At 50.7% G+C, this 112117-nt stretch overlaps 1 protein-coding gene across 3 annotated transcripts; it reads right to left on the bottom strand.

Annotated features, from left to right (window-relative positions):
- Positions 1-27478: 27478 nt before the first annotated feature.
- PRTFDC1 (phosphoribosyl transferase domain containing 1) lies at positions 27479-109670 on the bottom strand. Of its 3 annotated transcripts, XM_062211470.1 has the most exons (9): positions 109619-109670; positions 99566-99672; positions 87005-87188; positions 43019-43084; positions 34740-34757; positions 32832-32914; positions 32169-32215; positions 29419-29495; positions 27479-28475 (listed from the first exon to the last, which is right to left on the bottom strand). In XM_062211470.1, exons 1-9 carry the CDS (start codon positions 109664-109666, stop codon positions 28428-28430), a joined length of 678 nt encoding a protein of 225 aa, XP_062067454.1. In that variant the 5' UTR covers positions 109667-109670; the 3' UTR covers positions 27479-28427. The 3 variants fall into 3 exon arrangements, with proteins under 3 accessions (XP_062067454.1, XP_062067456.1, XP_062067457.1); XM_062211472.1 differs by lacking the exon at positions 43019-43084; XM_062211473.1 differs by lacking the exons at positions 99566-99672; positions 109619-109670 and adding an exon at positions 96109-96189.
- Between the last annotated feature and the right edge of the window lie 2447 nt (positions 109671-112117).

The raw sequence follows: 112117 nt of genomic DNA, 5'->3' as shown, positions 1-112117 counted from the left end.
CCATGTGGGTGCAGGGGTTCAAGCACCCGGGCCAGACTCTGCTGTTTTCCCCAGGCCATTAGCAGGGAGCTGGACTGAAGTGGAGCAGCCGGGACCAAGCTGCCCATAAGGGATGCCGGCATTCCAGGTGGCGGCTTTTTTGGCTACACCACAACCCTGGCCCCCGGGACAGGATTTATTTAAAGTGAGAGAGTGAACACACATTCCTGCTAGAGTGTGGGCCTGCCCCCACAGAGAGACACCCAGTGTGAGCGAGCCCAGGGAGACAAGGGGAGGGAGAAGGCCAGAGAAGAACCCCTAAGGATGGTCTAGAAGCCGAAAGCAAAAGGGTCACTAGCAGGTGTATCAGTTCCTTTTGGGAGGTAGGCAGTGGAGTTCAGCCGCGCGCGAGACTTGCTGGGGTTTCCACGGAGCCTGCACGTGGAACTCAACTTCCACGTGGCCATCACGGCCTCTCCTCGTTCCTGGTCCTGGGTGAGACGCAGGTGCCTCATGGGTAAGTGTGCATAATGGATTGACAGGAAAGGGGGTGCAGGTCTAGAGGCAGACGTGATGACAAAAATCTCTCGGCTCAACTCTGCCGACCTAACTCCCTGCCAGTCTCGCCCAGGACGGAGAAGCGAATGAGAGGGCGCACGCCAGGCAAACATCACCAGCGGTCGGCGCGCGCCTGTGCGCACCTGCGGGTATTGGGCATATACTTGCGCTGATTGACGTTAAGTGGTAGGGACTGGCGGCGCGGGATCTCGCTGACTCCACGCCGGAGGCGTTCACTCCGCTGCGTGGAGACTCCGCGAGCCTCACGACCCAAAGCCAAGAGGTGCGAGACCTGCGTGCCCCCCAGGCCTGCCTCCCAGTCCAGGATGGCAGCGTGGAGACGGTGGTGAGTTGAAGGCCTTGGGTTCCAGGCCGAGTCCCAGAGGGGTGACCCGGTGGCTGGGGTGAGACTTCTAGTCAGTGTGCTACCGCAGGCCAACGCAGGAAGCTTTTCCCCTGTTGGCATCAGGGAGGAAACAGGCAGATAGTGGGCTCTGGGGTTCCTGGGGCTTGGGGTAGGCAGTGGAGGAGGGGGTGCCTTTGTTCCAGGGAGGGGCCGGGGTGGGGCCACGGGCTCTCCGGTGGAGCCGAGAGGGAGACCGGCACCCTGTTAGTCACGGTGGTCAGGCCTGGGCCTGCGCAGCCCTCGATTTAAGGAGTCAGGGCACAGAGCCAGGAGCCGGGCTGTGGAGAGCAAGTAGCTGGAGCCTGGGGCTGGGAGGGAGGCGCAGGTGCAGAGCCGGGTGTCCAGGCGCCGAGGCAGGGCGTGTAGAAATCAGGACGCCATAGGCTGCGGAGGCATCTACGGTCAGCAGGCCCCGGTGTGGAGCGCTGGGTGTTGGGGCTAGGGCCTGGGAGCCCTGGGCCGGAGCTGGTGCACAGGTGTTGAGTGTTCAAGGCTGGAGCAGGTAGCAGCCTTGTGAGCGAGCTCCTACTAGTGCCTCTGTGTGTACTCCGAGAAGTATCATCTTGGATAGATGCGAGGCTGCGATGTTTGAAAACCTGCCTTTTTATATGATAGGACTGCGAAAATTCAGGGGAAAGTGGAAATGTTCACTGTGTTGTAAAAGCGTCGAAATCCATGCACAGTTTTTTCCCATATATGTTTGTCCATAAACTTTTAAAAATGATTTATTTGAAAGAGTTACAAGGAGGGGAGAAAGAGACATACAGAGAGAGACACAGAGAGAGAGAGAGACACACAGAGACACACAGACACACACAGAGACACACGCGAAGAGAGACGCAGAGAGACACACACACACAGAGACGCAGAGAGAGACACGCAGAGACGCAGAGAGAGACACACAGAGAGAGACACACACACAGAGACACAGAGAGAGAGAGAGACGCAGAGAGAGACACACACAGAGAGACACAGAGACACACACACAGAGACACACAGGGAGACACACACACACAGAGAGAGACACAGAGAGAGAGAGAGAGAGAGAGACCGAGACAGGTTCATCTTCCACCCACTGGTTCACTCCCCAAATGGCGGCAACAGCCAGGCTGGGCCAGGCCAAAGCTAGGAGCTTTATCCAGGTCTCCCACATGGGTGACAGGGGCCCAAACACTTGGGCCGTCTTCTGCTTTTCCCAAACCATTAGCAGGGAGCTGGATCAGAAGTGGAGCAGCCAGGACTCGAACTGGCGTCCCCTATCTCCAGCCCTGGCAGCTACGTCAGATGCCTCCTGTATGTAGACTTGTGCAACGTTTGTCTTTTTGTGAGTGGTGTAGTTCGCTCAGCGAGATGTCTCCTGTAGCGGGTGACAGGATTGCCTTCCGTTCTAAGTGTGCATGCTCCTCTGTCGCGGGTGTAGACCACTTGTAAAAATCCATTTGTCCAGGGATCGGCAGGTAGGTTGTTTCCACTGCAAGGACAAAGTGACGTTGCAAACTGGACTGTCTCCCAGAGAAGGAGTGTGTTCAAGGTCTGGGTGAGGGGTGGAAGCAGGGAAAGGGAAACACTGTGACTTTTGGAAAAAATCCCCAACATAAAGCTATGCCAAGACCCTAAAGAATTTTGCTGGAAGCATCTCCAGTGCATGAACTAGTCTCTCTGAAACACACTGTGTTGAGCCAAATTGTTTTCTTCTTGGACTTGCTGACAGAATTGAGCCTTTAAGGAAACATTCTGAGCAGAGAGTGAAAGAGGATGTAGAAATAATACATTGACTAAAACCTTCCAAGCCACCAAATGTTCGGTGAGTCATCCCCTTAGCAGCAAGTTAGAAGGGTTGCACGCAAATGTGAGTGTGAAGTGGCTTTTGGGCAGCACCTCATTTGTGATCAGCGTTCACTTATTAGTGAACGGGCGGTCCTTCTGTGCTGGGTGTCAGTCCCTCGTCTCTAAACTTCGTTCGGGCGCTGTGGAGTGTCTGGAACTGATGAATATCTCATCGCTAGTCCAGTTTGCTTGCATTGCTTTTTAAAATTCCTGGGTGGTGGTTTTTTCCTCCTCCCCCTCCCCCCAAGTGGAAATGCAACCCATGGAGAATAATGTTAATAGTGCTAGTGCTAATGTTGGTCCATTTCTTTTTTAAGATTTATTTATTTATTTGAAAGGCAATTACACACAGAGAGGAGAGGCAGAGAGAGGTCTTCCATCCCCTGATTCACTCCCCAGATGACTACGATGGCCAGAGCAGTGCTGATCTGAAGCCAGGAGCCAGGAACCAGGAGCTTCTTCTGGGTCTCCCATGCAGGTGCAAGGGCCCAAGGACTTGAACCATCCCTCACTGCTTTCCCAGGCCATAGCAGAGAGCTAGATAGAAGTGGAGCAGCCAGGACTCGAAGTGGCCATTTCTGCCTCCAGAAATAACGGGTTACAACTTTGAAGGCTCTCAGTGTATACAGTTCCTCTTCATGCCCCAGGCCCACTTCTCCACTCCTATTTCAAAGAGTAATAAAACACTACAGCAAGAAAGTCTAAAAATCAAGGACACAGTTCAAACTCCTTTATTTTATTATTATTTTTTTAAGATTTGTTTTGAGAGGCAGAGCAACAGAGGCACAATGATTGGGGCCAGGCCAGGCAAAGCCAGGGACCCAGGGACCTGAGCCGTCCTCTGCAGCTTTCCCAGGCGCATTAGCAGGGAGCCGGATGGGCAGTGGAGCAGCCGGGTATGGCACGGGCGCCCATATGGGATGCCAGCGTCGCAGGCAGTAGCTTCACCGGCTGCACCACAGCGCCGGCCCCTGATACTCTTTCTTTCAAGGTGGAATCCACACGGAATAAATTAGAAGAAGAAATGTGGGGCTGAATCCCTGTGCAAGTTTCTGGTGCCGTTTTAGAGTGACAACTCAGAAGCATGGAGGCCCGCCAGCTGCAGAAACTTGTTGTCCAGAGCAGCCCCTGGTTGCCAAGCACAGCCTCCTCCTTATATAAGCTACCAGATGTTGCCGAGCAGGATTTGAGAGCGAGAAGCAGCTGCGTGAGTCAGCGGGTGAAACCACACTGAGCAGAGTGGAGCAGCTCTTTTAATTAAAGCGTGTTGTGGTCTGTGTCACACAGGCTGTTCTAGCAGGAGGAAAGGGGATTGTGCACCAAGCAGAACTGAAGTATTTAGAATACTGGTAAGGCATAGGCGTGAGAGATACTGAAAGTGGGTGCCAGCGCCGGCAGGTGTTTGCCACAGTGGTTAAGATGCGGCCTGCAGTGCCCACATGCCATGTGCGTGTCTGGGTGACTCTCGGCTCTGCTTCCCATCCAGCTGCCTGCTACAAGTGAGCGCTCAAGGACTTGGGTCCCAGTCACCCATGAGACCCGGTTTGAGTCCTGGCTACTGGCTTTAGCCTGGCCCAGCCCTGGCGGTTGTGGGCATCTTGGAGGTGAACCAGTGGGTGGAAGAGCTCTGGCATCCTGTCTCTGTCTCTGTCTCTGCTTTTCAAATAAATAAAAAGTAATTAAGAAAATGCTGTTTAGGTAAACAGTGGTTACAAATGTTGTGTGTGATTTTTAAAAAGACTACATTAGGGTCAATAAATTAAAGTGTCTTGGGAGACCCTTAGCTTTTGATAACGTAAGAATAACTTTATCAAGTATGTATGGACACAGGGCAGCCCATCAGTTGGTATCTTTGTCAGTGGTTGTTGTTTATTTATCTGAAAGGCAGACAGGGACACAGACCTTGCACCTGCAGGTTCACTGCCCACAGGGATGAGCCAGGCCAACCCAGGGAACCAGATCTCCATCTGAGTCTCCCAAGTGGGTGGCAGTGGCCCAAGTCACTGAGCCGTCACCTGCTGCCTCCCAGGGTGCACAGGAGCAGGGAGCTGGATCAGAAGCAGAGGGGGACTCGAACCCAGGCACTCAGGTGTGGGATATGTGCAGCTCAAGAGGTGTCTTTTTTTTTTTTTTTTTTTTAAGGTTTATTTGAAAGAGTTACAAGGAAGGAAGCTGGCTCACTCCCCAAAGGCCCCAACAGCCAGGGCTGAGTCAGGCCCAAACCAGGAGCCAGGAGCTTCTTCCAGGTCTCCCACATGGGTGGCAGGGGCCCAAGCACTTGGGCCATCTTCCACTGCTTTCCCAGGCATGTTAGCAGTGAGCCAGATGGGAAGTGGAGCAGCTGGGTCTTGAACCGGCGCCCATAGAGGATGGTGGCATTGCAGGCGGTGTGCAGTGCACCACACCAGCCCCTCAAAAGGCCTCTTAACAGCTGTGCCAAATGCCTGCTCCCATATGGAAAATCGTTATAGCTTAGTGTAACTGGAAGGCTTTGGGAGGTGTGGATCATGACGTCAGCGACCCCACACTGGCCCTGTGCACTCCAGGGCGTGTTCCTGGGAAATCTGTCTTCTTGCTACAATGTTGCAGTTTGGTGTCCCAGCCTCTGGGCACACAGGATCCGGTGCAGGGCACTTCCTGCAGTGGTGGGAATAAAGTCCGGTCCTGGCGTCTGACTCCTCCTACTAAACCCACACAAGCCCCCTCCCAAGCCTCTACCCCAGCCCCAGGTTTCGCTCTGCTATTTCAAGGCCTGGTTTCACCTCTCTTTTTGGCAATTGTCTGCTCCCGGCTTATCTGCTGTCACTACTTTTTAAAACTTGTTATTCCCCGAACCAACGCGGATGCTCTCGAAAGCCAGATGAGCTCTTAGGTCACGAACAACGTGGCTCTGTCGTCTCCACTGCATTCAGTCAGCAAACGTTTGTCGTGCACCTGTCGCTGAGTGGGCACAACATGGTTCTCTTTCTGTCCTTCCAGGCTGGTGTCTCCCAAGTCCATATTCCTGTCTCAAGTATGGGTGTGTGTGACTCACGTGAGTGGGCAGGAAGTACTAAAACTGTACTTTTATGCTTCTTGTTCTGCATCTAAAAGTAACACACAGGGTTGGCGCGGTGGTGTAGCGGGTAAAGCTACTACTTGCAGTATCAGCATCCCATGTGGGTGCCAGTTCAAGTCCCAGTTGCTCCACTTCCAATCCAGCTCTCTGCTGTGGCCTGGGAAACCTGTAGAAGATGGTCCAAGTCCTTGGGCCCCTGCACCTGCATGGGAGACCTGGAAGAAGCTCCTGGCTTCAGATCAACGCAGCTCTGGCTGTTGCAGCCTATTGGGGAGTGAACCAGCAGATGGAAGACCTCTTTCTGCCTCTCCTCTTTCTATGTAACTTTCTCTCTTTCAAATAAAAATAAATAAATTTAAAAAAAAAGTAACAGCCCCTTGTGGCCAGCATCATGGCACAGCAGGTTAAGCTCCTGTCTTCTGGCTTTGGTGTGTCCCAGCTCCGGCCACTGTGGCCATTTAGAGAGTGAACCAGCAGATGGGAGATTTCTCTCTCTGTAACTCTGCCTTTAAATAAGTAAATATTTTTTTAAAAAAAGATTGAGAAGGAGCTGGTGCTGTGGATTTTCAGGTAAAGCTGCCGCCTGCAGTGCCAGAATCCCATGTGCATGCCAGTTTGAGTCCCGGCTGCTCCACTTCTGATTCAGCTCCCTGCTAATGCACCTGGGAAAGCAGTGGAAGATGGTCAAGTGTGAGATCTAGAGGAGTCCAAACGTGGCCTAGACCTTGCTGTTGTAGCCGTCTGGGGAGTGAATGAGCAGATGAAAGATCTCTCTGTCTCTGTCTCTCTTCTCTCTCTATAACTGCCTTTCAAATCAATAAGTGAATCTCTATTAAGAGAAGAATACTAACCTGAAGAGCGTTTATTTCATATACCAAAGGCCTCCATTGGCCAGGTGCCGTGTCCCCTGCCAGGGACAATATTTAAAGTAGCCCACATGAAGGAACGGGACTGTATAACACTGAAGGGTGGCATTTCAGTGAGCACTTACACACGGACATGTTTCTGGTTAAACTGACTTGGGATTGCATTGTCCGGATTTATTTCCCCTCTCTGCTTTCTTGAGGTATCGCCACAATGCAATAAACTGCCTATGTTTACAGTGTGACATTTGGTGTGTTTGAACAGCGGTACACACCCATGAGCGCTCACTGAAATCAAGAGAACTCTGGCAGAAGTTGCCCCAGCCCCTCAGTGATCTCCTGGCCTTGTTCCCCCATCACCCGGTCCCCGCCGTGCAACACTGGTCACTGGGCCTTGTTGTGCGTCTCCTGGAATTTTACAGACACCATATGTCCCTTTCATGGTGTGCTGCTTTCACTCGGCATAATTACCTGGAGTGCTGGTCCTATCCTTGCACGCGGTAATGCTTCATTCTTTTCTTGTTGCTAAGTCATGTTCTCTTGCATAGATGTGCACAGATGTGTTATCTGTTCGGGTGTTGATGGACTTTTGGAAGTACTTGTGGTTTGTGCTATTACAAGTGAAGCTGCTGTGCAAGGCTTTTGTGGGTGGGGAATCTTTTTTTCCGCCAAGGATTATTTGGATATTTGTAACATCATTTGTAGGTCCATATGAAATGATCAAGTTAAAAATTAGCCTGCTATAGATGTATGAAATTTCAAGTTCTGCCTGCAGTTGCCTTGGCAGGGCCAGACCAAATGATTTCACCGTATAACAACCCATTTGCCAGATGTTCCCCACCCCAATGAATAATTCCAATCCTCTTGGGTGAATACCTACCAGTAGAGTGGTCAGGTCATATGGGGAGCATATATGTAATTTTTAAAGAAAAACAACCAGATTGGTTTCTGAAATGCTTGTGTCGTCCCATCCACAGGGGATGCAAATTCCAACCCCCTGTAATCCACTCCAACACTTGTAGGGTGGGTCCTTCCCAAGGGAGCCCTGCTATGGGGTCTGTAGTGTTGTCTCATTTTGGTTTCCGTTGCATTTTCCACATGACTCACGGGTTGAGCATCTTTTCATGCGCTTCCTGGCCTTGCACGTGTGTTGTTGGTGAGTGGACGGTGCAAATACTCAGTGCGTTTTAAAAGTTGGGTCATCTGTTTTCTTTTTATTGAGGGATTTTTTTGTGTTTTTAATTCACCTTTCCCGGTTGACCCTGAGATGTGGGTGGGATGCAGGGGTGGGGATGGCCAGGAGAAGAGATCTGTGTGTGTGACAATGGCGCCATCCAGACAAGGATGTTCAGGGCTTGCTTTAGGACAGGCAACAGGACACCTGCACTGCCCAGCCCTGTCGGGCAGGTGAGTGACACTTCAGGTGCTGTTTCTGGCAAGAAAACAGGTGACTGGGGGGCTGCTTGAGGAGGCGAGGGTCTGGATGCCAGCCCTGCCACTGCCCCGTGACCAGGGTGAGCGCGTTGCTGTGTGTACCACCTGCTTGCTTTGCTTCCTTGCTGGACTGTGTTTTAAATAAAAATGCAACTATTCTTTCTCCCATGTTTTCTTTAATGAGGCAGAGGTAGGGAAGGAAAGAGGAGAGAGAGAACGAGAGAGAATGAGAATATATATATGAAAGAAGGAGATTTCCCATCCACTGGTTGACTCCCCTGAATGCTTGCTGCTATGGGAGTGGGCCAGGCCAAAGCCAGGAATGGGAAACTCCAGGTCTCCCCAGTGGGTGGCAGGGACCCAGGTACTCGAGTGTCCACCTGCTGCCTCCCTGCCTGCACATTAGCAGGAAGCTGGAGTCAGGAGCTGCACCCAAGAATCTAATCCCAGGCACTGTGAGGTAGGGCAGGGACATCGTAACCGCTAGGCTGAATGTTGCCATGGTACCCAGGTTGCTTTTTGTTCTGCCAATCTCTGGCTTGTCTTTTATTCTTCTGATGGCTTTTTTTTTTTTTTGAAAATGAAGTGTATAATTTTGATGAAGTCCAGTTTGTTAATTTTTTCTGCTTACATTTTCTGTTTTGGATATTAGGATATTACCTAAGAAATCTTTGCCTAAGCCAAGGTCAGAAGGACTTTACTTAGCAGTTTTATAGTTTCAGATTTTACATATGAGTCTGTGATCAAGTTTGAGTTAATGTGTGTATATATAGGGTGTCTTAAAAAGGCTCATATAAAATATATGATATGAGGGGCTGGAGCTGTGGCGCAGTGGCCCACTGCCTGCAATGCCAGCATCCCCTGTGGGTGCCAGTTCAGGTCCAGGGCTGCTCCACTTCTGATCCAGCTCCCTGTTAATGCTCCTGGGAAAGCAGCAGACGATGGCACAAGTGCTTGGGCTGCTGCACCCATGTGGGAGACCTGGAAGAAACTCCTGGCTTTGGCCTGGCCCAGCCCTGGCCATTTTGGCCATTTGGAGAGTGAACCAGCAAATGCAAGACCTCTCTCCCTCTCTCTCCCCCTCTCTCCCCATCTCCCCCCATCTCCCCCCATCTCCCCCCATCTCCCCCTCCCCCTCCTCCCCTCCCCCCTCCTTCTCCCCTTCTCTGTGTGTTTCTCTGCCTTTCAAATAAATCTTCAAAAGAAAATATATATATTGTGAAGAATTATGCATGAATTTAAACTTTTGCATCAAAATTAATTTATCTGTTTTAACCAAGTTTAATTGATATGAAAGGCAGAGCGAGAGTGAGAGTGAGAGAGAGAGAGAGAGAGAGCTTTGTGGTTCACTCCCTAATGTCTGCAACTGCTGGGACTCCATCTGAGTCTCTCATGGGTGACAGGCACACAAGCACTCGGGCCTTCATCTGCTGCCTCCCAGGAGCATTGGCAGGAAGCTGGATGTGAAGTGGAGCAGCTGGGGATGTGACGGGCACTCTGATACGGGATGTGGACATCCCAAGTGGTAGCTTAACCTGCAGTGTCACAGTGTTGGCTCCAAAACTCACCTTTTAATTCCGTTTTCTGTGAATGTTTTGAACTACTCTCATCTGCTATGCTGTATGAATCGAGTTCACCTCTTGGCAGAAGCATCTCTGGTTACTTCACCAGTACTTCGGAAACTATTAATATTTTAGTAATATTGGGAAGCACCAAGATGGCGGAATAGGAAGGGAACACATTGATAGTTCGTCAAGACACACGTTAATATAAGTGGAGATACTGCAGGGTCAAGGAAGAGTAGGGGATGAAACAGCAGAGGAAACTCTTCCGGAACTAGTGATTCACAGTGGACCTGCGTGGAGAGCGTGGGAGCCCAAGTTCAGGACACCAGCGGCAGACTCAACACACCAGCGCTGGAACGCGAGGTGAGCCGAACCACAATAGCCCGAGACACCGGCGGGCAAGCGGAAAGAGGAGACTAGAGGGAACGAGGCTTGAAACTCCGTGGGGAAAAGTTCACCAGGCTAACTAGAAGAGAGAGAGGAAAAAAAAAAAGTGACCGATACGGACACGAGTTTCTCTCTCTCCGCTCACCTCTCAAAGGCGAGCAAGACAGAGCAGGCGCCATTTTGGACATACATCATAAGCAGGGCGACCTCAGGTCTGCACCGGCCCTGAGCCTAGCAGAAAAACCTGACTCTGGGGGGGGGGGGGGTGAAATAACAGGAGATTAGGATCTAACTTGGCAACCCAGTGGGAGACTGCAGGAGAATTGGAGCCCACACTGAGGGCAGCACAGATTCCCTGTGTGGTCCTTGGGAAAGAGCTTCCAATCTCTGGCTCCTGTGGGTATATCATTTGCCTGCTAACTACCTCCAAGTACGTTCAGCTGTGTGGAATTACTTCCCTTTTGAATCAAAAAAAAAAAAAAAAAAAAAAAAAGAGAGATTTACCACGCCTAACCTGGGAGTGTCATCTTTGACACACCCTCAGCCCTGAGGAACCAAACACAGCTCTCAGTCCACACTCATCTCAAGCCTCTAAGGCTCCACCAAAAGCAGACAGTCCACTTAATATAGAGCCATAGTGTAACAAGAAAAAACACCACAGTGAAGAAACCAAATATCTCCAACATGCCAAACAACAAATGCAAAAATCGAGGTAACAAGAACAAGGAAGACACTATGACGCCCCCAAATGAAAAAGACACCCCAATGCAAGATTATGAAGATGATGAGATAGAAGAAATGCAAGAAGCGGATCTCAAAAAATTGATAAGAACATTAAGAAGTTCTCAAAAACAAATTCTTGAACTACAGAAATCCTTCATGGACAAGATAGAAAATCTCTCTCGTGAAAGTGAAATATTAAGGAGGAATCAAAATGAAATGAAACAACTAGTGAAACAAGAAACTGAGATAGTGACGAGAAATCATAATGAAATGAAGAATTCAATAGATCAAATGACAAACACATTAGAGAGCCTTAAAAACAGAATGGGCGAAGCAGAAGAGAGAATATCAGACTTAGAAGACAGAGAAGAGGAAAGGAAACAGGCAAACCAAAGAAAAGAAGAAGAAATTAGAAATATAAAAAATATTGTCGGGAATCTACAGGATACTATTAAAAAACCCAACATTCGAGTTCTAGGAGTTCCTGAAGGCATGGAGAGGGAGAAAGGATTAGAAGGCATTTTCAGTGAGATACTAGCAGAAAATTTCCCAGGTTTGGAGAAGGACAGAGGCATCTTAGTACAGGAAGCTTATAGAACCCCTAATAAACATGACCAACAGAGATCCTCACCACGACATGTTGTAATCAAACTCACCACAGTGAAACAGAAAGAAAAGATCCTAAAATGTGCAAGAGAGAAACGTCAGATTACTCTTAGAGGATCTCCAATTAGACTCACAGCTGACTTCTCATCAGAAACCCTACAAGCTAGAAGGGAATGGCGAGACATAGCCCAGGTACTAAGAGAGAAAAACTGCCAGCCCAGAATACTATATCCTGCAAAGCTCTCATTTGTGAATGAAGGTGAAATTAAGACTTTTCATAGCAAACAGAAACTGAAAGAATTTGTTGCCACTCATCCTGCCCTGCAAAAGATGCTTAAAGATGTGTTACACACAGAAACACAGAAACATGGTCACCAATATGAAAGAAGGTAAAGGAAGGAAACCTCACAGCAAAAGATCACAGGAAGCTCAATTTCTCTTTGACATAGAATTAAACTCTGATGCTCTGTTAAAGCAATGTGTTAAAGTATTCTGTTCTCTTGATGTCTGTTAAATTCTAATTGTTCAAAAACAGCTGAATTTTTATTAAGAGCTATGGGTTATGTAAATATGTGCTTATTTTCAAAGATTTGAATAATCACCTTGTAACAAGATCAAATTTGGTCTATGAGTTTATAATTTTAAACATGGCGACTTAAAGTCTTTTGTCATCCACAGTTATATATGATTTGCTGCTCATAAAACTAAAGCGTTGTTGGTTCTGTGTTTAGCTGTCCTCCTATAGGTTCCTATGGACTTTTTCCAGCCACTTCCATTGTATTCAGTACTTTGGGATGGCTCTGTAAACAGATGAAGCCAATAATGTATTAGCAGAACCAACTGAGAGAAAGTATGGTTAACTGAGGTTACTAAAAAAGCAATTCAAATCAATTGGCAATCTACAAAAAGAGTTAAAGATTTTAAAAGCTATTATTAAAAATGCTATATTGGTCTAGTATGCTATGTTATATGTGTGTACATATTGTAGGTCCACATGGGGAAATTTTATTAAGAGTTTTATTTTAAATGGCTTATAGATAAGATTGTCCATAAATTTAAGCGGCTAAAATCAATCAAAGATACATTTTAATTTGTGTGACCTGAATCTGTGTATCATATGTTTTAAACTTGTTGGTAGAAAGAAACTAAAAACATTTTATATGGTTGTGCTTAAGTTTACTGGTTAAACAAACTACACCATGTTAGATATTTAAGAGCTGTTTTCAAATACATGATTCTTAAAATTTATAGAAGGCATTGGACCTTCTGGTAAATGTTTTCTTAAGTTGTTATCTAATGGTTGAAACTGTTTGCTAAGTATTCATGCGATATTGCTATTGTCAGCAAGCGATCTAGGACTTGCTCCCTCATTTCTCTATTCTAAGCCCAACTTGTTCTTTCATTTCTCTATTCTCTTCAAGGTAGGAAACTAATTCTATTATTCTATTATGAAGGAATCTGTAGGATGCACAATTTAATCTTTAGACCTTATAAAAGAGATGGCTAACATTTTTCTGTAATAGCATAGCCAAAATAAGAACTTAAATAATAATCTCATAGCTAGATTCACTTTGCCATCAGCAAAGTATACAGTAAGTAGAAAAAACCTCCCTTTCAGACCAAAGGGAAAGAAAGTTTTAAAGTGAGAATATAATTTTCCTCATGGGCATTGTCTACCTTAGAAAAACTACTACAGAACATGCCTGTGACTATAGACTTGTAGTTCAGGCCACCGAAGATTAGAGTTGGGACACGGGCACTCCCTTGACTTGCATCCTCTGGTCTGCTTTAACACAAATCAGGAGGAAAAGAAAGCTCGGCATCAGAAGCAATGGGTGGCAGGCCTATTAATGGCTGATCTGTACAGTGATCTGCCCTCAAGGAGACCCAACAGGCCAGTCCACTGCAGTGGCTTTCAATGTGGTAAGCCTGGGCTTCAGCAGAAGTCAGCTTGTGAAGAGCCCTGGCAGCTCTGCCAAGAGTTGGATCACTGGAAATGGACCTGCCCTGGAGTCGAAGGATGCCCAGGTCAGAGCCACAGATCTTATTGGCTCTAAGCTGAAAAGCCCTTCACTCAGCCCAACTTCCAAAGTGACACTGCAGCTGAGGGTGTGGTCAAGTAGGGTCAGCAACATTGCAGGCAGAACTGTAAATTTCTTGTTAGAGATGCCCCCTGCCTTTACCTGGCCAGCTCTCCTCCCAGGCCAGCCAAGTAATGAAAGTCAACAGAGTGCCTTCCCCTAGGAGGTTCACACCTCCCTTAGGATATACCCCTTGTGAAGAGATAGATAGGTCTGGGCCTCTTAACTTACAAGGCCTAAAGCCCAACAGATTATTATCAAGCCCCTTCTATCAGGTTCTATTTGCCTCTCAATCAGAAAACTTAATTGTAGCTTAGACAGCACCTTTCTTAGCACATCTAATAATGACTCTGTCCTTTGTTCTAGACCCTGTCTAGCACACTTGGGCCTCATTCCTTTGTAATCATAACCTCTACTCTACCACCAATGGCTCTACTCCCAACCTGTGTGTACTGATGGTCCTCTTCCCCACTTAATGCTGTATAATTGTTCAGACCTGGTTAATGCCACTCTTAGGATCATTGGTTACTATCCTCACCCTATCTTTTATGAACCTTGTCTAAATATGATCAGAGTCGGCAAACTTGGAAGGCTTCCATAGCCTTGGCAACTCATGACGACAGCCTAGGGTGGTTACTGGCGCCATAAACTAGAGTGTCAATTTGTTGGGTCAACAACAGGAGCCACTGTGCACTTGCTCCTCATGTGGGATCTCTGTCCTTAATGTGCTGTACATTTTGATTTGATGCTATAACTAGTACTCAAACAGTATGTTTCACTTTGTGTGTCTATGTGAGTGCAAACTGTTGAAACCTTTATACTAAATTGATCTTCTGTATGTGAAGAGAATTGAAAATGAATCTTGATGCAAATGGAAGGGGAGAGGGAGCGGGAGAGGGGAGGGTTGCGGGTGGGAGGGAAGTTATGGGGGGGGGGAAGCCATTGTAATCCATAAGCTGTACACTGGAAATTTATATTCATTAAATAAAAGTTAAAAAAAATAAAATAAATAAAAAAATATTTTAGTAATATTGTATCTTCTGACTCCACTAGACCTTAGAATTTCAGCGCTTTCTGTGGTTTATGGTATATAATAATCACTTTTATATCAGTTCTGAGAGTTCTCCTGTATTTGAGATTTGTTGAGGCTACTAGAAATCGAGTGTTTACATTTCAATTTTGATTGATGGTTGCCGGTCTGTCCATTTGGATCCTTGTGTTTCTTGGTCTCGTGTTGTACAGCTTTGTTAAACTCAGTTAAGTTCTGTGATTTACGGCATTGAGGATTTCTACACAGAGTGAGTTTTACATTTCCCTCTCCATTCTGGATGCCTTTATTACCTCTCATTGCCTGGTTGGCTGACTCAGCTCTTCACCATATCCTTCCATAGGATATGTTACAGTGAGAGAAGAATCCTTGTCTTTTTCCTGACCTCTGGGGGAAGGCATTCGACCTTCCGCCATCAGGAATGAGGTTATGGGGCAGGTGTACTGATGCAGTGGGTTAAGCTGCTGAGCCTAGGACGCACACATCCCACGTGACAGTGCCTGGTTCAAGTCGCACCTCTGCTTCTGATCCAGTTCCTGCTAATGCACAAATCCGGGAGGTAGCAGGAGGGGCTCAAGCCTGAGTCCTTGCCAACCACATGTGAAATCCAGATTGAGTTCCGGGCTCCTGGCTTCAGTCTGGTCTAAACCTGGCTCAGCAGTGGCTGTAGCAGTTATTTTGGGAGTGAGCCAAAGGATGGAAGACCTCTCTCTCTCTCTCTCTCTGGCTCTGCCTTTCAAATAGATAAATAATAAATAAATAAACTACTTAAAAAATGAAGTTAACGATAGGTTTTAGTTATTTAACACTCCTCTCTTTTTTAATCAGTGTTCCTAGATTTCATCAATTTTAGTAATCTCAACTGGTTTTTGCAGTCATTTTCATTTTCTAGGTCATTGATCTCTCTATTATTTCTTTTGCATACTTAGTAATTAATTTGCTCCTGTTTTTCTTATGGTGAAAGCTGAAGCTGTTGGTTGAAAACCTTTCTGCTTTTGTAATGCTATAAAATCCCTCTAACTATTGCATTAGCTGCATCCCACAAATTCTGATGTGTTTTCCATTTAATTCAAAATTCTTTATTTCCCTCTTAGTCATTTGATTCAGTTTATTTAGAACTCTGTTCTTCAGTTTCTAAACACTGATTACCAGATACATTTTTTTCTGCCCAATTTCTATGCCCCTGTGGTCAGAGGACACGTTTTGTATAACTTCCATCCTCTCAAAGTTTTGAGCCTTGTTTGATGTCGTAAAACATGGTGCATCCTGGGAAATGGTGGGCAAGGTTCCCCGTGCCCTGGGAGGAATGTGCATCCCGTGAGGGTTGGTCGGTGCCTGCTGTGACGACCAGTCAGGTCACAGAGCTCTGTACTGGCGCCCGTCTCATTTTAGCCCTGCTGTCCTCCTGTCGGTGAGAGAGAGGAATGTTCAAACCAGCGATGGTAACTGTGGATCTCTATTTCTCCTTGCAGTTTGAGTCGGTTGCAGTATTGTCTGCGTCAGCATTTGTTATGGTTTAATACCTATCATCATGAAATGTCCGGTAAGAGTCTTTGCCTGAAGTCTGCCTTGTCTGACATTAATAGAATCGCTCCAGCATTCTTTTGATGGGTATCTGTGTCGTGTGTCCTTTTTCAAACTTTGACCTTTAACCTATCTGTCAATTAAGTCTGGTTTGATAGATGATATTGATCTATAGATGGATCTTGGATTTTTATCCAATCTGATAGTCTGTGCCTTTTTTTTTTTTTTTGGATAGTCTTTTTTTTAATTATATTTGAAATGCAGAATTTCAGAGAGGAAAGGGAGAGAGAGGAAGAGAGAGAGATCAAGATCTTCCATTTGCTGGTTCACCCCCTAAATGGCCATAATGTTCAGGACCAGGCCAGGTCAAAGCCAGGAGCCTGGAACTCCGTCCTGGGAAATGGTGGGCAAGGTTCCCCGTGCCCTGGGAGGAATGGGCAGCAGGGACCCAGGTACTGGGGGGCCATTCCCCATGTTTTCTCAGGTGCATTAGCAGGAAACTGGATTGGAAGTGGTGCTCATCTGGGATGCTGTTATAGTGGGTGGTGCCTGCAGGCCTGGATTTTGAAATGGGGTGTCGCCACCAGAGGGTGCTGAGCTGCGGTCCCTAAATGACACCGTGGTCACTCGTTCTTGCTGTGTGTGTGGCTGCTCTCGTGTCCCCAAGCAGAGGTGGGTCACTGGGTCCATGACGTGTTCACTGTGTGTCTGCTACGGAAAGGTCTTGTCTGCTCCTGCCTTAGACTCTCTCCATACACTGTGGCGTTGGCATGGTTACCTTCAAGAATATCATCACGTGTTTCTTTGAACTTCTGCCGTCTTCTCTTTGTACCTTTTTGCTTCTGCTTTTTTCAGGAGGAAATGGGGTTTTTTGAGTCTCATCTGTTGGCTCCTCACTGCAACTCTGAGTTGTGTTATTTTCACATCCTTAACACATCACGGGGCACCCTCAAGTGGTGTTGAACCACTGCATCTGTAATGTAAGGATCTTACAGCTTCCATTTTTTAAAGAAAGATTTATTTGAAAGGCAGAGTTAGAGATTGATCTTCCACCCACTGGTTCACTCCCCAGAGGGCTGCAACGGCTGGAGCTGGGCCAGGCCAAAGCCAGGAGCTGCTTCTGGGTCTCCCACGTGGGTGCAGGGGCCTAAGGACTTGGGCATCTTCCGCTGCTTTCCCAGGTGCATTAGCAGGGAGCTGGATCCGAAGTGGAGCAGCCGGGACTCAAACAGGTGCCCGTCTGGGATGCCAGTGCTGCAGATAGCAGCTTAACCGACCGCACCATAGTGCCGGCCCAGCAGCTTCAACTTTTGCCTGCCTTTCTGCTTCTTTGTCATTCATTTGTCTCTCTCTCTGTAACTGCCTTAAAAATTTAAAAAAAAAAAAAGTTTTACTTATTTGAAAGGCAGAGTTAGAGGGAGAGATAGAGAAAAAATGAAAGATGTTCCCAACTCTGGTTCCTTCCTCAAATGGCTGCAACAGCCAGGGCTGGGCTAGGCTGAATTCAAGAGCCTGGAATTCCGTCTTGGTCTCCCACGTGGGTGCAGGGGCTGAAACACTGAGCTCATCTTCCGCTGCTTTCCCAGGCGCATTAGCAGGGAGCTGGATTGGAAGTGGAGCGGCTGGGATTTGAACAGGGCTCAGCTGGGATGCCTGCATGGCAGGCGGTGGTTTAACCTGCTGTGCCATACCCCAAGCCCGAGTGGCCTTTAACGTGGCTGTGATGTGGGTCTGTTGGCTGACCAGTTATCCTAGTTTGCTTTCCTGGAAGCACCTGTGTGTCACCTGCATACGGAATTCTAGGTTGACAGCTTTTCAGTGCTTGCAGAGGTGACTCATTCTTGTCTTTCTTTTGTTCTGTATGACTAGAAATCTGTATAATCATAAATCTTACTTTCTGGGCTGTTAGGATTTTTTTTTTCCTTATCACCATTTTTAAGCAATTTGAGTATGATGTACCTTAGTGAGGTTTTCTGTCTGATCTTATACTTGGGTTCCCTGCCCCTGGGATTATAGTTTTCATAAATTGGGGGAAAAATTTGCTTTATTTTTTCAAATTTTCTTTTTCCTGTTATTTTTAAACTTTATTTAAAACCCTTCATCTTATTTGAAAGGCAGAGCACGCAGAGCAAGAGAGACAAACAGGTGTCTTCCATCTGCTGGTTCACTCCCCAAATGCCTACAACCACTGGGGCTGAGTCAGGCTGAAGCCAGGATCCTGGAAGTACATCTGAGTCTCTCACCTGGGTGGCGGGGACTCAAGTACTTGAGCCATCGATGCTGCCTCCCAGGATTTGCATTAGCAGGAAGCCGGATTGAAAGTGGGGGAGCTGGGACTCAAAGCAGGCGCTTCCATGTGGGCTGTGGGTGTCCCAAGCAGGGATTAATCCCTGGGCCAGACGCCTGCTCATTTTTCCTGTTCTTGAGGGTTTCAATTGCATGTGTATTAGGCATTTGAGTTCAGCCCGCGGCTCACTTTGTGAACTTTTTTTTTTAAAAAAAAGATTTATTTATTATCTGAAAGTCAGAATTACACAGAGAAGGAGAGGGAGAGAGGGAGAGAGAGAGGTCTTCCATCCTCTGGTTCACTCCCCAGTTGGCTGCAGTAGCCAGAGCTGCGCCAATCTGAAACCAGGAGCTTCTTCCAAGTCTCCCATGCAGGTACAGGGGCCCAAGGATTTGGGCCATCTTCTGCTTTCCAAGGCCATAGCAGAGAGCTGGATCAGAAGTGGAGCAGCCAGGACTTGAACCAGCGCCCATATGGGATGCCGGCACTGCAGGTGGCAGCTTTACCTGCTACGCCACAGCGCCAGTCCCACTTTGTGAACTTTTAAGAATGATCTTTTTCACTAGCTTTCCTTTTAGATAGCTCCTGTTGTTTGTTAAGTATACAAATCTACTCTTTTGCAAAGTCTAGTCTGCGATTCATCCCATCTGCTGTGTTTGTCATCCTTGGACACTTGGATTTTTCCTCTCTTGGAGCTTGATTTGGGCCTTTTAAAAAATGTCTTTGATGTCTCCACTTTTAACTTTTTGAGCATCTGGAATACGGTTTAACTGTCTTAATGACCACGGCTGTAGCCTTTCTGGGTCCACCTCCATTGAGTACCTCCTGCTTATGTGTTGTAGGTTTTCTGCTTTTCATGTCTTATTTTTAAAATGAGTGTCATTTCTAGGCTGAAACAATTATAATGAATGTTCCTTTTGGTATCATTATTAGGGGGCATGCTAGAGAGAGCTCCTGGGTTGCTGGTTCACTCCTCAAATGCTTGCCAGTGGCTGGGAGCCAGGAACTCTGTCTGGGTCTCCCACATGGGTGGCAGGGACCCAAGCACTTGAGTCGTCACCTGCTGCCTTCCCAGGGTGCATCAGCAGGGAGCTGGAGCTGAGTCGCCAACCTAGGCACTCAGAGGTGGAATGCAGGTGTCCTGACCGGTGACTGAACTGTTCGATGTCCCCGTTTAATCCCTTCTTCCCCTGCCCCAGTATTTCACCGTGCAGAGAGCTCTACAGGTAGGGCCACCTGTAAAATGGAATCTTGTATTATTTTAAGCCGATGACAGTTGAGGTCATTGTGTTGCCATCCCCTTGTCCTCGCGTGACCCTGATTGAGCTTGGCATCCACTTGATCTTCCTAAGCTGTAGGTTGGGCCCTTTCTTCCGTTCCATTATATTCCCAATCACGATCTTTTCAAAGATTGCCTCTGTCCATTTTCTTGACCACATCTGACATTTTGGTTACACATGGGTTGGATCATCTTTTTCTGCTGTTCTGTGTGTTAAAGTTGGTTTTCTGTTTTCCATACATTCATCTCTTTATGTTGTATTTTGGGTAATTCATTCGGCTCTCTGCTCTGATTCTCCAGTGTGCTCTTGGGCCGAGTCTCTCTGAGTCAGGCCTGCAAACCCGAGTGAGCGCTGCTAGTTGGTCCGAGGTTTGAGTTCCTCACTGCATACAAAGCTTAGGCAGGCAGATTTTTCTGATTTGGGATTTTTTAATGATCACGTCTGTTAATTCTAGCATGTTTCCATTCACTCCTGGATCCATTACAAAATGATTTGAGAATGGGGGTGGGGAGAGATTGATTGATTGATTTTTACTGGTTCATTTCCCAAATATCTGGGTCAGACCCAAAGTGGGAGCTGGGACCTCACTGCAATCTCCCACACGTGGTAGACACTCAACCACTTGAGCCATCGCTGCTCCCTCCCAGGGTCTGCTATCAGCAGGAAGCCGGAGTCTGGAACTGGAACTGGGCATTGAATCCTGGCACTGCAACATGGGACACAGGTGCTGAACTGGTGACCCGAACACCTGCTCCGGGTCCCTTGTTAATGACTGATGTATCTCTTTCCCATGGGTGTTTCTGCTCTCAGATTCCCACCCTCCATGGGTATGGCTCCCCTGTTCTTGCATCTCACAAGGGAATACAAATAAAGTCTCAGGTCTGGGTCCTCTGAGATGCAACACTGGATGCTCAGCACCGGGTGCAGGACAATGAACCAATAATTTGTATGAACTCTTCGGAGAGAAAGAACTTTGAGCTGTGTCCAGCCAATTTCTCATTCAAATGTGAGAACACAAAAAGTGTGTTCAGGCATAAAAAGCCTTAGAGGATTTTTTTCATAGATGTTCACTTTGGGGGATGGCACTTGGCAGAGCAGCTGGGATGCCTGCATCCCATCTCACAGGGCCTGAGTTCGAGTCCCAGCTGGGCTTCTGATGCCGGCTTCCTGCTAATGCACACCCTGGCAGGCAGCAGGTGATGCAAGGACTTGGGTCTCTTCCACTCATGTGGGAGAATCGAACTGAATTCCCGGTTCCCAGGCATTTGAAGAATGAATCAGTGGCTGGGAGCTCTCTGTTGTTTCCCTAAAAAGGAAATACACAAAAAAGGAAAGATGATATTGAGAACAGACTTGAGAAGTAGTCCTTTACCTAGGAATACTTACCCTTTTACCGCTGTGTGATCAAAACGATTGCGGGATCACTGCTTCACTGGTCTCTACTATTTATTCTCATTGGGTTCCTAATAATAATTTATAATAATTTCCTAATAGTGGCTTTATACCAGTTTTCTTATTTGTTCATACAGACTCGATCTTTCTCTAGACTATGGCCTTGATGGCTGGTTATAGGAGATCTGAAGGCAGGCCTGCCACTCTCCCAGCGCTGCCTATCCACCTGCCGGAAGCACTCTGGATCTCACCATGGCAGAGTTCTCAAAGCTCCCTCTCTCCAGACTCTGTACCTCCTCTCTGGAGCTCTGTGGGCGAGGAGCCAGGTTCAGCCTCTCCAATCTCCAAGAAGCTCCATCCCAGGGCTATCCCGGGACCCCACCCTAAGTCACCTCAGTGACATGAACTCACAGGGTTGGGGGGTTTGTTAGAGGAACAAAGAGACACTCCCATCATTCAGAAAATCCCATGAGTTCTAGGAGCAGTCTGCCAAGAACTGGGGGTGAAGAGCTGATGCATTTATTCTCACAGCAGGCCATCCTTTCTACCCTCATCTGATTGTCATCTGTCCGTCTGTATACAAACTTGTACTTTAAAAAAATATTTTTAAAAAAGATTTACTTGAGAGAGAGAGAGAGTGAGTCATCCATCCACTGGTTCACCCTGCAGAGGCCAGAGCTGGGTCAGGCTGAAGCCAGGAGCCTGGAGCTCCATCAGGGTCTCCCATGTGGGTGTAGGGGCTCAAGTACTTGGGCCATCACCTGCTGCTTTCCCAGGCACATTAGTAGGGAGCTGGATTGGAAGCAGAGCAGCTGGGATTCCAACCAGGCCTCCATTAAGGGATGCTGGCATCACAGGCTGGACCCGGGCACCACAGTGCTGGTGCCACTCCTGCACTTTCTACCGTATACCTGGAACTTGGTCCCTGGTGTGGCCAAGTGAGTTCTGACTCGGCAGTCTTGCTTTGAGCTATGCTGGGAGGTTCTGGGGTCATGACTCAACCTGACACTCTTATATCTGAAGCAGAGAAGCCAATCCCAACTCAGACGTGTGTGCTAAGTGGGGTTAAGATGTACTGTCCTGTCTTTGCACAGCACACAATACACAGCAGTTCCAGCTGCATGGCTTGGGCTGCAATCGTTCACACTGTGCACTGTGATGAGGCCCGAGACAAATCACTTGTGACTATGACTAGAAGGACAGGTGCAGTTCCCAGGGGTGATGCGCTGGAAGCCACTTTCTGAGGCCATTGATGAATATCCTTCATGTGATAGAACCAAAACTCTTTAAAATAACACAAAGAGGGACAAGCATTGTGGCACAGTGGCTTAAGCTACTGCCTGAGATGCTGGCATCCCATGTAAGCACCAGTTCAAGTCCCGGCTGCTCCACTTCCCATCCAGCTCCCTGCCAATGCTCCTGGGGAAGCAGCCCAAGTGCTTGGACCCCTGCACCCGCATGGGAGACCTGAAGGAATTCTGTGCTCCTGGCTTTGGCCAGGTCCAGCCTTGACCATTGTGGTCAGTCCCTGGTCACCTGCCCAATCCAGGTCTCCCACATGGGTGTCAGGCACCCAAGTATTTGAGCGCCACAGCTGCTTCCCAGGTGCATGAGTGGGAAGTTGGATTGGAAGATGGGGCCGGACTCGATCCAAGGCACTGGTATGGATGTGGGAATCTCAAGTGAGGGCTTACCTTGCTTCATTGACTCACTTCATTAGCAACCGATTTTGTCACTCAGTATTGGGTTAGAGAAATCAGCAGCTTTTTTTTTTCCTTTTTTTTTTAGGATTTTGAGAGGTAGAGTTACAGACAGAAGGAGAGAGAGAGAAAAAGGTTCACTCCTCAAATGGCCACAACAGCCAGAGCTGGGCCGATCCAGAGCCAGGAGCTTCTTCTGGGTCTTCCACGTGGGTACGGGGACCCAAGCACTTGGGCCATCTTCCACTGCTTTCCTAAGTCATAGCAGAGAGCTGGATCAGAAGAAGGGCAGCGTCAGACTCAAACCAGTGCCCAGATGGGATACTGGCCTCCTGTGCCACAGCACCAGCCCCAATCAGAGCAGTTTGCATTGTGAAACCGTGTTGGTTAACCATCTGTTGTCTTAAAAATGTTTTCATTTCTAAGACAACCATTTCTTTACTATTTTTTTTTTATTTCATAAATGTGAACTTACAAAGTGTAACTTTTGTATTGTTGTGGCTTCCCCCCCAACCTCCCTCCCTCCCGTGGCCCTCCCCTCTCCCTCTCCCATCCCGCCCTTTATCGAGTTTCATTTTCAATTACCTTCATATACTGAAGATCAACTTAGTATATACTAAGCAAGGATTTCAACAGGCTGCACTCACACAACCGCACAAGGTATAGGGTATTGTTCGACTAGTAGTGTTTTTAAGTTTCATAGTAAAACACATTAAGGACAGAGATCCTACGTGGGGAGCATGTACCCAGTGACTCCCGTTGTTGACTTAACAATTGGCACTCTTATTTATGGCGTCAGCAATCACCCAAGAGACTCTTGCTATGAGCTGTCTAGGCTATGGAAGCCCCTTGAGTTCACCGACTCTGAACTTGTTTAGTCAAGGCCGTATCACAGTGGGGGTTCCTTCTCCCTTCAGAGAAAGGCGCCTCCCTCCTTGATGGCCTATTCCTTCTGCTGGGGTCTTGATCACCAGGATCTTTCATTTAGATTGTTTTTTGCCACTGTGTCATGGCTTTCCATGCCTGTGAGACTCTCATGGACCTTTTAGCCAGATCCGAATGTCCCAAGGGTTGATTCTGAGGCCGGAGTGCTGTTGTGGGCATTTGCCATTCTATGAGTCTGCTGTGTGTCCGGCTTCCCCCGCAGGATCATTCTAAGACAACCATTTCATTTCATTTCATTTTTGAATGATTCTTTCTGTATGGAAAAACCCCCACCAGGCATCTCCCTAAAGGAAAAAGCAGATCAGTGGTTTGCAGGAGCTGGGGGAGGGAGTAGCATGGGGGAGGGGCTGCTGAGCAGGTGTAGCGTGTGTCTGGCGGGGGGGGGAGTGTTTTTGGAATTACACAGAGCGACTGTTGCACACTATGCCAGATGAAAGCCACCGAGTCACGCACTGGAGAGTGGGTACGATGGCAAAGCGTGTGTTAGAGGACTTCTACCCCAATGGACAATGCAGTACAGGTGTGAGGCTGGTGCCACACTCGGCTCCCATCACCTGTATGCATCCCTTCCTGAACAAAAATGCTTACTGGTTGCCTTGGCTGTTTCCAGGTGTACGGTTGTATGCCACACATAGACGTGTAATATATATAACATTAGGTAATATAGTCGTATGCATACATGTAGATATGTAATATGTATGTGCATAAATATGTAAGGCTCAGTTTACCTAGTAACACTTATTGTGTTTTAAGAAAGCCCCACCCTGGATTAGTTTCTTGGCCAAATAATTATGCAATTTCTTCATATAAAAATAGAACTACAGCCGGCGCCGCGGCTCACTAGGCTAATCCTCTGCCTGTGGCACTGGCACCCCGGGTTCTAATCCTGGTTGGGGCACCGGATTCTGTCCTGGTTGCTCCTCTTCCAGTCCAGCTCTCTGCTGTGGCCAGGGAGTGCAGTGGAGGATGGCCCAAGTGCATGGGCCCTGCACCTGCATGGGAGACCAGAAGGAAGCACCTGGCTCCTGGCTTCGGATTGGTGCAGCGCCGGCCGTGTCGGCCATTTGGGGGGTGAACCAATGGAAGGAAGACCTTTCTGTCTCTCTCACTGTCCACTCTGCCTGTCAAAAAAAAAAAAAAAAAAAAAAGAGCTACTTGTAACATTTCCCTGTGAATTCGCCATTTGTGCGATGCTCGACAAGCAAAACCTGTCACTGTCCTTTCCCGTATGGCAACCTCCAGTGACTTCAGAGCCAGAGCTGCTCCTCCAGAGCCTTCACGGAGGCGGCCGTCCGGCCTCCTTGTCGTCCTGCCCCGTTCCCCCTTGTGGCGGGGCAGCTTTCTGCAGTTCCTAGAAGCCCGTGCAGGCTGGGGTGTCCTCAGGGACACAGGAGATGTGCAGGGCGTGGCGGGCGTGAGATGGCCACAGCCGTGCGCATGCTGCCGCACTGCATCTTAGGAGTCGCCCTTCTGCCATCAGGCGGGGACAATCTCTGTGCCTCTCCCGAGCCTACCACCTGCCTCGACCAGCAAGGGAACGTGACAGGGGTGAGTTGGCCGGACGCGTGGCTTCCACCCGCCTCTTTCTCTGCCTCTCTCCCCTTGCCTTTGGAATCCAGGCCTTTTTTTTTTTTCTTTTAAGTTTATTTGCATTTCTTTGAAAGGCAGAGTGACAGAGGGCCAGATAGACAGAAAAAGATCTTCCATCTGCGGGTTTACTCCCCAAACAACCACACCAGCCAAGGTTAGACCAGGCCACAAAGCCAGGAGCCGGGAACTCCATCCTGACCTCCCACATGGGTGGCAGGGGCTCCACTACATGGGCCATATTTTGCTGCCTTCCCAGGCGCATTGGCAGGGAGCTGGATTGGAAGTGGAACACTGGGGACTTGAACTGGCATTCCAATACACGATGCCAGCAGTGCAGGTGGTGGCTTAACCTGCTATGCCCTAGCGCCAGCTCCAAGGACCCCTGTCCCTGTGTGGCAGCCCCAACTGCAGAGAGGCCACGTGCAAGACTCCTAAACACGGGGAGGCACAGGCCTGTAGGGTGGAGTCGCTCACAGAACGTTCTGTGTACTGTCCTGTAAGGTAACTTCACATCACACAAGGCTGTCGAGCTCTTGTATCTATCTGCTTATTTAAGTTTATGAAAGGCAGGAAGACATGAGACAGATCTGCCAGTCGCTGGTTTACTCCTCTGTACCCATGACAGCCTAGGCTGGGCCAAGGCAAAGCCAGGAGCCTGGAATTTCTCTGGGTCTCCTACGTGATTGGCAGGAACCATCACCGCTGTCTCTCAGGGTTCAGAAGCCTCCCTTGGGGTGTTGGGACCCTGCATGTACACCCTATTGCCTATTTCTGCACAGTAGCCACTTTAAAAAAAAATTAGAGGTCTTCCATCCACTGGTTCACTCCCCAAATAGCTGCAACAGCTGGAGCTGGGCCAATCCAAAGCCAGGAGCTTCTTCTAGGTCTCCCATGCAGGTACAGGGGCCCAAGCACTTGGGCCATCTTCCACTGCTTTCCCAGGACATAGCAGAGAGCGGGATCAGAAGAGGAGCAGCTGGGACTCGAACTGGCGCCTATATGGGATGCCGGCACTGCAGGCTGAGGCTTAGCCCACTACGCCACAGCACAGGTCCCTAGAACACTAATAAAATATTTGCTAATCAGGTAATAAGCTTTCGGATTTTTGGTTCAGGGGGAGTGCACTCAGTGGTGTTAAATACACCAGAATTTTGCAGCAGAAAAGCACGTGTCCCAAGATGACATTCTTGGATGCCACCGTCAAAATACCGTCTGACAGCAAAGAATTGCGGGAATGGTTCGGCTTCTTGAGTACTTAGCGAACCTTTCTCTTCAGCGTTCTATGCAAGCCCTCAGGATCCTGTGAGGTAGATCAGTTTCCATTCTAATTTGAATAAGCAGCCAGCCTTCGATGCTACTGATGGTGTGCCACTGGTTCAGGCGCTGCTGGAGTGTCCGGGTTCCAGCCCTGGCACTGTCTCTGACCCAGTGTGGAATGTCTCTAGTGCCTGTGTCCCTGGCCCTACCTGGGGGACCAGGATGGAGCTCCTGGCTACAGCCTGGCCTCGCCCCTCCTGTTGTGGGAATTTGGGGAGTGAACCAGCAGATGGAAGACCTCTCTCTTGCTCTTCTTTCAAATAAATTGATAACTTTTTAAAAAATACTTAGGGTTACCTAAAATTTTAAAAAAATTAAAACTTTACAGATAATCTTATTTCAAATCAAATATGTGCGTACAGTGTTTGCTAGGTGCTCTAAGTGTGCATAGTGGAAAATGATAAGTCAGCCAGTTACAGAGAGTCACAAACCCCAGCTTGGATACCAGTTCTTTTATGAAACAAAGCTGGAAGGGACTCCCGTGGCTGATTTTCCCCTTGGGATATCTGGGTGTGGTTTATTTGAGTGGAATAAAGATAGGCAAGAAAATCTTTTACAACAAAAATTCCTGGATCTTACAAACAAGCCTAAGGAAGGAGGAAAAAAAAAAAAAAAAAGCTGCAGACCTAACCTAGCCCTGTTTGCTTCTATGCGTGCACGTATTGGACTTAATCCAGGTTAATAAAAATAAAGCCGCAGGAGAGGTATGGGTGGTAGGATATTGAGGCTACTGGCTACCGGCATCTTAGTGGTTGAAAGTACATAAAAAACACGAAGGCGGAAGGCAAACAGCAAGCAGTCATGAAACATAACAAGCTCCCTCGGTCTTTATTAGTGTGAAGGAAGCTAGAATCTAACAACAATTCCCCACATATGGTTCAAAGACAAAGGCTTCTTAGTTACTCTGTGTTTGCTCCTTTGAGGAAGTAAGAAAAAAAAAAAACAAAACAGCTGTATTGGCACCCATGTTTATTTTCCGTTAAAACCCCATCCATTAGAAAATGTCTCATTAAGCCGTAAAAATGGGGGAAAATGTTATTCCCTAAAAAAAAAAAAAAAAAAGCTTGTTTCCTGTAGCACCTTGGATTCCGAGGTCAGTGTGACAAGGACACTTAGAAACACCCCCCATCCAGGCCCTGTGTTCGAGTTCAGGACGTGACCCGCTGTCCTGTGCTCTGATGTCACAGGAAGACCTAGACTTGCTGAGCTCTGAGCACTGGAACCACACCCAACTGCCGTCTGCCGCGTGCAGTACATCAAAAGATGCAGCTTACACGCGAGGGCCTTGCAGCCATTGTATTTGTCTTAATTAACACTCAGGGTATGCGCCACGGTTGAGCCTGTCCACGCAGACGTGACGGGCTGTCATCACCTTGCCGGAGCGCTTGTCACAACATCGTTAGGATGCGCGGTGCGTGCTGTCAGACACATGCAAACAAGCCAATCCGGCCCGCCCACCGGTCCTTTCTCTCTTGTTCGGACCATGAGAACCTCGTAGATGGGCTTGAAGCTGGAGCTTCCTGATGCTGGGGAACAGTACCAAAATAGTCAAAGCAGTTGAGTGACAACTATCTGAGTTAGGGTGGGGCATTCCTGGGAGGAGGCTTGGAGGGCGATGGCCAGATCTGGTGGACGGAGCTTGGGGCGTGGAGTTCTGAGTCTCCAGGGTGCAGTGTTTGATTTGGAACCTGTCCAATGGAAGCATGGCTTTCTCTCCTTGAGAACTTTTGCCGAGAATACAGTGTAACTTTTTTTCTCTTTCCAAGGTGGCCGGAGCGGACAAACTCTGCATGGAAGCAGCGGTCCGTGCGAGGGGACGACGTCATCTGGGAGTTCGTGCCGACGGTTCTTACGTCCTCAGACCCGGTATTTTTCTTTACCGTGCTCGCTGATCACGCAAATGTGCTGAAACAAGTGAAACGTTAAAATGCATTGGTTTCTTCACAAACTGAGTGTAGGAAAAGGTCAGACCATAGCAACAGAACGCCATCGTGTAACTGGTTACTGTCCATTGAAATGTGTGTCTTTAGATCTCTGTGTATAAACTCGAAAGAGACTGTTGGTATGTGTTGATGCAGAGCCCTGACCCAAATCTGACTCCACAGGACCCTGTGCCCTCTAAGTGCAGCCCTGGTTGACCGGTGAACTGACCACCACTTGGGCAGAGGGGCAGACAACAGTGGCCGACACAACATGCACTCTCACTTGCCCCCTCTAGGGTAGTAAGTGATGCGTTCGCAATATTCCGATTGCACAAGCAATCCTTTCACTGTGACAAGGGAGTCGTTGGTAGGGCCCTAGGGTCACCCAGAGAATCCGAGGCGGAGCTGGCTCAGCTGCAGGGACGGCAGCCTTGGTGCGGTGGATGCTGTCGGGGCACTGCTAGGATGGTGGCTCTCGGGCCGCTGGGACCTTTGGTGTAAGTTTCTCCTCTCCAGGCCTGGGACACCGGTGGGTCTGCTCTGGGTGAGACCTCTACCTCCAGGTCACGCGATGTTGGCCGGGGTTATACTGTGAGACCATTTCCCCAAAAGGGGAGACTGCATGTCACTCTAACTGGGACCTTGTAGATTTCAAGCATGGATGTGAAATAGTTTCTAGAATGTCCGCTACTGTTCTGACTATGGGGAAAAAGCAGCTTGGAGTCCTAGTGATGTTTCTTTAGTTCAAAGCAAGATAATCGATATGAGCCTCCATCATTCTAACACCTGCCTGGCAGTGGTGGGAATCGATGGGATTCATGGACACAAAGTATCTGGCCCGGAAGATACCCCCTAATCACTTGCTAAATGATGCCGCTGTTAAGCTCTTAGGAACAGGGGCCGAGGTATTTGCATGCAAGACTTACATTCAGATCTCTGAAGTACTCGTTGTAATCCAAGGCATATCCCACCACAAATAAGTTAGGAATCTCGAAGCCAACATCTTAGCAGAGAGAGAGAGGGTGGGGGGAAAAACACCAGCATTTAGAGTATATCCAGGCACAGTCACCACATCTGTCATTGGTGCTCATACTGTAAGGGACCGAGCCCGAGAGAGGCCTGGACCAAAAAGACGACCCACGGAGACACGGTGAAGCAGCAGGCGCATTCGTCCGATGGACAATGATAAATGGCGTTCAGAATTTAGAAAGAGCTCAGGAGGCCCCCTGGAGAGCAAGAGGTACGTATGAGTTCGTCCTGTGGCCCCCAGGATGACGTAACACCAAAGGAAACGCTTGGAAAAGCAAAAAGGGCAGCTCAGCCGGAAGGCGCCAGATCCCTGCAGTCCATGAACAGGTGCACAGGACGCACTGGGCCCCGGGCGCTCGTGTGCTTGGCTGGTTCATGGGCTCGGGAAAGCAAAACCTAGGAGCTAACGGGAGAGGAAACGGGATTGTGCCTTTGAGAAGTGCTCAGGATTGTTTTGATAGTGGGCTTTGGGGCCACCGTGCAGAGGATGTTAACGAAGACTTGAGATGGATTTAGAGGCAGTACAAGGTAGCAGATTAAGCAAAAAGGAGAATTCACTGAAAGCAGGGGAGTTTTAGTGGAGAGGATTCTTAAGGAATAGACACAGCTCTCCTTTTCAGAGTTTTTTATTTATTTTTATTTTTTAGCTTTATTTGGAAGGCAGACAGGCAGATTGCATCCACTGGTTCACTCCCCAAAGGGCCACAATGGTCCAGCCTGAAGCCAGGAACCAGGAATGCCATCCTGGTCTTCCATGTGGGTAGCAGGGACCCAAGTCCCTGGGCCATCTTCCCCTGCCTTCCCAAGGTCATAGCGCTGCTATGCCACAACGCTGGCCCCTCTTCAGAGGTCTTGAGACAATACATGTCCCTTGGTCCAGCGATGCTCAAACATTTTCAGGATTTCACAGTCTTCCCAGTCTGTGTACAACAGTCATCAAAGAGGAGCTGCGGTACAGCCAGTGCACCTGTCGCAGCTACTCCGCCACCATTCCCAACACTGTGACCAGGGATGCTTGGGAAACACAGACAAGGCAGAGGTTACATAAAGACATCTGAGGACCAGTCAAGGATGAGAAAGGAACAAAAAATAGCAAGCCTCAGAAATCCAGAGAGAAAGAGGTTTCTTAAAAAAAAATTTATTTGAAAGGCAGAGTGAGGAGAGAGAGTTTCTATCCACTGGTTCACTTCCCAAATGCCTGCAATAGCTAGGGCTGGGCCAGGCTGAAGCCAGGAACCAGGAACTCCGTCCAGGTCTCCCATGTGGGTGCAGGGGCCCAAGCACTTGGGCCATCTTCCACTGCCTTTCCCAGGTGCATGAGCAGGGAGCCGGATCGGAAGTGGAGCGGCTAGGACTTGAACTGGCACTGATACGGGCTGCCAATGTCTTAGGTGGCAGCTTAGTATGCTGCTGGCCCTGAAATGGAGACTCTAAGCTAGCTAAAAGATGGGTAAACCCTAGGATCTAACAACAGCAATGACTTTTGAGGAAGCAGTGCATTCCCAAGGATAGGCCTGGCAATTCAGGCTGGGTGAATGCGAGCCCAAAGGCAGCTGGGAAGAAACCCTGTGATGTCACGGAAGGAGAGGAGGCCCATGGAACAGCGTGATCATTCGCTAGCAAGCCAAGTCCATTTTCTTATCTGTAAAATGGGTATAACAGAGAGCAGCTGGGAGGCTGAATGAGCCTGTGTCCATACAGCTCTTAGAAGAGTGGCACAAGAGGAAGTTCTCCCTACTGTTAGCTGCTGCTACTTCATTCATGTTGTTGGAAGCACTGGGGCACAGCAGTGCTGGCATTCTGTATGGGTGCTAGTTCGAGTCCCAGCTGTTCCACTTCTGATCCATCTCCCTGCTAATGCACCTGGGGGTGTTGGCCTGTGTGCATGGGCCCCTACAACCCAAGCAGGAGACCTGGGTGGAGTTCCAGCCCAGTCCTGGCCATTTGGGGAGTAAGCCAGCAAATGAAAGATCCCTTCCCAGTCCCCATTAACTCTGCCTTTCCAATACATAAATCGAAAAAAAAGCTAGGTTTAATATGTTTTCTTATCCATGCAGTAATTACTTGTTTTGTAACTTCATGTAACCATCTCCACATCCAGGTTGTATTCCTGGAACTGATCATGGACAGGAGCACGCTCTAGGGCCCACCTGCCCAGAACCGACAGTCAGCACACGACGGAGCCTCACTGGTAGAATCGAGAGACCCTGCCCGAGGACCCACCCACACCCCGGCTTCTCCATTTCCAGTGTTTGTTCAGCTTGCCGATGGGAGCCGCGAGCAAATGCGAGTTATCACAGTCGGGCTAAAGTGTGTATAAGCCCATACAAGAGAAATCGCTTGAGTGCTAGGATGCTCCCTGCTGAACCTCGGCAGGTCCTCCCAGCCCGAGGGAGGAGAGATGAACGTGCTGTATGTATGCACGCGTGTGCGCACACACACACGGCTGCAGTCCGCAGGGTTGATGCCGTCTGCCAGTGAGGACATTGAGGGACCTGGCACTAGGGGGTTGGGGGAGAGCACGAGGAAGCTGGGGAGGGGAAGGTCAGGCCTCCAGAGCCACATACCACAAACCAGAGATTCTCAAATAGGGAGCACAGCACCTCTACCCAACCCAAGCCACCAGCCCCCACCCGGGCACACTCACAGTTGGGTCGGAAGCTGTCGCTTCTGGGCGTTCTCTTCACCAACAAACTGCCAATAAAACGAAACAATGCTATGGTGATCCCCCAAAATTCTCTGGGAACGGCACTCGGGACTGAACATTATTCGACTATATCCCCCCACCCCCGCCTTTTAATTCATGCGCTGGCTACTGGTGGGGGTGCGGCATGACCGCAAAGGTTCTGGGCAAGAGGAAAGGGCTGGGGCGGTGCTGTCGTATAGCGGGCTAAGCCACTGCCTGTGACGCCTGCGTCCCCAGTGGGCGCTGGCATTCTGTACGAGTGCCGGTTCAAGTCCCAGCTGTTCCACTTCCGATCCAGCTAATGGCCTGGGAAAGCAGAGGAAGATAAACCCTGGACTTGGGCCTCTGCACCCCCATGGGAGACCCGGAAGCAGCTCTGGTGGGTGGAACTTGGCGTGGCCCAGCGCTGACTACTGCAGCCATTTGGGGCGTGAACTAGCGGGTGGAAGACAATCAACAGCTCGCTCTCTGTCACATACACACATATACTCTCTCCTTCTCTCTCTGCCTTTCAAATAAGCAGAAGCTAGAGCAGTTGCACGGGGTTGGCCTGGCTGTTGGCGGACGGGCCGAGCATCCCTCTAGAAACCCCCGGGGCGGGGCATGGCGCGGCGCGGGCCTCACCTGGCCACCTTGATCATGTTGGGCCGGTACGTCCGAATGCTGCTGAGCAGGGCTCGCATGGTCCTCCCGGTCCCTACGACGTCCTTGGCAGAGGGAACAGCACAGTCAGCTACGGGGGAGCTGTGCCTCATTTAGAATGCACCCTCGTTAGAAACGCCGTCCAACTGAGGCCCAGGCGGGAGGCAGAGTGGCCCAGTTATAGATAAGTGCTGCTTTCTGGAAGATCAGTTTTGGGGACCAGGGTGGGGGTGGGGTGAACGTTTTCTCCTTGAGCCTCTTAGCTGTGCTCAAGGGCTAAAGCCGGGCCTCTGAGCGGAGCCCATCTGGGGCCCCGTGTGTTCCTGCAGAGGCTGTGTTTGGCCTGAGGTTAGGGCACACAATGCGTGGCGCATGAATTTTCATGGCCGCGGGATGCCCCACTGAATACGCCCGGTGGATAAGCACCTCCCCCCTCGGCAGCCCCGCTCAATAGAGGACTGGAGGGGCCCGGGCCGCAGCTGGCGACGCCCGTGAATGTCCTCCGGCCGAGAAGCGGCTGGCAGGAGCTGATTATCTGAACAACAGGTCTGAGTGGGACCAGGGCCCGGCTGTGTGTTTGGCTGCGGGGTCTACTTGATGGGGTCTATTAAAGCCAGAGCCGGCACTCCAGATACGCCGGGCAGCACGGAACAAAGGCTTGCCAACAGCCCCCCCAACCGCGCGGTGCCAGCCACTAAGACAGGCGTGTTGCTGAGCAACCAACATGCAGCCATCGCTGGACCCCTCCCTGTGGCCAGGGCCTTGCACTTTCTCCTCCCCCTCCCTCCCTGTTCCTCCTTTGTCTCTTTTTTGTTAAATGGAAAAACAAAAATGTTAACACAGTTTTTCCCTGGGTTGCCTCTTTAAGATTTTTTTAAGTTAATTTGTTTGAGAGAGAGGTCTTCCATCCCCCTGTTCACTCCCCAAATGGTCACAACTGCCAGAGCTGAGCCGATCCAACGCCAGGGGCCGGGAGCTGCTTCCTGGTCTCCCACAAGGGTGCAGGGGCCCAAGCACTTGGGTCACCTTCTGCTGCTTGTCAGGTGCATTATCAGGGAGCTGGATTGGAAGTGGAGCAGCCGGGACATGAACCAGCATCCATGTGGGATGCTGGCACTGCAGGTGGAGGCTTAGCCCACTGTGCCACAGCACCAGCCCCAGGCCGCAGCTTCTAACACACATTGCTGAAGGTATCTGAGGATAGCTTAGTCAATGGGGGTCACAAGCCAAAACAGAATTAAGAGTGCCAGTTCGAATCCGAGCTGCTCTGCTTCTGATCCAGCTCCTGCTAATGGCCTGGAAAGCAGAGGATGGCCCACGTGGGAGTCCTAGAAGAAGCTCCTAGCTTTGGCCTGGCTCAACCCGTTGTTGCAGCTCTTTGGGGAGTAAATCAGCAGATGGAAGATTGATTTCTCTTTTTCAAATAAATCTTAAAAAAAAAAAAAATACATCTGGGGGCCGGTGCTGTGGCGCAGTGAATCAACACCCTGGCCTGAAGCACCGGCATCACATATGGCCGCCGGTTCGAGACCTGGCTGCTCCACTTCTGATCCAGCTCTCTGCTGTGGCCTGGGAAAGCAGTAGAAGATGGCCCAAGTCCTTGGGCCCCTGCACCTGCGTGGGAGACCTGGAAGAAGCTCCTGGCTTCGGATTGGTGTAGCTCTGGCTGTTGCAGCCAATTGGGGAGTGAACCATCGGATGGAAGACCTCTCTCTATGCCTCTGCTTCTCTGTGTAACTCAAATAAATCTTAAAAAAAAAAAAATTACATCTGGGCAGACATGCAGAGAGCGGGAGCTGAGTCCTTGGCCTATTGATGACAAGTTGTGCATTTTAAAACTCACCGTTGGATTCTTCAAGTTCCGGGGTGGAATAGAAAAAGCCAGCTTACCTCGACAATGAGGACGTTCTGAAAGAAACAAGACCCAGGTCTCAGTCTCTCGTAAGTGCGGATCACAGGATACACACACGCTTTGCACACAGTGAGGTTTACGGTGCGCCCCGTGCCAGTGACGACAGGGCGTCAGGGCGCTCCACGCTGGCTGGAAGCTCCGGTCCCTGGGGAACAGCTCCATGTGCCATTGCTAGGAGCCATCTGCAGAGTAGGGGCAGGTTTGTCTACCCTGCCACCCCTCTGAAGAGCTCTTCTCAGATGGCCGTCCCACCTCAGTCCTCAGCGGCCCCACCCAGCGTTCCTTGGGGATGCAAAGCTTGTGTGGGTCACCTGCCCAGCGGTGACAGCCCCCAGGACTCAGCACGCACTCTGGGAGTTTCAACCCGAGACAAGGGTAGGGAGAGGAAGAGCAGGACCGGCCCAGCCCCTTGCCACGAGCTCGCAAAGTGCTCCTCTCCTCCTCCACTGAGAACCCCGGTCAAGCTTCACCCTGATTCTTGTTTGATCTCTCTCCTCCCCACAGGACCCCACTCTCCCTGGGGTGGGGATCCTGTGTGCCCCACCCACTGCCACACACACAGATTCTAGCAGAATGCCTGCTACAGTGGCCTGTGCTGTGGTGTAGCAGGTGAGGCCGCCTCCTGTAGTGCCAGCATCCCGTATGGGCAGTGGTTCGAGTCCCGGCTGCTCCACTTCTGCTCCTGCTCTCTGCTATAGCCTGGAAAGGCAGCAGAAGATGGCCCAAGTGCTTGGGCCTGTACACCCTCTTGAGAAACATAGAAGCAGCTCCCGGCTTTGGATCAACCCAGCTCTGGCTGTTGTGGCCATCTGGGGAGTGAACCAGCAGATGGAAGAACTCTCTCTGCCTGTGCCTAATTCTTTCAAATAAATAAATCCTTAAAAAAAAAAAGCCTGTGTACAGACGCTCAATGATGACTTGCTGAATGGGGGAATAACAACCAATGAAGCTTATTAATGAGTTAAATCAGCCAATTAGGTGGATTAGCAGCAACACATCCGTGATGTTCCCCCAGGTTAGAATACGACCGTGTCACGGGCCAGTCCTGTTAGCCAAATGCAGAGACTCCGACCTCAGGGAAAGCGAGTTTTTCTTTCTTTCCGTGACCTTTCACTTCCCTGTGATTTACATCACATTTAAAAATACTATCAAATCTTACACACTAGATACCTAATGCAAAAGACATTTAATGGGGGGCCGGCGCTATAGCACAGTAGGTTAACACTCTGGCCTGAAGCGCCGGCATCCCATATGGACGCTGGTTCGAGTTCTGGCTGCTCCACTTCCAACCCAGCTCAAGCACTCGGGTCGTCGTCTGCTGATTTCCCAGGTGCATTAGCAGGGAACTGGATCAGAAGTGGAGCAGCCGGGGCTTGAACTGGTGCTTACACAGGATGCTGTAGATACAGGCGGCAGCTTGAGCCACTGCACCACAACACAGACCCCTATTTTATTTGAAAGGTGGAAAGGAAGACTGCCTGTCCACTGGTTCACTCCCCAAATGCCTGCAAGAGCTAAGGCTGGGCTAGGCGGAAGTCAGGAGCCTAAAACTTCATCGGGGTCTCCCATGTGGGTGGCAGGGACCCTGGTACTTGGAGCCATCACTACTGCCTCCCAAGGTGTATCAGCAACAAGTTAGCTTTGGAAGGGGAATCAGGCACTCTGATGTGGGAGTGGCTGGGGGCTATGCCTCACGCTGGCCTTAACTTCGTCCATTTTCAAAGCCATGGAATCCTCCGCTCCACCAGTCCACAGGCAGAGGTGTCCCCTCAGTGTGTTGAACATATTTCCCTGTATTCGCAACCCTCGTTCCACAGCTGTCGGCCGGGATGTGTGATTTTCATTAGAGGGTTAGCAACCACAACACTTAGAGCATGCTGTGGTTAACCGAATTTCCTGATTCTTTGTGCCTCAACTTTACAAAGAAAAGTCCTTCTAAAATATGCAAGCCTGCACCCTTGCCTAATTCAGTAGAGAGCGCTGGACATGAGCGAATCTGATGTGTTTGGGTTTAACAGTTCAGATGCTCAGACAACAAAACCTTCATCTTTGGGAAGATCAGCTTCCGCTCTGAGATGGAGGTGGGCGGGAAGAGGGCCTTGGGGCCCCTTCATCGCTCCTCACTCCCAGCCTACACACTCCCCCACCCCCCAACACAGCCACTCTGCACTCTTCTAGCTGTTTTTCTGGTTGTTACTGCTGTATTTCTAAAAGATAGACGGAGAGGCCAACGTGGCGTTGCCTGTGACGTTGGCATCTCCTATGGGCGCCGGTTCAAGAACTGGCTGCTCCTCTTCTAATCCAGCTCCTTGCTGATGTTCCTGGGAAAGCAGCAAAGGTGGTCCGAGTGCTTGGGCCCCTGGCGCCCACATGGGAGACCCAGATGGAACTCCTGGGTCCTGGCTTTGACCCGGCTCTGGCCGTTGTGTCCATTTGGGGGAAGTGAACCAGCAGATGGAAGGTCTGTCTCCCCCTCCTCTTTCAAATAAATAATTTTTCTAGAAAAGATATATTGAATAATGCATTTCATATACCCATTCCTTTTTAAAAACATTTAAATCATTCATTTTTAGGTTGCCTGTTTTTCAGGAGATTTTCAAGAGTACATGTGTGTCCATTTTTATTACAGATAGCATGTATGTTCCATCATACTTATGAAAGAAAACACATGCTTTCTATAATATAAAATTACAAAAATGATATAGTTTAAAAACAGGAAACTGTAAAGACTTAATTTTTGATGTGTGTTCAAGTCTTTTAAATGTCTACATTAAAATAGATGAAAGGCATTTTTCATTATGCACACCCAACACACTATCACATCCAACAAAAATGATAATTGTGCAATGGACTACAAGGCTTACTGCATGTCCAGATAGCTGAGGCCATGCATTGGAACCAAATGCCCGTGTGATTCAGCCTCCATCCTGTGCTCCTGTCCAACAATTTCAGAGGTCACGCGTGTACTGTCGTGTAGGATACACGAAGACCAAGCTCAGCTCAAGGTTTTCCCTCTTTCCCCTCCTCTCCCTAGCGAGCCCCGCTGTCCTGGGTTACCGTAAGGAACACATTGGCTGATGAAGATTCACCTATATTGCTCGGTCGATCTTGCAGGATTAAGGAGGCTACATGGGTTGATCCATATCTGTGACAACACAAGGGCTTTTCTGAGTTACATCAAATGGTAAATAGCAGAATCACTGAGTGGACACAGAGACAATGTGCAAGGGAGCACTGACGTGGACAAACCGTCTGCTGGGGAAGCCAAGCCACACCGAGAGCTGTGCAGAGCGGCCATCCACACACACTCATCTCCCACAGGGCATAGAGCCCGTCTCCAGGGACACACGCCACTCTCTGGCCTCTCAGTAGCAAAGGCTCACCATCAACAACAGCAACATCTTGGGTACCTCTGGGATGATACTCGAGTCTGCCACATAAAACAAGACGTAGGGGCCAGCGCTGTGGTGCAGCGAGTAAGCCGGGCTCCCACATGGGCACCGGTTCGAGTCCCGGTTGCTCCACTTCCAATCCAGCTCCCTGCTAATGCGCCTGGGAAAACAGCAGAAGATGGCCCAAGTACTTGGGCCCCTGCACCCACATGGGAGACCTGGAAGAAGCTCCTGGCTCCTGATGGGCTCAGCTCCAGCCGTCGCGGCCATTTGGGGAGTGAACTAGCAGAAGGAAGCAGCCAGCTCTGTCTCTCCCTCCCTCTCTGTAACTCCGGTTTTCAAATAAATAAATCTTAAAACAACATCAACAGAGATAGCCTGAGAGTGGAGAGGAAGTGAGTGTCCCAACACTGGAAGCACGTAGCTGGTGCCCAAGGGAATAGGTCTCTTTCTGTTTTAATGTTCCAAGGCGAGAGCCCAGAGCTGAGGGCCCCACACTCATTCTCCCACCATCAGCACTGAGGATGGAGACTGACAGGCCGGAGGTGTTCAAGAGAGACGGGCGGGTGGAACGAGGTTCTGATCTCGTTTCTTCTCTTCCTGTGGCCCCCCACACTTGTGCTACAACATCCTCCCCCAGTTCCCTTACCCCAGCCAGACTTAACGTCTGCCGCTCTCAACTTCCCACAAAGCAGTCCTCTAAAATTCCAATCTTTTTTTTTTTTTTGGAGTGGGCAGCCTTGGAAACATTTTTTTTTTTTTTTCAGAACACACTGTGCCTCTCAAACACTTCCAATCTGATAATAACTCTCATCACCGCGTCGGCGTCGTTTGCCAGTTCCTGTGCTAGTCATCTCATCACACCTAGCTCACTTCCTCCCACAAATCAGCAAATCGCGCAGACGTTCTGTGGGGAATCGCCAGTCCCTTACTCTTGCAGGATTCTGATCGCAGAGCGCCCGGCCTTGGGTTTCCCATCGCAAAAGACAGCCAGAGAGGAAGCAGGAACAATGCAAATGTGGATGAGCAGTTCCTGCTTTGAGCCTTTCAGCTGGCACAGTAATTGGCACAGTGCGTGTCAGGTGGGCATCTGTCACTCCTGCAGGTGGGGGAGCCGGAGGGAGGGAGCGGAGAGGCTGCACCGCGCGCTGGAGCTGTGTCCACGCCAACCTCGCAGGACAGAGTGAGGCACAGCGTGTTTGCTTCGAGGGATAATTCACAAAGCTGCCAGAACTCCCGAGGTGGGGCACTTTCTACGGATGTTCCCAGCCTGGTCAGGCGTGGCGAAGAGGCAGCCAACGTGGGGGCGTTTGGGCAGCTTCTGATGATGATGATGGTGAGAAACGTGTTTGGGGCCGGCCAGGGCTCCCGAAACCCCGCTCTCAACCTGCACTTCGGTGCTCTCCCGTTGCCAGCCTCGGGGCCGTGGCCACGCGCTCGGTCCTGCTCACCCCTTCCCAGGGAGTTCTCTTGACCATGGAATAAAATCGTCTTGCTTTCCTGGATGCATGCGTTTTAGGCAATGCCAGGATTCAATCAACTCTGCTCACCAGGCCGAGCGTGGACGCACGGAGGGACAGCTCTTAATGCGAGCCCTGAGCAGCCCGTTCCACCCCAGCACCGAGGGCTCCCTTTTATTCTATAGCAGTGACCTAGTGAGAGCCATGACTCAGCTGGGCCTGCAGGAAGGAGAGAGAGAGAGAGATGGGAGAGGAGTGTGCACAGAGGCGCTGTCTAGTCTTCTCGCTCTGAATAGTTCACCCCCAGGCTGCAGGGGCTCCCCAGAAGTTACACAGGCTGTGGGCCTGGTCCTGTCTCTACTTACTTCTTTCATAAGCGAATGTGAATGATAAAATCCTTTCTTGCCCACCCACCTCCTGGTAACTCTGCAGCGGCTCCTTGGGACGCCTCTCCACTCCTTGGCTTCGGATACTGCTCAGTTAGTTCCAGTGCTCATGTGGGCTGCACCTGCGTTTCCTGTCCCTCGCTCTCAGACTCCCATCCTCCCACGAGATGCATTGGCTCCACGCGCGGCTCCACGGCATCCACCTCCACTCGGAGATTTTCTGTAACTCCCCTCGGTGCCTCGGAGTCAGTTAACTCGTTGTGGACACACCCAAGGTATTCTCCAAGCCAGAACCCGATGGACATTTCCAGGTTGTTCTTATCACTTCCTCTGGTCCACTCCTCTCCTCCAATCTGCCACCTGCCCCGTCCCCTCCCCCCCCTCCATTCCATCCCACTCTTCCTCTCTCTCCTCTGTGTTCCTTCCAGACCTGCTGGTCCCCAGGAGGCCTCACGTCCTCTCTATGACCATCGCTGCCCCCAGGAGGCCTCCTCCTTGGGAGAGCCCCCTGGAGCCCTTCCCTGGGTGCCGTTGGAGCAAGCACACAGCGAGAACGTGACCCAGATGCAGGTCTGTCCAGCGATTGCTGCGATGGACACAGACTACGGGAGGAGGGGGTGGTGTGCAAGGATCCCTCCACCCCGCACCGTCTGTGTCGGGGTCTCAGAGCGCCTTCCACTGCTGTCCAACCAAGCAGCCGCCAACGGACAGGAGCCTCTTCCCTCCCTCTCTCTTCCAGAAGTGGACTCGGCACGATGGCAACATTCTGAATGTGGATTCTGCACGATGGACGCAGCCTGGCCGCTGACCGAATTGCAAGTTCACTCAGATCTCGGGGGACGGCCTGTCTGGGAGAGGCTGTGGAACAGTGGCCGCGCCAGGCCACACAAATGCCCTCATCTGTTTCATGGAAAGGCAGGCCCAAGTGTTCCGTGGAATTTTCTTCCAGTCTTCCATGCTCAGCTGGGTTCAGCCTTCACTTCCTCTGTCCCCCTGGGACTCCTGTACCCAGAAGCCCCTCTGCTTATTTTGTTATTTGAAAGGCAAACCCAGAGGGAGGGAGGGAGGGAGGAAGAGAGAGAGGGAGAGAGAGAGAGAGGGAGAGCAAGCGAGCAAGTGAGCCCGCACCATCCCATCTGCTGGTTCACTCCTCAAATGCCCACAACAGCCAGGGCTGGGCCAGGCTGAAGACAGGAGCAAAGAACTCCGTCTTGGTCTCCCTCACCAGTGGCAGGGACCCAAGTACTTGGCCGTCACCTGCTCCCTCCCAGGGAGTGCCTAAGCAGGAAGCTGGACTCAGACGCAGAGCTGGGACTTGAACCCAGACACTGTGCCATGGGATGCCAGCATCCCGAGAGGTGTCTTGCTGAACACCGGCTCCTAGCGCTCTCTTCTGATGACAGCCCGGGCACCCTGACCTGCAGCCTTTGAGCTTGTGTTGCTGCTCTCCCACTCTCAAAGAAAGGGGCCGTGCTGAGCGCACTCACTCTCCAACAAGAAGGAAGTTGGGTCTGTTAGGAAGAGCAGGACCACGGTCCCACAGGCCGATTTCCTCCTTGGATTTATTGTGGAAACACAGGGCAAGGTGTTTCCCTTGGGAATCCTAGCCGGAAGGTAACATCACAGGATGTCGTGCTAAAATGACCTCTCCTACAAAGGCCATGTGCTCCAGGGCTGTTCGAAGCTACAAACTCCTGGGAGCCCCTGTGAGTATTTTCGCGCTCCAGGAAGTGAACCTGTGCGCTTGCTGCAGTCACATCAAACGGTGGCCTAGTGATGCAGTCATATCAACATGTCAATTCCAATTTCTAGGGAACGAATTCTTTACTGGGGGCAGCTTAGCACTTGGGAGAGTCCCAGTGGCTCCTGAAGTTATTACGCGGGTTTTTATCAAACGCGGCTGCTGTCCTGTTTCCCCATCTGGTTGTTGTGACAGCAACCACCCCAGGCCTGAGAGACTGAGCTTGCGCATTGGACGGATCCCTTTTCCTTAGAAAGCTGAAGCTGTGCAGGGACACTGAATACAAAACAGCTCAGCACAGGTGGACGCGAACACATCGTGCCTCGCTCTCTCTTGTTCACGGCAATCGCGCATCTTGAATCGCATCCCGCAGAGATCTCTGGCTTCACAAAGCAACTCTCCGTTTGGAGAGAAGTGTTTACAGCCAGGCTCCAAATAGACCTTCCACAAAGCCACGGGGTGGGGGGCACTGGCAGGCCTGCCACGCCCAGTTAAAACTGGGAGTGTCTCCCCATTATCCAGCAGGCTGCATTCTTTTTTTTTTTTAATAGGAAAGAGGTCAAGGGCCAAGAAGCGCGTTCGTGGGAAGCTCTGTGTTCTTCCCTCCCTAAATGCTGCACAGGTCAGTGGCCTGCAGAACTGTCCCACGCAGGTGCAGGGAGGACTCCTTTTCAGCAGGTGCCTGCAAGAGTAAGCAGACAGGGAAGAAAACGAGGTGCGCCGTTGGACACGGGTGGGAGGGAAGCAGAGAGAGGCAGGATTTGGTCTGCATCAGGACCAGGAAGGTTTCTGGTAGGTAGGATTCAGCAAGGAGCAGTCACAGGGCCGGTGTTGGGATGTAGCAAGGTAAAGCCCCTGCCTGCAGTGCCGACATCCCATATGGATGCCGATTCGCGTCCCAGCTGCTCCACTTCCACTCCACCTTCCTGCTAATGTGCCTGGGAAAGCAGCAGCGGATGGCCCACGTGCTTGGGCCCCTGTACCCACGTGGGAGACCCAGAAGAAGCTCCTGGTTTTAGCCTGGCCCAGCCCTGGCTGTTGTAGCCATCTGGGGAGTGAACCAGCAGATGGAAGATCTCTCCTCTGTCTCTCTCTGTACCTCTGTGACTCTCACTTTCAAATACATAAATAAATCTTTAGAAAAAGAAAGGAACAGTTATTAGAAGGACTGCCACATCCATTTGCGTGGCTTCGCAGGCCTGGGAGCGCCAGTGCTGACCCAAGACGGAGGTCACGGATGTCCAGACATCACCAAGACTACTGAGCATATGGACCAACCTTGCCAGCCAGGGTTGAGAGATCCTCTCCTCCAATGATCTGCATCTCGCCCATGGACTGATCGTTCTGCAGGAAAGGGGCGAGAGAAAGGAAGGTGATATTTTACCGCCCAAGAAAACCCTGCATGCACATTTCCCCATCTGCCCAGTGTGAGTGGCCAGATCACGCCTTACAAATATAGCACACGTGCCGGGTAGGGAACCACGGTTGCCTGTGGTTACCAAGAGCCTCTCTCCTGCTCCTGCAGTTGAGGCAAAGCTGCCCGACTGGCTGGCAGGAGGGCCTGAGTGCGGAGCGGGAGGCCTGGGGTGACACAGGGTAAAGGACCCTAATCTGGAAGCAAAATGCAGTGGACAGTGCCTGGGTGAATGGAGAGACAGCCAGAGCTGGGGCCTGGGCTGGCCAGGGGTGGGGCTGTGACAGCCCCGGAAGAGGGTCAGGCATCTATCGGCTCGGCCACCAAGCCCTAGCTGGAGGCCTGCAGTGCAGAGCTATCTGGGTCTGGCTCCCTGAGACCCGGGGGCCGCCTCAGCCCCCTTGCTGGAGGTGGACGAAAATCTAACAGGCCTTGGGCCACCAAGCCTGCCCTGAGGCCTCCTACAATGAAGAGTCCGCCATTCTGGCAACACGAGGCCCAGAACCACACTTAGGAGACTTGCTTTGGACTTGAGAAGGGGAGAAAACAGGACAGTGACCTCCCACCTGCAGGCCCCCTGCCCAGCCGCCTCTGATGCAGGCCTCCCGTGCAGGCGGTAGGAATGCAGGCCACCGAGCAGTCAGCTGCTGCCTCCCAGGCGCTCCATGGCAGGTACCTGGAGTCAGGAGCCAGAGCCGGGCAGGGAACCCAGGCTCTCCGGTGTGGGATGAGGGTGTCTCAACTGCTACCATCTCGGAGAGTTTTTCATCAAATGCCGTTCATGTTTGGGGTCATTCACTTTCCCCGTGTTTGTGTGTGGTGCATCACCCTTCCCTAACCAAACCCCCACAGCAGGTAAGCAAACAAGCAAACAAAACCCCTGGCCCATTAAATAAACCAAGCACATGCAGAACTGGGTCCCACTGCCCAACACCACTAACCACTAACCACCACTAACACGGCTAACCACTGCGGCTCATGCCCTACCAGATCAAAGTGAGTTTCCAAATCATTCTACTGCTATCATCTGTGTTCTGTTGAACGTTTATTCCACTGGTGGTGGTGGTGGTTAAAAAACAAACACAAGACATTCAAAAGCTAAATAACACGTTCAAGGCCACACAGCGTTTTGCCAAGCAAGTGTTTCTGAGAAGGCTTCGCTGAGACCAAGTTATAAACATGTTTTTAATATTGCGTTTGTCCTGAACCCATCTGGAATCTGTATCTTCCAAGTGTGGACAGAGTCCACTGTCCCAACACCATTTATTGAGTTATTATTTTTCCCTGCTAGTCTGAAATGTCATTTTTATCAGGACCTTCGTTCTCCCATATAAGTTTCTATAATTGTCCAATCTAACCTGCCTATTCCAACATTAATTAACCTAACACACATCCAGTTAATTAACCTAACCTGTCTATTCCAACTCCCAAATCACACTGTTAGAATTATCATCGCTTTTAAATAATTTTTAATAACTTGTCATGCAAGTCCCATGTTCTGATCCTTTTTAAAAATTTTCTCCATGACTTTTATATACTGTCTTGTCTAGTGGATTGCTAGAAAGATCAAATGAATTCACACATCTGGAATACTTTTTAAAAATACTTACTTAGGGGGCTGGCACTGTGGTATAGCAGGTAAAGCTGTCGCCTGCAGCACCGGCATCCCATATGGGCACCAGTTCGAGTCCTGTCTGCTCCACTTCCAGTCCAGCTCTCTGCTGTGGTCTGGGAAAGCAGTAGAAGATGGCCCAAGTGCTTGGGCCCCTGCACCCACGTGGGAGACCCAGAAGAAGCTCCTGGCTTTGGATCGGTGCAGCTCCAGCCACTGCAGATGGAAGACCTCTCTCTCTCTCTCTCTCTCTCTCTCTCTCTTACTCTCCTTCTTTGTGTAACTCTCAAATAAATAAATAAATCTTTAAAAAAAGATTTATTTGGAAGGCGGAGAGGGGAGAGACAGCAAGTAAGTGAGCTCTTTCATCAGCTGGTTTACTCTCCAGATGGCTACAACGCCTGGGGCTGGGCCAAGCCGAAGCCAGGAGCTTCTTCCAGGTCTCCCACGTGGGTGCAGGGGCCCAAGCACTTGAGCCATCTTCTGCTGCCTTCCCAGGCCATTAGCAGGGAGCTGGATCAGAGCTCCAAGCAGAGCAGCTGGGACTTGAACTGGCGCTTCGACTTGGGATGCCAGCATCGTAAGGAGTTGGTCAACCCCCTATGTCACAACACTGTCATTAAGGGAATTAAAAATAGATTCACACTGTTTGTCAACAAAAAACCTCGATGAGGGTGTCGCTCTGACGTACGAGAGAAGCCAACGTGCACAGGTTGCGAGTGACAGCCCAAGTTACCCACGTGCACTGTTGTGAGCAGCTTGAGCTCACGAGGCCCTGGGGAGCTCAAGCACACAGGGTACCACCGTGTCCTCCGAGTCCTGGCTGGTGGTCACTCACGCCACCCCTCGCCGTCCTTCTCCACATGGAGAATCGGACTCTTCCCCCAAGGCTCGCCAGGTGCCGTCTCTTCCAGGGAGCTTTCTGAGCGTGCGCTGGATGCCACCTGCTACTGCATCCCAGCAGCCTGCTCTGTGGATCGGGGGGTTCGCAAGGCAGCCCGGGATGTTCTGAGAATGCAGCCCTTGCCAGGCGAGCGGGCGCTCTCAGCCCCAGAGGCTGGCACGTGTGGCTCCACCCACCTGAGACCCCCCAGTCGTCACAAGCAGCTGCTTTTGTCTTAAGATCTTGCTCCGGTGGCCCCGACCCTGAGGGTGCCAGCTGCCAGGAGACAGCAGAGGCCGGTGCTGTAGTGGGTAAAGCCTCAGCCTGTGATCCCGGCATCCCTTGTGGGTGCTGGTTCAAGTCCCGGCTGCTCCACTTCCGACCCGGCTCCCTGGGAAACCTGCAGAAGATGGCCCAAGTGCTTGGGCCCCTGCACCCACATGGGAGACCTGGAAGAAGCTCCTGGCTTTGTCCTGGCCCAGCCCTGGCTGTGGCAGCCATTTGGGGAGTGAACCAGTAGACAGAAGATCGCTTTCCCTATCTCTAACTTTGCCTTTCAAATAAACAAACCTTTAAAAAAAAAGAAATCAAAACTATAAGCAAACACATATGAGAAAATATCTATAAAGCTAAATCAAGGGACAGGAATGAAGCTGCCTTGAGCAACATGGGAGATGGAAAGACTTTTTTTAACATTTATTTATTTAATTTGGAAGTCAGACTTACAGAGAGAGGGAGAAAGAGATCTTCCATCTGCTGGTTCACTTCCCCCAGATGACTGCAATGGCAAACTCTGGGCCACGACAAAGCCAGGAGCCAGGAGCTTCATCCAGGTCCCCCGTGTGGGTGGCAGGGGCCCCACACACTCAGGCCATCTTCCATTGCTTTCTCCAAGGCCATCAGCAGAGAGCTGGATCGGATGTAGAGCAGCCGGAACTCAGAACTGGTGCCCACCGAGGATGCCAGCATCCTAAGTGGCTGCTTTACCCAGTACGTTATGACCACGGCCCCTCCTTAATAATTTTTTAAAAATGTCAAAATGTCATTGCAAAAAGCCAAGTACATTTTCAGCATATGAAAACACGGATTATTGGTATCTTAATATTGGTATCTTAATATTAATATCTTAATATCTTTTTTTTTAAATATTTTGACAGGCAGAGTGGACAGTGAGAGAGACAGAGAGAAAGGTCTTCCTTTGCCATTGGTTCACCCTCCAATGGCCGCCGCGGCTGGCGCGCTGTGGCCAGCGCACCACGCTGATCCGAAGGCAGGAGCCAGGTGCTTCTCCTGGTCTCCCATGGGGTGCAGGGCCCAAGCACTTGGGCCATCCTCCACTGCACACCCTGGCCACAGCAGAGAGCTGGACTGGAAGAGGGGCAACTGAGACAGAATCTGGCGCCCCAACCAGGACTAGAACCTGGTGTGCTGGCGCCGCAAGGCGGAGGATTAGCCTAGTGAGCCGCGCGCCGGCCTAATATCTTAATATCTTAATGAAGCATGCATTTTGAAAGCCAAGTTCACAATTGGAACCAGGAAAAATAAACCATACACACACACACACACACACACATGAGTGCCCGTTCTCCCTACAGCGCAGCTCATCTGAAAACACACATCCACACTGTGTCTCCCACCTCCAGCCTGCTGCACTTTGCAAACATGACGAGAGTCTCTTTGGAGACAAAGCAGCTTTCTGTGCCATGACCGTGACATACTGCTCCACCGTGACCGGCATTCACTGACCCCTCCCAGCCTGCAACGGGGGACAGGTGAGCCAGGAGCCCTTGCCCCTGCCCAGTGGACAAAGCAAAGGGGACCCAGAGGCTGCAGGGAGTGGGGCTCACAGGGAGGCCCCCAGAGAAAGAAAGGAGAGGAGGCTGGGATGGACTTGACTTTGCGTTGGCAGTGATGAGACCCAGCAAGGAGGAAGCTCAGTTTAAAAACAGCTTGGCGACTTTGCTCTCTGCGCCCGAGACCCTGAGCCAGGAGAGCCTTCTGTCTTCAGCCTTGGGATGACTTCTTGTTTTGATTCAAATTCTGCTTTTAAATCATGGAGCGGGACAAGCAGCAGTCCAGGGACACGTCGGGAGGACCCCGAAGACTTCAGCAATGTCTGTCTTTAAAATGATGCACGAGGGGGCCGACACTGTGGCTTAGTTGGTGAAGCCTCCGAGGGGAGAGGGGAGAGGGGAGAGGGGAGAGGGGAGAGGGGAGAGGTCTTCCATCCACTGGTTCACTCCCCAGATGGCCTCAACTGCTTGCACTGATCCACAGCCAGGAGCCAGGAGCTTCTTCCAGGTCTCCCACTGGATGCAGTGGCCCCAGGACTTGGGCCATCTTCTATGGCTTTCCCAGGCCATAGCAGAGAGCTGGATGGGAAGTGGGGCAGCGGGGACTCAAACTGGTGCCCATATGGGATGCTGGCACTGCCGGCGGCAGCTTTACCCACTGTGCCACAGCCCCTGTCCCTTTCTTCTAAAAGACTTGTGTATTTGAAAGGGAGAGTTTCGGAGGGAGAGGAACACACCCCCACACGCACACACACAAGTCTTTCATATACTGGTTTACTCCCCAGACGCCCTCAATGGCCAAGTGCTCAATCAGGCCAAAGCCAGGAGCAAGGAATTCCATCTGGGTCTCCCCCATAGGTGGCAGGGACCCAAGTACTGGAGCCACCACTTGCTGCCCCCCAGGGTGTGCAAGAGCAGGGAGCTGTGTGGACGTGGGGGAGCTGGGATCCAAACCGTCACTGTCACTGCAATGGTGGGATGTGGGCATGCCAAGTAGCGGTTTGACCCACTGTGCAAAGTAACGCAACACATCTAGTATACACCTCTAACACACTGGGCTGTCCACATAAGTCAAAACATCCCGACCTAAGAATACGTAATGAGGTCCAGCTTAGATGGGCCCATACAAGGGAAGGAATTATGACCCCTCCCCCCCATAATGACTTGAGCACCCACTGGACACCTGTGCCTGACTCTTCCTCTACTTCACCTGGAAAGTGGCCGCTGGGGTCCAACGCCTCCTACAAAACCCTAGGAGGTGGGGCCTGGGGTGAAGAGGGTGGAGCCCTCATGAACGGGATTAGTGCCCTTAGAAAAGAGGCCCAGGGAGCTGCTGCCCCCCACTGCCCGCTGTGAGGACACAAGGAGCAGGTGTCCTCAGCACCCTGGCCTGGGCTCCCCAGCCCACATTTCTGCCACTAAAATCCACCCGGGCGGTGGTATGTGATAGCCGTCTGAAGGGACTAAGGCAGTACACATCTGCTCCCGAAAGTTGACCAAAGGGCACTGGCACTGTGGCGTAGTGGGTAAACCCACCACTTGTGGTGCCAACATCCCATACAGGCGCCGGTTCAAGTCCCGGCTGCTCCACTTCTGATCCAGCTCCCTGCTGATGTGCCTAGGAAAGCAGCAAAAGATGGTCCAAGTGCTGGAGCCCCTGCACCCACTTGGGAGACCCGGATGGAGCTCCTGGCTCTTGGCTTCAGCCTGGTCCAGCTGTGGCTGCTGTGGCCATTCGGGGAGTGAACCAGTGGATGGTTCTGTCTCTCCCTCTCTAACTCTGCCTTTCAAATAAATAAATCTTCTTAAAAGTTAGTGTAAGGAACTACTAACATGTGCAAGCACTGTGAAACATAGAACAAGTTTTCCATGTGCAAGAAAGTATTAGTAATATCTTTAGGTATAAAACAGTGCTGGGGGAATGCAGTTATGTGAAAGACACAGAAAATGGAAGCCATACAGAGGGTCAAATATCATCATCCACTGCGACTACTTTTTACACGCATGGGCTCTGCTCGGACTTCCCAGGGCCTCCAACCGAGACACGAACAAGACGTACGTAAGACGTGCAGAGAACAGAGGGCTCCGAGAGAGCCCCGTTTCCAAGAGGAGGAGCTGGCTTTTTTGATGGAGGCATGCTGATTGGCAGGGCAAGCCTGCAAATTCCTTCAGGATTAAGTCATGTCTTCAGAACTGGGTGGGGCGCTGAGCTCTGAATTATTTTTTTTCTCCTCCACTGGAGGCCAGGGCTTGGGAAGCTGCAGCCCGCGTGTGAATGCGTTGGGTGGTCTTGGGAAAATTCCGCGGCAGCAGCGCCACACCCCCAAGAGCACATGTGTTTGTGCACAGGCTTCAGGCAAACGCTGCACGCCATGCGTGTGTCAGGATCACAGCGCAGGGGACGCTCGGGGATCCCGAAGGCAGTGAGACCGCGGGGCCAGCCGAGAGAGGGCAGGCGCCAGGGCTGGGAGCGAGGCTCCCTTAACTCACCTGGGGAGACAGGCCGATCCTGGCTTTTGCAGGATGATCTGAGTCTGAGTCTCCAGACGCATGACCTCTGTGCTCTGCAGGTCAGCCCCGCCCACACAGCGCTGTTCTGTGCAGCATCCAGGTCCTGTTTGTGCACACGGACGCCTGCTCCTCTCCCCCCGCCCCCCCCCCCAACAGTGTGCCCTGGCCACTGGCTGAGGAGCACCGGGCTCTGTTTACTGGAAGGGGCTGGGGCGGGAAGACGTTGATGGAATGGGGGTGGCAGGAAGACGGAGACGGAGAGGGATGCCTGCTCCATCCAGCTCCTCTGGGCAAAGCTTTCAAAGGAGCTGAGGATGTAGGATGGGGAGGCCAGGAGTTCAGGATCGTTGAGGACCCCTGTGCCTGCGAGAAACCCAGCCCTGCCCTGGTTCCACCGGACTAGCAGCTGGGGCAGGGCCCTTGGCACACACCTGGGTGCTCTTATGACAGGAAAAGGCCTCACCGATGACCCAGGACGAGACTTCTCGGGCAGAAACACAGGGCTGCTGTAGGGGCTGGCGAGAGGGGTGCTGGATGCTCATCAGTGGCTGTGGCTGACGGGACAACTACTTAGGGACACAGGCGAGGACCCATCTGGGGACCCTGAGAAACAACTGGTGAATTGGGATGGTGGGAAAAGTTCAACCCAAATTCACTGTACAGCGTGCACACTCACGAACGGACCCAACAGTATTCACCGACTGTCAAGGCTGTAGCTAAAACCCACACAGAAGGCAGCCGTGGGCTGCGGCGTCTCAGCCAGCCATCCAGAGTTCAGAGCATTTCCGCTTGGTTACGCAAAGCTCATCTGCTCCCAAATCCGTGACATCTGGGCAGGTGCTGTGGAGGCCGAGCTGCTGCCTGGGGCGCCTGCGTCCCATCTGGCTGTGTCTGGGATCAAGTCCCGGCCTCGACTTCCGACCCGGCCTCCTGCTGCTGTGCCTGGGAGGCAGCAGGTGATGGCTCAAGGACTTGAGTCCCTGCCACTCACAGGGAGACAGGATGAGTTCCTGGCTCCTGGCTTCAGCCTGGCCTGGGGACATTTGGGGGAATGACCAGCACATGGAAGATCTCAGTCTCTCTGCCTTTCCAATAAATAAACCAATCTTCAAAAAGACACACACACACACACACACACACCAGGATATCCTTAACATAATAGAGTGGTTGAAATCATTTCCTACCATGGCACTTGTTTTAAGTTTGAAGGAAGTGATGCTTATTGTCATAGTTTTAAAGTTTCATATTACTTTGGATAAACTCCCGTGACTTCTGCTACCTGCCAAGACGGAATAAGATCGGATTATCAGATCGACTCTGTTGCCCTAAGAAGAAGAGAAGCAAAGAGGAGAAACGTGACCACAGTTTCACGATGGCAGACGGCAGATCTCAGCAGCGCCCCCAGAGAGACAGAGAAGCGGGGAGGGGGCCTGTGTGGACCCCCACCGTTGTGTTGGAGTGTTCAGGCCACAACCACGGGAAGCCAAGCCAGGCAGCAGCAGCAGGCTCTGAGTGGAGGAGACAGAGTGGGGAGCCTGGGAAGAAAGGGGCCAGGGTGCTGTGTGCAGGAGCCAGCCGAGTGGCTGCGGAGTATGCCACAGACCCATCGGGGAAACTCAGAGGCCAAGGACTGGAGGGAGCAGAGCACGCCACGGTCAGGACCCAGGACAGTGCCCGTTCCCATCAGCCCCCGCGGGGTCGTGATGGACAGGGCACGGAGCGGCACGCTGGGGAGGCTGTGTCTCCTGGAAGAACAGCCCGTCTTAGTGTGGGGACTGGCTCTGGACACACCTAACAAGCCACAGACACAAGGTCTAGAGAGGACCAGACGGCGTGCACGGACCCAACTGTGCTGCAAACATGGCCTGGGAATGGACAAAGACCCACCCACGACCCCACAGCCCCTGGAAAACGGAGTGCGGCTTCCTCAAAAAAACTGAAAACAGAGCAACCGAGGGGTCCGGCGACCCCATTTCTGTGGTCTGCCCCGAAGACTCGACATGGCCAGCACTGTGGCGCAGCAGAACAGCTGTTGCTGGTGACGCCCCCATTCCATATCGGAGAGCCAGTTCGAGTCCCAGCTGCTCCACTTCCCATACAGCTCCCTGCTAGTGCACCTGGGAAAGCAGCAGAAGATGCCCCAAGTGCTTGGGCCCCTGCACCCATGTGGGAGGCCTGGATGTAGTTCCAGGCTCCTAGGTCTGGCCTGAACTAGGTCCAGCTGTGTGGCCATTTGGGGAGTGAACCATGGATGGACGATCTGTCTGTATGCGAAATAGATAAATAAATAACCTTTTTTTTTAAAGGAAGAAATCAGGATCCTTGTTCACAACAGCCAAAAGGCGGAAGCAACAGAAACGCTCACGCTCAGAACAGGTGAACAGAAGTGGGTACCGACATACGACGGTGGAATATTGCTCAACCTTCAAAAAGGAATCCTGTCACAGCTACAGCATGGGTGCATCTTGGGGACACGGCGCTGAATGAAACAGGCAGTCACAAAAAGAGGAGTCCTGGGGATTCCACGGATTATCTAGGGTAGGGAAGCTCACAGAAGACACGGCAAGAATGAAGGTTCCCAGGCATCTGGGGGAGGGGGCGTGGGCAGCTGCTATCTGGCAGGTTCTTTGTCCCTGAAAACCATCTGAATATGCCAGACGCTACTGAGCCAGGCACACAGCAATGGCAAGCACCTGTCTCTGGGGAGATGGCACAGTTCAGGGAGAAGGTGGTAGCTTTGGGGCTTGCAGCCTGGGTTCGAATCCAGGCCGCGCCACTCGTGGGCTGTGTGCCTCGGGCAGGGGAACCCTCCAGAGCCCTGGGCACAGCCGGGCTCAGAGCAGGAATCAGGCAGCGGTGGGGACTGCCACTGTGGCCTGGCCCGCTAGCGGGTAGTGAGCTGGAGGGAAATCAGGCTGGGATTCACAGCGAGAAGGCACACACTGGGCAGACGGTGGCCCGCAGACATGGGGCCTGGCTCCCCAGACGGGCTGAAGCGGAGAGAGCGCCCATGGGTGTCCCACAGCCAGTGTCTTCTGAAATCGTCAAGCTGGCCCGACGAGGGCCGTTTGGGGAGCAAACCAGTGATGGGAGCTTTCTCTCTCACTCAAATAATTACTTATTTGAAAGGGAGGGAGAGGAGGGAGAGAGAAGGAGACAGAGACAGAGAGAGATCTTCCATCTGCTGGTTCACTCTCCTAAACAGCTCAAGCCAGGAGCCAGGAACTCCATCCTGGTTTCCCACCTGGATGGCAGGGGTCCACGGACGTGGGCCACCATCCACTGCCTTCCCAGGTACGTCAGCCAGAACCTGGATGAGAAGTGGAACAGCTGGGATTCAGACTGGCACTCCACTATGGGAAGCCAGTGTTACTAGGGTGGCTTAGCCCACTGCACCACAGTGCCGCCCGGTAACAACTTCAAATCAATAAATGAAGCACAAACTCCTGGGTTGGGCCTTTGGCAAGCAGTCAAGTCGCCGGCTGGGATGCCATGTGCTATGTCAGGGTGCCTGGGTCCGACGCCCAGCTCTACCACTGACTCCAGCTCCCTGCTGGGGTGACCCTGGATGGCACCTTCGGGTCCTGGGCTTCCAGCTCTGGCCCCTCGCCTGTGACACCTGTCAGCATTTGGGCGGTGAACCAGCCGATGGGAGCTCTCTGCCTCCCAAATAAAGGAGAAATAGCTCCTCCCCCTGATTCCTTGACTCCCTGCCACTGAGGGACAGCTCCAGCCTCAGTCACTCTCGGCTGCGCCGCGCTCACTCCGTGCATAAGCAGAGGGGCTTCTGGACGTGGAAAGCAGAGGCCCGGAAGCTGCTCTGAGGCTGCTTCTAGAACCTTCCTTCACTGGAAGCCTCCCCCACCCCATGGGCTCTACCTCTGCCCATGCCATGCTGGCATCAGTCACGAGGCACCCGGGTGGAGCACCCCCCCCCCCAAGGAGAGCCAGCAGGTGCGCCCTCAGTCTGTTCTGTAGAGCACAGGGTGGTGGATCATGGAAGAGTCTTTAAAAGTGCTCTGTGAAATCCAGGGTTGGGGCCAGCACTGTGGCACAGTGGGTAAAGCCGCCGTCTGCAGTGCCAGCATCCCATATGGGCGCCAGTTTGAATCCCAGCTGCTCCACCTCCAATCCAGCTCTCTGCTGTAGCCTGGGAAAGCAGTAGAAGATGGCCCAAGTCCTTGGGACCCTGCACTCACATGGAAGACCCAGAAGAAGCTCCTGGCTCTTGGCTTCAGATTAGCACAGCTCTGGCCAATGCTGCCATCTGGGGAGAGACCCAGTGGATGGGAGACCTCTCTCTCTGCCTCTGCCTCTCTGTAACTCTGCCTTTCAAATAAAATAAAATAAATCTTAAAAAAAAATCCAGGGCCATTCCAACTTCAGACAGAGGTTCAAACTGGGATGTCTGAAGGCAATACTGAGGGGCAGGCGCCGTGGTGCAGCAGTTCGGACACCTGCACTCCACACTCCAGTGCTGGGCTGAGTCCTGGCTCCTCTGCTTCTGACCCAGCTCCCTACTAATGTCACCCTGGGAGGCAGCAGGTGAGGGATCCAGTGGTTGGGTCCCTGCCACCCACATAGGAGATCTGTATGGAGCTGCTGGGTCCTGGCATCAGCTTGGCCCAACTATTGAGGGAATTTGGGGGGAATGAGCCCGCAGATGGACGATCTCTCCATCTCTGTGTCTCTCTGCCTTTCAAATAAACTGAAAATATTTTTAAAAATGAAAACACTATTCCCTTAAGAAAAAACCTGGCAGCGCGTGTTTTGATAAGGCCCTTTGATGGCGAGAACCCCTTGCCAGCATTTTGACGGCGTCAGTTGGTCAGCAGTCAGCCAGGCGTGCATGGAACACTCTAGAACTTGAGGGAAATCCAGGGCTTCTTTGGAAGAATGACCCATTTTTCCCAAGAAGTGCAAACTACAAAAACAGCGAGTTAGCACTTTTCGCCCATAAAACTGAGATGCATGCTAAAGAGACAGCGACCACATCTGAAGGTGGTGACAACATGAAGACACAGGGGCCTCCACGCACCGCTGTCAGCAGTATACCTTAAAGACTGCTGTTTGGTCGGGGAATCTGGTGATACGGCAGCAAAGGCGTCCACGGTGCACCTGGTTTTATGCACAAATTTATGCCATTGAGGGAATTTGGAGAGTGAACCAGGAGGTGAGGGCTGGAGTAGACCCTCTCTCTCTCTCTCTCTCTGAATAAATCATTCATTGAATAAAAATGCCATATAAACCAAATCAATAAACCCATACAATATTACTTGCAAGTCAGTTGCTTCATTAAAATTTTAATTGCTAAATTTTGTACATGTTGGGGGCCGGTGCTGTGGCATAGTAGGTTAAGCCTACTTTTTGCAGTGCCGACATTCCATATGAGCACCAGTTCGAGTCCCAGCTGCTCCACTTCCAATCCAGCTCCCTGCTAATGCACCTGGGAAAGCAGCAGGGAATGGCCCAAGTCCTTGGGCCCCTGCACCCACATGGGAGACCTGGAAGAAGCTCCTGGCTTTGGCCTCCCCAGGCCATTGCAGCCATCTGGGGAGTGAATCAGTGGATGGAAGACCTCCCTCTCTCTATCTCAGCCTTTCAAATAAATAAGTGAATCTTTAAAAAACAAATGTACACTTTTTTTTAGAATCAAAAACCAAGTAAGTTGGGTAAGTGACATTTATGCAGAGTCAGAATGAACATTTTACATGGATAAAATCTACGCATAAAGAGTGCACGAGGAAAGGAAGCACCGGCTTCCTAAGAAAGGAGATGACGTCATGGCAACTCGTCACCGACAAGCGCTCGAGATGAGACTGGGGAAATTGGGGTCTGAACGTCAAGCCTTAAACTGTCAACACCCAAAGTCACCAGAGGCCAGAACCCATGCTGGAGCACTGGAAATGTGTCTGACCTTCTAAGCTTCTCCAGAATCCTCACACATCATCACCCAACTTAGAGAGAACATGATTGTGTGTGTGTGTGTGTGTGTCTCTCACAAGATCACGAAGAAAATTCCTGCATGGCTCCAGCAGCCATGCCAGGCTCTTGTCTGTTTTCTGAATGGCTGAGCAGGGTGACATCAAGTCCCTAAGAGAAAAGAAACCTGCAGCTAGGTAAGAAAGAGAGCAAGCGGGTGTGTCTTTGTTGGCATCACACAAGCAAGGAGGAGCAGGGGCTTGCTGCAATCCTGTGATGACGATAGGAGCTACGCAGAGAAAGTTGCTCAGGATGAGAAAGGAACACAGGAGGCCCACAGGTGCCCACCCACAGGGACCAGGGCCTAGGAATCCCACTGCAATACATGCCCCACTGCTCGATGGGGCGGGAGGTTGCTGGGAGACAATGCAGAGCAAAGTGTGTGTGGGGGGGGGGTGGGCCTGGTTGCAGCCCCTCCCTGCACGGTTGGAGCTGCCATTGGCAGTGAACCCTGTAAGCAAGAAGAGAAGCTGGTGGCTCAGTGCACCGGGTTACCCACCAGAGCTGCCACTTTCGCTGGATGGGACGTGGCCGCGATCGTCCAGGAATTTTTTTCCCCCTTAATCTTTAAATGGCTCTTGTACAAAAGCAGCAATTCACATTCTAGTTGGGCATTCACGTCATGGGGCCTGACTGGCCGACACAGAGCTGCGGAGGGATGCCAACCACTCCCGACCCACGGGAGCCACCCCCCTACCCAGGCCATTTTTATCTGCTCCATGGCCACAGACGGCACCTGCAGCTACAGCCAGCCGTGCTGGAAAAGTGTGTGTCCCTGGGCAAGATGGCCCAGCAGTTGTTAGGGCCACCCTTGGCAGGTGAGAGATCCACTCTGCTCTGGCCAAGCCCCTGGGGTCTGTGAGAGCATCAGCAGCGAGACTGGAATCGGGGGCTCACACATTTGGAGCCACTGCAGTCTGTCTGTGTTGGGAAAGAAGATATTCCAGGGTGCTCCGGGGGACGCTGGCTCCTGCATGTTCCTTAGGCGGTCTACACTCCAAGCACAAGGACAGCTAGATTTCCTCCTCCCTCCTGTTGCTACTCTGACATAACTGTTGAGCTGCATACCGGCTCAGTTACCCGACAAAGTTACACTGATGTCAACAAAGCTATAGCTTTGAACCACAGCGGCTCTGTTTCCTTTCTAGTTCCCTGCCAAGTGGCCCGGGAAAGCAGTGGAAGACGACCCAAGTCCTTGGGCCCCTGCCACCCACCTGGGAGACCTCAATGGAGATCCAGGCTCCTGGCTTCCACCTGGCCCAGCCCTGGCTGTTGCAGCCACTTGGGGAGTGAACCAGCAGATGGAAGAGCTCTCTTGCTCTGTCTCTCCCGCTCTGTGTCTTTGCCTTTCAAACAAATAACAGATCATGCTCCATTTGCTGCTCACCACACAAACCCTCAGTGAAAAATTCACTGAACTGTGCGCTCGGGCTTTGGGAACTTATCTGACACCTGCTACTCTTCCAATCAGAGTCCTTCAGAAATGCAAAGCGATTGATTAACAGGCACTCCCACTGCTCAAGGAGCTGCTCTTTGAACACACTCGCCCCACCACGTTTATGGAGAAAGAGGTCCTAGGAGAAGCCGAGAAAGGCCCAGGGCTGGTTTTCCTGGTCTGTTGGTCCTTCCCTGGCCCTCTGTCCCAGGGGTCCCTTGGCAGGGGGAAGGTGCTGGGAAAAACACAGTGTCATTCATTCACGGCCATGCCCCAGTCTCTCAACACCACAAAGGGAAACGTTTAGTCTCTCCATTAACTGATCTGCAAGGCTCTTCACGTTCCTGGGGGGGCCTCACTTGACAGTGTTTAGGGATGGGAACGGGGGTGGGGCTGTCTAGGTCCCCGTGGTGCAGCTTCCTCCGTGTGCATCTGCAACTGGGATTCTCTTCCCTGCTTCGGAAGCCGACAGAAGGAGCCCGTGGCACGCCCCACGCTGGAGGAACAGATCCTGCTATGGCGTGTCTTCATGGAGAAGGCCCTTCCCAAGGACACTGGCACAGCCCCTCATGCACTCCCACCACGGTGCCCGGGACCCAAGAGCTCCTGCCAGACCGTGCCATAGGCAGGGTGGCCTCTGGGTGGGTGGGTGGGGGAGCATCGGGGAGGCCCGCTGGTTGGCTGGAGGGCAGGCTTGGAACACTGCGGGTCCATGGCACTGGGCACCTTCTACACAGAACCTTCCAGTCCCTTCTCTTCCAGAAACACCCCGAGAAGACAGCTGAACTTTCTGCACGGCAGAAAAACGAGATAGCGCAGGAAAGTATGAACGCGGAAAACAACTCAGCAAACGCGGACAGAAAGTGAGCTGTAGGAGTTAGAAGGTTCGGAGACTCAAAGCAGTCAAGCCAAACTTCTCAGATGACAATCTTCCCTATGAAAATAGCAACAAGCTCATTCTTGGAGAGATTACGCCTTCCTTGACTTCTGACCACGCCGCGTGGCTTCAGCGACAGCACCGAAGACGCCAAATCGTGTGACTTGAGACACGTAACGAGGACAACAACAGAGACACTTGGAAGATCACTTTCTTCCTGCCCTTTTTTGAATGTTAAATGACAACCAAATTCACTTCCAAGTATTCTCACCCAGTCTAAACAGAGCACAGGGAATAAAAGGCCGTCTCATTCTGGAGTCGGGCCGCCCAGTGCTACGACCTTTGCCCCAAGAGTTTGATTTTCAGCTGAACGCCTTTGTAGGCTTTCTAGCCGCCGAGGGTTGGGAACATGGAATGTGGGAAAATTTTACTTGAGGGCAACACTGCTTTCTAGGACTTGGTCCAAGGCATTTACGATGAACGTTGAATAGGGCCTTTATAATGAAGTTTCACTCAGAGCCGCTGGGCTGCATCAGAGCCTCGCGTCTCCACCGTGGTACGGAGCACTGGCAACACGTTCTGGCTGAACCGCACGTCACAGAACAGGCTCTCCGTCCTGCAGAACCGGGAGACTATCACGGTGTGTTCCGAGGCAGTATTTGTACCCAACAATGTCTCCTCGCGTATCTCAATGTCTCCCACGATCTCGCGCAAGAAGAAACCAGGAGGGGACTTCAAAAGGTGCACAGCAAAGACAGAATTTAAAGAGAAGTTTATTTTGGTGCAAAAGCTTTTTGAGATTCACGCATTTTTCCCCCTCATAGCATGCATGCACCGTGAACTTTTCCAAGGGCACTTGTAGATCATGAAGCAAAGTTAACATTTTATTTTTTAAAAAATTATTTATCCAAGAAAGAGAGCGAGAGCGAGAGAGCATGCTTCTTTCTACTGGTTCACTCCCCAGATGACCAGGACACACTCAGGCCAGGCACGGCACCAAAGCCAGGATCCAGGAATCCAATCTGAATCTCCTGTGTGGGTGGCAGGAACCAAACGGGCTTGAGCCATCACTGCCACCTCCCAGGGTCTGCGTTAGCAGGTGGAAGATGGAGCCAGGAGTCAGAGCCAGCAATCCAACCCAGGTATTCCGATGTGGGACCCTGGCCACAACCTGCGTGTTAACTGGTAGCTCAGACACACACCCCAGGGCAGCTTTTTAAAATATAAACTCTCATCCTGGGATGAGCAGACGTAAACCAGGCATCCGATGTTTCTGAGTCCTGCTTGCTCAAATTATATTAAGTGTAGCTAAGAGCATCAAGCTCGAAGCTCAGAGGGACATACCGCAGGACTTTAATAAACATCTGGGACACAGGCTGCCATTCCTTGTGAAATGTCCAGGATCCCAGCTCAAACGGTTCCGCACTCACTTCCTGTTCTAAGCTTGGGCCCCTTGAGGGAGAAGGGACGGGGACAGGGTACGGCTCATTTCCCCCAAAATCCACAGAATCCAGCAGAATCACTGACATACAGAGTTTCAGCAGGTTAAATGGATGAATTTTAAAATATTGCATCTATCTCGGGCTGACACTATAGTGCAGGGGGTTAATCCTCTGCCTGTAGTGCCGGCATCCCATATGAGCACTGGTTTGAGTCCCGGCTGCTCCACTTCTGATCCAGCTCCCTGCTAATGTGCCTGGGAAAGCAGTAGAAGATGATCCAAGTCCTTGGGCCCCTGCACCCACATGTAAACCCCAAAAAAGCTCCTGCCCAGCTCCAGCCATTGTGGTCATTTGGGGACTGAACCAGTAGATGGTTCTGTCTCCCCCTCTGCCTGTAACTCTCTCTTTCAAATAAATAAATGAATAAAATCTTTTTTAAAAAGGTCTTTAAAAATATTACATATATTTCTATGTAATTTTTATAGCTTTTGACAGGACAAAAAAAAAAAAAAAGGTCCTTTCTTCCAATAGTAAGAGGCTAGTATGCAACACTGGACACTCAGATATCAAACGTTCTTATTCTGTGTTTTATCATCTATATCCGTTGCTACTTCACACCTCTCCCCAAAGTCCATGGGGCCATGAGCCCCTCAGTGATAGAAGCCAGGGGTCCTGCTGAGCAGCAACAGGGCTCCGCTCCATGCTCACGCCCGCCCCGGTGGGCTCCTACGCAACCTAACTCCAGTCAGCGAGACGGCAGCCGAAGCTGGCAATTCAGCAAACTCAGGACAATCTTAATCCTACAACGCGAATGCATTTTAAGGACCAGGGGGACAAAGTCACTTTGGTTGAGAAAAGGGCACTGTGTGCAGCCAGGAGATGGAAGACTTGATTCTCACTTCGAGAGCTGGGCGACTGCGAGCAGGTCATCAGATAACTCCCAACTTTTTCTCATTCCCTGGGTTACAGAGACAATGGCATCCACCCCCAAATGCTGCAAGAACAGGGTAACGCACACGAGAGGCGGTGCAGGGTCTTAGGAAACACCGTCACTAGCGCTGCACGTGGAGCAGCTGAGGACCTGTGACTCCCAGAACACAGCGCCTCTCTGCCTCCAGGAGTGTGGCATTCATTTCAGATCCACCCAGCACGACGAGAACGTAGTGAACCGAGGTACAAGCCTATTAAAAATAGCCAAGGCCCACTGAGTTCAGGGAGAAAGGATACTTTAAGAACCACCATGGGATCCCATGAAATAGAAGCTGAATTCGAGGCAACTAAAATTCAATACAGGGGCCAGCACTGGGCATAGCAGGTAAAGCCGCTGCCTGCAGTGCCGGCATCCCATATGGGCGCCAGTTCCAGTCCCGGCTGCTCCACTTCTGATCCAGCTCTCTGCTGTGGTCTGGGAAAGCAGTGGAGGATAGCCCAAGTCCTTGGGCCCCTGCACCTGCATGGGGACCCAGAAGAAGCTCCTGGCTTTGGATAGGCTCAGCTCTGGCCATTGGGGCCATCTGGGGAATGAGCCAGCAGATGGAAGACCTCTCTATCTCTCTGCCTCTGCCTCTCTGTAACTCTGCCTTTCAAACAAATAAATAAATCTTAAAAAAAAAAAACTCAATACAACTTGCAAAGGTACCTCTTACACAAAGCACGCACTTCAGGTAGGAAAAAAAATCCTAAGTAAGGAGCTATGATCTCCATTCTATAGCTGAGGAGACAGAAGTCTAAGGGTATGTCTTCTTCCTTTAAAGTTTTTCAAAATTTTGATTTCAATGGCAGCAGTGGGGGAGGGGCAGGGAGTGTATCTCCATCTTTTGGTTCACTTCCCAAACGCCCACCATAGCCAGGGCCAGGCTGAAGCCAGGTCTCCCACGGGAGTGGCAAGGATCCAAGCAATGGTGCCATCACGGCTCTCTGTCACGGTGTGCACTGGCAGGAAGCTGCAAAGCGGAGCTGGGCACTTGAACCCAGGCACTCCAACATGGGATGCCGGTAGCTAGCCAGCGCCGCGGCTCACTAGGCTAATCCTCTGCTTGCGGTGTCGGCAGCCCGGGTTCTAGTCCTGGTTGGGGCGCCGGATTCTGTCCCAGTTGCTCCTCTCCCAGTCCAGCTCTCTGCTGTGGCCTGGGAGTGCAGTGGAGGATGGCCCAGGTGTTTGGGCCCTGCATCTGCATGGGAGACCAGGAGGAAGCACCTGGCTCCTGGCTTCAGATCAGCGCAGCACGCTGGCTTTGGTGGCCATTTGGGGGGTGAACCAATGGAAGGAAGACCTTTCTCTAACTCTGCTGTCAAAAAAAAAATATATATATATATATACAAGGCATGGGATGAGGGCATCCAAAATGGCAGCTTGACCATGCAGCAAATGCCCGTGCTATTCCCCCCCTGCCTCCCACCAAGATAACCTCAGCACTGTACATCTGTGTATTTACTTATCGAATCCCAAGCAATTAAAACCTGCTGACTTCAAAAATAAAAGAGGAAGTACTATTTAGAATTACTTTAAGAAAACCAGCTCTGAGGTACAGGTTACACAAACCAATGGTGAGTATATAAACCAAGGAGTTCTGACGAATGGATAGTCACATACCCATCACCACAAACACCCCTAAAGCCCCCCCCCCTTTTTTTTTTGACAGGCAGACAGTGAGAGAGAGAGAGACAGACAGACAGACAGACAGACAGAGAGAAAGGTCTTCCTTCCGTTGGTTCATCCCCCAAATGGCTGTTACGGCCGGCACACTGAGCTGATCCGAAGCCAGGAGCCAGGTGCTTCCTCCTGGTCTCCCATGGGGTGCAGGGCCCAAGGACCTGGGCCATCCTCCGCTGCACTCCTGGGCCACAGCAGAGAGCTGGCCTGGAAGAGGAGCAACTGGGACAGAATCCAGCACCCCAACCGGGACTAGAACCCGGGGTACCAGTGCCGCAGGTGGAGGATTAGGCAAGTGAGCTGTGGTGCCGGCCCCCAAAAGCCCTCTTGTGTCTGCTTTTAATGACTTCCTTCTCCTCCGCTGTAGCCACTGGCAAACACTGTTCTGCTTGGATCTTATGTTTTCCCTAAGTTCCATTTATTTCCATGCCCAGCCACAGAGTGTGTGGGCTCCAAGGGCTGCTTCTCCCAAGCAGGTGTCCCCACTGGCCTCTCACTGCAGGCATCGCCATGTGTCTCTGTGGCCTTGGTCTGCGTCTCCCTGGGGACCAGCTCCCATCCACCCCTGCTTCCATCCTTTTCGAAGAGGGCCTACCCCAACCCTTTGCCGCCTCAAATTCTTGGCCTCTTTCCAAGACGGGTCGTTGGTCTGCGCACGAGGTGTGAGAGCTGTTTATGTATCTGCACAGGAAGCCTCTACCAGGTGCAGGCTTTGCAAATGTTTTCCCCTCTTTGGCGTTGATGCCCCCAATTTGAGTCACCCTGGCCCTCTTTCCCCTCACACCCAGCCCTCCTGGCTTTGTCTTATGAACAAATTCCAGAATCGCACTTCCCGCTGCCCCAGGGCCACCTGCCTGACCCCTCAGCTCTCACCGGGACTAATTACTGCGCCACGGCCGTCTCCACCGTGAACACAGGAGCCTGCCCGATCCTGTCAAATGCTCCGTCAGACCGTGTCACTTCCCCTCACCAAGTCAGAAGCTACAGTCACAGAGAAAGTTTGCCTGCGATTCGTTTGGAGATCATACTTGACCACACAGTATCGTACAATCTTTTCCCTAAGTAAAACACAAAGGAGTTTAAGTATGGCCAATGCTAATAGGTAAACCTTTCAATTCCCACATCTCTCTTCACTCACCGAGATCATCAGCTGCCCGGGAAGGGGGAATTTCAGTGGCTACACTGGGAAGGGAGGGGTGGAGAGGTTCATTTTGAGGAAGCAGGGGTAGACACAGGTGGTCTTGATCGTCACGGTGTCACGTGAGGACCCCCAGAGACCAGGGAAAGAGACCATGAGAGTGAAGGCTTTGTGGATTACTTCAGCATGTTTGTCTTTGGTCTTTCTATCTGTTACTTTTGTCAAGTAAATAACTTCTAGACTCTGGATTAACAGCAACAACAAAGTTTCAATTCCACTTGCCACTTACATCTCAGCCACTTCATGGGAAACATGCCAACGACCCCCCCCGGGGGGGGGGCCAGCTTTCAAAGCACACTCATCTTGTAGGGGAATTCTATGCTCAGATGAAATCCTGCAGTCCGCATCCCTTCGTGGTTCAAAGTTCTGTTAGCTGGGAGAGGAGGGCGTCAGACTAGGGAACGGCAGGCAATCTCCTCCTGTTCCTCTTGGGCTGACCCTCTGGGTTCATGAGATCACTGGTTGTACAGCTGTAAGCGTACCGATGTGTTGGAGGTCACCACCAGCACGCTGTCGGTTATCACTTATCACTGACATGTTGTCACTGCCGCTCTCAACTCTAACCTAACCTAGTTCAGGACCAAGTTGACAATTCTTTTCTCAAGAATTTACTTATTCATTTCATTTCACTTAGAAGGCAGAGAGAGATCAATCCTATCTGTTGGTTTGCTCTCCAAATGCCTACAACAACTGGAAGCAGATTGGACCAGGGGCTCAGAACTCCATCTGGGTCTTCCCCGTGGGTGGCAGGGACCCAAGCACTTGAGTCATCACCTGCTGCCTCCCAGTGTGTCCATTAACTCCAGAGCCAGGAGTTAAACCAGCACTTGATAAGGGGTGCTGGTACCCCAAGTGACATGTTAACTGCGGCCCCCAACGGCAGCCCCAAGGCTGCCAACTCTTCATGCCCAGAGAACTGGCTGAGCAACACCCCACTACGATCACGACCACAAGGAGGTTAGAATCAAGCCGGGCATAATGCCGTTTGTTTGAATGCTTACAAAATGGCCCACCATTGTGGCCATTTGGGGAGTGGACCAGCGGATGAAAGACATCTCTCTGTATCTCCTGCTCTAACTCCTCCTTTCAAATAAAAAAGAAATTACTTATTTAAGATTTATTTATTTTATTTGAAAGGTGGAGTTACACAGAGGAAGAGGCAGACACACACACACACACACACACAGAGGGGGAGGGAGGGAGAAAGGAAGGAGGAGGGGGAGAGGGAGAAGTCTTCCATATGCTGGTTCATTCCCCAATTGGCCGCAACAGCTGGAGCTGGGTCAATCCAAAGCCAGGAGCTTCTTCTGGGTCTCCCACGTGGGTGCAGGGGCCCAAGCACTTGGGCCATCTTCTACTGCTTTCCCAGGCCACAGCAGAGAGCTGGATCAGAAGTGGAACAGCCGGGGATTGAACTAGTGCCCATATGGGATGCCGGTACCACAGGCAGCAGCTTAACCCACCAAGCCACAGTGCCAGTGCCTGAATAAATACATTTCTAAAAGAAAACAAACCATCCTGCAGTTGGCTTCCACCGCCCTCGAGGTGAGGTTACAACGGCACAGGTCCCTGAGCAGGGAGCCAGGGTCAATGTTCACACCGCGTCCTGTGTTGGTTGTCTCACTCGGCCACTCATCTTGAGTCAGCGGTGTTTGAACTGTACTTTCCTCTTTGTTCCCAAAGCCCTTTCCAAGGTCACCAACAAGTTGCATCTCGCCAAACCTGGAAGCCAGGCTTTACCCGGCTTCACCTGGCTCCCAGGAAGCGGCCCCCTGGCTGGTCCCCTCAGCCTCCTGTATCAGTTTCTTCTTGCCTGCCCACTACGGAAACCTCGGGAGGTGATGCCGCCGAGCTCTGGTCTCAGAGTTCCTCTCCAACCGTGCTCACTCCCTGGGCTGCCCACTCTGTATCATGGCTCTCAGTCCCTCCTGGACGCCCATCACTTTTTTTTTTTTTTGACAGGTAGAGTTATAGACAGTGAGAGAGAGAGAGAGAGACAGAGAGAGAGAGAGACAGAGAGAAAGATCTTCCTTCCATTGGTTCACCCCCCAAATGGCCACTACAGCCGGAGCTACACCCATCCGAAGCCAGGAGCCAGGTGCTTCCTTCTGGTCTCCCATGCAGGTGCAGGGCCCAAGCACTTGGGCCATCCTCCACTGCCCTCCTGGGCCACAGCAGAGAGCTGGACTGGAAGAGGAGCAACTGGGACTAGAACCTGGTGCCCACATGGGATGGCTGCACCCGCAGGCAGAAGATTAACCAAGTGAGCCATGGCGCCGGGCCCGCCCATCACTCTTAAACTGACAACTTCATCTTCAATCTCTCCCCTGAACTCCAGCCTGGGCCATGCAAGTTCCTCCTCATCTCAGATGTCTAAGATCCAGACTCCTGGCTTCTTCCAAATCTTTTTCTTTAATGCCATGTATATTTGTATTTATGAGACAGAGAGGCAGGTAGGTAGATGGACAGACAGACAGGTAGACAGAGCTTCCATCAGCTGGTATACTCCCCAAAATGCCTGCATCAATCAAGATGGGGCCAAGGTTGAAACTGGGAGCTGGGTCTCTGAGCAGATCTCCAGCCCAGGTCTCCCACATGGGTGCCGGGAACCCAAGGCCTTGAACCATCGTGACGGCCACCCAGGCTCCACCTCAGCGGGAGCTGGATATCAGACACAGACACCCCGATACAGGGTGTGGGCGTCTTCCCCGCTTGGCCAAGTACCTTCTCCCCCCACCCAAGCCTCTGCTCCTATTTCCCCAGTTTAGCAACTGCAACTCAGTTCACACTCAGGCACCAGCCCTTCGAGCTGTGGCGCCGGCCACCAGCACCCAAGTCATCCGCAAACGTGAGATAGGCACAGAATCTGAATGCTTCCCAGCCAGCATCCTGGCACAAAGTGTCACTGTCTCCCCTAAGTTACTGCTCCTCTGACCTTAGCCCCTTCACCCTCTTCCAAGGCAAGGAACTCCTTTAAAACCAAGTCAGATCCCCTCGCACCCAGGGCAATCGCACCACTTACTCGGAGCAAAAGGTGGAGTCCACACAGGGCCAGTCGCACTCCACGGTCCCTCACCGCCCATCACTCTCCACGTCATCTCCTATTCATCACGAACTTCCGCTTCTGCGGGCTCCTCGGCTTTTCTCCAAGGGCACCAGGCTCCCTCCCACCCAACAGCCATTGCACCTGGCTGTGCCCTCCCTCGGGAGCCAACTTCCCCAAGCGACAGCCGGCTCCTGTTTCCTTCAAGTCTCCGCTGCCCATGGTGGCCTCGGATGAGAGACCACCTCCCCCGAGCACTCCCCACAGCCCCCTCCCGCCCTATTGGACACACGTCGTAATTTCTTACTTGAGATTTCCTGCCTAACCCAGACCGTAAGCTGCAGAATGGCAAGGCTGTTGTTTGGTTCTTCGCTGTGCCAGAGAACCAGGACAAGGCCCGACCTGCAGGAGGGGGAAGGGGAGGGAGAGGAGGAGGGGGAGGGAGAGAGGTTTTCCATCTGCTCTGCTGGTTCACTCCCCAGATGGCCACAATGGCCAGGTCACCAAAGCCAGGAGCCTGGAGCTCCATCTGGGTCTCCCACGTGGGTGCAGGGGCCCATGGACTTGGACCATCCTCTGCTGCTTTCCCAGGCCATTAGCAGGGAGCTGGATTGGGAGTGGAGCAGCTAGGGTTCAGAACTGGTACCCATATGGGATGGCAGCATCACAGACAACAGCCACACCTCCTGTGCCACAGCGCCAGCCCTCCTGGTTTTTAAGATTTATTTATTTGAAAGAGTTACAGAGAGAGAGAGGCAGAGGCAGAGGCAGAGGCAGAGGAAGAGAGATAGAGAGGTTTTCCATCTGCTGGTTTACTCCCCAGACGGCCACAATGGCTGCAGCTGAGGCAATGGGAAGCCAGCTGCTTCTTCCTGGTCTCCCACATGGGTGTAGGGGCTCAAAGACTTGGGCCATCTTCTGTTTTCCCAGGCCACAGCAGAGAGAGCTGGATCAGAAGTGGAGCAGCCGGGACTCGAACCGGTGCCCACATGGGATGCTGGCACTACAGGCAGCAGCTTTACCCTCTTCACCATGGCGCCGGCCCATGGTCTATTTTTAAATAGAGAAACCCATCTCTCTCCCAGGAAGTCTCTGCAGGCCCCCTTGCTGTGACACAGGGGCACTTAAGTGCGAGGGAGGCTGGGACAGTGAGCGCTGGGACGGCGTCCTCAGTGGCAGGTGCAGGGATGGGTCACGGCGGGAAGCGAGAGCGGCGGCTTCAGCACACGCTGTGTAACGCAGGACACCTCTCTCCTCTTCCCGTCTCCTCCGATTCCGGCCCAGGGCCTTGCTCTGGCTTCAGGCTGAGCCGTGTCTTACTCCGGCTCCACGGACTGTTAAACATGGTATTCTGAGGTTTTCTTCTGTTCCCGTGTTCTCGGGCTTCCTTTCCCATGCTTTTCCATGCCTGCTTCTGCTCTGTCCGTGTGGTGTTGGTGTCGCCGAATGTCTTCCTCTGCATCTTCTCACCTTTCAGCGCGAGACACCACGAGGGCGTACTGGGAAGATGGCACACGGATCCACGACAGGGACCACCAGCGGGCTCTGCAGGGAGGGGTGCCCTTCCCAGTGGGGATTCCCAAACACAGTAGAGGGAGACCCCCAGGACCCCACTGACGGAGGGGGTGATGTTACTGTAGCTAAGGAAGGCGCGGATGCTTCCAGAATCTTCTAGAGAGTTGATAGCTGTGTCTCTGGCACCCCTTTGGTGCCTCTTTAAGATGAATCTCCGGTTTCCTGCAACACTGGAAGAGGAGGGGCAGGCAACAGAAGTGGGGGCGGGGAGTGGATTGTGCACAGGAGGACATCACCTGCTGTTCCCGATGACGCTGCCGGTGTGCCGAGTTGCAAGGCTCTGGCCACTGGGTCTGTTCTCTGTCTCTTGTTCAGTCATATGAGCAGGGCATGCGAATCGAATATATGCGGGCAGGCTGTCATGGTTACACACACAGGCCCGAGTTTAAGGGTGACCCGCCTTCAGATCCATCAGGGTTCCTGTCAACCTCGAAAGCTCCTGTGGCCGTGGGACCTCATTCTAGGGGGCAGAGTGGGGCGGCTGGTGCATTTCACAGCCCGGGCTCCTTCCTGGTCAGTTCTGTGACATCAAGACAGGTTCTGGAACTCTCTGGAACCCACCTCCCTCCCACGCTTGACCTAAGCCATCATGCTGTCAGACACCAAGGAACCGGTGTCTGCTACAGTGCTTACTTTCACATAGCAGTCGACGAATCAATGTTAGTATTATTCTTCTGGATAAACCTAACTCAACCTTTAAAAAATTTTTTTACTTACTTGAAAGGCAGAGAGAAAGAGAGACACACAGAGACAGACAGACAGACAGACAGGGGTAACTTCCAACCAGCGGTTCACTCCCCAGAAGCCCAGGACAGCCAGGGCTGCGCCAGGCCTAGGCTCAGTCCCTATCTCCCACGTGGGTGGCAGGGACCCATCACCTGCTGTCTTGCAGGGAGTACAGCAGCAGGAAGCTGGAGTCAGAGGCTGGGGCAGGATTTGAACCAGGAACTCTGATACGGGGTGCCGGAGTCCCAAGTAACATCTTAGCCACTGTGCCAAACGCCCGCCCCAAACCCAGCTTTAAAAGACCTGTGCCTCAGGCAGTCAAAGCCAAAATTAACATTTGGGATTGCATCAAATTGAGAAGTTTCTGTACTTAAAAAGAAACAGTCAGGAAAGTGAAGAGGCAACCAACAGAATGGGAAAAAATATTCGCAAACTATACTACAGATAAAGGATTGATAACCAGAATCTACAAAGAAATCAAGAAAATCCACAACAACAAAACAAACAACCCACTTAAGAAATGGGCCAAGGACCTCAATAGACATTTTTCGAAAGAGGAAATCCAAATGGCCAACAGACACATGAAAAAATGTTCAAGATCACTAGCAATCAGAGAAATGCAAATCAAAACCACAATGAGGTTCCATCTCACCCCGGTGAGAATAGCTCACATTCAGAAATCTACCAACAACAGATGCTGGAGAGGATGTGGGGAAAAAGGGACACTAACACACTGTTGGTGGGAATGCAAACTGGTTAAGCCACTATGGAAGTCTGTCTGGAGATTCCTCAGAAACCTGAACATAACCCTACCATACAACCCAGCCATCCCACTCCTTGGGATTTACCCAAAGGAATTTAATTTGACAAATAAAAAAGCCATCTGCACATTAATGTTTATTGCAGCTCAATTCACAATAGCTAAGACCTGGAACCAACCCAAATGCCCATCAACAGTAGACTGGATAAAGAAATTATGGGACATGTACTCCATAGAATACTATACAGCAGTAAGAAACAACGAAACCCAGTCATTTGCAACAAGATGGAGCAATCTGGAAAACATCATGCTGAGTGAATTAAGCCAGTCCCAAAGAGAAAAATACCATTTGTTTTCCCTGATCGATGACAACTGAGCGCCAAAGAGGAAACCTGTTAAGTGAAATGGACACTATAAGCAACAATGAACTGATCAGCTCCTGTCCTGACTTTAGATGTACAATGTAATACTTTATCCTTTTTAGTATTTGTTGTTGTTGTTGTTGTTCTAGTACTATTGGTTGAACTCAGTAATTAACACACAATTATTCTCAGGTGTTTAAATTTTAACTGAAAAGTGATCCCTGTTAAATCTAAGAGTGGAAAAAGAGAGGGAGGAAATGAACAATTAGGAACATGCTCAATCGGACTGGCCGCAAATGGTGGAGTTAGAAATGTGCAGGGGATTCCAACACAATTCCATCAAGATGGCATGTACCAATGCCATCGCACTAGTCCAAGTGATCAATTTCAGCTCACAATTGATAGCTCTGATAGGTCTAAGAGTCAAAGAGATCACACAAACAAGACAAGTATCTGCTAATACTAACTGATAGAATCAAAAAGGGAGAGAAAGATCCAACATGGGAAGTGGGATACACAGCAGACTCATAGGATGGCAGATGTCCTAAACAACACTCCGGCCTCAGAATCAGCCCTCAAGGCATTCAGATCTGGCTGAAGAGCCCATGAGAGTATAGCAGGCATGGAAAGCCAAGATATCATGGGAAAAAAAAAAAAAAAAAAGACCTAAATGAATGATCTCTGTGAGTGAGATCCCAGTGGAAAGAACGGGGCCATCAAAGAAGGAGATACCCTTCTCCGAAGGGAGGAGAGAACCTCCACTTTGACTATGACCCTATCGGAATAAGACCAAAGTCAGCGAACTCTAAAGGCTTCCATAGCCCTGGCAACTCATGACTAGAGCCTAGGGAGATTACTGACGCCATGAACAGGAGTGTCAAATTGTTAAGTCAGCAACAGGAGTCACTGTGTACTTACACCCCATGCGGGATCTGTCCCTAATGTGTCGTCTAAAGCCAAGTGATGCTATGACTGGTACTGAAACAGTATTTTTATACTTTGCGTTTCTGTGTGGGCGCAGACTGATGAGGTCTTTGCTAATTATATACTGAATTGATCTTCTGTATATAAAGAGAATTGGAAATGGAAAAAAAAAAAACAACCTGGTGTCAAAATGGAAATGGCATAGAAAATTAATTATTTTGAAAAAAAAAATTATGTAGGATCTCTGTCTTTAATGTGCTGTACATTGCTATTTAATGCTATAATTAGTAATCCAATGGTAGTTTTTTCACTCGATGTTGCTATATGGGCAAAATGTTGAAACCTTTACCTAATATATACTAAATTGATCTTCTGTATACAAAGAGAATTGAAAATGAATCTTTACATGAATGGAAGGGGAAAGGGAGCGGGAGGGGGGAGGGTTGCGGGCGGGAGGGAAGTTATGGGAGGGGGGAAGCCATTGTAACCCACAAGCTATACTTTGGAAATTTATATTCATTAAATAAAAGTTTAATAAAAAAAAAAAATCCAACAAAAAAAAAAAAAAAAGACCTGTGCCTACGACTATTAGTCTGGAAAGACAACTGAAGCAGTCCTAAGTATAATTTGTCCTAGTAGATAAATTCTGCATATAAAGTGTAGTGTAACGATATCAGAGAGAAAAATGTCCCTGGAAGAGTCCCCATGAATCCATCCATCCATATGATGTATGTTTACATTTATCCAATAAGAGAGACAAATATTAAATTATGTAATAGTTTTCTAAGATAAAATACATTCACTAACCTTCAACCATTACTAAATTTTAATTCTTAGAAGAACACTCCCTGAAAAGCATCTAGAATGTTATTCTGTTTCTTTTAAACAGGGCCAAACCGATACACACTAAGTAAATTTTGCTTTAAATACAGAAATAAAACTAGGTCATGATCTTTCCTGCCTGCAACACATCAGTTACAAGTCACTCAAAGAATTACAATAAAGGCGAAATTAATTCCGGCGGAGTGACCTGGGCTGGGAACTGGCTGTGTTTAGAATCTGTTTTCCCGGTTGTTGCTGTGGTGCAGTGCGTTAAGCTGCCAACTGCAAAGCCAGCATCCCGTCTGCACACTGGATCAAGTCCCGGCTGCTCCACTTCTGTTCCAGCGCCCTGCTAATGGCCTGGGAAAGCAGCAGGTGATGGCCCAAGTGCTTGGGCCCCTGCCACCCGCGTGGGAGACCTGGATGGAGTTTCTGGCTCCTGGCTTCAGCTTGGCCCAGCCCCAGCCATTGCAGCCTTTCGAGGAGTGAACCAACAAATGGAAAACCTGTCTACAACTCTGCCTTTCAGGTAAATTTGAAAAAATAAACAAACCTGTTTTTATCTTCGCATGAGGAGGAAGGGCTGCATTCCACATTTTCATTTCTTTTTTTTTTTTTTTTTGACAGGCAGAGTGGACAGTGAGAGAGACAGAGAGAAAGGTCTTCCTTTACTGTTGATTCACCCTCCAATGGCCACTGCGGCCAGCGCACCGTGCTGATCTGAAGCCAGGAGACAGGTGCTTCTCCTGGTCTCCCATGCGGGTGCAGGGCACAAGGACTTGGGCCATCCTCCACTGCACTCCCTGGCCGCAGCAGAGAGCTGGTCTGGAAGAGGAGCAACCAGGACAGAATCTGGTGCCCTGACCGGGACTAGAACCTGGTGTGCCGGCACCACAGGTGGAGGATTAGCCTGGTGAGCCGCAGCACCGGCTCCACATTTTCATTTCTTAGTGCTCCGACTTGGGAGGTGTGGCTGGGGCAGCGTCTTGGGTCTTCCTTCCCGCTGCCTGCACTACCTGGAGGGGGTTTGCCACACCGCACACATGCAGGTGTTGGGGGCACCAGCACGCATCCTGCAGCTCCTGCAGGGACCCCCAGGCCACAGAGAGGAAGGGAGGAAGGGGCAGCTCTGGACTCTGGGGTCGCACGGCCACCCACACTTCCCCCCACTGCAGCACCGTCAGCCAAGGCCTTGCTGAGTCACAGCAACCACTGGCCTGTGTGACCACAGCCCCGCCCTGTCACTCGGGTCTGGGCCCTGGACGCGTTGCTCCGCCCTTGTGCTCACGGGCAGTCATCCTGTTTCGATGGCACTGGTGTCTAATCTGCCAGTGTCTGCTTCAATTCCATTCCTGCTCTCTAGGGGGGAAATGTTTTCCCAAACCTATCCTCCAACTAAATACCAAAGTAGGCAATGGAAAATTAAGTGGTTCTTATCCTCAAACGCTACGGATCCCAAGCCTTTTAATATATGCCGAAATTACCTATTAACAACAACATTGTGTGTGTGTAAGGTTTATATATTCGTTTAAGATTTACTTATTTGAAAGTCAGAGTTACAGAGGGGAAGGGAGAGACAGAAAGAGATTGTCTATTTGCTGGTTCACTCCCCAGATGGCCACAAAAACTGGAGCTGAGCCAATCTGAAGCCAGGAGCCAGGTGCTTCTTCCTGGTCTCCCATGTGGTTGCAGTGGCCCAAGGATTTGGACCATTTTCCACTGCTTTCTAGGGCCATAGCAGAGAGCTGGATTGGAAGTAGAACAGCTGGGACTTGAACTGGTGCCCATAAGGGATGCTGGCACTGCAGGTGGTAGCTTTACCCGATAGGCCACAAAGCTGGCTCTAATAATATCGTTTTTAAAAATTTTTTTTAAATTTTATTTAAAAGGCAGAGAGGCAAGATTTTCTCCTTGCTGGATCACTCCCCAAATACCTGTAACACTGAGGACTGTGCCAGGCTGAAGCCAGGAGCCAAGTACTCAACCGAGGTCTCCCTTGTGGGTGGAAGGAGCCCACGTCCTTGAGCCATCACCCCTACCTCCCTTCCAGGGTGCACACAAGCAGGAAGGCAGAGCCAAGGGCTCCAAAGGGCGTGCTTGCCACTGTGCCAAACGCCCATCACCCGTGTCGTTTTTCACTCTGCGTTTTCCATGTACTTTCTGAAGATCCCTCATCTAGCAGGCTGAAGTCTCCATGGGACCAGGGCGCTTTCCGACGATGACTCAGAGACAGTTCAGATACACAAAACGCCCCGGTACCCTCTGTCATCTGGCACAGCCTATGTCCACACCAACAAGTCAGGCCCTGCACCTAGGCTCCGCAGCCTTCTCTCCCAACAACAAAGCCCCACATCCATCCGCCTCACCTACTGGGACCTCATGGGCTGCACCCGACCTGAGACGGATGGGCGCTCTGGGGAACCGCTGGCTGGGCAGGCAGCCCCGTGCTCAGTCCAGAGCCTTCCACGTGGGCTGTGGCTCCATCCGCCTTGTTTTCAGATCCAGTGCCCAGTACGTGCTCTGGATTTGGGCCTTGTCCTATTTTCCGTGCCCAGGCCCCTTCCTGGGAGGCGACCCAGCACCCCCAAAGCCCTGGGGAGCCTCCTCCTCCCGTGTGGCCACCTCCAAGGGGCTGTGGTCTTTTTCCTCTCTCTCAGCTCCAAGGGCAGCTCTGGTGTTGATTCAAAGCCCTAGACCGACCTCCACAACCTGGCCAGCCAGGTGCCCCTGGGGACCCCTGGTATTGGCTTGGCCAAAGTCCTCACCTGTGAGAAGGAGCTCTAAGGAGCACCAACCGGACAGGGGTCTCATGAGGGTCGAAGGAATTGGTACCCGAGGAGGGACTGCGGTGAGGCTGTCCACAGACTGAACGTCAGCAGCAGAACCAACTTACACATCTGGCTGCCAAGTGCCCACAGCTCCGGGGGGCTCCGGGCCTGGCCTGTCAGCTACCTGTCGCACCTGCCACAGCCCTGTGAGCCCGTTCCCTAACACGCCCCATCCCATGACGGGGTTTGTTCCCTGTCCTGGGTTCAGGCTCAGGCTGCTGCAGCGTGATGAGTCAGCACATCTCACTGGCCGGCTGCTGCTCTCCCAACCCCCCACCCCCACCCCCAGCCCCAGGGGTCTCTCTGGGCTCCTCAATAACTTGTGCAGGATTCGATTATCTGCTCTGCAGGTGTTTGCTTTTCCTAAGGGAAGACAAATCCTAACAAACGTCCCTATCCAAATGAAATTTGAATATAAATAAGGAGCCATAATGATAGATGTTGATACTAACATTATTACACAACCAAAAGTTTTACTTGAAAGAATGCGATCCCCAAGGTAACCTGAGAGCAGCACTAGATGATGTCTTTTTCATCCAAATGAGGTGTCAGTTGCTGCCAGTGAGGTTGCCTCTTGCAAGCTTGGGGAAGCCAGCAGTCACAGATCTTAAGAACCAAAAGCAGTGTCAACACCCACTGTTTCCCTATGCATCCAGTACAAGGGAGAAGCCACAGAGAAATTACCTTACAGTTTTCATAAAGGCTTCTGATCATTTTCAGGGTTTATGTGGATTGATTCAAGCCACCCCGGCCTATCCCCGATGTATTCTTTAGTAAATAACTCTCCCTTGGAAGTCTGCAGGAAACAATGTTCTGAGGATGTTACAAGTATTTTAGATACTACAGCCTCAGGACTATGTCCCTCCCCCCCCCCCCACCCCCCAGTCCCACCCCCTGGCCCGCCATTTGCAAAAGAAACGGATGTTACAGGACAAGATTTAAGACCAAAGGGTAAAGAGACAGCGTGCTCCGTTCTATTTCAGCTATTCAAATTCCTGGTCTGGAGGTCCAGGTGCTGGGCGCCCACACTCTGTGTTATAATTACCAGAGCGCGGGTCCTGGATCCATTCCTGATTCCAGCTCCTTGTCAGTGAGCTCCCTGGCAGGCAGCAGGTGTCGCTCAAATCCCTGAGTGCCTGCATCCCCACAAGAGCCCTGGACCGAGTTCCTGGCTTCTGTGTTTGGCTTGGCACAGCCCCAGCTTTGGGGGCATTGGGGAGAGAACCAGCAGATAGGAGCTCCCTGTCTTCCTTCCTCCCTCGCAAATAAATCAAGTTTAAAAAATTATTGTCAATGATGTTGCTAAAATATTCCAGTTGAAAGTTGTACATTTTTTTTTTTAATCTCTAACAATCAGGATGAATCTTGGAACTCAAGTCAACTGGGGCTGGCACTGTGGCATAGCAGGTAAAGCTGCCGCCTGCAGTGCCGGCATCCCACATCGGCACCGATTCAAATCCCAGCTGCTCTTCTTCCGATCTAGCCCTCTGAAATGGCCTGGGAAAGCAGTAGAAGATGGCCCAAGTGCTTAGACCCCTGCACTCACATGGGAGACCCAGAAGCAGCTCCTGGCTCCTGGCTTTGGATCAGAACAGCTCTGGTCATTGTGGCCCTTTGGGGGAGTGAACCAGCGGATGAAGACTCTTAGATAGGAAGTCAGATATGTGTGTGTGACAAAGGCCTAAAGAAAAGACATCTATGTCCAGCATCTGCATCTCAAAGTCATCCTTATAACGGTTCAGGGGCAGCCTGGCCTTCGCATCCCGCCCTGCCCCCTCCTACCCCATAACCTGCCAGGTAGGGGTCCCCGCCCCTTCTGCCTGACAATCTTCCACAATCTCCCAGATGCAGCCCAGTATCTGCATTTCAAATACCCTTCTTTGGATCTTAATTCCCCAGGGGGTCCTGCTCACCCTTCCTCTGAACTCAGGACTGTGCCAGGGAGGCTTCCTCCTGTCTGATACCTTCAGGGGAAAACTCAGATAGGAGCTTCTTAATATTTGCATCCATAAAATCCTTTGTTTCAGGAGGAGATGTGTGAAGACAGAGACCCATCTCCTTAACCACCCCCCCCACCCCCGCCTTAACCAGACTGCCCGCTCAGCCCTCTGCCTCTCTGCTGAGCCGCCTGCCTGCCTGGCCAGGTGTGTTCTCTCCACTCAACCATGTAACCCCGCTCTTCCCCAGTCTGAGCGACCGGGCACTCTCTCTGGGGTGCTGTCTGCAGAGGTGCCCCTCCGTTCTCACGGATGTCCCTGCCCTAATAAACTTTGCTACTTTACTTTCTACTACTCTCCTGCCTGAATTCTTTCTTGCGCGAAGAACCCTGCCATTCACCAGTAATAAGACCTCTCTCTCTGCCTCTCTGTAACTCTGCCTTTCAAATAAATAAATTAAAAAAAAAAAAAAGAACTCAAGTCATACCATGGCTTAATTTCGAGCAAGTTTCCTTCCGTATACAGTGACTGTGTACTTTATAATCTTAAGTTTAACAAAATGTGGGTTTACAATTTCTCTGGTCTCTCATTTCCCTTTCCCTACTCTTTTTCCTTTCTAATTCCTTTAGCTTTTCTCTCTGTTCTCACTTAAAACACGTGCAGGCTCCACATCCTAAGGGTCAGCCAACCTCAGATGGAGAGATCAGAAACAACGCTTTCTTCAATACTGAACACGCACAGACCTTTTTCCTCGTCCTTCCCTAAGCAAGACAGTAGAACAGCATTTACATTGTATCGGGCACTGCAAGTAACTTAAGGGTGATTTAACATATGGAGAGTACCTAGGTAATATGCCAACCCTATGGCTTTTCCCCCTCCAAGTATTTTATTTTGAAAGGCAGGGTAACTGACAGAGAGGGAGACAGGGAGAGATCTTCCATCCGCTGGTCACTCCCCAAACAGCCACAACAGCCAGGCCAAAGCCAGGAGTGAGGAGATCCATCCCGGTCCCCCACATGGGTGGCAGAGACCCAAGCACCTGGGCCATTTTTGCTGCCTTCCCAGGCACGTTAGCAGGGAGCTGCATGGGAAGTGGAGCAGCCGGGACTAGAACCCGTGCTCTGTATGGAATTCCAGTGTTGCAAGCTTGGCTTCACCTGCTACACAATACAGCCCCCGACTGCCATTTTAGACAAGGGCCTTGAGGGCCACAGATTTCAATACCTGGGAGGTACCCGTCTTTGATAAATGAGGAGGAAGATGCTTGGACCTCATCTAGTGCCCTCTTAGAACTGGAGAACGCTCCTCTTGACTAATAGAGAAATTGGAGTCTTTTTCTCTGCTCTCACCAAGGCCAAGGTGACACTCTGCCGAGGAAGGAGTTCCTGTCTCCAAGGAAGAAAAAAAAAAAGAGGCATTCAACGGAAGGCTCACCTACCGCACCCTGACTGCATGGAAACAACTCTGCAAAGACCTGGTGTAGGCGGAGTAAAACCTACTCGCTTCGGGACAGCGTTGTGGTGCTCTGGGTAAAGCCACCCTGCAACACCAGCATCCCATATGGGTGCCAGTTTGAGTCCCGGATGCACCACTTCCAATCCAGCTCCTTGCTAATGGCCCAGGAAAGGTAGCAGAAGACGGGCCCTTGCCAACTACGCGGGAGAGACGCAGATGGAGTTCCAGGTCTCCAGCTTCCGGTGTACCCGTCTGGGGAGTGAGCCAGCAGAAGACCGACAATCCCACCCCCTTACCTAATCTGTCTGTCTCCCCTCTCTCTACAACTCTGCCTTTCAAATGAACAGATTTTGTAAAAAATTTTAAACTAAGAATGCTGACTCTGGCTTGCAGCATCCTGTCCCCATTTTCACTAGCATCAACAATCAAGGCCTGATTAGCCCTTTGTTCTGAATTCCGGAATGAACGAGCAAACGATGCTCTCCTAGCACCTCCCTCCCCTTGCACAGCTGGGCCACAGCCAGCCCTCAGCGCTCTGTCACTTCTGTAACACGGGCGCCAGCCTCCCCGGGGGCCAGCATCCCTCGTGTCCTGCTGTGGTCACACGTGGACATCCCATGCTGACCCACACTGGAATTACTATTCAATACACAGCAGTATGGACTCCGACACCACAGGGGACCACCTACGGCACCTGCCACCTGCTGGGAATGAAATCCCTCAACTAACAGAGATCTTCGCCGTGTCCAGGTTAGGTGACCAGATGGGTAGGAAACTATGAAATCAGCGTGTGGCTCCCTGACCTGGCCTTCATCCGCATGTTGGACATAAATCAGCGAACTTACACATCAGGGCAACATTTAGAAATAATAAAGGGGAAACCTTGGCAACAAGACATCCCTGTTACAGAAGGGCTGGCTGTCACGTCGCTTGGAGGCACCTGGAGGCACTCTCCTCCACTTCCCTCAAAGCCTCTAGTTTTTCCCCTGGGAGCCCTGGGGACCTCTGTTCTGCTAGGAGTCCTTTGCATATTTGTGACATCATTCGCGGGCCATGTGAAATTACCAACTTAACAATTAGCCTGCTGTCCACTTACGGAGTTTCGAGCCCCACCTTGGCAGGGTCAGGACAAATGGTTTCGCAAACCACATACAGTATGTGAGCAGGACGGCAGGAAGGTGTCCACCCATGGACAGACACCCACGAGGACCCCCCTCCCCTGGAGAGAACTTCCTTCCTTCCTTTTTTTTTTTTTTTTTGAAGATTTAAGAGACAAACATCTTCTATCCACTGGTTCGCTCCCCAGGTGGCCGCAATGGCAAGGGCCAGGCCAAAGCCAAGAGCTTCATCCACACACGAAGCTTTCTCTTTCTACTTGTCTGGCTCAGACACATGAGCCAGAATCCCCCCATGTAAGAATTTAGCTTCATGAAGCTTCACTGTTTGATGCCTTTGAGATCGGTCACAGACCTATCTCACCTGTGGTGGAGGCTGCCAAGCATGGCTTGTAATTTTGCTTTGGGAACTCAGGCGAAGGGGGGCCATCAGTCTTTGCACGAGGGTTACAGCCAGACTGCAGACTGATACCCACCCCTCCACTGCTGCTTCGGGAGGCCCAGGCTCAGACCCCCTCCCCATTTCCAGCGTTTTCAGATGTTTGTAGCAGGAGGCTTTGGCGTTGACTATGCCATCAAATCACCACAATCAAACTCTCTCTGTATGTGTTCAACCGTGCAAGCAAGGAGTTTCTGGCAAAGAAAATATTCTTTGCATGTGTAAGTGAGCAGGTGCTCAAGACATGTAGTGTATCCATGGCTGGCAGCTGCTCAGAAGCTAAGCCCCTCAGGGGAGCAAATTCCTAGGACAAATCACCAGGGTTTTTTTGTTTTTTGTTTTTTTTTTTGACAGGCAGAGTTAGAGACAGAGAGAAAGGTCTTCCTTCCATTGGTTCACCCACCAAAGCCAGCGTACTGCGCCGATCCGAAGCCAGGAGCCAGGTGCTTCCTCCTGGTCTCCTATGCAGGTGCAGGAGCCCAAGCACCTGGGCCATCCTCCACTGCCCTCCCGGGCCACAGCAGAGAGCTGGACTGGAAGAGGGGCAACCAGGACAGAACCGGCGCCCCAACCAGGACTAGAACCAGGGTGCTGGTGCCGCAGGCCGTGGTGCTGGCCACCAGTTTTGATTATTTGTTAAATAAACGCTGAAGAGCTTCACAGATCTCTCAGGTGTTATAAATCTCTAAGGACAGCCACTGGTGCACAGATGGGCTGTGGTTCACGTGGGACGTTCTCGCCCACGCAACTTCCATGTTTTCTTAGGTAAGGTCATCATTCCTTAATGCAAAATTATTGCGTAAGGAGAACAATATCTGCATGTACTTAGTATTTCTCCTACACGTATTTTAGGAGGAAAATGTCATCAACTCCTTTATAAATGTTAGCAATCATCAGTAGCTTATGGAACAGCAAAGCTTTGTGGAAAATCTCAGGAAATTCTGTAACATTCTTAGAAATGTTGATTGCTGGGGTCGATGTTGTGGTGCGGAGGGTGAGCCGCCACTGGCGACACCGGCATCCCTTGGGAGCGCTGGTTCAAGTCCCGGCCACTTCACTTCTGATCCAGCTCTCTGGGAAGGGAGGAAGATGGCCCGAGTAGTGGGGGTCCTCCCGCCCCCGTAGAGCTCTGCGCTGCTGGCTTCAGTCTGGCTCAGCCCAGCCACAGTACTAATGGAAGAGTGACCCAGCGGATTTGAGACACAGCTCTGATTCCACTTCTATTTGTTGTCCGGGGACACTGGGGTAAAGAATTAACCTGTCTGGACCTCTGTTTCTTATCAGTATAAGAGAGAGAGAGATCGCCTGGCTAGGCTGCCCTGAGATGTAGATGACATAATGAGTCATCGTGCAATAGAACTTGTGTCTTTTTTTCTCCCCTCGAAAAGAAATTTTCCAAGAGTTACCAGGCAACAGGACAGGAAGGAACACAGCTGCCCAGAGCTTCCACCCAGCACCCAGAGCAGGGCACCAAGCCTGCAGGGCTGCCGTCCCCCTTGCCAAGGCACCGCCGGGGCCGGGGAGTGGCCACTGCTGGTACGGAGATGTTCCTGAAATGACCAAGCCCAAAGCCCTCGCAGGGAAGCAGCCCGGCCTGCTCCCCTGGCTGGGCCGTGTTTACGACGTCTGGCTTCTTTTATTGGTCTCTGCCCTCAGGAATGCGGTGAGGGCTCATGTTTGAGAGAGGATGGTCAGCCCGAGCCTGGCATGCCACAGCGCTAGATCGGTCTCTGGGCTGGGGACAGAGCTGCTCGCGCCGGGCTCCAGACAGATTGTGGGCTCCAGTCCGTTTACGAGGATGTTTAACGAGGGGAGGGGCACGGCTGGCCCTGGGCTGAGCGGGCAGGCTGCCGCGTGCAGCGTCCTCCAGGGAGGAGACAAGAGGAGGAACATTCTGGAAGAAGGGAGAGAGGAGACAGCAGGGCCATCTGATCACAAAGGACTCATGGTGTGGGTGGGTAACAGCTGCGACAGGACTGTGCGAGACTGGATGAAGACTTAGCACTGACCGGTGCCTTCCTCCTCCATCAGAGCCCGGGGTGGGGGCTGGCGTCTGCCATAGCAATGAAGATCCAGCTTAGAACCTCGGCATCGCTTCTCAGTGTGCCTGGCTTTGAGCCCTGGCTCCCTCCCAATGCATAGCAAGAGATGGCTCAAGTGCTTGGGTCCCTGCCACCCATGCAGGAAACTGGGACCCAGTCCCTGGCTGCTGACTGTCGTGGGCATTTGGGGGAGTGAACCAGTGGATGGGAGCTCGCTCGCTCACTCTCTCTCTCTGCCTTTCAAATGAACAACAGTAACAAAGACCATTGCATAGGAACCCCGGGCACATCGCTAACCCCATGAAAACTGTTGATTAGCAAACATCTGTTAGATGCAGCAATAGTGACACTGTCGCTGGAGTTGGGAACTCCAAGTGCCTGTTCCATACCAACTCTCCCGGCAACGACACGAGGAGGAAATACTTCCCAATTCATCTCATGAAGCCGACATAATCCTGACACCAGAGCCAGAAAAAGACATTGCAAGATGGAGCAGCAGTCCGATAGCCTTCATAAATGTAAACGCAAAAATCCTCAAAAAATATCGGCAAACTGAATCCAGCAAGGTACCAAGTGGAAAGAGGATTCCACACCAGAAAAAAACCATCAACGTGATTTACCATATCAATACATCTGGAAAACACGTTTCACAATACTCATTCGGGATTTTTTTTAAAAAGGGAAAAAAATCCTCTTACAAAACCAGAAATAGAAGGAATTTTCTTAACCTGATAAGAACATCTTCAAAAATGCAGCCAAGTCGCATGGTTGGAGAAAAAAAAGCCAGTGTGTTTTCTGCCGCTCCTACTCAGTACTGTGCGGAGGCTCGGGCAGGGCCATTCAGAGGTGGAAGACGCAAAACCAAACCTATCCACAGATGAAACGACCGGCTTCCTAGAAAACCCCAAAGCACCTACGGAAAAGCTACTGGAACTAATGAGCAAATTTCAAAAAGTTATAGAACACACAAAAATCAGTAGTGTTTCTATATATGTTACCCACAAATACCTGGGCTTTGAAATCTGAAGAAAAATTTACTGGGTTTAATAAAATCAAAACACATTAAATATTTAAGTAGAAATGTAAACGAATATGTCTAAAAGCGGACTTTTTTAAAAAAAATTATTTATTTAAAAGGCAGAGTTAGAGAGAAGGGAAGAGGAAAAGAGGAAGAGAGGAAGAGGAAGAGAGAGAATCATCCATCCACTGGCTCACTCCCCAAAATGGCCACAACAGCCAGTGCTGGGGCCAGGCCAAAGCCAGGAGCCAGGAGCTCCATCCGGGTCTCCCACATGGGTGCAGGGGCCCAAGCACTTGGGCCATCTTCTACTGCTTTCCCAGGCCATCAGCAGGGAGATGCCTTAGCAATGAAGCAAGTGGAGCAGCTGGTACTTGAAGCAGCACCCACAGGGGATGCCGGAGCCACAGCTGGAGGCTTGACCCACAGTGTTGCACCAGCCCCAAGAGCTGACTCTCCACAACTAGAAAAGTGTGCAATTATACAACGTCTCCATAAATTCGGAGAGATACCTGTTCACGGAACGGAAGTCTAAATGGAGTTGTTAATTCTGTTCAAATCCATCTGTAGATTCAAAGCAGTTCCAACAAAAATTCCATGAAGTCATACTGTAGAAACCAACAACACGCTCTTAGGATTTACATGCAGGGGCTGATGTCGTGTGCGACTCAGGGAGCCAGGCTGCCACCTGCCACACTGGCATCTCGTATAAGAGCTCCAGTTCTGGTCCCGGCTGCTCTGCTTCTGATCCAGTTCCCCGCTAATATACCTGGGAAGGCAGCAGAGGATGGCCCAGGTGCTTGGGCCCCTGTCACCCATATGGAGTTCCTGGCTGCTGGCTTTCGCCTGGCCATCGCAGTCATTCAGTCATTTTGGTAGTAAACCTGAAGATGGATGAAAGATCTCTCTCTCACACACACACATACACACACACATACACAGTCCATTAATGGTCTATGAAAAATCAAAGGCAACACCCCAGAAAACAGATAACCTTCAGAGTGAAGAATCTGGAGTAATCAGACTTTCACACACACAAGACAAAGAAAAATAATTTTGACTCATGTTTTACACTGCATTTAAAATGGGGGGGCCGGTGCTGTGGTGTAGTGCCAGCATCCCATATGGGCACCGGTTCAAGTCCTGGTTCCTCCACTTCCGATCTGGCTCTCTGCTATGGCCTGGGAAAGCAGTGGAAGATGGCCCAAGTCCTTGGGCCCCTGCACCGATGTGGGAGACCAGGAAGAAGCTCCTGGCTCCTGGGTTCAGATCGGTACAGTTCAGGCCATTGTGGCCAACTGGGGAGTGAACCAGCAGATGGAAGACCTCTCTCTTGCTCTGCCTCTCCTTCTCTCTCTGTGTAACTCTTTCAAATAAATAAATTAATTTTAAAAAAAGCAATAGGGCTGGCATGTGGCCTGGTAAGCTGCCAGCTGGGAAGCCAGCCTCCAAGAGACAGTGCCTAGATTCACCTCCCAGCTCCACCGCTGACTCCAGCTTCCTGGGAAAGAGACTGCTGGGGGCACTGGCAATGATTCTACTTAGATAGAGCCACGGGGGAGACCTGGGTTGAGTTCCTAGCTCTCACCTGGCCCAGCCCCAGCCTCTGTGGGCATCTGTGGAGCGAATCAACAGATACGAGCTCACACTTGCTCTCGGTCTCTCTTCAATAAATAAAATTTTTTAAACTCGCACAGCGGGGCCGTTGTGGTGGTACAGGTTGAGCCACCAGCTGGACGCTGGCATCCCACTGGAGCCCCACCTTGCGTTCCCGCAGCTCCACATCCCAGCCAGCTCCCCAGCTAATGAGCCCAGGAAAGCAGTGGAACATGGTCTGAGTGCCTGGGGCCCTGTCACCCCTGTGGGAGACCTGGATGGAGCTCCAGGCTCCTGGCTTCAGCTTGACCCAGCCCCGGCTGTTGCAGCCATTTGGGGCATGAGCCCGTGAATGGCAGTTTCTCACTGACCCTCATCACAGGACGTCGCAGTCTTGCGCCCAGTCACTCCAGAGGAAGGAAGGTGTAAGTACACACAAGCCACCCGTGACTATTTAGCCAACTCATGATCATCCCCCAGTGGATCTGACCCAAACAGCCTCAGCAGACGGAAGGATGCTACAGCCACGCCACGGGAGCCCACTCGACCACACAAAGAGACGGGTGACCAGTACAGTACAGGAGAATCTCAAACAAGGTTTCTGGGGTGCCCGAGGCCATACTGAGTGATGTTTTCTATGATATTCTAGAGAGAGAAAACTCCAGAAGCCACTGCACCATGGTGAGGAACCGTGTCAGCCTGCCCGACCACGGGCACGAGCCGACACCCCGAGCTGTCAGAGGGCACAGACGCTACCACACATACACTCAAAATGCACCTCGAGAAATCCGACTTTAATTTACAAAAGGGTTTAAAAGGGTTTTTTAAAAGCTGCTAACCAGAGACAAATACAGTAAGGATGAGGGCCAAGTGAATGAGAAAAATCTTGTTCAGAGAAAACACAGCTGCTGAATCCAGGAGAGAGAAAACCCAGAGAGAAAAAAAGTTCTCAAGAGAGAGAAAAACCAACACATTAGGGCCACAGCGTCTGTACCGAGAGTGCTTTAAGAAATAAGAACCAGGAGCAGGCATTTGGTACCACGGCTACGGTGCTGCTTGGGACACACACATTTCATATCTGAGTGCCTGGGTTCAAGTCCTGGCTTGGCTCCCAGGACAGCTCCCTGCTGATGCACACCTAGAGGGAGCAGAGCTGGCTCAAGTCCTTGGGCCCCTGCCTCTCCCGGGGGAGACCAGGTTTGAGTTCTGGGCGCCGAGCTTCAGCCTGGCCCAGCCCTGCCCACTGTGCAGCCGGGTAGGGACGGAGTCTCCTCTCTGGGCTGGATGCCCTCCCACAGGTCTCCAGTACCTGGAATATCTCCCCTCTCCCTTTCTTTCTTTCTTTCTTTCAAGATTTATTTATTTATTTGAAAAGCAGAGTTACAGAGATGCAGAAAGAGATAGAGAGGTCTTCTATCCACTGGTTCACTCCCCAAATGGCCGCAACGGTTGGAGTTACACCAATCTGAAGCCAGGAGCTTCTTTCAGGTCTCCCATGTGAGTGCAGGGACCCAAGGACTTGGACCATCTTCTACTGCTTTCCCAGGCCACAGCAGAGAGCTGGATTGGAAATGGAGCAGCCAGGACTTGAACCAGTGCCCATATGGGATGCCGGCAACGCAGGTGGCGGCTTTACCCACTAAGTTACAGCACCAGCCCCCTCTGTGCCTTTCAAATAAATGAAGAACTAATTTGCCAGAATGAAAGGCCATGAAAGATTCACATAAGAGTGTGGTACAGCACCTGCCCCCACACGGGAGACCCGGATGGAGTTCCTGTCTCATGGCTTCAGCCTGGCTCAGCCGTGGCTGCTGAAGCCATTTGGGGAGTGAACCAGTGGATGGAGGCTCTCTTCTCTCTCCTCTCTTCTCTCGCTCACTCTACCTTTCAAGTAAACAAAATCAACCTTTAAAACAATAATACACTGTAAAATAACAAACATATGTTGATTTAAACCACTGAGTTCGTGGTGATTTCGGAACACAGCTGTAGCCAACCAATGCAAAGAATGATTAATGCATTAAAATAGGTCAAGCTAATGTAGTCAATGAGAAAATTAAAAAATTTTATTTGACAGGAAAAAAACAGATTGAACAAGCTCCCAGGTGCTGGTTCGGGCCTCTAATGACAGCAGTAGCTGGAGCAGGTCCCCATGTGGGTGGCAGGGACCCAGACACTCCGGTCATCACCTGCTGCCTCCCAGGATCTGAACTGGCAGGAGCTGCACCAGGAATCGAACCCAGGCACTCCGATGTGGGCGGCGGGTGTCAACCACTAGGCCTGCTTGAGAACATTTTATGGTTCAGATCCCACGAGTTCCTTACCCAGTAATAAGAACCTAGGGAGAGGAGGACGCTGTCCAGTGGGGGCAGGGCCCTGTGCTGGAGACTTCCTGGACACTGTGCTGCCCCAAGTCATCCCTCCTCCCCCTCCAGGACAGGGCTGCAGCCAACCAAGGAAGCCGTCTCCTCCCTGGGCTAGACACCCTCGCACAGGGCTCCAGGCCCGACAGCAACACCCAGGGCAGGAACACATTCTATTCTGGGTCTCTCAACTCTCGCCACGCCCAGCGGTGAGGCTGAGCACCCGGGAATCACCACTCCGGGTCATCACTGTAAGAGACCGCGTGCGTCAGGGCACAGTGGCTTTTCTGAGGGTATGTGCACAGTGGCGGTAACCACCTGCCTGCTCCCAGTCGGCTCAAGCAGGAAATGACAGCTTTCGTGCTCATTTAGATATTTAAACACCACACTGTTCATTTCCGTGGCCCTCTGTGGGTTCTTCTACCCCAAGCCAGTAGCTTGGAAGGCGTCCTGACTCACCCTGTAACTTTTCAGCCGGATGAAGTCGACCTTCATGGAGACGAACTGATCCGAGTTCCGGCTGATGTTCTTCAGGTGCTCTACCAGGTCAGCACAGAATTTGTAGCCCCCTTTCAGCACACACAGGACCATGAGGTCACAGTAGCCTATGTCCTTCATAATGTCCTTGGCCAGCCTCTCAATTCTGAAAGAAGCGGGAGCAGGAGAGACATTATAGCACACCCTCTGAGGATGCAGTGTGTTGCACACGAGGCTACTCTGGGGACACTGCAGAAACACCTGGGAGAGAGAAACCTACAGGTGGAAAAGCACGGTGAAGGCTGGGCGTGCAGAGAATGTTGACGGCCGCGTCACCCAGCGTATCTTCTCACTCCTGTGTCACAGAAATCATTAAGGTCAGGGACTCACCAAGGTCAGGGTCAAGGTCAAGCTTGACACATCCTAGGACGCCTTGACTGACCTAAAAGATGGTATTGTGTGATCTTACACGCACTCACTTCACGGCACGGAAAAAGGAAGCGGGAGTGATTCAGCCCCCGTACCACCTCACCGGGGACTAGAGACACCAGGCATTTGGCTTGGCAGTTAAAACACCTCGTAGAATGCTTGAATGCCTTACGGTAGTAGCTGGGTACGAGGCCTGGCTCCTCTCCTGACTCCAGCTTCCTGCCAATGCACGCCTTAGGAGGTGGCACGTGACAGCCCAGGCACCAGGGTCCTTTTTACCATTATGAGAGAGCTGGATTGAGTTCCTGGTTCCTGGCTTTGGCCTGACCCAGCCCCGGCTGTTACAGATATTTGAGGAATGAACCAGTGGATGGAAGAGCTGTGTGTCTCTGTATCTGTCTCCCTCACTGCCTCTCAAATAGTAATAAAAAGTCAGACTATTGAAGATGGTGGGATAGGGAGGGAGCTTATAGCTCTAGTCTAGGGAAAGTTGAAAAAAAGTGGACAGAGTGCAGACTCAAGGAAGAATTAGGGAGAAAATGGCAGAAGAAACTCCACATGAATTAGAGGGACACTGTGGACCTACGTGGAGGGTGTGGATGCACACAACTCAGGACCCCAGCAGCTGAGAGTCTCAGTACCAGCTCTGGAGAGAGGCGAGACCAGACTGCAGCAGCCCAAGCCACTGGCCATAAAGCTGCAGGAGGAGGCTGGCCTGAGTCCGGCTTGTAGCTCTACGGGAGGACAGTGTACCTGCCAAACTAGAGGAGAAAAAAAAGGGGCATGTTTGTCTCTGCCCCACTACCCAGCACCAGCACCCTGTAACTTGCTGAGCGAGGGCGGATGCCATTTTGGACATACGTAACAACTGCACCAGCCCGTGTCCGCACGACAGGCAACCAGGCAAGCGGAGACATCCGAGTCTGGCTGGGAGAACTGACAGGGGGCTGGGTGTTCCTGACTGTGAGATGCTTAAGAGCCTCTCTGTGAAAGCACTGTGGCTGTGTGGGAGGGCGCAGGGTGTGGCTGGGACTTTGGGCAGTCACTGTGGGCAGCTCCACGTGCTTGAGGATCCCTGGTTCCCTGGTGAGGGTCATTGCTGCGGGATTTGTGCTCAGAGGACAGCATGGATCCTTTGTGTGGTTCTATTGGCAGCACTGACGCATGTTATACCCACTGGCTCTACTGCCCAGGCACTGGTCTCCTGAGAGGAGAGGCAGTGGGCAAGGACTACCCCAACAGAGAGAGATTTACCATGCCCATCCTGGGTGTCACCTTGGACACTCCCCTCACCCTGGAGCACTGAACAGAGCTCCCTGGCCACACCCACTACACGCCTCTAGGTATTCACTGCAAGAGCGGACACTCCACTAAGCCACAGAGGCATACTCCGAAGACAGAAGCCATCATAGGGAAAAAAAACGAAACAAAAAAGAAACCAACCAGTATCTCCACAAATGCTGAATAAACACAGCAATTCAAGAAAGAAGAATAAGGAAGACAATATGATACCCCAAAGAACACAGCACCTCAACACTAGAATGTGAAGATGAAGAGACTGAAGAAATGCAATTCAAAAAATTGATAATTACTTAGAAGTAATCAGAAGCAAATCCACAAACAGATGAAATCCATACATGACATGAAAGAAAATTTCTCCCACAAAATTGAGATCTTAAAATCTTGGAAATGAAGAATTCAATAAATAAAAAATGCAGTGGAAATCCTTAACAGAATCGGTAAAGTGAAAGAAAGAATATCCAAGTTAGAAGATAAATCACTGGAAATTTTACATTCAGGTTACAGAAAAAGAAATTAGAAAACTAAAAACCAGTTTTGGAAATCTATGGGATACTATCAAACAACCCAACATACAGGTCTTAGGAGTTCCTGTAAGCGTGGAAAAAAAAGAATCAATTAGAAGGCCTTTTTATTGAAATAATTACAGAAAATGTCCCTAATTTGGAGAAAGGGACTTCCAAGTATAGGAAGCATCTAGAACTCATATAGACATGACCAGAACAGATCTTTACCACAACACATTGTAATCAAACTCTCCACAGTGAAACAAATGATGCTAAAATGTGCATGAGAGCAACGCCAGGTTACTTTAAGAGGATCTTCAATGAGACTCACAGTGGATTTCTCATCAGAAACCCTACAGGCCAGGAAAGAATGGCAAGATATAGCCCAAGTCTAAAGACAAAAAAGCTGCCAACCCAGAAATACTGTACTGTGCAAAGCTCTCATTTATTAATGAAGATGAAAAAAAGACCTTCCATAACAAACAGAAATTGAAAAAAGTTGTCACCACCTGTTTAGCCTTACCAAAGATGCATAAGGATGTGCTACACACAGAAACATGGTCATCACTACAAAAGAAGCTAAAGGAAGAAAATCTCCCAGTAAAAAGTACAAATGAAATCCAAAATAAACAATAGGAATATTTATGGGAAAATGGCAGGGCAAAGTTGTTACTTATCAATAGTTACCTTGAATGTAATGGCCTCACCTCTCCAGTTAAAAGTAGACTAGCTGAATGGATTAAAAAACATAATCCATCTATTTCCTGCCTGCAAGAAACACATCTCACCAACAAAATGCAATCAGACTGAAAGTGAAAGGATGAAAAAAGATGTTCCATGCTAACAGAAACCAAAAAAGATCTGGTATAGCCATCCTATATATCAGACAGAATAGACTTTCTTTGTTCATTTTTTTAAAGATTTATTTTTACTTATTTGAAAGACAGAGTTATAGAGAGAGGCAGAGACAGAGAGAGAGGTCTTCCTCCGCTGGTTCACTCCCCAGATGGCTGCAACGGCTGGAGCTACACCAATCAGGAGCCAGGAGCTTCTTCCAGGTCTCCCACATGGGTGCAGGGGCCCAAGGAGTTAGGCCATCTTCCACTGCTTTCCCAGGCCATAGCAGAGAGCTGGATCAGAAGAGGAGCAGCCGAGACTAGAACCAGTGCCCATACGGGATGCCAGCACTTCAGGCCAGGGCTTTAACCTGCTGTGCCACAGTGCCATCCCCCAGAATAGACTTTAACAACAACAACAACAACAACAAAAAAAACTGTTAAAAGAGACAAAGGAGCACGCTATGTAATGATTAAGGGATCAATTCAACAGGGAGATATAACTATTATAAACGGATATGCACCTAATTACAGGACATCTGGCTATTTAAAAGAAATGTTAATAAATCTAAAGGGACACATAGACTCCAATACAATAGTAATGGGGGACATCAATACCCCACTTCAGCAATGGACAGATCAACCAGACAGAAAATCAGCAAGGAAACAGATTGAATTGACACTATAGACCAAGAGGACCTAATGGATATGTATGGAACTTTCCGTCCTATAGTAGAAAACATATTCTTCTCAGCAGTGCATGGAACTTTCTATAGGATAGACCACATGCTAGGCCATAAAGCAAGTCTCAGAAAATTCAAGAAAACTGAAACAAACCATGCATCTTAATGGACCACAATGGAAAAAAGTGGGAAATCAGCAACTCAGGAATGTCTAGAACACAAGCGAACACATGGAGACTGATCAACATGCTGTTAACTGAACAGTGGGTCACAGAAGAAATCAAAAGAGAAATCAAAAACTTTCTGGGAACAAGTGAAGATGACAATACAAAATATCAAACCCTATGGGATACAGCAAAAGCAGTGATATTAAGAGGAAAGTTTACAGCAATTGGTGCCTACCTCAAGAATTGGAAAGGCATCACAGCTATCAGTGCATCTTAAGGATCTAGAAAACCAACAGCAAACCAAGCCCAAAACCAGTAGGAGAAAAGAAATAATTAAAATTAGAGAATAAACAAAATTGAAATAAAAAATACAAAAGATCAGCAAAACAAAGAGCTGGTTTGTTGAAAAAAATAAATAAACTGACACACCATTGGCCCAACTAACCAAAAACAGCAGGGAGAAGACCAAAAATCAATAAAATTAGAGATGAAAAAGAAAATGTAACTACAGGCACTAAAGTAATAAGAATCATCAGAAATTACTACAAAGAGTTGTATGCCAACAAATTGGGAAATCTATCAGAAATGGATAAATTCCTGGACACATACAATCTACCTAAATTGAGCCATGAAGACAGAGAAAACCTAAACAGCCCCATAACCAAGTCAGAAATTGAATCAGTAATAAAGGCCCTCACAACAAAGAAAAACCCAAGATCGGACGGCTTCACTGTTGAACTCTACCAGACATTTAAAGAAGAACTAACTCCAATTCCTCTCAAATTATTCAAAATAATTGAAAGGGAGGGGGTCCTCCCAAATTTTTTCTATGAAGCCAACATCACCTTAATTCCTAAACCCAGAAGAGATGCAACAGGAAAGAAAACTACAGACCAATTTCCCTGATGAACATAGACGCAAAAATCCTCAACAAAATTCTGGCCAATTGAATCCAACTACACACCAGAAAGATCATTCACCCAGACAAAGTGGGATTTATTCCTGGTATGCAGGGATGGTTCAATATTCACACATCAATGTGATACACCACATTAACAAATCAAAGAACAAAAACCATATTATTATCTCAATAGATGCAGAGAAAGCATTTGATAAAATTCAACACAATTTCATGATGAAACTCTAAGCCAACTGGGTATAGAAGGAACATTCCTGAACACAATCAAGGCAATTTATGACAAAACCACAGCCACCATCCTATTGAATGGGGAAGCATTCCCACTGAGATCTGGAACCAGACAAGGTTGCCCACTCTCACCACTGCTATTCAATATGGTCCTGGAAGTTTTAGCCAGAGCCATTAGGCAAGAAAAAGAAATCAAAAGGATACAAATTGGGAAGAAGAAGTCAAATTATCCCTCTTTCCAGATGACATGATTGTACATATAGGGGATCCAAAAGACTCCACCAAGAGACTACTGGAACTCATAGGAGTTTGGTAAAATTGGCCAGCACCGCGGCTCAATAGGCTAATCCTCCACCTGTGGCGCCGGCACCCTGGGTTCTAGTCCCTGTCGGGGCGCAGGATTCTATCCTGATTGCCCCTCTTCCAGGCCAGCTCTCTGCTATGGCCCGGGAAGGCAGTGGAGGATGGCCCAAGTACTTGGGCCCTGCACCCGCATGGGAGACCAGGAGAAGCACCTGGCTCCTGGCTTCGGATCAGCATGGTGCACCGGCCGCAGTGGCAATTGGAGGGTGAACCAACGGCAAAAGGAAGACCTTTCTCTCTGTCTCTCTCTCTCTGTCACTGTCCACTCTGCCTGTCAAAAAATAAATTAATTAATTAAAAAAAAAGAGTTTGGTAAAGTGGAGGGATATAAAGTCAACACACAAAAATCAACAACCTCTGTATACACAGACGACTGAGAAAGAACTTCTAAGATCAACCCCATTCACAATAGCTACAAAAAAAAAAAAAATCAAATACCTTGGAATAAATTTAACCAAGGATTTCAAAGATCTCTATGAGAATTACAAAACGTTAAAGATAGAAGAAGATACAAAAAAAAAAATTGAAAAGTGTCTTCCATGTTCATGAATTGGAAGAATCAATATCATCAAAATGTCCATTCTTCCAAAAGCAATTTGCAGATTCAATGTGATACTAGTCAAAATACGAACAACATTCTTCTCAGATTTAGAAAAAATGATGCTGAAATTCATATGGAAATACAGGAGACCCCAAATAGCTAACACAATCTTATACAACAAAAACAAAGCCAGAGGTATCACAATACCAGATTTCAAGACATACTACAGGGCAGTTATAATCAAAACAGCCTGGTTATGGTACAAAAACCTGTGGGTAGACTGATGAAACAGAACAGAAATGCCAGAAATCAATCCACACATTTATCTACAACCAACTTATCTTTGACAAAGGAGCCAAAATCAATCCCTGGAGCAGGGACAGTCTCTTCAACAAATGGTGCTGGGAAAACTGGATCTCCACATGCAGAAGCATGAAGCAAGACCCCTACCTTACACCTTACACAAAAATCCACTCAACATGGATTAAAGACCTAAATCTATGACCCAACACCATCAAATTATTAGGGAACATTGGGGAAAGTCTGCAAGACACTGGCGTAGGCAAGGACTTCTTGGGAAAGACCCCAGAGGCACAGGCAGTCAAAGCCAAAAATTGACAAATGGGATTATATCAAGCTGAGAAGCTTCTGTACTGCAAAAGAAGCACTCAGCAAAGTGAAGAGGCAACCGACAGAATGGGAGAAATTATTTGCAAACTATGCAACTGATAAAGGATTAATAACCAGAATTATAACAATATCAAGAAATTCAACAATAGAAAAGCAAACAATGCAGTCAAGAAATGGGCAAATGGGCCGGCGCTGTGGCATAGTGGGTAAGGCTGCCACCTGCAGTGCCGGCATCCCATGTGGGCACCAATTCAGGTCCCAGCTGCTCCACTTCCAGTCCAGCTCTCTGCTATGGCCTGGGAAAGCAGTGGAAGATGGCCCAAGTGCTTGGGACCCTGCACCCACGTGGGAGACCCAGAAGAGGCTCCTGGCTGTGGATAAGCACAGCTCTGGACATTACGGCCTGCTGGGGAGTGAACCAGTGGATGGAGGACCTCTTTCTCTCTCTGCCTCTCCTTCTCTCTCTGTTTAATTGATTTTCAAATAAATAAATCTTTAAAAAAAAAAAAAACAAAAAACAAAAAACAACCAGTGCGCAAAGGACTTCAACAGACATTTTTCAAAAGAGGAAATTCAAATGGCCAATAGACACATGAAAAAACCCTCAGGATCACTAGCCATCAGAGAAATGCCACTCAAAACCACAATGAGGTCTCACCTCACTCCAGTTAGAATGACTTTCATACAGAAATCAGCTAACAACAGATGCTGGTGAGGATGTGAGGGAAAAGGCACACTAATGCACTGTTGGTGGGAATGTAAACTGGTACAGCCACTATGAAACACAGTATGGAGATACCTCAGAAATCTGAATGTAGACCTAATATATGACCCAAGCCACCCCACTACTGGAAATTTATCCAAGGGAAATGAAATCAGCATATGAAAGAGTGATCTGTACCCCCATGTTAATTACAGCTCAATTTACAATAGCTAAGACATGGAATCAACCCAAATGCCCATCAGCTGAAGACTGGATAAAGAAATTATGGGATATGTACACCACAGAATACTACACAGTGGTAAAAACAAAACAAAAACATAATCTGGTCAGTTGCAACAAAATGGATGAAACTGGAAAACACAATACTTAGTGAAATAAGCCAGTCCCAGAGGGACAAATACCACATGTTCCCTCTGACCTGTGATAACTAATAGAGTACCTAAAGAGAAATCTACAGAAGTGAAATTGACACTTAGAGAAACAATGACTTCAAGCAGCTCTTGTTTTGATTGTTGAGGAATGTTTTTTTCTTTTTTTATACTATTTGTTGAATTCTTTACTTAACCTAGAGTAAATCATAAGTGTATAAAGTTAACTGAAAATCGATCTTAGTTAAAAAAAAAAAAAAAGAATGAGAATAGGAGAGGCAGGAGGAAGAGGGGTGGGAGAGTAGATGGGAGGACGGGTATGGTGGGAAGAATCACCATCTCCTAAAGTTGCAATTATGAAATGTTTGTATTCCCTAAATAAAAGGTTTCTGGGGAAAAAATGAGATTGTTATGATGATTGAATAAATGAATATACCAAATTGCTCGATGTACATGCAGAGTCATGGTGCAGTATATGGTTTATATATCAATAAAGTTTTTTTTAAATAAAAGTGAACAAGCAGATGAAAGGCCTCTGTGTCAATCTGCCTTTCAAATAAATCTTTAAAAAAAAAATCTACAGAGATCCAATTATCTGTTTCCACAAGAAACATAAAATATAAACAAGATTAAAAACACAGATTAAAAGTAAAGGGATGGCCAGGATAGCACTAATCGAAAGAAAGAAGGAACAGCAATGTTGGTTTGGATAGAGCAGCCTTAGAGTCTGCTAAGTCATCAGGAATCAAGGGTCAGTTCTCCAAACTCGAACGCGTATGCTCCAAACAACACAGCATCACAGAACTAGCACCAGGGCATTTGGAGATGTCAACACCCCCTCCTTGGATCAGTAGTTGATAAACCCAGCCAGAGAGACTCAGTGAGGATCTAGATGCATGGGGCGGTACCACCACCCAGCTGGACCTACCTGACATGTATATACACGCTTCAGGCAACAACAGAACACGGGTTCTTCTCCAAAGACCCCAGCGGGAAGGCAAGTCCCAGCCCGGGAGAGAACCCTTGTAAACCAGACACCTGACAGAGGACTTGTGTGCAAAACAGCTAAAGAACTCTCACGACTCAGTAAGAATCCAGCCGAATCAAACAACTGGCGAAAGACTTGGAGAAACATCTCACCCACGAAGTCATGGGCAGAGTGAACAAGCACAGCAGCATTGCTGTCGAAAACCCAAAGTAAAACCACAGGGAGATGATTACCCACTAGGAGGGCCCTCACCCAAGGACAGACAACATCAAGTGGGCGGAGAAGCCATTCCCCTCATACACTGCTGACAGGAAATAAACATCTGTGATCTTAGCAGAAAACCCAGATTCCACTCGGAGGAATCCATCCGAGAGAGATGAGGAGGGCACACAAGGGCTTACACACCTGTGTTCATAAAAGCGTGACTCACTGTAGCCAAGATTCAGAAGCCAAATGTCCACCAACAGGCGACTCTTTGTTTCCATGAAGTGTCCAGAAAGGACAAACAGAGAGCAAGCAGGGTAGGGATCGCCCGACGCTGAGGATGAGGGCGGAGCTGGAAGGCAGACATTCTGTTTGGGATGACGGAGATGCTGCAGGCTTGAATCCCAGCGAGGGTTGCCCAACCATAAAAATTTAATAAAATCCTTGCATTGTTTGCTGACAATGGGTGGGTTTCTGTAGACCATAAATTATATCTCAACACATTTATTTGAAGGGTGCTAACAGGCATTCCTCGGTCCCACCCCCGAATGCTGTTAAGAATTTCTAGATATAAAGTTCACAAATATGCATTTGACTAAGTCTACTCCCATGCAGGATAAAGGCTCAGGGTCAACTTACCAGGACCCAATCATGTTCTAGATTAAGACGCAATTAATCGGGGGCTAGCACTGTGGCTAAGTGGGTAAAGCTGCTGCCTATAGTGCCAGCATCCCATATGGGTGCCTGTTTGAGTCCTGGGTGCTGCACTTCTGATCCAGTTCTCTGCTATGGCCTGGGAAGGCAGTATAAGATGGCCTAAGTCCTTGGGCCCCTGCACCCACATGGGAGATCTGAAGAAGCTCCTGGCTCCTGGCTTTGGATCAGTGCAGCTCTGGCCATTGTGGCCAATCGGGGAGTGAACCAGCAGATAGAAGACCTCTCTCTCTCTCTCTCTCTCTCTCTGTCTCTGTCTCTGTCTCTCTCTGCCTCTCCTTCTCTCTCTGTGTAACTCTTTCAAATAAAAAAATAGTCTTTTTTAAAAAAAGGTGCAATTAATTTGTCATAAAATCTATGTTTAAAAAGGCAGGGATCTGTTTAAATGAGGGGCTTCCCAAACCAATGTTAGGGGAAATCTCTTTTGAGAGTTAGGAAGAGGGGAATTGCATATGTCTCCCTCCACACACACAAAACGTTGGTTTAGGGGCCAGCGTTGTGGCATAGTCGGTTAAGCCACCATCTGCATCCCATATCGGCACCGGTTTGAGTCCCTGCTGCTCTACTACTGATCCAGCTCTCTGCTGATGTACCTAGCAAAGCAATGCAAGATCGCCCACGAGCTTGGGCCCCTGCATCCACATGCAAGACCTGGAAGCTCTTGGCTCTTAGCTTTGGATTGGCCCAGCTCCAGCTGTTGAGCCATTTGGAGAGTGGACCAGGGCATGGAAGACCTCTCTCCCTGTCCCTCCCTCCCTCCCTTTCAAATAAATAACTTTTTTATTTGCCTTTCAAATAAATAACCTTTTTTTAAAAAAAAAAAGTTGGTTTAATTGTCAAAGATAAGCAGGTGTCTCTGTTTCGTATTTTTGCCAAAATTTCTGTATCTCTGATACACTCACATTTGTTTTGACAATGGGGAGAGTTGGCAGCTTGGGAAATGTACAATTTCTCAGGTTTATTTGGTCAGGGACCTTTTCTCCCTCTGAGGATCGGACTTGCTTTAGCAATCTATGGGAAACCATCCTAGGCCATGAAAAACCCCAAACCAGAGCTTATCGTGTGCTATACTGTAAGTTGAGAGAGGAAACATTATATCTGTGGAAGTTCCATCCAATGGCAAATCTCAGAATTTGGGGGAATGAAATTCCTCTTGGCTTCCCGACAAACTGATGGGATGGTGTTAACACAAGTACACGGACAAACTACGCAGGGTGAGCGCTGGGTGTAGTGGTTAGGACCCCGCTCATGACGTCCATATCCCATGTACCACAGTGCCCGAGTTCAAGACCCAGGCTCTACTCCCAATTCCAGCTTCCTGCCAAGTGCACCCCAGAAGGCACAGCTGGAGCTCAAGCACTTGGGCCCCTGCCACACACATGAGACCCAGATGGAGTCCCAGGCCCCTGGCTTTGGTCTGGCACAGCCCTGGCTGTTGCAGACATTTGGGGAGTGAACCAGTGAATGGAAGACCTCTCTCTCTCAGTCTCTCCTTTTGTCTTTCTGCCTCTTAAGTACAACAAGTAAACAAAAAACTATGCAAGGAATTCAAAATTCTTTTGCACCAAAATAAATTTAATCTTTTAACTTCCACTCTTCCATGAACTTTCTGAAACTCCCTCCTATCCTAGGAACCATGACCGTTGAATGCTTTTGAACTTTTCTTTGGCTTTGAGGAGCTATTTATTAAAGTTAGAGCTGAATTCAGAAACTTTTTTACTTTAACAGACAAAAAAAAAAAAAAAAAACATAAACGCAGAGATACTATGGTGTAAGCAAAGGGTTGCAGTGAGAAGTCCAAAGTCTTAAACCTCTCCCTATCGCTGACTTCACCCCAAATTCTGGTCCCCTGAACAATCCGCAGGGTTCCAGAGAGTTTCCCCTGAAAACTAGGATGCTTGCTCACCATCGACATGTGCAGGTCACGGCCAGCATGTAGCCTCCCAGGTTAAGCTGCCACCTGCAGCACTAGCACAGGCACTGGTTCGAGTCTCGGCTGCTCCACTTTCAATTCAGCTCTCTGCTAATGCTCCTGGGAAAGCAGCAGCAGATGGCCCAAGTGCTTGGACCCCTGCACCCATGTGGGAGACCCAGATGAAGCTCTGGGCTCCTGGCTTTGGCCTGGCTCAGCCCAGACTCTTGTGGCCATTTGGTGAGTGAACCAGTGGACAGAAGACCTCTTTCTCCATCTCTCCCTCTCTATATATAAATCTTTCAGAAATAAAGAAACCTGCAGGCCTCTGTACTGGACCTTCGCACCAGAAATCTGAGGTCCACGGAAAGCGACGCAAGTTCTTGGTGCTGACACAGGCTTATTAAGGATCTGACCTATTAATCACTGGTGCGTTGGGCTGAACAGGAGGAGCTAAGTGGGGGTGACACAGCACAGGAGAGAAAATGTTGGTTTCAGGACAGGCCACTGGCAAGGAAGAAGCCAGAGGGTAGGGATGTAGACGCATCAGGAAAAAAAAAATCTGTTCTAGAACTAGTTCTCAGTATATATTTTTAAGCTGCAAATACTACTATTCCCACCACTGGTTAGAGAACGTCGCTCTCCGCACACCAGCCCACCTGGGATGCGTGGCTTGGCACAAGAGGTATCAGCATTGCAGAAAAAGCCAGGGGTTCAGGGGGTGCCCTAGGAAGTGAAGATTTCCTCCTGTCCCTCTGTGGTTCACTGGGACACAAACCCACGCTTTCCTGGCATGATCCTCAGCTGTAGGGGACCCTGTTAACTCCAGCCTGTGACTTAGAACAGCGACACACACACATCGCCTTCGAACATTCGGCCTGAACACACACGCAGGTAAACCGCTCGGCAAACGCTCAGACTCATTCCATCCCCAATTTGCTGTCCGACACCACTTCTCTCTGCCGCCGTGACAAGGGACTCGGGCGTCTCACGCGATGCACGCACGTGGGCGGGCCAGCCCAGCGCACTCACCTGTCCACACTGATGCCATGTGGTATGAGCACATACTCCAGGTCGCCGGAATAGTGCTGGGGGTACGTGAACACGTTCAAGTCGTAGCCAGGCCAATCGTCCTTAATCTGGAAGAAGCGAATCATTTCAGTGAGGGTGTTCTGCACTGGGAATTCATCTCGAATCAAACGACGGAAAGGGTATCATTTGGAACACAGACAACTGAACACAGGGAATTAGAACCCTCTCCCCCCGAGGAAGGGCTCCCTGGGGCCGGGCTGCTTGTCTGTGACAGCCTGATATTTGTTTATGACAACGGATACTTACAATGACCTAATACAGGACTTGGCATTGAAGGGAAGACAGCACTCCACTCCTGAGTCTCGACAGTGTGCTTAAGAATATAAACTCAGTGTCTCATGGCAAACCTGCCAGGACTATTTATATAAGTAAACATGGGATTTATATATAAAATTGTCACAAATATACCACCATAAAGAGTAACTATATAATATGTAGAGTATCATGTTACATTAATATATGCATTTTTATATAGGCTATTACATTTATGCTCGCTCTAAGTACCTCATCTGCCTGAAAAAGATTATTAATTAAAAACACATCATCAGGGCAGCACTGTGGTACAGTGGGTAGAGCTGTCATCTACAGTGCCAACACCCTATATGGGCACTGGTTCAAGTCCTGGCTGCTCCTCTTCGATCCAGCTCTCTGCTGTGGCCTGGGAAAGCAGTAGAAGATGGCCCAAGTCCTTGCACCCAGTCCCCTGCACCCATGTGGGAGACCCATAAGAAGAAGCTCCTGGTTCCTGGCTTAGGATCGGCGCAGATCTGGCTGTTTTGGCCATCTGGGGAGTGAACCAGTGGATGAAGACTTCTCTCTCTCTCTCTGCCTTTCAATTAAATAAATATTTTTTTAAACAAAAGTGCATTATCAGGGCCAGCACTGTGGCAGTGGGTTAAGCAGCCACCTGCGATGCCAGCATTCCAATTCCAGCTTCCTGCTAACGCACTTGGAGGCTGCAGCCGATGACTCGAGTAGTTGGGCCCTGGCCATCCACGTGGGAGATTGAGTTCCTAGATGCCGGCTTCAGCCTGGCCCAGTCCCAGCTTTTGTAGGCACTGGGGAGTGAACCAGCACATGGGAGCTCTGTCTGTCTCTCTCTGCCATTCCAATAAATAACTTGATTTTAAAAAAAATAACAATGAGACTGGAATGGCCCCGAGTTTTAAATGGCCCAGTAATTAAGGCAAAGGTTTTAAAAGGTGTGTTCATGTGGGCACTTGAGCCAGGGCTACTGGGGAAGCGCCGGCCTAGCCTAGAAAATGGACCCGTTTGTAGCACGGACCGAGGGCAACCTTCCCCTGCCCCAGCACTCCAGCACGAGGGTTAGGCTTTGAACAGTCTGCAGGAGGGCAGAAAAGGAAGCCGGGTGGTCACCGTTACCTCCCGATCACTGGGAACACAGAGCAACGGAAGGGCCACACGCTCAGGGCAAGCCACACCCCAGCTATATTCTCGACTGGCTTTCTTCAAGAACTCCGCACACCTGCACCAGACTGTCCAGCCCTGAGCCGTCCAGGCCTTTCCTAAGGCAGACCACGCTCGCTTCCAGCACAACTCCCTACAGCATCCCCTCTGCAGCAGGTGCTTCCCCCAGGACAGGGCCCTTCCCCCTTCCGAGCTTTCCGGGTTTCCTTCACTGCCCCGTCTGGTGTGCTGACCTCGCTCGCTCCACCTCTGTAATCCAAACCCTATCCCTAACCCCCACCCCTGCACTCACTCCCTCCACCTCTAATCCAAACCCTACCCACCCCTGCACTCACTCCCTCCACCTCTGTAATCCAAACCCTACCCCACCCCTGCACTCCCTCCCTCCGCCTCTGTAATCCAAACCCTATCCCTACCCCCCACCCCTGCACTCCCTCCCTCCACCTCTAATCCAAACCCTACCCACCCCTGCACTCACTCCCTCCACCTCTGTAATCCAAACCCTATCCCTACCCCCACCCCTGCACTCACTCCCTCCACCTCTAATCCAAACCCTACCCACCCCTGCACTCACTCCCTCCACCTCTGTAATCCAAACCCTATCCCTACCCCCACCCCTGCACTCACTCCCTCCACCTCTAATCCAAACCCTACCCACCCCTGCACTCACTCCCTCCACCTCTAATCCAAACCCTACCCACCCCTGCACTCACTCCCTCCACCTCTGTAATCCAAACCCTATCCCTACCCCCACCCCTGCACTTACTCCCTCCACCTCTAATCCAAACCCTATCGCTACCCCCACCCCTGCGCTCACTCCACCTCTGTAATCCAAACCCTACCCCACCCCTGCACTCCCTCCCTCCACCTCTGTAATCCAAACCCTATCGCTACCCCCACCCCTGCGCTCACTCCCTCCACCTCTAATCCAAACCCTACCCACCCCTGCACTCACTCCCTCCACCTCTAATCCAAACCCTACCCACCCCTGCACTCACTCCCTCCACCTCTGTAATCCAAACCCTATCCCTACCCCCACCCCTGCGCTCACTCCCTCCACCTCTAATCCAAACCCTACCCACCCCTGCACTCACTCCCGCCACCTCTGTAATCCAAACCCTATCCCTAACCCTGCCCTCGCTCCCTCCACCTCTGTAATCCAAACCCTACCCCAACCCTGCACTCCCTCCCTCCACCTCTGTAATCCAAACCCTATCCCTACCCCCACCCCTGCACTCACTCCCTCCACCTCTAATCCAAACCCTACCCACCCCTGCACTCACTCCCTCCACCTCTAATCCAAACCCTACCCACCCCTGCACTCACTCCCTCCACCTCTGTAATCCAAACCCTATCCCTACCCCCACCCCTGCGCTCACTCCCTCCACCTCTAATCCAAACCCTACCCACCCCTGCACTCACTCCCTCCACCTCTGTAATCCAAACCCTATCCCTAACCCTGCCCTCGCTCCCTCCACCTCTAATCCAAACCCTACCCACCCCTGCACTCACTCCCTCCACCTCTGTAATCCAAACCCTATCCCTACCCCCACCCCTGCACTTACTCCCTCCACCTCTAATCCAAACCCTACCCCAGCCCTGCACTCCCTCCACCTCTGTAATCCAAACCCTATCCCTACCCCCACCCCTGCACTTACTCCCTCCACCTCTAATCCAAACCCTACCCCAGCCCTGCACTCACTCCACCTCTGTAATCCAAACCCTATCCCTACCCCCACCCCTGCACTTACTCCCTCCACCTCTAATCCAAACCCTACCCCAGCCCTGCACTCCCTCCACCTCTGTAATCCAAACCCTATCCCTACCCCCACCCCTGCACTTACTCCCTCCACCTCTAATCCAAACCCTACCCCACCCCTGCACTCCCTCCCTCCACCTCTGTAATCCAAACCCTATCGCTACCCCCACCCCTGCGCTCACTCCCTCCACCTCTAATCCAAACCCTATCCTTACCCCCACCCCTGCACTCACTCCCTCCACCTCTAATCCAAACCCTACCCACCCCTGCACTCACTCCCTCCACCTCTAATCCAAACCCTACCCACCCCTGCACTCACTCCCTCCACCTCTAATCCAAACCCTACCCACCCCTGCACTCACTCCCTCCACCTCTGTAATCCAAACCCTATCCCTACCCCCACCCCTGCGCTCACTCCCTCCACCTCTAATCCAAACCCTACCCACCCCTGCACTCACTCCCTCCACCTCTAATCCAAACCCTATCCCTAACCCTGCCCTCGCTCCCTCCACCTCTGTAATCCAAACCCTACCCCACCCCTGCACTCACTCCCTCCACCTCTGTAATCCAAACCCTATCCCTACCCCACCCCTGCACTTACTCCCTCCACCTCTAATCCAAACCCTACCCCACCCCTGCACTCACTCCCTCCACCTCTGTAATCCAAACCCTACCCACCCCTGCACTCCCTCCCTCCACCTCTAATCCAAACCCTACCCACCCCTGCACTCACTCCCTCCACCTCTGTAATCCAAACCCTATCCCTACCCCCACCCCTGCACTCACTCCCTCCACCTCTAATCCAAACCCTACCCACCCCCGCACTCACTCCCTCCACCTCTAATCCAAACCCTACCCACCCCTGCACTCACTCCCTCCACCTCTGTAATCCAAACCTTATCCCTACCCCCACCCCTGCACTTACTCCCTCCACCTCTAATCCAAACCCTACCCACCCCTGCACTCACTCCCTCCACCTCTAATCCAAACCCTACCCACCCCTGCACTCACTCCCTCCACCTCTGTAATCCAAACCCTAACCCTACCCCCACCCCTGCACTTACTCCCTCCACCTCTAATCCAAACCCTACCCACCCCTGCACTCACTCCCTCCACCTCTGTAATCCAAACCCTATCCCTACCCCTACCCCTGCACTTACTCCCTCCACCTCTAATCCAAACCCTACCCACCCCTGCACTCACTCCCTCCACCTCTGTACTCCAAACCTTACCCCTCCCCCAACCCTGTTTCCCAAATGCCTGGTTGTTGTTGCAGCTCTGTTCTAGGGGAGAACACAGTTGAGGCTCCCTGAGAAGACGCCGCCCCCCACCCCCCACCCCCCGCAGCCTCTCGCTCTCGGTCCTAGCTGCTGCTGTGCTTGGAGAGCCCGCTCCCTGCTCCACGGAGTGCTGGACACCTCCCTGCTGACCAGACACTCCTCCTCACACAGGCCTCAGGTCCCCTTCACTGGGGTTTTGGAAGCGGAGCTCCGGGGCCAGCCCTCACCCACTCCCAGCGAAGGGACGCTGGAACACCCACCAACGGGGACTCATGTTACTGTGCCCTCTCGGTAAGGGGCAGCTCATCCATCCAGCTGCTCAAACCAAAACCTGGGAGATGCCACGGACTCCTCTCCATCCCCTCGTGCGACACATCAGCTGCTTCTACCCACAGTTCCTTCAAAATTTCACTATGCCTGGGGTGAGGGTGGGAGGTATGGGGTGTTCAGAAAAGCAGTTAAGATGCTTGCACTGGGGCCAGCGTTGTGGCATAGCAGGTAAAGCCACCGCCTGCACTGTCAGCATCCCATTTGGGTGCCGGTTTGAGTCTCGGCAGCTCCACTTCTGATCCAGCTCTCTGCTATGGCCCGAGAAAGCAGAAGAAGATGGCCCAAGTCCTTGGGCCCCTGCACCCACATGGGAGACCTGGAGGAGGCTCCTGGCTTTGGATCAGCACAGCTCCAGCCACTGTGGCCAACTGGGGAGTAAACCAGCAGATGGAAGACCTCTCTCTCTCTCTCTCTCTCTCTCTCTCTCTCTCTCTCTCTCTGCCTCTCCTACTCTCTCTGTGTAACTCTTTCAAGTAAATAAATAAATATTAAAAAAAAGATGCCTGCATCCCATATCCAAGTGCCTAGCTTTAAGCTCGTGTCTGTTTCTGATTCCTGCTTCCTGCCGATGCACGCCCTGGGAGGCAGTAGGCGATGGCTCCAGTATTTCCATCCCTGACACCCACACAGGAGACCTGGATGGAGTTCCTGGCTCCTGGTTTTACCTTGGTCCTGGTTATTGTGGACCTTTGGTGAGTGAACCAACAGATAGATGATCTCTCTTCTCTTGCTAAATAAATAAATAAATAACCAAAAATATTTTAACCAGGCGCACCTCTCAGCCCCTTCACCCTACCTGGGTGCATGCCAGCATCACTTCTCCCTGGGCGACTACCGTAGCCGCTGGCTTATATGCTGGCTTCCACTCTCACAGCCCTTCCACGGCGTGGCCAGAGAGCTTCTATAAAAACGTGCCTTGTAACCGCACAGCCTCCAACTTCAAGGCCCTCTCATTTTCACTCTGAGCAAACTCGGGGGTCATCACCATGCCCCACAAGAGTCTACCTTCCCCACCTGGTGCCCAGGCACCCTCTCCCTCCCAGCTCCAGCACCATCCTCCCTGCTGGTTCTGTATTCTGCCAGCCTTATTTCTGCCTCCCAAGCCTGGCACCTGCCATTTCTTTGAGCCTACTTGCCCCAATGTCCACATGGCCGGCTCACTTCTCCCCAGACTTCACTGTGCTGAGTCCCTCCCCAGTACATCCGTACAATGACCCTCTCCCCACTCATCTCTGCCTGGCTCTATCCAGCTAGACTGTTCTTCTCAGCATGTATTCCCACCGCATGTGTGTGTGTGTACATGCACACCTCTCCACGCCCCCTCCCACTGCCCGTTCCTTTCTGCAAAGACCTTACCTTACTCACTGTTGAATGCCCAGTGCCCAGAACACGTGATCAAAACTTCACCGAATTAACAGCACAGCCTCCATCCACAGGCTACCCAACTACCTGATCTCAAGCCTTGGCTTGTCTCCTTGTGATAAAGCTCCCCACTGTTCAAAGCTCTGGGCATACCTATATCTACTACACCCAGGGGCAGGCTGATGGCCACACAGCTGATGTCAGCAGCCTGCTCCACAAGGATCCCATTACTGCCTCTCCTGCCAACAGACTGGTGGGTGGGAGATTTGACTTTGCACAGAGCAGCTCTGGCCCTCACCCTGAGAATTCTTGAGGTTTGCCACACCCTCCAGCACCACAGTGGTTGGTCAGAGCCTTGCCTACCAGCTGTGTATGAGCAGGTCACAGCAAAGCCTAACAAAGGACGCTGACCAGGTACCGGGTTACAGGGAGCGTCTCCAAGGTCACAGTGTTTTCACACACACACACTACTCATTCTCTTCCTAGACCCCCTCCTCTGGGCAGGTAGGGGGTGCATTAACTAGTGGTGCTCTGAGCCCCCTCCTCCCACCATGCAAGTCCTTACCGCCCCTGCTCTGGTCGGATCTCCGAGACCACTCCACCCCAAGTTCAAGAGCTTGGCTCCAACACTACTTCCCCATTCTGAGACTTGGTTTCTTCTTTTAAACAAGACCCAAATGAAACCTATGGGTGGGGAATGAAAGGAGACTAAACAGCGCACTTAGAGCACCTAGCACCTGGTATATAATAAGCACTTAACAAACTATGCCCAAAAAAATGACAAGAATGCCAAATATGAGTGCCTGGAGGGCAAAAAGAAGAGAAATAAAACAAGCCTCAGCATAAAAGCCCCAGCAGTCTCCCACAGCCCAGAGCCAACACAGAGCCGCAGTGGACGGCAGGGACACAGGAGCCCGACACGCCTGGGCCAGGTTCTGGCACAAGACTATTTCCAAGTCTCAGCGCATTCAGCAATAAAACAAAGTCCCGGCTACTGTGCAGATTAACGGAGATAAAGGATACCAGACGCACATCCAGGTCTGGTCTATGGCAATTATGCAATAAATGCTCACACTTGGATGGATCAACACACCATCAGTGAATTACAAAGCACATGTTTTAATTCACTTCAACAGGTGCAAACTTACTGCCGCCTTCCCGCCCTAATGAAGGCTGTGGCGCTCTGAAGCTGTTCTGTAATTCAGATTGGCCATTATTTCCCATTAAATTTTTAAAAAAGCATTTCTATTGTTGGGAGGAAGGATCTTCCGGCTTACGCTTTGTCATCCTTACCAATGTGGGCAAATCGTCTCGAGAATTAGGCTAAACCTGCAGCAGCGGAGCTGGCCACAAACTAGATGATTATGTTATTCACTTGCTTTAAAAAAATCCAAACAAGACATCCTTAAACAGTTCCAGTTTCACAGATAATACGTCCTAAGTTTATTCAGCACAATGCTTGCTCTGTTCAAGACAGCAATGCAACGCCAAGCTGAGAGAGAATGGCAAACACGTCCACCAAGGCATTTTACACAATATCCGGATCCCAGAGCTCTCTCGTTTCGAGATCTGCCACAAACCTTTCTTAGTCATTCGAGATCATTTTTTTTGCTCAGAATACCTGGTGCACTGTTTTTCCAGATTTTCCCACTCGAAAAGACAGAGAGGCAGCTTAGCCCAGCTCTTCTCCTGCAGGTAGGGCTGCTGGGGATCTGGTTCGTGACTACTAGCCCAGCGCCAGAGCCGGGGAGCAGGGTGCACTGTTCGAACACATGTTTGAACAACCGGGTCTATGTAGCTTGCTGAGAGAAGGCCCCCAGGTTCTGCACCCACAGGAGTGAGGCGGGCCCACGGGTACCACCTGCCATCTTGAAGGCTTTTCTCTTCTGGGGCATTCAACACCCATGAGGCAACACTTTCGGCAACCTGGTAAAGCTGGGTTTGGGCAGATCACCTACACCTGACACAGCTTCCTGGGGCTGGAGACAGAAGCAGGGAGCCAACTCTCACAGAGGCACAACCATGGTTTTCAATTCTTCTCATTCCAATCAGACTCGCTTGCGCGGGGACTAACTAGGGCTCTTTTGAGAATGCTTTGGTAAAAACCAACCAAATAACCAATAACCTGATTCCCAAAAGCCAGGTGGACAGAGATCTTCATCTCTAAGAAGCAACTACACCAGCCCCAGATCAAGTGACAGGCAGACTCTGCTCTCCGCGTCTGGACCACGTACCCTAGGTGGGGCGAGGATCTGCTACCACCTGTTGTTCATGGGTGCTAAGGCGCTCTCTCAGCTCAATTGCAGCCACCTGCAGGCAAGGGGCCTCCTGCATCTCTCATTCCCGCTGCCTCCACCCTTTGGCCCGGTTTCCCTAGCCAACTTCTTCACGTCTCTGCCAACTCGCTTTCTTCTCCACCGCATTTCTGGAAGCGTCCTTGGGTAATTTATCCAATAGCTCCGCTGATCCTTCCAACTACTCTATCCTGTTGCCCCTGCACCTGCCTCTCCTCAAACTATTCCTTACGTATTAGAGAGACAGACACCTAGACTGAGAAAGCTCCTATAAGCCGGTTCACTTCCCCAACGCCCACAACCGCCTGACTGCAAGCGAAACCAGGAGCCAGGAACTCAGTCTAGGTTCTCCCACCTGGGTGGGCAGGGACTCAGCCAACGGAGCCATCAACTGCTGCATCGAAGGCTCTTCATTGCGGGAGGCTGGAACTGGAAGCTGCAGCCATCAACTGAACCCACGTACTACAGTGTAGGGATGCAGTGTGTCCACTGCTAGACCAAATTGGCAGATTCAAACTACGTTAATGTTTACTCCACATACACAGCTACCCTGGCCCTTCACAATGGTGCCATCTCTGAAATTGTGTCCAGGGATTCCAGCCTCCCGGACAGCAGAGGAGCCGGAAGCTGGCTCAATCCTGCCTCTACCACTTGCTGGTATTTGCTATTCTGTGTCTCGGTTTACTCCTGTGAAAACTGGAAAGCATAACTGGCCCACCTACAGATTCCTAGGGCGACAGTAGGGACCCAGCAAAAGCACAGTAAACACCCAATAAATGCGTGCGACCAACACCTGCCCCCTTTCCTCACTGGTACCAAAACTTCCATTTGGTCTTTGCATCCCACCCTGGAGGGCTGTCTTCCCGGACAATTCACCGCGTCCAGTTCTCTCTCCTTCCGGACCCTGGCTGCCAGGCCCTTGGGCCCACCGGCACTGTGCACCCCCTCCGAACTCCATCTGCCTGCTTTTGTCTGTCTTAGGGCGATCTAAGGATCCCGAGCTCTCCTGGGACCAGACCGCTTACCCGTGGGTGATTTCCAACCTCAGCGCGGCCGCACGAACTGTAGCAACACCCACGCTACCCATTCGTGCTCACGGGCAGATGGGCTGTGCGTCACAGCGAGGCCTCGCCCCTCCCCGACCACCTTCACCCCCACTCACAGCCGCCAGCCCGGCCGTAAACCGCTCCTGGGGAGCGCGCACAGCCTGGGGGTCTCCAGCTGGACCCCAGCGCCTGATCCCAGACACCCAGGGGGTAGTGGGGGGCGTCTGGCGGACACGGTCGAGGGCTGGCGGGCAGGGCTGCGCAGGCTGGGCTCTGGGGACCCCCGGCACGGGCACAGGCGGCGCACAGCGCCCCACGTCCCCACGGTATCCGCGATAGAAACGCGCCTTGCAGACCGTGCCGGGCAGCTGAGTTTGAGCACCGGAGCGAGAGCCCAGCTGCGGAGAGGAACAAAGCGGAGGTCGCGCTCCTGCACCCACCCCGCCACGCCACGGAGGGTCCCCGGGGGGCGCGCACGGGGGCTCGGCATTTACCACGACGCCGCGCCCGCCGCCTGGCGCCTCCTCGCCGCTCCCGGCCATGATCCTCGCGGGCAGAGCGGGAAGGAAGGGTCTGGGGGCGGGGATGCAGCCGCCCCGCCCCGAGCCCTCCGGCGGGGGGAAGCCAGGGCTGGCGCCGCTCCCGCCGGCCGGGAGCAGCTGCGGAGCCGGCGAGCCGCACCTGAGCGCCGGCCCCCGGGCGCGTCCCGCGGGACCCGGCGCGCACGGACGGGGCTGGATCGCGCCGGGCAGCATCCCAGGCTCCCAGGTGCGCGTTCGAAGCCGAGAGAGCGCGCTCGCCTTTGCGCGGGCTGGGGGCTCCCACGTGGCCGTCTTGGGTCCCCGAGACGCCCGGGCGGTCAGGGGCTGGACAGCGGGGCGCGGGGCTCCCCGGGGGCCCGCAGCCGCCCCGGGGAGGCTCAAAAGCGTGGCTGAGTGCGGGGCCCAGGCGCCTGGGGGAGCTGGGCTGGAAACGCTGAAGAGCGGGTCTGCGGCCCGTGGAGGCGTAAACCCCACCGGGCTCGCGATGAAACAAATGTTGCCTCCCTGGGACGCAATTAAGATACATTGTATAAAGGCCCGACCAAGGAACAGACAGGGGTGTGTGTGTGTAAGTCAGAGTCATTTTGTTCATTTTCTTTATGTGTCGGTAATTCTTTTGTGCAATCTGACTACATAAGGTCGCACTTTTTAATCACAAAAAGTATTTGCAAAGACTGGTATCCAAGAACAGCAATGCATTTTTAATTTTTTTAAATCCAGCCTTGATTTTTCATCTCGCAGGATGAGGATTTAGAAGCCAAATGCTTTTTGAATCTCAGATTTGTGTTACATATCTAGTGGGATGGGTTTGGATTATTATTCCAAGTTTGTTTTTTTTTTATTCAGAGGATTTTAACTGTTTTCTTCCCTGCATATGTTGTGATTAGCATGAAATAATATGCAAGATATCCCTTTGAAAAAAGTGCTATAAAGCTGTTAAGGGATTATTAATCTGATTTGCTGTGAAAATGTGGGAGCAAATGTTTGTAAATCATTCCATGTGGAAGTTACAGGGCCTCGCCTCCTTTTTTAAGATTTATTTCTATGTATTTGAAATGCAGAATGAGAAAGGAGAGAGAGGACAGAGAGCTTCCATCTGCTTGTTCACTCCCCACATGGCTGCAACGGCTGGGGCCGGGCCAGACAGAAGCCAGCAACCAAGACCTCCATCCAGGTCTCCCATGTGGGTGCAGGGGCCCAAGCACGTGGGCCGTCCTCTGCTGCCTTTCCCGGCGCATTCGCAGGGAGCTGGATTGGAAGCTGAGCAGCCTGGCCTGGAACCCGCCTTCTGTCCCCGGAAGCCAGCACTACAGCTTAGCTCACTGCACCACAAGGCCAGCCCCAAGGGACTCCCATTTTAATACTGACAAAGTGACCAGTGAAGGACAGTTGTGTGTACGGACAATCTGGGGCATCGGGTTGAGAACAGATAGAGAAAAATGAGAAAAGTTATAATGGTAGAATTTTCCAGAAAAGGGGTATTTTAGTTCAGATTGTCCACTTTCGAAGACGTTCTTTCTCTGACGGAGAACAGATGCGCATCTTTGCAAAGTTAGTGATAGTAAATGCGCTACATTTTTTTTCTGCCCTCAGCTGTACCATATTTTAGTTGTAAGTTCTCTGAAATTTAAATTTTGAAAATGTCTTGGGTCACTTCCATGGTGAAAAACACAAATATTTTTTCATGAACAAATTCTCCCCGGCTGGATGGAGACCTTTATCCTGGAAATGCATATGAATCTTTTGACGTGTTGGTAATTCTTTGACTTCAGCCAACAACCTATGTGCTTTGAAGGGGCAATTTAATCTCTTGACCCGCGTTTTCCCAGGCACTAGGTTGGGCAGTTGATTCCGAGTCCTGAAACAGGAAAAGAAGTACATACAGATAAATAAATAAATCTCTAGCCTGGGAATTGTGTTGAAATACCGAAACATCTGAAGCTCGGTGACTCAGATTGTTAGAGAATTACTGGTTAGAATTTGGATGAAATCCACTGGGGACAAAGGCCAGTAATAACGCTGATGATATTTTGCTTTTTCCAGAGCGCTGACTAGAACACTTTGCAAATGTTACAAGTACAAAAGAAAAAGTGGCAAGATGTTTGCCTCCTGCTACTCAGGCTAAGTTAGCATCTGGATACATTTGTAGTTTTATGCTCCCTCTACTAGAATACAAAAAAAAAAAAAAAAAGGCAAATAAATTGTAACAAAAAGCAAAATCCTATAAATATGCAATTAGCCTAGTCTTTGGTGGAGGGGGGGGGGTTCCTCTCCTTGGAAGCAGACTGGATCCAAGGTATAGTCATAGGGAAAGCCAGGAGCTACAGCCCCGATTGGATTCTGTGTCACACTTTCACTGGTAACTGCCCAGGGAGGACCACACTGGGAGTGGATGGATCCTGCTCTCGCCCATCTCGGCAGCCGAGAGTTAACAGCATGACCAGGAAATGC

The sequence above is a fragment of the Lepus europaeus genome, chromosome 14, assembly GCF_033115175.1.
Source record: "Lepus europaeus isolate LE1 chromosome 14, mLepTim1.pri, whole genome shotgun sequence".
NCBI classification, from domain to species: Eukaryota; Metazoa; Chordata; class Mammalia; order Lagomorpha; family Leporidae; genus Lepus; species Lepus europaeus.
Note: the sequence above shows the minus strand (reverse complement) of the source record. Positions and strands in the feature narration are given on the sequence as shown.

Excerpts from the sequence above, each read along its gene's own strand:
- PRTFDC1 (XM_062211470.1), bottom strand. The coding sequence starts at position 109,666 with ATGGCCGGGAGCGGCGAGGAGGCGCCAGGCGGCGGGCGCGGCGTCGTG. Across the intron at positions 43,085-87,004 it reads TCCGGCTGAAAAGTTACAGG|AACGATCAGTCCATGGGCGA; the intron begins GTGAGTCAGGAC and ends CCTTTCCTGCAG. Across the intron at positions 28,476-29,418 it reads AGTACTTCAGAGATCTGAAT|CACATTTGCGTGATCAGCGA; the intron begins GTAAGTCTTGCA and ends CACTTGTTTCAG.